Source organism: Meriones unguiculatus, chromosome 2, assembly GCF_030254825.1.
Source record: "Meriones unguiculatus strain TT.TT164.6M chromosome 2, Bangor_MerUng_6.1, whole genome shotgun sequence".
In the NCBI taxonomy this organism is placed as follows: domain Eukaryota; kingdom Metazoa; phylum Chordata; class Mammalia; order Rodentia; family Muridae; genus Meriones; species Meriones unguiculatus.
Genome location: NC_083350.1, coordinates 101,550,933 through 101,695,111, shown reverse-complemented (window position 1 = coordinate 101,695,111; position 144,179 = coordinate 101,550,933). Strand labels below are relative to the sequence as shown.

The 144,179-nt window shown below is 43.5% G+C and overlaps 1 protein-coding gene across 3 annotated transcripts; it reads right to left on the bottom strand.

The window, feature by feature from the left end:
- Positions 1 to 26,432: 26,432 nt before the first annotated feature.
- Positions 26,433 to 135,440, bottom strand: Ntn4 (netrin 4). 3 transcript variants are annotated; one of them, XM_060377933.1, is made up of 10 exons: positions 135,419 to 135,440; positions 131,048 to 131,577; positions 91,569 to 91,847; positions 69,249 to 69,375; positions 66,164 to 66,352; positions 41,424 to 41,637; positions 41,001 to 41,116; positions 35,729 to 35,797; positions 32,636 to 32,806; positions 26,433 to 27,882 (listed from the first exon to the last, which is right to left on the bottom strand). In XM_060377933.1, the coding sequence occupies exons 2-10, from the start codon at positions 131,519 to 131,521 to the stop codon at positions 27,746 to 27,748; spliced, it is 1,776 nt and encodes a 591-aa protein (XP_060233916.1). In that variant the 5' UTR covers positions 131,522 to 131,577; positions 135,419 to 135,440; the 3' UTR covers positions 26,433 to 27,745. The 3 variants fall into 3 exon arrangements, with proteins under 3 accessions (XP_060233916.1, XP_060233914.1, XP_060233915.1); XM_060377931.1 differs by lacking the exon at positions 135,419 to 135,440 and adding an exon at positions 134,676 to 135,138; XM_060377932.1 differs by lacking the exon at positions 135,419 to 135,440 and adding an exon at positions 134,676 to 134,858 and having other exon boundaries at positions 41,001 to 41,113.
- Between the last annotated feature and the right edge of the window lie 8,739 nt (positions 135,441 to 144,179).

Below are 144,179 nucleotides of genomic sequence, written 5' to 3'. Positions count from 1 at the left end.
GTTTTCTTTTTAGAAGTGTTTATCATAAACTCACATATTTGTGTGTGTCTGAGGACAGCCGTGAGGGCAGAAGTTGCTTTCCTCCTGCCTTGTAGTCGATGTTGTTGCCATGATGTGTGTTCCAGGCTAGCTGCTCCGCAAGCCTCTCAGTGATTCTTCTTCCGTCTCCCCATACACGTGCTGGGCGCACAACTGTGTCCTGCTGCATCTAGCTGGTGACATGGATTCGGATGAGTGAACTCTGGTTGTCAGGTTTGTACGGCTACACTTTACTTACCAAGCCGTCTTCATGGCCAGTTTTTCCTTTTCTGAGCACATTTCTGAGAATTGTACATGTATAGTAATGGTCATGGATATACAGGTATTTCTACACTATACAAGTATGCTATACTATAGCAATACCTGTATTTACATGTACGAAATGTATAATGATTACATTAAACTTTTCATCTTTTTGTTGTTGTTGTTTTCTTTTTTTGAGATAGGGTTTCTCTGTGTAGCCCTGACTGTCCTGGAATTCGCTCTGTAGTCTGGGTTGGCCTTGATCTCAGAGATCCCCTGCTTCTGCCAATGCTAGGATTAAGGCCGTGCACTACCATTGCCAAGCAATTCTCTAACTCCTTGATACTATTATTTCTTGTGGTAGGAACCTTTGAATTCCTCACTTTTGTCCTTTCGTTTTTTTAATTTTATCTTTAAGATTATAATATAATTACATTATTTCTCCATTCCCTTTCCTCCCTCCAACCTTCTGGTTCTTTATAAGATATAAATTATAGACTGGGCTGGTGTCACACTCTTCTAATCTCAGCTGCCCAAGAAGTTGAGGCAGGGGGATCAGAAATTTGAGCAACCTAGAGAGACCCTGTCTCAAAAAACAAAAAAGAAGCCTTTGATGTATGAGAGTGCTCAACTAGGAGATATGAGGCCCTGAGTTCAATTTCCGCTTCAGGGAAAACATATTAGCACATATATTGTGTAACGGTACTTTTTGGCTCCTTTATTGGGTTCTTTTACCTACCACCCTTCTCCACCCCAATCCCTTCCAATCCCTCAAGACTAGGTAGGAGAGAAAGAACAGAGGGAAAACAAAACTTAGATCTCTTTAGATTACTTCCTGTGGATTAGAGATGTCAAGTTCCTTGGGGCAAATCCAATCTTCTTCATCAGGATAACTCCCACCAGCAACCTGCAATCAAGAAAATAGCAGAAACAGAAACAAGAAGCAGCCAGCAAAAGCAGCAGCAGGAACCACCACCAGCAGTAGCAGCAGCAGCAGGCGGAGCAGCGGCCCCCTCTTTGGAGAGCCTCTGGTCCTTCTTGGGACTCTGTTTTTATGTATTTTCTGAAGAGTCCCCAGAATTTCAATTGTAAACTGTCTGCAGCAGGCAGACCAGAGTCAGCTGCTGTGGAGAGTCTGAAGCAGCCCCGTATCCCACACCTGGGATTAAAACAAAACATAGTCACACAACATAAAACAACCCCAAAATTCTCATTGCAACAGTTACAACTACCATCCATTAGAGTATTGCCCTCCCCCCATGTAATAGTATTAGGTTTCTTCAATGTATGCAAGTGTTGGTATAAATATAAAACATAAACTTATTTAAAAGCACTATTAAATTCATATTTTGGGGGACCAGAGAGATGGCTCAGTAGTTAAGAGCACTGACTGCTCTTCCAGAGGACCCTGGGTTCCATTCCCAGCACCCACATGGCAGCTTACAACTGTCTTGTGACTCCTGTTTCAGGGGATCTGATACCCTCACACAGACATACATGCAGCCAAACACCAATATACATAAAATAAAACATAAGTAAACGTAAAAAAATAAAGACCTGTTTAAAAAAATCATATTTTTATCAACATGACTTCTTTCTTATTCAGCAAAATAAAACACAGGCAGGAGTAGTGATGACGCCTTTAGTCTCAGCACTGAGGAGGCAGAGGCAGGTGGATCTCCGCGATTTGGAGGCCAGGCTTACCCACATAGTGAATTCTAGGACAGCCAGGTTAACGTAGAGAGACCCTATCTTCATCACCCCCCAAAAAAAATCCTTAAAAAAAACAAAGAAACAAAAAGCCAAGAAAACAAAAAGATAACATAAAAAGTACCACTCTAATTAATTACTATTGTCTTTTGAGTTTGTATCTTGAGACAGTTTCATGTAGCCCAGGCTGGCCTTGAACTCATCACTGTAGAGTGAAGAGGACTGTGAACTCCTGATCTTCCTTCTACAGGTGTGAGCTGCCACATTCAGTGCAAAACAAAACAGCAACAACAAGACTTCTTTTTTGAGACAGAGTTTAGCCTGTGGCCTTGGCTGTCCTGAACTCCCTGTGTCAGCCACAATGTCCTCAAACTTGCAAAGCTCCTCCTGGCTCAGGCCCTGAGACAGCAGGTGAATGCCGCCACGCCCAGCGGCTGAAGTCGATTTCAAGTGTGCAGGACTGTTGGCTTACTCAATTTAACTTCTTTTGATGGAGGTGTTTTGGGAAGACCCTGCTGTTTGAGGTTGCTCCCAGTCTGGATAGCCATTCTGAGCTTGGCATTGTGGTGCAGGACCCCCTCTCCCCAGCAGGGCCTCCTGCTCTCTGCCTGACTTGTCTCTAGACAGATGCCCCTAACCATATTTGATACAGCTTTCTGCTAACTCTTCCCTCCCTGCACCTCTAGGATAATTAGGTACTGTGTTCCCGTTCATGTGATAGGAGCATGCTGTTTACTGCAAATCAAGCATCCTTGAAGTGCCTAGTTCCAGCCAATTCTGTACACTTGTTCTAGGAGCCATCTCTCCACTCCCTAAGGGATATACAGCCTTTGTTCTCGGGCATTAAAGTTGAACTAGCTCCCTGAAGTGGTTCCCAGGGTGTGCGAGCCCTGTGAAGTGCTCCATTCCAGGCGTGCTCCTCGGATCATGCCCCTCCTGACTTTGTGGGCTGGTGGGAGATAGCCCCCAGGCAGGGGCAGGACCACAGAGGTGGGCACGCTATTGTGAGAATGGATGGGTTTTAAAAACGAGTTTGGAACCAGATGTGGTGGCGCATGCCTTTATACACAGTGTTTGGGAGGCAGGGGCAGGTGGATCTCTGTGAGTCTGAGGCCAGTCTGGTCTACACAGACTGTGGTCTACACAGTGGTGGCAGGAGAGCCACCAGAGCTACGTAGTGAGACCTGTCTCGCCTCACCATCTTCCCCACAAAAAGTAAGTACGGTCTGTCTCTCTCTCTGTCTCAACTCTTTTCCCATATGGTATGTCCTGTCCACCACTCTTGACCTCTTTGCTCTTCTCCATGTAATTATGTGAGCCTTTCCTCTCTTCCTTCCTCCCTTCCTCCCCTCCTTCCTTCCTCCCTCCCTTCCTTCCTTCCTTCTCTCACCCTCTCTTCCTTTTTTTTTCTTTTATGGAATTGAAGATTGAACTGAGAACCTTGCATATCCTAGGGTCTAGGGTGAAGCTCTACAACACAGCTATGTCCCCAGCTCCTTTATTCCTTCCCTTTTATTTTCCCTTTTTTTCTATCTTCCCTTTTAATCAGACATTTGAGGCATATCATAAAACAAAACAAAGCAAAACCATACTTTGTCCTGTCTGTTTTTCTTCTACTCTCCCTTTCCACTCTGTTGTTTTGCTGTATGTCTAAGTGACTATTGACTTCCTTCGGTGACCCGTCTTTCTGAGTTATCTGTCTTAATTAAAGGTGAATGCCTTTACACCAGACTCCTGGCTTTACATTTTTGATGAATAATTATTACACTTAGAACACAGTGGGCCGGTGAAGGTCACACTCTAATGAATGCCAGAGGAAGGTTGACTACTGAGTGAAACACAAGAAAACAAAACAAGCTGGTTGGCACTGCCAGTCCATACTTGGCTGCCTCCTCTGTTTCCCTGATCACCAGAGCCAGAATTAGCTGTGAGGGGGAGGCCACGCTTTTCCCCAGCTCCCACCCCATGTTGACTCACAGGGCCATTTCAAAAGAATCCCCAAGTCCAAAATTATTTGCAATGAATACAAATACTTCATTTCTAATTTTGGTCTTTTATTAAGGTCTACAAAGGAATTTGTGTACTTGGTAGTTAAATAAAGTATTATGGGAACCAATATCTAAATCTGACTTTTTGACTTGCTCCCAGAAGCCATTTCTAGATCTAGTATTGAGATTTTAGCTCTCTGGAAGCTGTTTTCACAAGTTAGTCTTTGGTCAGACCTCCTTGTATCATGGCCCGGAATAAAAAGAAGCTACTTGGACCTGGTTTTTGTTTGTTTGTTTTGTTTTTCTCATCTCAGAAAACTGCTTCCCCTTACGCAAAATGTATCTGTATTTTTATAATTCCTTTGACTCTTGTTCAAAGAATTGCCTAAACGAATAAATGTAAGACAACTAGCTCTACCTAGGAGTCCACAGTTGAGTTTAGCTAGACCGACCTCATCAAGACACCAGTGCCTGGGGTGGTGGAGACCTCCCATACTGAAAGCCACCTACTCATTTGTCCTGTCCTTCTCACTAACACAGGAAGTGCCCATGTCATTTCTCACCAGCAGCAAACAATGTTGATTTCTCTTTTACAGAAAACAGGAAACTCTATTGGCCATTAACTCATAATAAATCATCTAAATTCATGCTCCATGATAGGCCCAAGAGAGTTCTGGGAGAGTAGAAAAGCCTCTGATCATATGATCTATTTCCACAATGGCCCTTTATACTCATGTTTAACAGTCGAAATTTACTCTTGGACATCTCCTTACAATGTGGCATTTTCCCTTCTGGGGTGGACAGTGCTAGCCTCCCCTGTTGGAAACAGAAAACAGCCCTGTCCTCTTTGAAAGCTCTTGAAATGTGTCTACAGTACACTGTATGTACTGGATGTCCTGGGCATATGGAGGACATTAGTGACTGATTCGCCATTAATAGAGTACGTCCTTTTTTACTGCTTTCTTCTGCAACAAAGGATGGCCGTGAGGGAGAGAAAAGAAAATGTTCAGATAGGAGACATTATGGAAGAAGGTTTACTTTGTGATGTCCGGTTGGCACCAGAGCTTTTGAACCTGTGCTCAGGGAGAACAAATGGTGGCCTCTTGCATTGGAGGGAAGAGCTTATCTCATGGTAGACATCGAGCAAAGGGAGAAGGACTTGGAGTCCCAGCACTTCCTTCCGGGTACCCATAGTGACTCAGTTCTCCACACTAGGCCCTGCCATCTAAAGATTTTACCGCCTTCCAATGCTACCAGAGGCTGCCACCAAAACCTATAGTCAAGAGGTTTGGGGGAATACTTGACCAAATTATAGCTCTTGCCTGCCTCAGCTCTAGATTTGACAAAAAACAACTGTCAGAAGCATTTTTGAGTCCACTGGGAAATTAAACATTGGATAGATGATATTAAAATGTGATTGTTAGTTTTGCCAGATGTATTGGTGTTATATTAACCCAAACTATTTTCTATTAGGGAGATTAACAGTTATTTAGAGTTAAAAATGATAATAAGTTTGATATTTGCTTTAAAATATTCCAAAAAGAATAAAATAAGATTGGATGAATGCTAATTATTTTTTAAAATTACTTTTTATTTTTTATGTAGTTAAGTTCTTTTGCCTGTACAAATGTCACTGTACCACATACATTCCTGGTGCCCAAGGAGGCCAAAACAAAGCATCCCATCCCTTGAAATTAGAGTTACAGATGGTTGTGAACCACCATGTGGGTACTGGGAATTGAGTCTGGGTCCTCTGGAAGAGCAGCCAGTGTTTTTAACTGCTGAGCCATCTCTTCAGCCCAAAGTATAAATGCTAATTACTAAAGCTGTAATTAGTGAGATTCATTACATTACTTGTTTTAATTTTATATATACTTTTAAATGTTTCAAAAATTTAAAATTTAGGTTTTGGTTTAGCTTGGTTTTTTTTTGTTGTTGTTGTTGTCTTGTTTTTGGTTTTGTTTTGAGACAGGATCTCATTACGTAGCTCTGGCTGTCATGAAAAATCACTAAATAGGTCAGGCTGGCCTTGAACTCACAGAGATCCTTGAACTCACAGAGATCTGCCCGACTTTGCCTCTGAAGTGCCGGGATCAAAGGCATGCACCGCCATACCCCGCTAGACTATTCTTTTGTATTTAAAACAATTGAATTTCCCAGGTCAAAACTCGGTTGGTAAGTAGTGCTAGGGAAGCCCGAGGTTTGGACAGACTCTTGTCCAATTCCAGACGCCATGCTCTTCTCTCTGCCTCCCAGCCTCTCATCCCGTTGGTATGTGGGGCCTTGTTAACTACTGGCAGCCAAGTCAACTGCTAATTAGAGTAATTCTCCAAAAATGTTAATCAGAGCATGTCCCTTTCTGCAGGAAAATTTCCATCTCGAAAGGAGTCGAATCCAAAGCGGCTGCAGAGTTGGCAGTGCCTTTCTTGGGTTACAAGCCTCTTTGCCACCCTGTTTCACGTTCTCTCTTTTAGCTTCCTCTTTGCTTGCTCCACTGTGGCCCCACCAGCTTCATAAGTGCTTTCCTCAAATGAAGGGAGCACCCTACTTCTTCTCATATTTGGGATTCACTCTGCTCACTTTCTTCTTCCCTGGGTTCCTGCGGTCTTTGTTCTAGTCTTTTCTTCGGAGAAGACTCCCTTGCCATCACTGTGAAATCGCACCTCGCACACCGCTTTCTCTTCCTCTCGCTGCACTATCCCTGCTTGATAGCTGAAAGTGTTTGCTTGCTTGTCTGTTTCTCTGCAGTGTAACGCCGACCCAGTGAGGATGGGGCTTTGCCTATTATTTCACTTCCGTATTATTCTAGCACCTAGTACAATAACTGCACTGCTTGATAATATTTGTCGTATCCTCGAACAACTTGACCTCATCAGGGCGATGACCTGGCTCCCTGTGTGAAATAACCACGTGCCAGGCAACCTATGGGACTAGACTGGAACCGTCAGGAGGGTAGGCAGCACCCTCCGGTGTGTTGTGGACATTGTCAGGGGAGGTTTGCATCCTTCACACATCGCATCTCCTTGCCTGGTGTACGAGCAAGTTTCATAATTCTTTTTGGTCTTAGTTTTATCATCGGTAGAACGGATATAACAACTTGGGCAATGATGTAGGATATTAAGTTAAACACACCAATGTCCCTTTCATGCCAAGCAGATGCTCCTTCCTCAGCCCATAAACTGGCTTTGCTTTCACAATCCCAGACAGCTGATTAGGCAGCCAAGAGCTCTGAAAGGCCTTTGGCTGGAAACTAAGGATTCACGAAAGCCACTGTTTCTCTCTTTCTTTCCCATCTGAGCCTATAAATGACAGGGAATAGCCCCTCTGATTTATTGAATTAGTGTCTGAAGTGCAGCTTTTGGTGCCAGACGATCACTTCCCAGTTTGATAACAATCACTTGATAATGGGGATTAGATGCTACAAAAATGACAGTGGTCTCAGCTGGATCTCTTACATTCTCCTTTTTTTTAAACCAAAAACCTGTACTGTGCCAAACGTTTACACAAAGACAGTGTTGTTGCATTTTTCTAGGACTTAATAAATTCATTATTTTTATGATGTAATCTCTAAACATTAAGAGGTGTTGGCTTGGAGTTGAAGTATTTTTTTTAATGGAGCAAAAATATGAATGCATTGGTAAAAACAATTTTTAATCCCATGTAGTTTTGATTTCAGGTTGAGTGGAGAGTCGTGCAACCACAGGAATGTACATTAACAAAAGTAATAAGCTAATTAAATAGTACACAAATGTTGTATTGTCTGGAAGGTCAGGCCTTAGTTTACAATGGCAGAAAGGATTTATTAAAGGAGGATTATTTGATGGGGATCTTTTTGTGTCACAAGTTATGTGCATGTTAAGATAATCAACACTTTTCTTCCTTTACCCCACTGTGAATAGCATAACAAGGAGGAGAAATCTGTGCTTCACACACTTTTTTTTTTCCTTTTGGCTTTTTGTGACAGGGTTTCTCTGGGTAGCCTTGGCTGTCCTGGACTTGCTTTGTAGACCAGGCTGGCCTTGAAACCACAGATATCCACCTGCCTCTGTCTCCCAGAGGGGTGAAGGACAAAAAGGAAAAGTCCATTCACTGGACGTGAGATTGAGAGTGGATGGCTGAGCTGGTTGGCTATAATAAGAGGGACAGGCTGGGCCTGGGCCCTAGGGGTTTAAGACCTATCCAAAGAGGACACGCATGAGCACTGTGCTGTGTGGTACTTTCCCCCAGGCATCTTTAAACAAATACAGCAAATGGTCCAAAAGCCCAAAGGTGGGTCTGGCACAAGGAATTGGGTTTCCTGGTGATGGTAGTCTGTGTCTTAGCATTTAGTCTGTGTTTATGGTCAAAGAAGCAGACATGAGGTAATGAAGCAGAGAAGGGAAGTAGTAAGTAATGACCACACCATAAAGGCACTGTGTGCTCTGCGCTTTCTCAGAGGCCAGAGGAGGAGGAGAGAGTCAGCTGTACTACATCTGCTTTGGGCTCCTCTGTACTACAGATACTTGTCTATTTTTGTTCCTATGCTCTTGTTTCATCTCGAGGGGTTGAATAGTAGTAAAAGGTATCGTGGAGCAAAGGCTGTAATCACAGTCTCAACCAGGTGTGACTAAGGGATTAGGCAGTGGGCCATTGTCTGCCTCAGGGGCTCAAAGGGTTGTGGGTAAGTGACAGCTCTAGGTCTGACTGTATATACTACTTTGTCTGGTCGCCTTATTGTAATTTAAGAGTTATTACAGCTGGGTGCAGTGGTGCACACCTGTAATCCCAGGACCTGGGGAGACTGAGGCAGGATGATCTCTGCGAGTTCGAGGCCAGCCTGGTCTACAAAGCGAGTCCAGAACAGCCAAAGTTACATAGAGAAACCCTGTCTCGAATAGCCAAAAACCAACTATACAAACAAGAAGTTATTACACTTATTTATACTGTGTGTGCATGTGTGTGTGTGTGTGTGTGTGTGTGTGTGTGTACATGCCACAGTGCATGTGTGGACCTCCAGGTATGGAACTCAGGTTGTTAGTCTTGATAGCATGTATTGTACCCTCTGAGGCATCGCCTTTGCCCCCTCCCCTCTTACTGTATTTTTGGTAGGGTCTTAAAAGAGTTTACCTTAGAAGGAATTCTCTTAGTGGTTCATGACTCTAAATCTCAGCACTTAGGAGCATGGAAGTACGAGAATCTGAGTTCAAGATAGTAATTTTGAGGCCAGACTGGACTACCTGAGACTCTGTTTTCAAAAATCAAAATGAAGTAATTAAAAACAATTCTCTGGAAAAAGAGTTATGAGACACTATGATGAGTTACACTGTGACAGAGGCATGGCAGAGTAACCCTAAGATGGAATTCTAGGAAGTTAGTAATTAACTGCGAAGCCAGCAAAGATATTAGTGAGTGTGAGCTTTGCAACTCAGCATAGCCGTGGCTGAAGACAACAGTGGGGCACATCAGAGACTCAGGACCTTACCAGGCAGCAGCTATAATGTCTGTTATCATGCTCCCAAAGAAATCTATAATGAGATGGTCAGGGGACAGAGCCTAGCGCTAAGCTGTTTCTGAAGATGCCTAGTGTCCCACCAGGTAAAGGCAGCCTGGGAAAGCTGCCTAAAGGGGAGCTTAGTTACCTTTGAAGGCAAAATCATGAAATGCTTCTGTGACAAGAAATGCAGCGTGATTATTGGGACAAGACTTCCAGCGGATGGGCTTGCAAAGAGAGTCTGTTGAGTCCAGGGAAACAAATATTTACCAAACAACAGTGAGACAGAAGGATGGGTAGCTTCCCTCTTTACTGAATCCAACCCATTGTTGGCAGAATTCTGTGTGTGCGTGCATGTGTGTTTGGTTTGAACGCTGAGGCGATTTGGCCGCAGACTTTCTCTGTGTTCCAGTCAGCTAGAGAATGTTTGGCTGCCTGACAACAGGAAAAGAGTGCACAAAGCAACCAAAGATGTATGTGGTATGGGAAAAGGCATGGTTCTAGGAAGTCAAAGAAAATCCTAGCGTAGATCCAATAATGATTTCTCAATTTTAATTATAGCTCACTTCACGTAATCTTCATGTTGTAGAAAAGCTACCTGTTTGCCTTTCTGTAAGAAAAAATTTCCAAAGTTACTGTGTAATATAGTACTAGTGAGATTTCACTATATGAGATACATGTTGGCCTGTTTTCCTGTTAGACTTCTTGGAAATGGCCCAGAATGAACCCTATTGTGGGTGTGGTGACGGCTTTCAGGGCTACTGCTTGTTCAGAATGCAGTGTCACCTCAGTCCCTCGATAGGGACCAAGAGAGATAGTTGGTAGGATCGGTGCTTAGTCCCACCGATGTGCCAGAAATGAGGAGGTCCATGGGAGGGAAAGGAAGCCCGTGCCAGCCTGTGGGGTTGTTAGCGAGTTCTGAGTTCATGGCTACATGCCGTGCTGTGACTAGTCTGAAAGAATGTTCAAAGGTGGGGCTGGGGAGAAGTGCTGCCGGGGACAAGGCTGGGGAGCACTGTGAGGCTGCTCCAACAGGCTAGACCCTGATTCCCATAGAGTGCTGCCAGTGAGTGGAGACGCCCTCCCGTGTGGTTCCAGAAGGGAGAGGCTTCTCCTCCCCATAAGCAAGTGAGTGCTGAGCCCAAAGCAGATGTAGTACAGCAGGCAGACATTAACTGAGGTCAGCCAGGCAAAGAAGCAGCAGAAGCAAGATGCCTTGAACTGTAAGCACTGAGTTTAGGGATAATGGAACTGATGTTCATGGGTGTTTCGCCTGCCTGCAGTGCCTGCAGGGGCCAGCAGGGGCTCTGGAATCCATGGATCTACAGGTATAGAGGATTGTGAGCTGCCATGTGGGTTCTGGGAATCGAACCCAGGTCCTCTGCAGGGCAGCTGGTGCTCTTAACCACTGAGCCATGCCTCCAGCATGTTCCCTTTTGGAATAGTCTTCTCTCCTGTTTCTCCCATGTCCCCTTGATTATTCTCCAACTGTATTTGTTAACTCTCTCCTTTTATTATCATTTTTTTTCTTGGCTTTTCGAGACAGTATTTTTGCTATGTATACCAAATTGGCCCGAACTCTTGACCCTCCTGCCTCAGCTCCAGTGTGCTTGCGTTACGGGCCTTGCTGAGTTGCTGGCTTATTTCATGCACGTTCTGCTAGAGTTTTTCTGTTCCAGTTGATTGAAAAATGTTGAAATGCCTTAGATATTTGTTCAAGGTCCAGTTACTCTTTACCTAAATCCTTATCCCAGCTGATTTGGTAAACTACATCACTGACCCTGGTTTCAGCCTTTCTCCTACTTTGTCACTGACAAAGCACACTTCTCCTGCCCTGGACTTGGGACTTGGGCCTGGGCCTGTGTAATAACCTGCTTTAGGCAATGATGCATTGGCAGAGTTATAGATGTATCATGAGCATGGATAGGACCTCCTGTACTTCCTCTTGGTACAGTGCCATGGCTGAGGCCTGGAAGGTCTGGGGGAGATTAAGAGGATGAGAGGCACATGGACTAGAGAGATGTTTCTCTGACCCACAGACCTGAAGATGGAAACAGAGATGTCTAGCTAGAATGTCGATGTGAGATGCAGGCACAGAGTCACGTTGTCTTACGAGGGACAATGTGAGTGTTGGAGATGGCTATGTGCAACAGTAAACCAACACACCATCTGTGTATTTGTGTCTGTGTGTGTGTCTGTGACTTCTAAATATAGGGCCTTAGCTTTGGTCTGGCTTTGTTTATGTTTCAGACTTGTAAATTCAGTCGAGTGCTTGGCATCTCCATTTCACGTCTGAGAAGCATTTCAAACCAAAATATAAACAATGGTAATAAATTATTTCTAAAAATCAAGACATAACTGTTCTTTTAAAACTTTTTAAAAATTTATTTATTTTTTTTATTCATTACAGTTTATTTGTATCCCAAGACATAACTGTTTTTATTCCTAAATCTGCTTTCTCCCATCTAAGCAAATGATGTAATTATCCTTCTACTTGCTCAAACCAAAAATACTAGGAGACGTCCCTGATTTCCCTTTCTGTCTCCGTTTGTATTTAGTCTGCCACTGAGCTCTGCCTAGTTCCCTGTGGACTGCTTAGAAACTATTCCGAATACAGCCACTCTCCTCTGCCTTCGCCGCGTACCATCTCTCACCTGGAATGCTTCAACACCTCCTTTGTCGATCTTTTCTGCTTTTACTTTTGGTCTATTCTGCCTGTGTCGGCCAGAGGAATCTTGAAGAGAAAATCAGGTCGTGCTTGCCTCTTCCCCAGCTGCCATGCTACTCACCTACATTAACTCCTCCAAGGCGCTCGTGTTCTGACCCCATGGGTCTTTCTGGTCTTCTTACACATACCCCAAACACTCAATTGGTTCTAATTTGGGGGACATTCCACTCGCCATTCTCTTTAATAAGCATATTGTCTCCTAGCTAGTTCCACGGCTTCTGCTTTCCCCCTGTGCAGTTAGCAGCTTAACTAGAACCTTTTCTGAGAGGGCTTCTTTGTTTTCAGAAGGATGGCCACCTCCACTAGCACGTTCGTTGGTGCTATGGTGCCTGAATCCTCTTGTGAAAAGGCCTGGTTGTTTCATCTTCTCAGAGTGCTATTGGCAAATAATTTTCAGCTCTCAGCCTCTTTAGGATTTACTCTGCCACAGAGAGTTGCCTTATCCAAGCCTGTACCTATGCCTGGGAGGCCTATACTTACTGACATAGATGGAGGCCCATCCAGCTCCGGAGGAGGTGTGTGGACTCGGAGGCAATTTTTCGGCATGCTTTCCTGCTTGGCTTCTATTTCTGTACTTACAGTTTCTTCTCTCTTCCAGGTTTCGATCCCCCAAACACTCTTATATATATTATATTTTTATTATTTAATATAACATAATAATTTATTATATTAATATATACATCTGCATGCTAATTATGAGCCAATGTTGGTTTCACAAGAGCAATGCAACCTTGTTTATTTTGTAGTGTTTGAAATGATCCAACATTATTCTGCTGGTTTTCTTATAGCTTGCTGTTTGTTTCTCTCCCTGGAATGAAGGATATGTGGGTGTAGGGCCTCCCCCACCCCTCACAGTACTTCGGTCCCATAGTCCTGGTGCTTTGAACAATGGTACTCAGTGTTGTCATCATCATAGCAAATACCTGTATCGGTATGTGCCAGGTGCTGTTATGAATAACTTACCATATTAAACCACTTCCTTCTTCTACCCACCCTGGCACATTGGAACTATTATTTGCCCTACTTTACAGATGGGCAAACAAAAACACAGAAAGATTCGCTGGTCATCCAAGAGTCATACAGCAGGTAAGTGATACCTATACTGGTACCCATACTGGAACTCAGGCAATCTGGGTCTACAGTCTATCATTCTATGTACTTCACCACGCCACTCTGTTATCTTCCTTCCTTCCTTCTTTTCTTCCTTCCTTCCTTCCTTCCTTCCTTCCTTTTTTCCTTCCTTTCTTTTTCTTCTTTCTACCTACCTTCCTCCTTTCTATCGACCTTCCTTCCTTTCTTTCTTTTGCCATAGCAGCTGTTCAATAAATGTTTATTTAGTGATGAAATAAGTAAAAGCGAACAGTTGGGCCTGCTTTTCTAACCTGAGGGTTTGAAGAGTTCACCTATTAATCCAATTGGCTAATTTTTGCTGCTATTGTTTTGACAAGGTCTCACTCACTATGTAGCTAAGGCCAGCCATGAACCCACAATCATCCCACCTCAGCTTCCTGAACGCTGAGGTGTACACCATCATGCCCACACGACAAGCGTTCTGGGCATCCATGAGACCACAGGTGTGCACCACAATGTTCAGCTGACAAGCATTTGAGCATCCATGACATGCCAGGTATGGTGGAATGTTTTGGGGATACAAGATAGATGACCCAATAAGATCTTTCACCTCGAGCAGCTTATTAAATTTAATGGAAGAGAATAATCATATTTGAAGATAAGTATGGTATTAAATATTGTTACTACTGTTATTGCTCTCTAAGATGCTTGGTTTACTTTTCTGGTAAACCAAAAGTACCACCAATTTCTAATCTATAGGATCTATTATGAGGTACCAGGTCTGTGATGAGAGCATTTCCTGTAGTTAGTGATATATATATATATATATATATATATATAGTTATTTTATTTTATATATTAGTGTTTTGTCTATACGTGCACTATGTGCATGCCTGTGGAGGTCAGATGAGGAGGCTGAATCTCCCGGAACTGGAGTCACTAATGGTGAGATGCTATGTAGGTGCTAGCAACTGAACCGGGTCTTCTGCACGAGCAAGCCACAAGTGCTCTTAACCACTGTCCCCAGCCTCGATTAAAATTTTAAAATGCATTTATTCTTATTTAATGTACATGTGTGTTTTGCTTACATGTATGTATATGAACTACATACATGCAGTGCCCTAGAGAACCAGAAAAGGGCATTGAATTCCCTGGAATAGGAGTTACAGGGGGTTGGGAGCTGGCATGTGCCTGCTGGGAAGTACACACAGGACCTATGTAAGAGAGGCCAAGTGCTCTTAGCTGCTGAGCCATCCTTCCAGCCCTTCCCCCAATTGTTAAAATCACATCTTAATTAATTAGGTGATTATTAGTCATGTGTAGGGGTATGCAAATACTATGGCATGTGACTGGAGGTCAGAAGTCAGTTCTTTCCTTCTGTCAAGTAGCCTCCAGGAATCAAACTCAGGTCATCAGGCCTGGCAGCACATGCCTTTGCTCAGCTATCTCACTGGTCCGTTCGCAACTTTTTCTCCCTTGAGACTGAAGGGAACTCACCACCTCTCAGCCCTCTGGTGAAAAAAAAAAATGGACTTAGGCAGGGAGATGCTCATGGGCAAAGGTGCTTGTGGCCAGGACTGATGACCTGGGATGATCCCAGGACCCATTGGTGGAAGGAGAGAATTAGTTCCTGCAGGTTGCCCTCCAACCCACAGATGCATGGTGGCACATGCATGCTCACCTACATACGTACTCACATGGACGTCCTCACACACACATGCAGACTCACACACATCAAAATAAATGTTCAAAAGGAGGAAAGACTGAAGTTTTTGCAAGCAATGGTGACTCACTGTAGGAAGACTTACCCAGTTCATTATCCTGGGTCTTGGTCCCTGCCTCACTCCAGGAAACGTTACTGAGGACCAGAGGAATGAAGGGGTTCAAAAGGAACTGAAGCAGGGTGTCCCCGCATGTTAAGAGTGAGAGTGTACACGTTAAGGAGGAAACTCTTTGTATGGTGAACAAGAGCAAAGGCTGTGGGGGTCACTCCTAGCCTGTACTTGTGCTTTCTCTACCACACAAGTGGCCTATACACTTAACTGAGCTTTCTGTACATTTACAATGGGGTTGATAGTTTGTATCAAATAGTTGTGATGATGACAACACATATAAAAATGGTTTCAGGGAAGGTAGCATGGGATCTTCAGAGAGTCTGGGCCTCTGGATTTTCATAGACGTCATGGACCATAGCATAGAATTCACTCCCCTCATCCCGGTGAAGTTCAAAGGCTGAGAAGTTAGCGAGAGACTAGGTTCTGGTCACCTTGTCACTGGGGCGTTTCCTGCAGTCTTTGCAGTTCACCAACAGCAACTTTCCCGGTGTCAAAGGAATCGCCCTTCTGCTCACTCTCCCAGCCAGCTCTCTGCTAGTGAGTGTTGGCCTGCGCTCATCTTTCTTCCTCTCCCGCCTTCCTTATTTCAAATTATTGGAATGAGAGCACACAGACTCTATACAGAAGGCAATAGATGCTGAGCTTGTGGCACAGTGAGGAAATGATCCCTCTGTAGAGTGTAATATTACTTCTGCTGTCTTTTTGAGGCAAGCATCTTTGGCGCTTAGACAGTAGCCTAAATTTGTGCAGGTTGCAGATGCTTAGGGCTTTCTCTTCCTCCTTTTCCTTTGCCATAAGGAAAAAAAAAAAAGGAGCAACTTCTTTTGATTCCATTTTATTTTTTATTCTCCTGCCTTCCGTCAGAGGAGGAAATAGGAAAGGAAGAAGTAGGAGGTAAATAAGAGGGGAATCTTCTTAAAAGCAAGTTTGAGATTTTTGAGGGAAGATTCCTAAGAGGCATTTGGGCCTAGAGAAAGGTGGGAGAACACCAGGTTTTCTGAACCCCAGCTGGAGTGAAGATCTTTCTGTGTGACAGACACATAAGGTCATGGATGTAGTTTTGCAGCCCAGGGAATATTCTGCCAAACCCCTACCCCCAGCCCCCAGTTCACAAGTAAATGTAAACTTCCATCCTCTGTTTCTGCCCAATGCCTGAGGATAATTCACTTGATCCCAGGTTGACCTCCCCATAGAATCAGCTTGCAGGGGGACAGTGATGGAGTTAATTGCTGGGCTTTGGTCTATTCAATGTACACAGCACATACAGACAGTACTACAGTTTTGACACGAGTTGGGGGACTCGAATTCTTTCTCAGCTGGAAAGTGCCAGAACTTCCCAATGGCTTGAAAGAATGCCTAGAATTTCTTTTCTGTTATGGTCACTGTTACTTCTCACAGAAGCAAAAGATTCCTCCCATGCTACCGTGATTGGACAAGAACAGCCCCTGGCTGGCTTGCAGGGAGCAAAGCTGGCCAGCATTTCTTAGCGTAGACCAATGAGGGAAACCTTGGCTTCCTTAGGCAGGGACTTTAGGCAGAGCTGTTGTAAATGTCTAAAGCCAATAGGCGAGCTCGTGAGGATGGTACAGAGTGGGACCTTATCAGTGGTGGGTGGAAGAATCTTGCTGCTCCTCCTAGGCGTCAGGCGGAACTCAATAATTTCTGCTTTGTGTCCATTTTCCAAGTACAATAGCTTCTCATGTTGGAAATTTATCAGTCATTTAGCAACTAAGTTCAGGACAGTCATGATGATGGAGGTCTCTTGCACTGAACTTGTTCTTTGATGATGAAGATTAACTTTGTTTTATTATAAACCAGGCTGACCTGGAACGCACTATGTAGATCAGGCTGGTTTTGACCTGACAAAGATCTGCTGCTTCTGCTTCCTGACTGCGGGGGTTAAAGATGTGTACACCACCATGTCTGGCTGGAAACTTCTTTTAGACCCTTGCAGATATCAAGTGCTGGATAAATACACTTACAACACGAGAAGCAACAGTTTGGTATGGCTACCTTCTGAAGGCCTTAAAGCGCAGTCTGAGTAAGGTTTTCATATGGTTCGTTGCTATGTTCTCACAACTAGAACCATGCTGGGTAATAGTGAATAGGTGTAATATGGAATAATACATCAGTGCAGATTTACACCCCAACAAATCATACTGAGGAGGGGGCATAAAGTTTTAGGGAGAACAAAGCTCTAAAGCATCGTTGCATAGTTGATGGTCTCCGGTTTTGAAAACTTGGCTTTACTAGTTACTTGTGTGGCCTGAGGCAAGTTTCTTTACTTCCTTTAACTCCACATTTTTCATCTTTGAAATGAAATAATAATGCCCATGTCAGAGCATAGTGAGAATTTTGGAATTTTGGTTTCTTTAAAAACACATAAATATTACAGGAATATGCTTTTGTTTTAATCCCAGGTGTGGGGATGTGGGGCTGCTTCGCAGCAGCTGATTATGATTTACCTCATACTCTAGCAGGGGTGTGGTTTGCCAGCTACAGATTGTTTCTGTGACTGTGTGACATTTGGAATTCTAGGGACTTTTTAGAAAGGTATACAAATGCTGGGGCCCTGAGAGGTGTTGGTGGGTTGTTAGTTGCTGCTGATCATGGTTTGTCAAGCAGTTGTGTGCAAAGAAGAAACAACAACAACAAGAAATTAGATAATGTGATGGTGAAGATTAAACTAGGCTCAAGGAGTTCAACACCCCCAATCACCATTATCCATTTTCCAACCTCTGACTTTATTCAGGAGTCTCTTACCTTTCCTCTCTACCCTTTTCTTCTGTTATATCTGGTGTTAGGGGGTTGAAAGGGAAGAAGAAAGGGGGTGGAGAAGGGTGGAAGAAAGAAGAACTCACAAAGTAGCAAACGGCAGTTACATCAAAGGTCATTCTGAGAAATATAAGTTGAGGTTATTAATATGATAATATTTGGAACTCTGAAGGTATCTATTTCTCTCCTACTTACATCTCCAACCCCAATTCCATTGCTGTAGGTTTTCTTAATTGACATCTTCGGGTTGGGGAAGGGGAAAATGTGGGTACATGGAGTGATAGTATGGTGGGTAAGCATGAACGAAGTACAGTGATACAAATGTATATAAAGTCATAATAAAACCTATTGTTCTATCTGCTAACTAACACAATTAATGAAAAAAAAGGGCAAATATCTATCCATAGCCCCCAAACAGAGAGAGTCTAAGTCACTCTTGGTGTTGTAGGACACATTATTTTGTTCTTACATGTGTTATTTTACTTTTTATTTGAGAAAGAAAAAAATATATATTTAAAAAGAATCCTGAAAAATCGACTGTGGGTAATATAAGGCTTTAATTGTGGTTTTTCAAGCAGGATAATAGGGTAATAAAATTTTAATAGGATAATACTTGAGTTAAATGAAAAGTTGGGGGAGGGACAGGACTTTCTTAATTTAGTTTGCTTCCCTGAGACATGGGGTAAAACCTGTAAAATTTAGAGGTTTGCAAAATAGAGGTGCCAGGAAATGCTGTTTAAGAATGTATTCACTGCATATTTCTCAGAGGCTTAGAACACGTTGATGGAAATGCCCACTTTTGTGTTCTCGGCTGTTATCAAAGGCTCTGTAGGTCACTGAAGGGCACCGCCAGGCAAGTGTCTCTGCAGAAACTGTCATGAGCCTCACAGGAAGGATTCTGCTTGAATGCTAAGACTCATCTCCTTTTCCTTGACTTTTCTCCTCACATCCAGCAAAGAAGAGGCTAGCTTGAAGTTTATTCCTCACCTACAAGAGAGATTGGCAGTGTGGAGTCTGTTATTCTGACATATTTGTGTCTTGGATTCATTGTATTATTGTATTTGTGTCCTTCTGCTGGCCTTTCCCAATGTCATTTCTTGCTCACCTTTCTCCTTACTTGAGCCCACAACGGGGTGCAGCTGAGTGTGTGAGCGAGACTGGCACTGCCTGAAGGGAAATTAGGAAGCTGTCCAGGCAACCTGATTTATGAGGCATTGAAAGGCACATCTGACCAAAAATATCTCCCGCACTGGCCTGCCACCAGTACCCGAGATCCCTGATTAGAAGTGGCCATTAGAAGCTTTTCTGTAGGCTTTCATGATCTCCTCAGGCCTAGGAAGCATTACCTGACAGAGAATTTGGAAAGTAGAAAAATGGAAAAGTGTTCCATTAGAATGATTTGCTTTATCTTCTTCTGTCAATTTTTTTTCTTTTTTTTTTTATCTTTCTTTTTTGAGACAGGGTTTCTCTGTGTAGCCTTGACTGTCCTGGACTCACTTTGTAGACCAGGGTGGCCTCGAACTCACAGAGATCCGCCTGCCTCTGCCTCCCTGAGTGCTGCGATTACAGGCATGCACCCAGCTGTCTGTCAATCTTTTGTTCAAGAATAACATCCTGACAGGTCAATGTCACATTAGTTCAAGACCACAAAGAAGGCTTAGAGCTTTTCTGACACCTCAATGGGACGCTGAGCAATACAAATCAGGAGGTGAAAGGAGACAAACTGGCTGTGAGGTGAACACCAGCTGGCCACTGGAGACAGGATGGCTGAAGCAACTGAGGAATTCAGGTATTAAAGACAGACACACAGGTACTTCAAGGTCACGTTCACTACCAGCTTGGAAAGTAAGGCCATCTTACGTGTACTTGGAGAGATAGCCTTTGGATTTTCCTTTCCACCACTTTGATTCTTAGTGATCTAGTTCACAGTGCCATAGCAGGGCTAACGAGTCTGTTAATCATGAAGTGATATTTGTGTCAAAGGCCAGGTAGATTTATAGCCAGGGGAAGATATACTTGCAGAGACAAGCTAATGAATCATCTTATGACTTTGTGGACACTGTTCCAGAAATGGTATCTAAGGGTGGTGTTTCAGTCTGGTGGAGATGCCACGTATGTCTGAGTCACCAGCGGGGCTTACTAAAATGTCTCTTCCCGGCTGGGCTTGGTGCACACCTTCAGACCTGGCGCTTCAGAGATGGAGACAGGAGGGTGAGAAGTTCAAGGCCACCCTTGGTCTCATGGAGTAAGTTTGAAGTCTAGGCTATGTGTTACCTTATACCAAAAAACAAAATAACAACATTAATAAATAAATAAAACAGTCATGCCCATTTCCCACCCAGAGCTTGGCAAAGGCCCCAGACAGGTGTTTCTAGGACAGTGTATTAAATTCAGCCATGCCTGATGAATTTCACATAAACTACCAGCAGAGCACAGAGGCAAAGTGTGTAAATTCCCAAGGCACATACATCTGGCGTCAAAGCCTAGCCTTGCCGTTTGTTTATCCTGTGCTTTGAGCAAGTTAGTTACTGAGCATTCCTGGCCCTTAGTGTCAGCCTAATAATATTATTGACCTTCCTAAGCGAACATTCTGTGTAGCCAGAGGGGCCAATCCATGCGATGTTGACAGTAGCATCTGACTGAGGTTACCATGTAGAAAGGCTTTCAGGCAGTGGTTCCTGACTGCAATTATTTTGCTGACTGGGTACTCTGTGAATGGTAAATTTAAAATCTCATCTAAGCATATAGTAAAATGAAATTGGCTTTAAAATGTTCCTTTTATTTTTATTTTAGGAGGGTGGGTGTTCGCCTGCATGCATGAATGCGCACCTCACACATGCCTGGTGCCCACGGAGGCCAGAAAATGGTGCCAGATACCCTCAAACTGGAGCTACAGATGGTTGTGTGGCACCGTGTGGGTTCTGGGAACCACACTGAGGTCCTCTAAAAGAGCTTTTAGTGCTCCTAACCACTGAGTCATCTCTGCAGCCTGGCCTTTTCATGTTCTTTTTGCCATTTCCCAATGTTTTGGTCGTATTTCATCTCCTCTGGTTATACTAACTCCTCCGGTACAGCGAACAGGAGAAGTAGTAGATAGGAAAACTTAGTGATAAATATAAAAAAAAAATCACCAGGATGTGTGGCTATGAAGGAAGGAATTGGCTGAACATACTCTCCTTTGACATATTTTGCCCACGCTTCCTGGGTCTGCACCACCCAGAAGGCATACACCACCAAGTCCAGTTAGGGAGCAACATTGCAATGAGCGCCGTTGGTGACCCAGGTGCCACCTCCACAAGCCCGAGGAACACCAGAGTGGGCAGCCTGGCTGTTTCCAGCTGCCGCTTTCTCTTATTCTTCCTCCTTTGTCTCCTGTCATCCTCTGTTGACAAAGTGCCTGCATTCTGTATTTCCCTCTGTTTCCTTGTCCCATTCTGGTGCAATGCCTTCTCATTCATCTCGCAAGCAGAGTTTGCCTACCCGGCCTACGTCACAGCTGAGAGAATTGATTTGAGATGCTGTTCCATTTCACAGTAGCTCGGTCAGGGTCATTACCGATGAATGCGAGAGCAGCTTTTCTGCGCAGACGGACCTGACAAAGCAAGGCCAAAAGGAAAGAGTGAAGGCCAAAGAGGGGCTCTTTGCATTTCATCTTAATATAAATCACGGCAGGCAGTGCCGTTTCTGTGACGAAGACAGAAAATCATGTACCCACAGAGTACAATAGAGGAATACATTGGAGTCTGGAGTCTGGAGAAGGAAAACCAGAAAAACGTAGAACTTGAATGTTCTTCTCTAAATCATGATTCAAGAGAAAGAACTGATAGGAAAATGCCATTGTTGGCATCAGTTTCCATGGATACCTTCTGAATCCCATTAATGCTTGAGACGTGAAGCTTTGTGAATTAGAATGCCTAGGTTCAAATCCAGGCTTCACATTTACGAGCGGAGCGTCCTTAAACGGTTCAGTTCCTCAGTCCCTCTGTTTCCTCATCTGGGAATTGGGGATAGTAATAGTACACGTATCAGGTTTGTTTAGGAGGATAAAATGACAGCAATATCTATAAGCACTTAGAAAAGTACCTCACTTGAATTTTTTAGGTAAAACTTATTTTAGTATTGTGTCATGTGTGCATGTGCCATGGTCCATGTGGGGAGGCTGGAGAGCAGCTTTGTGGACTTGTTCTCTCTTTCCACCTTTGTGTGGGTTCTGGGGATCAAAGTTAGATGTCAGGCTTGCATCACCAGGTGGCAGGTGCCTTTGCCTGCTGTGACTTCTGTCCTGAACTTACTCGTAAATTCTTAAGTGTTTTTTGTTATTGTTGGCTTTTTATTTTTATTCACTAGGTTTTTGTTGATGTTGCTATGTTTTGTTTTGTTTTGTTGAGACAGAATATATGTAGCCCGGCTAGCCCCAAACTCACAGAGATCCTCCCTGCTCAGCCTCCAAATGCCGGAATTAAAGGCGAGAGCCATCACACTGAGCTGGAGGTTCCAAGTTCTATCCATTCCCCTGCTGGTGCCCTGGAGTTCTGAGCAGGCTGCTGTACTGAACCTGTGAAGCTGTTAGAAGAAGCTGCTGTTCTTTCTGGCAAGCCAGATTTTTCATCTGGATGTGATTTCCTCCTGTTCAGACAAAAATGCCATGGCCACTCAAATCCAGGGCCACTCAGGTGTTCGAAGTGAGTGTTCTGCTGGAGCTGTATCCCTAACCCTTACCGGAATGAGCAATCTCACATTTTAGAACTATGTGTTTGGTCCAGAGCGTATTTTTTTTAATTGCATTTTTAGTTATTTAGCATATGTGAATGCTAGAAACGTGAGCATTTCTCATTTAAAGTAGGTTTCAAGCAGAGTCATTAATGTTTGAACAGTACAGAAACATTTACACATCTTTGCTGCCATGCAGGGACCAGAGCATCATGCTTGAGAAAGTACATCTAGAGACACCCTTCTCCCAGAGGACGATTAAAAACAAACTGGCGGTCATGCGAGGCACACTCCTTTGCCTCTGTTCCATTCTTATCATACCAATCTCCCTTGCAAAATTGAAGCTGTTCATAAATATTTTCCTTCTGAACTGTGGGAAATAAGTTGTGAGTAACGTTGACTCTTTGATAAGGGTTATGTTAGGGGACAGCTTATCATCTGAACAATGAACACAGAAGCAGTTCGTCCCAGGGCCTCTGACAAGAGGCCGACAGGGTGCCCACCCTTATTCTCAAGCATTCTAGGGGAGTGACAGAGGGACAGCCACCACGAGAAATTTTCAGGGGCCCTTGTTCCCACCCTTCAGAGTGCCATCTCTGGTCATTTTAGAAGAGCGTTTGTTTTGCAAGAACTTAAAGCGTCCCAAGGAACTGTTTACCCAACCTCGGGCTTGCTGTTTGCTTAATACAGCCAGATGCACCCTGCTTCTTGACTCATGGTCACATCCCCACAGATCTGACCTCATTTCGTGGACACTATTAAAAGACCATCCTATTATTGAGACTTTCCATTGCATCAAATACTAAACATTAGCAACATTCCTCTACAGGGACAGTGATGTCAGGGGAGGGCACGGATTGTGTTGACCTCAGGCACATCATGAGGCTAGGTATGTGGAGATTGCCTAATGGTGGGATGACTAATTACGCCCAATGGTACAGGGGAGAAAGCCCTAGGGACATCGGCTTTCCCAGCTCCTGAAGGATGTGTTTGGCTTCATATGCTTCCATAGATGGAAGTTTTGTCTGTGTTGACTCAGTACCTAGGTGGTGATTTTGTGAAATGCTCAGAAGAGAACATACATACAGACCTGGGGCAGTGAAGGGGCTGGAGATGGAATGTGGGAGGAGTGAAACAAGAGCTCTTCTCCTTTCTCTCCTCTAAGACTGGCCTCGTCTCACTTTCACCGTTCCCCACTTTGGAAACCAAAGGCTCCTTGGAGGATGTTGGAAGCAGCAATGGAGAGGCTGCAAGTGCTTTCAGAATCAATATATGAAGAGATTATTATATGAAAATTTTCTTTTTAAAAATTATTTATTTATTTTTATTTTATGTGCATTGGTGTGTTTGCCTGCATGTATGTCTGGGTGAGGCATCACATACTGAGGTTACTGTCAGCTGTGAGCTGTCATGTGGTTGCTGGAAATTGAATCCAGGTCCTCTGGAAGAGCAGTGAGTGCTCTTAATCACTGAGCCATCTCTCCAGCCCCTAAAGTTGTTTTTTTTTTGTTTTTTTTTTTGTTTTTTTTTTTTGCAAGAAGTGTGCTTTAAAGAGCAACTATAAGGAGGAAAATTCTAGTCCTAGAGGATTTGAGTCAGTCAGCTTGCTGTTGTGGCAAATACCTGAGACAAACATTTTGAAAAAGGAAGGGCTGATTTTAGTTCACCGTAATGAAAGTTTCAGTCCATGCCCACTTGGTCATGGCTCTTGGGCCTGTGCTGAGGCAGAACATCATGGCAGGGGGTGTGGAAGAACAAAACACCTCAGCTCACGATAGCCAGAAAGCAAAGCGGTCCCTGAAGAAAAGGGATGCACCCTACCAGCTGCGGTTCCCTTCCTGCCACGAGGCACCACCTCCTAAAAGTTCCATCACGGTGGATGACCGAGCCTTTAACATGTGGACCTTAGGCCGGGAAACACTCAAAGTCCTAACTGTTACAGAAATGAAAAACATGTTCAAGCCCAACAATTATGCAAATTAGATAAAGCCAAACTTTTAGTTATGATTTTACTGGATCATATTTTTAAAACCACTGGCTGAATTTTAGTTGCTGGGAAAAGTAAAGGCAAAAACCGCACATGATCAGTGAAGGCAAGTTATCTTAGGGCAGATGTACACAAAAGGAGAAACCTCTTTTCCCTGGAAGGACAGACATTGCTAAGCTCTGTCTTTTGGGAGTTTTAAGGTACTGTACAATTCAATAAACCTGTCTTTAGGTTGGGGGAGAATCATGCATTGTTCTGAAGATTTTTTTCCTACTTAATGTTTCCCATTTCATGCTCTATTATTTTTTAAAAATGGTCATCATATCTGCTGTTTTTTTTCAAAGGTAATATTTTAAGAGAAATGAAATGAAAAATCCTATATCTGATGCTTCTAAACTATTTTCCAAACTATTTTCCTGGGCATGATATACTAACCAACATGTTTTAGAAGTTCCTGAAGATTGTAAAACTAGATACTTGTTCATCTTCTGGGATAGACAGGAAGAAGTAAGAAGCAGAGAGACATGCTACAGGTGCAAACAGATTTTCCAGGAGTATGTGGAGTGCAGTCCCAATCATATAAAAGGTATATATGCACACACATAGATGGCATACACACACACACACACATACACACACACACACACACACACTCACATATATTCATGAGAAATGACCTACATATAAATACTAGATACCATTGATTGTTAACGGAGGGTGGTTGGAATAGAAACGTTTTTCTCATTCTATGGGTGTGTACCATGGTGCATGTTTGGGGATCAGAGGGCAGCTTTTGGGAGTCAGCCTTCTCCTTCCACCATGTGGGACCTGGAGACTGGATTCTGGTTGTCAGGCTTGGTGACAAACATGCCTACTCGCAAGATATCTCATTAGCCTCCTTTCGTATGTCAACAGTGAACGGTTACAATTACTGAGGCAGGTAAAGGTGCTTGGTGCCAAACCTGACGACCTGAGTAAGATCCTCGGAACCCAAAGAGTGGAAGGGAAGAAGGGCTCCTGCCAGTTGCCCTCTGACCTTTATATGAGTGCTGTGGCATTAACACTCCCAACTAACTGATATAAAAAGTAAATTAGTTAAAAAACAGGTATGTTGGGCTGGAGAGATGACCATTAAAAGCTAGGCTTAGAACCAAAAATATAAAAAAGAAGTATGTTATAAAAACGGCATTGCAATATCCAGAAGCTGTAGAAAGAAAACCCATTTGAATTTGCTTCTGCTCTGATCTTAAATCCCTAACTGGGTAGAAATATTAGAGTCTTTCTTCATAATTTACTGTCTTTCAAGATTATGTGTTTAGAGTGTGTGTGTCACAATGTATGTGTGGAGGTCACAGGACAATTTTTTGGGAGCTGGTTCTCTCCTTTTACCTTGTTGAGGCAATGTCTCTCTTTACTCCCCCCACCTTTCTCCCTCCATCCTTCTCTTTCCTCTCCTTCCCTCCTTCCCCCTCCTTCCCTCCCTTCCTTCCTCCTCTTTCCCTTCCTCCATTTCTTTTTTTCTATTGACCAGGCTAACCTTGAATTCAAAGATCCACCTCCTTCAGCCTCCTGAGTGCTGGGATTAACTTTTTCTTTAAACACATTAATTTATTTAGATTGTGTGTGCTGTGTTGCTGTGTGTGTTCTGACACACAGAAGTCAGAGGACAACTCGCTCGAGTCGGTTCATTTCTTTTATCGTGGGTTCTGGGGCTCAAGCTCAGGTCACCAGGCTTGCATGGCAAATGCTTTCACCCATTCAGCCATTTCCCTGGTCCCTCATAATTACTCTCCTTAATTTAAAGAATTAGATTTAAGTTCCCTTCTTAAGAGGACTTAATCTCTAGCACCACTGAAGAATTGGTCAGGAGACAAAGTTCAGGCGGTCATATTCCTTTATTACATACATGAAATATAAAAACACATTCACAAAGCAATATATATATATTTCTTGTGAGTCCACAGGACCTCAGGGAAAAATATGCTCTGGATGTGAAGCTAAAGTTTTAGCATTGTGGTTCCTGGTTTGTAAATTCAAGTACAGCAGAAACTGTAAGTGGCGTGGCTATGCCTGGATAAAGAGAGTGAAAGATAATGAAGAACAGCAACCCGGTGGGCTGATCACATATGCTGTGTTAAGAAACGGGTAAATGCCATGACCATGTGCTGTTAATAAAAGAAGGGAGAAACTGGTCCAATAGTCATGTTTAAATACTAAACAAAAAATAGAACAAATTCTGTGTTTACAATAATTTTCAAAGTGTGTACAAGTGCCTCAAAAATAAATGAGCTTTCTGACATTTGAAGTCTACTTCCCCTTTATGCAAACATATCTCTACATTTATGGTTTCTCTTTCTTGTTTTAAAGTCTCTCTCTCTCTCTCTTTCTCTCTCTAAGTTTCATTATGGCCAGTATCTTGTGATCTAACCTCTCACCCCAAACTGAGACGTCACGCAAACGTTTGTTCTCCTTTTAGGTTGCGTCTCTACAGCGTTTCGCTCAGTGTCTAGAGCCCAGTGGCAGTTTCCTTTATCTGTAGCTCCTTTGTCCATCTGCAGCGGCAGGGCTTCTGTTTCAGCAGGTCTTCACGCAGCCTCTCTCTTTTCTTCCCGTAGACAGCAGTCTCCAACTTTCACAAACAAGTGGTAGATAAAGTGCTTTACAGAAGGAAATACTATATATACACACAGACACGGCCCACTCACACCCCACACACCCAAGTCCACACACAGCACACAAGACAAGGCTCTTTTAAAGAAACGCCTGTCCTGACAGTAGAGTTGGGGGCAGGGGTTCCCTAAAAAATCTCATCAATTCCTTAAATAGCATCAAACACAAAGTAAATGGCATACTGAAGCTGGGAGGAGACCTTGTCAGGGATGCAGCCCTTATGGATGACTGTAAAATATCACGTCGCTATTAAAACGTTCTCAATAGCTATGGCTTTCGGAACCAGTTCCACTCAAAGCATCGGCTCAGGGGGGTTCTTTCCTCTTTCTGAAACAAAACTGTTTTCAAACACAGATACAGAACAGATGGGTTAGACAAGGCCTATGCATTGGAACATTTTTTTCCCCTACATTTTGGCACTTAAAAAAATATTCCAGTTTCATTCTGAGGTCTCTTTTTCATTATACTTGTGTATCTGCGACCAAGAGAAGAGCCGTTGTGTGCTTAACACCTCCGGTGCTATTTGCACTCTCTTTTTAAGATGTGCATAACTCTTCTCCCAAGAGCTGGTTTCCAGTGCTGGACAAAGCTTTTCATATTCACAATCAATTTGCCTGTTCTCACATCCTCATGTCCGGCTACCAGGTACTCCAAACCTGAAAGCACAAAGGAGATACACACGTTATACCTACTGTACTTTTTTGTTTGTTTGTTTGAGACGGGGTTTTCTCTGCGCTCTCTCTGTAGACCAGGCTGGCCTCAAGCTCACAGAGATCTGCCTGCCTCTGCCTCCTAAGTGACAGGATTAAAAGCATGGGCCACCGTCACTGGACAAACATTATTAAAGGAAGGAATGCGACTTCAGCAGTTCCATACATTCCTGGTTCACAGTGTTATGTAGGCATAGATAAGATAGAGAATCACAAATAATAAGAGCTGACATCTAGTATATGTCATATGTCATGTGCTGTACACATTCTCTCCTATGACCTTGACGATGACTCATAAAGTAAGTATTAACGTCACTATTTTTTCATATAAATGAGAAACAAAGGCTCAGAAGTTAGGAAGCTTGGTCAGTTTCTCCTACTAAGTAGCAGAGATTGACTGAAACTCAGGGCTGTCTGATTCTTGACCTCTGTGTTGCTCCACCCTGAGTGAGAGAGCAGCGAGGGGTCAATGAGCACTTGACAGTGCTCATTCCCTGGGTGGTGTGGTAGCAGCAATTAGGAAGATTTTACAAGCTGGGTGGTGGTGGCACACGGCTCCCAGCACTCTGGAGGCAGAAGAAGGTGGACCTCTGAGTTCTGGGCCAACTTAGCCCTCATCGAGAGTTCCAGGGTAGCCAAATATACATGGAGGAACCCTGCCTCAAAAACAACAAACAAGCAACTAAAACAAAAAGAGGACTATGCAAAAGTGAAGCAACTTAGAAAAAGTTAGAAGAGAGCTATGGGTGACAAAAATGACACAGGTACTCTCTATACAGTTTCTTTGAGAAATGACTATAAGAAGCTTGCTTGTGAACAAAATAAAGCCCCCCCCCCAAAAAAAAAAGAAAGAAAAAGAACATGGTGAGACCTATCACATTTAATGCTGCCCTTACTAGTAAAACAAATTTTCAGGCTTACAGTAAAAAGTTCTGGCTAAGAAATGCCAAAACTGGGGTGGATTGTCTCTTTATAAAGAAAATTATAATATCCACATTGCATATTTGAAATGGTGTCAGCTTTTAAATATTTTTAAATTTATTTTTTATTGATTATTGTTTGTTCACTTTGTATCCCAGCTAAAGCCTCCTCCATCATCCCGTCCCAATCCTCTCCCATCATCTCCTGCCATGCTCCTCCCCCAGTCCACGGATAGGGGAGGTCCTCTTCCCTTCCCTCTGACCCTAGTCTATCAGGTCTGGCTGCATTGTCTTCCTCTGTGGCCTGGTAAGGCTGCTCCCCCACCAGGGGGAATGGTGTCAGTTTTGATACTTAGAAACAATATAAAAGATAGGATTAGAAAAATAATTATGCTTGTAACTTTCAAAGACAAAGAGCTATATACTTTAAATTTTTAATTAAAAGACTAAATTTTAAAATTCAAATAAATATCAGTTTAAAATTATGAGCCACGTAATAAGGATGCATACCTGTAATCCTCATTATGGCAGCCACCTGGGACATCATTACAACTGACACCATCACACATATGCAATGTGGCTATTACCATTTTCTTTATAAGGAGACAATCCACCCCTCTGTGCATTTTTTACTCTAAGGCAAGAGGATCCCAAGTCTGGGATCCTGGGCAATTTAGCAAGATCACATCTCAAAGTAAAAAAGGGCTGTAGATAAAGCTCAGAGGCAGGGTACTTATCTGGCAATGCACAATGACCTAGGTTCAATACCTAGGAAAACAAACATCCAAGCTAATATTGCTATTGTCTAACATAGTTTTCTTTTTACAAACACAATGAGCATTGAAAAACATATATGTATCTTGTTATTGCCTAATGTTTAAATAATAAAGTTCTCTTTTTTAAATGCAATAAGCATTTACAAAAACAAAACAAAACAAAACAAAAAAAAAACCCCTCAAAAAACAAAACTTCCAGGTTGGTGAGATGACTCAGTGGTTAAGAGCAGCGGCTCTTCTTACAGAGACCCCTGGTTTGACTCCCAGCACCTACAGGGCAGCTCGCAACCATTTGTAGTCCCAGGAGACCTGCCACTCTCTGCTGGTCTCTGCGTACCCGATGAATACGGGACACAGACATGCATGCAGGCAAAACATGAGTACACATAAAAGAAAAATAAAGGTTTAAAAATTAAAAAAACAACTTGAAGATCAAGACCATTATTTTAAATTACTTTCAACCTATAAGTGAGGCTGGACAGATGGCTCAGCAGTTAAGAGCATTGTCTGCAATTCCAAAGGACCCGGGTTCAATTCCCAGCACCCACACGGCAGCTCACAACCGTCTCATAACTCCTGTTTCAGGGGACCTGACCCCCTTACACATGCAGACAAAACACCAATGCATGTTTAAAAAGACAACTAAAAATAAACCTATAAATAGAACAGACAGTACAGGAATTTACCATTGACAGCATCAATGTAAAACTAATATAAATGATACTGAATAACCCCCGAAGGCACGAGCACATCAAGCCATCACACAGTGGCTTCTTTTATATCCTTTAGCAGCACTTCACATTTAAGCTGTCTGTCTTTATGGTTTGATGTCTGCTTCATTATATGTTTGAGGGCACAAAGGTTTTATCTATTTAAAAAAAACAAAGAAGTATGCTCTGGTGCTAGTGTTGGTATTCAAAGATCTGTGATTGATAAGATGTATGCATGAGTCACAGAGAATGAGGTTGGCATGGATGCGGATGGCCAGCAGGCTGTGCCTTTCCTTTTTTTTTTTTCTTTTTGTCTTTTTTCTGTTTCTTTCTTTCTCTTTTTCTCTCTTGCTTTCTTTCTTTCTTGTTTGTTTTTGAGACAAGGTCTCTCTGTGTAGCCTTGGCTGTCCTGGAACTCACTCTGTAGACCAGGCTGGCCTCAAACTCAGACATTCTCCTGCCTTTGCCTCCTGGAGTGCTGGGATTAACGGCCTGTATCACCACAGCCCCGTTTGGATGGCTCCTTTTCAAAGGCAGCTTGGTAGACAAGTTTCCTTATCAGTCTTCTTTGGTTTTAGTCATTGAAATTGTAAAAATGGAAAAACAAAAGCAAAGTGAAACAGTGTCTGGTTTTGCTTTGGCAGCTTCCAGATTTTTCTTCAAAGCAAGTAAACATGTTTTCAAGAATTCTTTGAATAATTGCACTTATGTTTTCAATTGTGATGAACTCAGTTGGTTCTTTGACTCTGGCACAGACCTGAGTAGGAAATATAGCTCACTTCCTGGAGGGTGGCTCAGAATGTCAAAGCTTTTGTTTTTAATGTCATTCTGCAAAACTGGACAGACTTTTTTTTCTTTTTGCCAAGATAACAGAAGTTTGCTCATGAGAGGAGTCCTTAGCACAGATCATTGGGTAACAGAATTTAAATGAACGATTTTTTGTTTCTTGTACTCAAAACTCCAAGTTTCTTATTTATTATTCAGATTTATTCTTTGGAACTATTTATTTTAATAATTAAAGAAGTGTCCCTTCTGCCTTATTGAAGTGTAAATGAAATTAAGTAAAATATTAGAGGGATGAAAGAGAGTATAAAAAATTACTTAATTGGAGAAAATATTTTTCTAAAGCCAGTTTAAATTTTAGATTAAGGTATTTCGTTTGTAGTTTTCCCCTGCTATCTGTTTCTTTTCGCTTGTTAATTAAGAGCTCATATCAACCTAACTTGGTTTCTTGCCTCCTACAGGGGAATAAATTAGATGCACCTGTTGCAGCAGTGGCCTCCAGCACACACGACGACTTGACTTCATAAACAGGGATTTCATGAAATACAGGAGCAGCGAGGAAGGCCTCTGTTTCTCTAGAACTTATTATCTGAGCATTACGGTAGTGTTATTTGAGTGCCGGAGGGGCGTTGGAGAGACTACGGTCAGAGATCTAAATCCTGTTTTCAAATTTAGCACGCAGGGCAGAGAGGACACAGTATGCGAGGTGGAGATTTACTCCTAGAGAACGGTTTTTGCCATAATTAGGAGAGTTGCTACACATCCTGATGGAAGGTTGTCACGGAGAGCCCTACCTCAGCTGGCCTACACTCTGAGAGTACCGCGGCCAGAGGGCTGTGTTTATAGGACACGGAAGCCTGGACTCCCGAGGGGTCTTAGGAGCTCAGCCCGGCGCTGTCACCACCATCTCTGCCTTATATTTTTAAGGTTCAAATCAAATCTTGTTCTGTTCCAAGTTTCTCTAAGATTGTATTTAAATTATTTCCCCTGCTGGTTCTCATTTCAAACCAGAACGATCACTTAATGAAAAACAACACGATGCAAACTGGAGAGTTGTTTTCCATCCAGGAGAAACAGATGCTTCTCATGCAATGGTAGCCCGCTTTCAGTGTTGTTTGCACAGATGGGCTTTTGCATTGGCGCAGCCTTTGGGAACCGGTTCTCATGCAACAGGACCTAGCTTTCAAATATCGCGCTGGGGTAGCTAGGCTCACCAAAGCGCGGTCAGTGCAACGGGCGCCTGGAGCCAATATGAGGGTTTGCTTTCAGAACAGCAAGTATTATATGGCAGGATTTTAAAATATTTAATTTTTATAGAGCACATGAAGGAGGTTTTTTTTTTTTTTTTAATGTCAGTTCAAAGAATATCCTTTTGGATTTTACTCAGTATTCGGACGGTTAGAGGAGATACGCTCTTTATGGAGTTTTGGTTCAGAGGGTATAAGACAGACAGACAGTTTGCAGAGACAAGGTTCACAAGCTTAATTAATGAAGTCTAGCTAACGCTCACCTGGATTGAGGATTGGACAGGTGCAGCCGCGGTTAGTCCAGGACTCGGGATAGAGTGTTCTCTTGCCTCGTAAGATCTTCAGTTTGGTAGACTGTAAGACCTTTTTAATCTTCACATTGACTTCAGCATGTGAGCCTTTATCGTGAGCCGATAAAATCTTGATTTTTAACACTGTAACAACACAATTCCAAAAGTAAAAAGCAAAACCCGGATACTATGTTTTCTTTTGAAATTTGAGCTACTTGAATAGTCATTCCCAAGTATGTTGAAAAGGTGAACTGATGAAAATCAGAATATGGAAATTTGCTTGAAAGATCATTCACGTTTGCAATGACTTAAACTCATTTATGTTTAATTTTCTTTTTATTGGGAAATTTCAACTTTTGTCCCCTCTCCAACTATGACACTAAAGAAATGTTAACCATTGCCTACTTCAAATGTAATTTTAAGTATATTCAGTTGAATCAGGCACGGTGGTGCACACCTTAATCCCAGGACTTGGGAGGCAGAGGCAGGTGGCTTTCTGAGTTCAAGGCCAGCTTGGTCTACCGAGTGAGTTCTAGGATAGCCAGAGTCACAGAGAGAAACCTGTTTCAAAAAACAGAAAACAAACAAACAAACCAAATCAAAGCAAAAAAGAACATTGATCTATCAAAGCTACAGAGAACGAATACGTAGGAAGTAGAACTATTGTCCTGGTTCTTATTTATATACTGATTCTGTGGTTGACTGTGTGTGATGTTATGAGAGAGAACAAAATGATTTGGTAGAGTATATTTTACATCATTCTACAGAGGTTACCTAACATTATTGATTGTTTACTGTTCTTGGGAGTAGAATCTAAGCTGACTAGATGAGACAAATTGCCCTCCTACATGATAAAAGGACTGAGTGTTCTTTTGATTTGATTTGTTTTAGGATGTATTTATTTTTATTTTATGTGTATGAGTGTTTGCCTGCATGTATGTATGTGCGACACACGTGTGCCTGTGCCCATGGAGGCCAGCTGTGAGCTACTATGATGATGCTGGAAACTGAACCCTGGTCCTCTGTAAGACTAGCAAGGGCTCGTAAGCGCAGAGCCATCTCTCCAGACCCTTTTAAAATTTTTAATAATTGAAAAAAATATTTGCAAATCGACGTATAGGAATTGTACATGCTTCTGAGATCCTATGTGACATGTTAACATATGCGCTGTAGTCAAGCCCTCACCACCCTCCTGCAGCAGAAACACGTACAGTCGTTCCCTCTCTCTCTTTCTGCGGCATACAGGGTACTGCTCTATGATTACAGACCTCACCATTCTGCTTGACTTACGATTCCGTTATGCCCTTCTGTCTATGGATGGAAATGAAATTAGGTAATGAAGCATGTTGGGAAGAAAAGAATGTAGACCTAAGGAACACTAGTTTTCTTCATCATAAAGAGAGTTCACAGACTTTGATAGGAGATTGTGTGTAATGGGAGAACCCGAGCTTAGCTGAGCCCGTATCCCAAGAATACCATGTCAGACAGATGTCTTCACTGAAGCATCATAGATTAGACTTATAGGGGATCTTGAGAATGAACCTAGTCTTACAAGCTTTTAAGAAATTAAGTGAAAGGAGTTCACACAGCTAGTTGCTTTGCATTTAGCGTGTGGACTAGGCCCATGGTGAAATGAAGATGTGTGTGTGCAAGGAGCACACGGCAGGAAGCAAGCAGTATGATTATTCTGTTAGCCTGTAAGCTCAAAGGCAGCAGGGAACCTGGCTCCATCACTGCTGTTATCTAATGAGTACTTGAAGAAGGAATAAACAAACAAACAATCAAAAAATCAAGTGATTTTCCTCTGTAGTGCCAGAGGATAAAGCTAGAGAAACCAATATTTTTTCCCTAGCCTTGTAGCACACTTATAGCACACTTAGCAAGACCTAAGGTACTTCATCACCCCCTTAACAATGTTTAAATTTTCTTAAATAGAAAGCTAATAGTTGATTGCTTATTTGTCAGAGAGCTTCTCAGTCTAGGCAATGAGACCAGTTGACATAGTCACTGGACTGACTGATTCTGGACAGAATTGCCATGTTTCTTGCTTTCAGTAGTAACTTCATTCCCTTTAAACTCCTTTTCCTTTACTAGACACTATATTTTCTAAGTTTTTCTTCTATTGGTCAAATTGGGAAGATAAAGAAGTATGCTTGTAATTTTGGAATATATATATATATATATATATATATATATATATATGTCACTGACTATTTAATTCTTATAAGACTAAAAAAATATTATAAAGAATAGAAATGCTGGCAGGCTTGGTGGTTCCCAGCACATGGGAGACAGGCAGATCTTTTCCACTTGGAGGCCAGCATGATAGCAAGTTTCAGGCCAGCCAAACAGACAAACAAATGACTAAATGAAAATCAAGAATGAAAGTACTCTGCTTGGTTTTGTGAATCAAGACTGAAAAAGTTTCTCTTTATTTGAATGTATATTTTTCAGCCATGGAAACTGTGGGGCAATTGAAAAGGCTCAGACAGTGGTCAAGGATGTGTTGTCAAGATAAGGTATCCTCACAAATTTCCTAGTAAATAGATAACCATTTAGAATATGAAGATAGTAAGAGTCATTATTTAGAGAAACACTCTTCCTTTTCTCATATGCGTGTATATATGTACATACATATGTATATGTATTGATATCATTACCAGTGTATGTATTGGTACATGTATATGTATTGGTATTTGAATGGTAGAATATTTAGAGATATTGGGAAACAGACCTAGTTTAGTTGAGTCACCAATCTTTTCTGTTTTGTTTTTTTTTTTTTTTTTTTGAGACAGGTTCTCTGTAACTCTGGCTGTCCTGGAACTCACTCTGTAGACCAGGCTGGCCTCGAACTCAGAGATCCACCTGCCACTGCCTCCCAACTGCTGGGATTAAAGGAATGCACCTAGTTGAATCACTAATTTCAATAACTCACAAACAACCTTCTTACCATTTCTCAAGCATCTAATAGGCTATGGAATCTCATCAGCCAGGCCTCTAGTTTCCTTGCAAACCTTTGTACTTAGCTTGGATAGGGTGCACACAGCATCAAGGATTCAAACTCACCATATGAATACTTCATTCCACAGAACGCCTTGGGGTTTCCTAACACTTGTTCCTTACATTCACATTTACCTATATTAAAGTAAATAGAAACTTGTGTTATGGGCAGGTGGGATGGGGTTCAGAAGAAAAATCCAGGCAACACACTTTACTCCTTCATTGATTCATGTAACATGTGTTAATATTAAGCAGTCATGAAAACAATTTGAAAGAAGTAAAGTCTCTTTCTAAATGGAGTTAACTATCATCTAATAAAATATCAACCTAAGTAAAGTATGGAAGATAAAATCAACATCAAATTCCAGCGTACAAACTGATGTTGTGATGATTGTAGCCCAGTGTCAATACTCCCTGTTAATAAAAAGGAGCAGCTAAAAGTGTAAACCTATAGAAAATAAATAAGCATAGTAAGTATCCAATAAATTATGCCAATGAAAAGCAAATAAAGTACTTGGTAGTGCATTGAAGGTAAATACGAAGTGCTAGGCCCGGTAAGATATCATTCAGAACACCTAAGGGTGAGCAAGATACAATTCTTGCCCAAGGCTTGCAATTGGGTAAGTAAAAAACAGTGAGTCTATAATAGAAATGCTTAGGTGGGAGGGTCCCATATTTGGGAAGATGAGAAAAGCCCTCAAGGCTGAAGAAAGATGTAGAATGGTCTTTTACGAAAAGATAGGGTAGTTTCTGCCAACAGCTGAAATCATATGCTAGAACTGTTGCGTGTGAAGAGAATCGCCAGGCCCCATACGAAACTTTCAAAACATTTCTGAACAAAAATGAGCGTCATGAAAATCAAGTTCTCAGTTAACAGAGGACTGTGGTATCACTATGAGAAATGAGAGTGTTAAATAAAATTTAATTGAACAACATTAAATAAATAGGAACATTTCAGGGCTTTAGAGTTTTAAAGGCGCCAGTAGCAATCGCCTATAGTTTTGTGCTTTGAAGGACCTAGAGTAGCAGCTCTTGGAAGGGAGAAGCAGCCAAGATCAGAATTCAGTATGAGCAGGAATCAGTGAGACACCAGGCAGCCAGGAGCAGAGCCAGGCACTTTGTCATGGGCAGACTTCTGTAAGACTATAGTGAGCAAGGAACGGTGGCTCCTTCTAGAAAAACCGAGTGGCACTAACCCGGAAGTATCAGGGAAGAGGGAAAACTGGATCTGGCCAGACTAAAATGACAACGGCCTAGGAAAAGGTGGATACAGTGAATCAGAGAATGCTGGCAGAACATCTGGGAAGAAATGCCAATCCAGCAAGGGTGGTGTGGGAAACTCTGGCATATCAGCTACAGCAAGCCATGCTACAGAAAAGGAGTGTAACATTTACAAGTGGAAAATCCCAAGCAGAATTAAGTAGCGGGAAACAGAAGTTACAGGAGCTTAATGCCAGCTGTTACGATTTGCTTACAATGTGCGCACAGCAATGAGCCTCATTCAGAAACTGCAGTCAGTGAACTGCCCGCGGCCTTTGAAAACTGCACGGAAGCAGGCGTGTGCTCGCTGCCATTATGCCACAAAACCTAACGGAACAACGAGTGACTGGCTTACACGGCTCCCACCACAAAGCTCTCTTGTCAGGGCTTTCGGGAGCGCTCACAAGTCCGTCATTTGAAAGTTTGCTTTTGGCTGCCTGACAATGCCCTTTTTCACATGCTTAGAGTTTAAGCATTAACATGCGTTGGTCAGGCTGGGTTCTGTGGGGGTACTCATGCTGTCTCAGCTACGCAGAAGGCTGAGCCCAACGGACTCTTTGAGCCCAGGAGTTCACGCCCTGCCTGGGCAGACCATGAGAGCCGATCTCAGAGAATGATATTTTTCATTTGTCAGGACTTAAGGAATCTGGAGATGGAAAAAGCCTGTTTGGTTACAGCGAGTCGCTAGGACATTTTGAGGAATGAACGTTTGCTCACGGTTCTTTGCTACTAGTTAACGCTAGGTTTATCTTCCAGGAGGTCAGAGTTCACATATGGCATTTTCTACCTCCTAAGTGGTGGAAGGGACAGATGTGAGGGCTAGAAATGAGCTCAGTGGTGGGGCATGCTGCCTAGCATGTATGTGGCTCAGGGCTTCCTCTCTGGCACTGAGAAAGAAAGGGGAAAGAAGAAGGAAGTTGGGGAGGAAAGGAGAAAAGAGAGAGAGAGAGAGAGAGAGAGAGAGAGAAAGAAATTAAGTTTACTTTGTGACAGACACCAATTTCTGTTGGCATTCTGCCTTCTAGTTGTAGTTGAAAACTTTTTGTGGTGTCTACAGTAGATGGACAGACAGGTAGGCAGCTAGGTTTGAGGACGAATGGGCTTTGTAAGGGCTTAGGAAACTGGCTGTCAGCTTTTGTCAAAGGTTCCCAGGAGCACTGAGCTATACCCAAAGGGAATGCAGAGGCTGAGCAGTCTTCCTCCCTTAGGGACTCATCCAGATGGACCCCAGGGGCTCCCTGGGGATAGTCTGGGCCTAACAGCTGTGAGGACAATTGACGTGCTCACTGGGCACTCTGCCAGCTCCCTAATAACACGCACAATGGGCTTGGTGGATGTCCCCTAGATTTGGTCCAGCAGGCAGTTACAGATTAGAAGTCATTGTTGTAACAAGGTAAAGGACAGCTTTTGAGAGTGGCTACTGAAGTGACAAAATGTGGACCACATCACATTAAAGCCAAAAATAATGATAAATATTTGTCTTCTTTCCCAAATGCTTAAGCCAAGCACGGGGCACACCTGTAATTACAGCACTTGGGCGGCAGAGACCGGCCAGCCTGGCCTGTACAATTAGACTTTGTCTCAAACAGAAATAAATAGATAAGACAACATATTACTTTATATTACCTACCTTCTTCTAGTACAAGTTAGAATGAGAACATTAGGAAAATTATTCTATGTTTAGTCAGAATAAGCAGAATCACAAATACCACTGCCCCTCAAGTTTGGATTCATAAATCTTGTTGTCGTTGTTGAGACATTGTATCTCTATGTAGACCTAGCTATCCTGGAGCTTGTTATGTACACTAGGCTGGCCTTGAACTCACAGAGATCCTCCATGCCTCTGTCTCCCAAATGCTGTGGGGTTAAAGGCTCAATTACCATGTCTGGCTTGATTCTTGAATCTTTTTTTGTTGTTTTTGTTTGTTTCTTTCTTTTTTTTTTTTTTTTTTTTGAGGCAGAGTTTCTCTGTGTAGCCTTGGCTGTCATGGACTTGCTTTGTAGACTAGGCTGGGCTTGAACTCATAGAGATCCACCCGCCTCTGACTCCCTGAGTGCTGCGATTAGAGGCTTGTACCACGGTGCCCCAAAGAAACCATTGCAAAAAACATCACACCCCAATTTTTTTTTTATCTTGGATTATAGGTTTCACATGAAAATGTTAAAGCAATGACTCCTTCATTATCTAGAATGTAGATTGAATTAAATGAGAACTCTAAAATTCTCTGTGTGTCTGAAAATTATGAAATGTTGGCAAAAATATTATTAGCCAAGCAATACTGTTTTGTAATTCATACTCAAATTTATTTGTTTGTTTATTTATTCGTGTATATGTATGGGTCTATTTTAGGGCTTACATGTATATGTGTGTGGTATGCATGTGTTTGGTAGAGGCTAGAGTCAGTGTCAAACATCTTCTTTAATTGCCTTTATTTTTTGGGATGGAGTTCCTCTCACTTTGAGCTTGCTGATCATAGCTAGATTGCCTGGACAGCAAGCCCCAGGCATTATGATGTTTATGTTTGCCCTTTTTTCCCTTCCCCCAAATGCTGGGATTACGGTCCTGTGCCACGGTAGATTGTTGTTTGTTTTAATGCTTGTGCTGGGAAATTGCTGTGGGACTGTTTCCTCTTAGTTTGAAACAATGGATCCTGCAGGGAAGCTCCCTCAGGAGGAAGGTACACAACTCTAAACAGCTTCAGGAAGTCCCTGAAACTGACCAGATTCATTTAGGCCATTCCTGCCAGATTAGGCCTAGAACCTGAGAGTGCTCCTGAGATGGAGAAGCTCCTGCCGCAATGCCCAGGAGACTTGTGGATGAGCAGAGCTGTGCCACGAGGGCTCTCGGAGGAGAAAAGGTACAGAAAACTGAGGTCAGGCCAGCTGCCCGGAAGAAGCCAGCTGAGCTGCAGTTAGACCTACCTAGGAAAGGGGACTCTCCAACCTGCTGAGCTGCCTGCTGGCTGTGCAGTGTACCCCAGGCTTTCTAGCCTTTGTGAGCCGCCACCCATGCCGTGGTGGGCGTTGGTGATGCAGCTGTCTTTGAGTCATTTCCGCCTCTGTCAGTAACCCATCATCCACCTTCCTCTAAGGATCCCCAGCAGTACTCACTGGGTCACCAGGGTGGGCTTTGGTGGTATCTGTACTTTGGTCTGTCTGGGTTCCTATTTGGGGTGAACAGACAAGTGGGTGTGTCTTCTCAGGAAAAGCTTTGTCACAGCAGAGATCAAAGTCAGATCCCCACGCTTGCTGGGAAAGCATTTTTTGGCCAAGCCACGGCCTCAGCCCCATGGCAGGCTTCAACACACAGCCATGTTAGGACAAGGAGGAAATAAAAGAAATGGAGTCCATACATCAGAGCCATGTAACAGCCTCCTGTGGTTTAGAAACGACAGAGTGTGTAGAGAGTTGCAGGGTTGGGGGCGGGAGCAAAGAGTCCGGGGGTTCATCAGAAATCACAGATCCTTCGGTTCTGTTTTCAGACTCAAGTAGCCGTGGTCAGACCTATGGGGTAAAAGGAACTAAGGAGGCTCTTTTAAAAGACACAGAGCGGCTTGGGTTCTCCTTGATGATGAAAAGAGCTTTGGAAAATAAAACTGTAGCTGTGGTCTTTTAGTTTATTATTTGCAAAACTAGGTAGGTGGGCAGCACCGGGGAGCTTTAAATTTTTTACTGTGACATTCTACATTTTTCATGAAAATATATATAATTATACTATATAAACATATTTATTTATATAATATATAACTAAATTTATAGATGAACTATACAATATATAAAATTATTTATCATACATAAAAATTTGTATATAATATAGAAATATATTAAATATATAAATATATTTATTTTTATATATTTTATTACATATTGTTATATAAAGTCAGAAAAAAAATGTAAGTTCATTAAAAGACCCCTCAGCTGTATTTCACGTTCACACTTATGGGGACAGGCCATTTCGTTATTAAACCTCAGAACTAAAGAATGCCCCTCGGAGGACTCAAAGACTGTCCCTGATTTGACACAATCGCTACTGCTCAAGGCCAGACTTGGAAATGCAGTGCGGACCTATCTGTCTCACCTGAGTGTCGAAGTGCAGAAAATCCTTGTTCGTCCTCCCACTCCCAGGCTGCTTCACTCTTATTGTGCAGAGAATGAAAGGCGGGGACTTCGTGGTACCAATCTACGTCAGCACTACTGAGACAGAAAACGGTGGCAAACTTAAGAAGAGATGTTTCAGAAACGAGTCTTGTTTTACAGACTCAAATCTTCCTGTTTTCCTCCCCTTACTTCCGCTTTGGCCAGGGCTGTCTTAAGAGATTCCCGTGCAGAATAATTCACTTTGCAAAATGAACTAGCTAATGTCTCAGAAATCACAAGAACAAGTTTTTGATTCTTCAAACCGAAAAAATAAAATTATTCTTGTTGTTTAAAGAGATGTGCGCTACGTGAGCTCTCCTTAACGGCGTTCAGCCGCTGCCCAGCAGGAAGTCGAGGCGCTCACCTGCTGATGCAGTCCCCCGTGAGCGGGTCGCAGCTCCCCGCGCAGTCGCAAGGCCTGCAGCCGTAGTCGCCGAAGCCCCAGTAGCCCACCAGGCACCTGTCGCAGTGCGGCCCTGCCACGCCAGGCTTGCAGGGGCAGTCGCCATTGCTCGGGTCACAGAAGGTCACGGAGCTGAAAGGAAGGATGGCTGATCCAGCCGGATGGCAGGAACAAGCTACGACAGAGGACACAGAGGACCCATGAGTGACTGTACATCACCGGCGTGGGGCTTATGCCGGGCAAATGGCGGGGCCTCATCCAACGGCCTGTGTCTGGGACTTCTCCTTTAGCTGTGGTGTGCTCGGAGAATGAAAGTCATTAAACTGCAGATAAGCAAGATATAATTAGAAAGCATGTCTGTTGCAAAAAGAAACGTGTAATTTCCTCTGAAGTTGAGAGCACTGAATAGGAACGCCTTTTGGTTGAGGTGACCAGGATGGAACAGTGAGGAAGGCAGAGAAGGTACAGTTGATGAGAAATGTCACCAGATGTTCTGCTGGAGCAGCGGTTCGCAACCTTCCTAGCACGGTGAACCTTTGATACAGCCCCTCCTGTTGCGGTGATCCCCAGCCATAGAATTACTTTAGTGCTACTTCACAACTGTAATTTTGCAACGTTATGCATCGTAATGTAAATCTCTGTGTTTTCTGATGGTCTTAGGCAACACCCGTGAAAGGGTTATTTGACCCCCAAAGGCATCAAGACCCACAGGTTGAGAACGGCTGTTCTAGAAGTAAAGCAGGTTTTAAGGAAGAGGACGATGTCAACTGTCTAACGGCTAGTGCAGAGAAGATGAAGAGAGAGAATGGATTGTCGCATTGGACAACTTGAAGGCCTTCATAGGAAAAAATTCAGTGGTGCATGGGGAATGGAATTAAAGAGAACTCCAGAGAGAATTCAATGACGGGGTCTGATTGCTCTTTTCAAAACTAAAATTGTCTGGGGATGTGAAACTGGATGAGGATTTGGACGTGTGTGAACAAAGTGTGCGTGTGTGCCAATATGAAATGTGCTTATTTGGTTCATTATAATCATAAACCATGACCTCAGATAGGTCCAATAACTGATGCTCAGTTCAGTTTCTTCATTTTTACCTAGCTCAAAGACCAAACACTCCTCACAGTGGCCATGGTAGAACTTCCCCAGGCTCTTCAGTTCACGCTACCCTCTAATAATTCTGATGTGTTGACAAACTTGTCTGGAGAATCCCTCCGCCTCGGACAGACTATTTTCATCCTCTCCTTTCCACTCCCTGCTCCAAGTCAAAGGAGAAAAGGTGGAAGAGATCATGCTTCCTCAGCCGTGTGATTTGGAGGAGGAAACTTACCTTTCCTGAATCTTGGCTTCTTCACTATGCTGTCTGCTTCTTCTGAAAATTGAAGTTATCCTAGATGAACCCCTTCAGCAAGTCGTGTAACACACGGCCTGCTATTTCCCAGGCTATATTTTCTGTCATGACCTGTCAACTAAATTTCTAGATCCTACTTTCTCCTTTTTCCCTTTCAGAGCTATAAATATTAGTTATCTTGACTTCAAATTTCCATTAGTGTGAAGTGTGAAATGTAGTTTATTCATAGTAATTAATCAAGCCACAGACTTTCTTATAGCTGTGTAGGATCTCTGGATGAGAAGTGGACATAAGGGGACTCACAGGTTTGTAATGAAGACAGAGTAGTGAATAAAAGGTCCTGTACAGTGTGATGTCCTGGAGGTCTGCGTAGGAGCACAGCAAAGAGGACGGCAACAGAGCCAGAGATAACCCCACACAGCTCACAGAGGTGTGACCCTCAGGTCTGTGCACTGGGTCTACAAGAGGGAGAGAGTATATGCTGAAAAGGTGGGAGAGGTAGGCAGTTGCTCATTGGAACTCTGACCACTGTACATTTTATAAACAACTAAAAATTTTAATTGCAGTGAAAGCACATGAAATTTGCTATCTTAGTCTTTTTTTTTTTTTTTTTAACTTGTACAGCTCACTCTCATTATTTCCTTTACTTCCCTGGAAATGCTCTTGGCCACGTTGGCACTGCTTCTCTCGGTCTTGTCCCTTTAGGGATGCTGCCATGCTCTCTCGTCTAGCTCCCCTCCATTCTCTGTGCAGCGGCATCTGTTTTTTTCTGCATATTTCTAGTTTGTGTGCATCAAAGCCTATTTTATTATTATTACCTGTTGATGTGCTTGTCTCCCTTACCACAGGGTTGGGACCATTGACAGAAGGACCTTTATCTTCTAGTTGTTGTTTTTGAAGCCCCAGAATAGTGCTTAGAACATGGTGGATGCCTCAGTAGGAAGGTTCCAGCTAATGGAAATAGTGTGCGAAAGAGGATGGCCAATCTGGGAAACACGGACTGAGTGGAAATGAGTTGAAGGGACATGGGATGGGACAGAATAAAATTCCACAGAGTTAAGGCAGGTTATATCCAGAGTCCAGATTGTGGAAGAGGTTATTCCAAGAAGTTAAGTTTTGTCTTACGGAGTTAATAGTTTAGGAAAGTTTCCAAGAAGAATCAGGGCATGAGGGTAGTTCAATTCTGGCAAGCACGTAGAATGTTAGGGAGAGGAAAGGAGGAAGATCTAACAAGGACATGCAAGATACAAGCCAGAAAGTGTAGGAATGGGAGAAAAGTTTCAGTAAAAAAGTTCTGTTTGTGTGGGATTTTTTTTTTCTTTGTTTTTGAGACAGGGTTTCTCTGTGTAGCTTTGGCTGTCCTGGAACTCACTCTGCAGATGAAGATGGCCTCAAACTCAGAGATGCACCTGCCTCTGTCTCCCGAGTGCTGGGATTAGAGGTGTGCACCACCACTGCCCGGTTTTGTGTGTTTATTTTTAAACAGAGAGAGTATTTGATGCTAAGACCCTGCGTTAAAAAAAAAGAACTACAAAACAACAAAAAGATTTATAAAGGCCACCTGGATGAGAAAGAAGCTGTCAAAGGCCAGCAGGTATTGAGGAAGGTTTTCAGCTTTGTAGTTTATATAAAGAGGAATGATATTGCTTATGAAGATGAGCAAGGGAAGGTTGGGATAGATAGATCTACATTGAGGATGGAGGTTGCAAGATGAGAGAAAAACATGGGCTTGGGGTTAGACATATATTCACTTTCATGTGCTTGTAGCATATGCTAATAAGTTCTAGAGGACAACTGGAAATAATCTGAGGCGTAGGAGCAAAGTTGGAGGATAGCAAAAACACTTTAAAGAGTTTTCAGGTGGTGACAGATGAAGCCGAGAGAACACGGCATGACCCCCGAAAATGCACAGAGAGAGGAGACAACCACAGACATGGCGTGGAGGCCAGTCTTACAGTGCGGACAGGTGGAGGAGCAATAATTTTGATTAGATTGCTGAGGGGTACATAGGGAGGAGAAAAATAAACACAGCCCTGGAAGACAAAGCTGAGAAGGTTTCAAATGCCACAGAATGCACAAGTCAAATAAGTTGACAGCAGGCCAGTGACACTATAGGTTAGGGGGTCCCTGATGACCGCTCTGAGGACAGGCGTTGAAGAAATGTCGGCTGGCACAATTCTCTTTTGTGTTTTAAATCGTGTTAGATCAGTGTTCTCAAACACTACTGGGTAAGTTTGTGACATGTTAGCGTATGCAGCCTTGTCTCCCCACCCTTCCACATGCTCTCTTGGGTTGAGAACCATCCCAGTGGCATAGAATGCTGCTCCTTTTCTGCCAAAGGTATGAATTCTCTTAGGGAGACTCTTTTGCTTACTCTGTTATCGTTTACTGAAGGAACAATGAGCGCTGCTAACAGAAATTCTAGTGTTTATGAAGGTTTGCAGTCTAGAAGATGTCACTGCTCCCTGGCCAGACACTGCGTGGTATGGCCCTGGCCTGCTTCTCCAGTCTTGTCTTTCATTATCCTCTTGCATATGTCTTTTATCCTAATTAAGTGCTACCTACCGTTTCTAGACTCGCTCCACTCTCTCCTGTTTCTGTGCTTTTATTGAGAGAGAGGATAGCCCTCCTTGCCTATGTCAGATTTCAAAATTCCACACATCACTCAGGTCTATGTTAGACATCATCCCCGGTTCATCCATTTGAGGTGGCAAGTGTGTAGAGATAGAGGACAACCAGCTGAGTCGGTTCTGCTTCTACCATCTAGGTTCTAGGCACTGAACTCCGAGATTAGGCTGGGAAGAAAGTACTTCAAGTACTTCTACCAGTGGAGCCACCTCAGCAGTCCAGGGGCAGAATGTTTGAAACAGAAATTCTTGAGGAAAGTAAGATGCACCATCCCTTCACAACCCTCCTCAGCCCTGCACACCCTTCCTTATCCCTGCACATCCCTCCTCATCTCTCCATATGCCTCCATATCTCTCCTCATCCCTGTACATCCCTCCTCATCCCTCTGCATGCCTCCACATCCTCCTCATCCCTCCACATCCCTCCTCATCTTTCCACATCCTCCACATCCTCCACATCCCTCCACATCCTCCTCATCCCCCCACATCCCTCCTCATCCCTCCACATCCCTCCTCATCCTTCCACATCCTCTACATCTTTCTCATCCCTCCACATCCTCCACACCCCTCCTCATCCCTCCACATCTCTCCACATCCTCCTCATCCCTCCACATCCTCCTCATCCCTCCACATCCCTCCTCATCTTTCCACATCCTCCATATCCCTCCTCATCTTTCCACATCTCTCCACATCCTCCTCATCCCTCCACATCCTCCACATCCCTCCACATCCTCCTCATCCCTCCACATCCTCCTCATCCCTCCACATCCCTCCTCATCTTTCCACATCCTCCATATCCCTCCTCATCTTTCCACATCCTCCATATCCCTCCTCATCTTTCCACATCTCTCCACATCCTCCTCATCCCTCCACATCCTCCACATCCCTCCACATCCTCCACGTCCCTCCACATCCTCCTCATCCCTCCACATCCTCCACATCCCTCCACATCCTCCACATCCCTCCTCATCCCTCCACATCTTCCTCATCCCTCCACATCCTCCACATCCCTCCTCATCCCTCCACATCCTCCACATCTCTCCACATCCTCCTCATCCCTCCACATCCTCCACATCCTCCATGTCCCTCCACATCCTCCACATCCTCCACATCCCTCCTCATCCCTTCACATCCTCCACATCTCTCCACATCCTCCTCATCCCTCCACATCCTCCACATCCTCCACGTCCCTCCACATCCTCCACGTCCCTCCACACCCTCCACGTCCCTCCACACCCTCCACGTCCCTCCACATCCTCCTCGTCCCTCCACATCCTCCACATCCTCCACATTCCTCCACATCCTCCTCATCCCTCCACATCCTCCACATCCTCCACATCCTCGTCATCCCTCCACATCCTCCACATCCCTCCACATCCTCCACATCCCTCCACATCCTCCTCATCCCTCCACATCCTCCACATCCCTCCACATCCTCCTCATCCCTCCACATCCTCCTCATCCCTCCACATCCTCCACATCCTCCACATCCCTCCACATCCTCCTCATCTCTCCACATCCTCCACATCTCTCCACATCCTCCTCATCCCTCCACATCCTCCTCATCCCTCCACATCCTCCTCATCCCTCCACATCCTCCACATCCCTCCTTATCCTTCCACATCCCCAGCATCTCTCCACATCCCTACTCATCCTCCACATCTTCTGCATCCCTCTGCATCCTTCCCATCCCTCCTCATCCTTCCACATCCTCCACATCCCTCCTCATCCTTCCACATTCTCCACATCCCTCCACATCCTCCAATCCTCCTCATTCCTCCACATTCCTCCTCATCCCTCCACAACCTAGAACGAGAAGTAATGCATGCATCTACACATAATAGTTAATTATAAATTTCAGATAATAAAAACCCATTAAGTCAAGTTAAAATGCATTGACAAAAACTCTTAACAAATGTCAAGAAAGACAACTGTGAATTTGCATGAGGCAGCTGTCATTTATCTCTTTAGTCGATGGGCATTTAATGAACAGCTACTACTTGCGAAGTAAGTACTGAGCAGATTGATAGGCATCTAAGTTGAAGTAGATAATCTTTGCCCTTTGAAGAGACTCAGAGTTTATTGGAATTATTTCAGAGCTGATAAGATGGCCCAGAGGATAAACATCAGTGTGCAAGTCTCAGGACATGAGTTTGACCCCTAGAACCCTGGAGGAAGGAGAGAACCAACTCTTCAAAGTTGTCCTCTGACTTCCCTCATGTACACCATGGCACCACACACACACACACACACACACAAACATGCACACCACCATATACCCACAATAATAAAAATTAAAAGTTGAAGATAATAACTATTCCAGTATAAAGGGACTTACATAATACAAAGAGAAGGAAGGATTTTATCTTTAAAACACTGAATTCCTTGTGATGATAATGTCATTTAAGCTTTTACAGTTATATATTATTATGTCTTCATTAAACTTCCTAATTTTCCCAAGTGTTTGATTATGAGGATATTCCAGAATTCTCTCTTAAAACATCAAATCACCTGGCGGTGGTGGCACGTGCCTTTAATTCCAGCACTCAGGGCAGGCAGAGGCAGGTGGATCTCTGAGTTTGAGGCCAGCCTGGTCTGCAGAGTGCGTTCCAGGACAGACAGGGCTACACAGAGAAACCCTAAATGGAGAAATCATTATCGACTTATCACTTGTTCTTAAAGATAATTTCTCTTTATTATCAGGTTGTGTACATATGATGTGTGTGTGTGATGTATATATGTGTATATATGTGTGTGAATAATGTATTATTATGACCTGTGGGCCAGAATACTGTGGTACATGTGTAGAGGTCAGAGGACAACTTTACATAGCCAGCTCTTTTCTTCTACTCTTATGTACACTCCAGGGATCAAATGGAGGCCACAGGGCTAGCATGGCAAGTGCCTTTTCCCGGTGAACTGTCCTGCTGGCTTTGTCACTTGGTTTTATTACTTGTCTTTAATTAACCCATGTGGAAAGTTTATATGACACAAAACATGAATACACTAAGATAACACGTACAAAACAGCATAGCGATGACTTTAAATAAAATCATACATGAGAACATAAAACTTTCATGATTTTGAGATGATTAAACCAACAGTTACTGTGTCATTCAGTTAAAACGCTTTGGCTCTTGACAGCAGCCACAGGAGACTGAGACAGAGGGCATGCGTTGTAGGTCCCCTATCCAGGGGACCCCACTTATATTTTCCAGTAATGGAAAAAGGAGGGAATAAAAAGAATGTCTAGGAGTTGACCTCTCAGTAGGACCTTATGTTTTAAAACCGACACACAAGTCAGGAAAGACCAGAGAAGAATGCGATTCTATCACGTTTGCTAATGGATTTCTGTCAGTGTGACTCTTTGCATAATAACAAGACAAAAATACCAGTGGGAAACTATGCAGAACTAGCTGCAGGCAGAAGGCCCCAACACCCTCCACGGTGGTGTGCCTTTTCAGACTGCAGAGGGGGGCTGGCCTTGAGTACTTGACTCCTGACGTTTGATGGCTGTCAGTATCTGACACACAGTCTGGGTTTCATTTTCTCTTCCAGAATGCACACGTTTGCTACTGTTGTTTAGGAAGATTGGTGGGCTGGGAGAAGGTGCCTGTGGGCCATGGTGCAGTTCTGAGACCCTAACATGTATTTAATATTAATTATTCTCCTTGTTTGTTTGTTTGTTTGTTCGCCCTGCCTGTCCTGGACTCACTCTGTAGATCAGACTGGCCTTGAACTCAGAGGTCCACCTGCCTCTGTGTGCTGGGATTAAACGAGTGTGCCACCACTGCCTGGATGATTATTCTTTTTAAATTCAGCACACAAGTGTGCAATGCACTTTGAGTACACTTTGAGTACACTGTTTCTCTAGGCCCCCTTCTCTTCTCGCCCTTTTCTCTGTCCCCCAGATTGATTCTTCGTTTCTCCAGGTTTCACTTCTACTTTCATGTCACATGTACACCTAGGGTTTTTTTTTTGTTTTGTTGTTTTTTTTTTTTTTTTTTTTTTTTTTTTTTTTTTTGTCTGTCTAAATAAAATCTAGAAACCACAAATGAGGGAAAACAAGTGCTATGCTTATCTTTCTGGGTCTGTCAAAGTTACGACGCACAGAATGATGAGTCCTTGACCTCTGCTTGCCATTATATATGAACCTCAATAGTGAAGAGTGTATAATATTTTTCTAGTTATTATCATCACTGTGGTGTGTGTGTGTGTGTGTGTGTGTGTGTGTGTATAAAACTTTGTGGAGTTGGTTCTCTCCTTCTACCTTTTTTTCTGCCCCTGAGACAGGTTTCTTAAAACCTTGGCTGTAGGCTTAGCTATCCCAGACTTGCTTTGTAGACCAGGCTGTCCTTGAACTCACAGAGCTCTGCCTGCCTTTGCCTCCCTGAGTGCTGGGATTTCAGGCATGTGCCACCACGCCTGGCTTTCTCCTTCTACCTTTAGGTGGGTTTCAGGCACTGAATTCAGAGGTCATCGGCCTGGCAGCAGGGGCCTTAACCTGTTGAACCATTTCAGTGACCCATAAACATTCTCTTATAATGCAAATGATTTATTTTCAGTAGTGCATTATTTACTGGGGGGGGGGGGGAAATGTCCTACTAGAAGAAAGTCTAAAGTAATAGTACCAAATTCCTAAGCAGGTGAGGTTGAGGACATAATTGTTTTACAAAGGATTTCACAGCAGATTCCCTTTGAACCGTGGGCTTTGATCATTGCTAAGTGAGATTCAAGTTTTGTCTATAGTGAGTGTCTGTAGAAATACATCTATGATGGGCATTGCCTCTTTGGGACGTTTCAGGAAAGGGATAGGACATGCAACTGCTCTAGAGAATTTTCCAACAGGAAGCACAGCTGTTAATGAAATAATGGATTGACACATTGTCAAACAACTTTGCACTTGCAAAGTTAAACATTTATTCCAGCTACAGGAGCTGACAATAAATACAACTGTTTGGAAATTTGCCTATAATCCTCTTAGAAAAACAGAAAACAAGACAGGGGAAATATAATAAAGTTGATAAGAGGCAAACTCAGAAGTCTGATGGGTTCAAATCCTGGTTATGCGTCTTATTCCTTGTAAGGCTCTATAAAATTCATTTCCTTAAGTCCTCTTTATTCTTATTAATAAAATGAGACTAACAATACCTATGTCACAGGGCAACTTGAAGATAGATGAGTAAGATACTGTATGCTTTTACTAATGTGTTAGATGTTTGTGGTTCCAAAAAAAAAAAAAAATCAATAAATAACTGACACTGTTTTCTGGCTACCATGTTTTAAAATGGCTGCCATCCATCCACTCATCCACCTACCCGCCAGCTCACCATCTACTCTTTATCCATCCACCCCTCCATGCATTTTTCCATTCTCCCACCCACCCACACACCCATCCACTCACCCACCTATCAGCTCACACTTTCACCGGAGAGTTCTTCAACTCTCAGTTAACATGAACTGCTAGGAACCAGAGACATGAGGGAAAATACCAAGAATTGTATGTCTAGAGTGAGGGAAGAAATGACAAAAGGCAGTGAGCGTTATGACTGACTTGGTCCACAGTGTTTGAGAACACAGAGGGAAAAACCGATAAGGACCTCGCGGCAGATACAGCTTGATTTTTTTTTTAAGGGAATAAACAACCCAACTGGCTATCCAGCTAGCCTGTCCACCGTGCCCTTGGGAGGAATGTGGTGGCAAATAGTAGCATACCTGTCTTGATTGCCCTTTGCTTTAGAATTAAGTCCCTCTCTGGTTACACGGTCCTTTCCTTGGCTAAAAACAGCCTATCGTGCAGTAAATCAGAGTATGAGGAAAACGTAGGGTGTGATTTATGGTCCCTCTGCTTATAGAGGTGAGCCTGTCATGTAATCCGGGACAGGGGTCAAAGCTGCTCAGCTGCACCAACGGAAGACTACAAATGCCGGTAGCAATGGCCACGACCCACATGGCCCTCCTTCTTTGATGGTAGAGAAGTTCAAGGGAATCAAGGATGCCTTTTCATCCTCATCCCTGCCTTCAGCAGAACTGCAGCCCCTGCTGGGGTGGCTCCCACTCGGAGACTGGTCCGTGACACCAAGCTTGCTTGCCGCAGCAACAGCAGCCAGCTCTTCAGCGTTACCTGGTAGTTCCCGAACTTTTGCTGTTCTGTTGGCAAAAGATACACCGAGAGCAAAATACCCTGAAAGTATTTGTTCCTGATTTAGCGTTTCTAAAAACAGCACTCAAAGTTCAAGGCCCTCGGCTGGGAACGAAGCGGCTGCTTGGGACCTTTCAACTACTAACTGCCCTGGGACCACTCCCTCCCAGCGCCACCCCGGCTCCCAGCATTGTTTTCTCCTGGAAAGGCCAAGGCCCTACCCGGCCTCTGATGGGGATTTTTTTTTTTTTTTAATAGTAAAGACATTTCAGGAGCTGGCAGCTGCCTGCTGAGGCTCTTAGAGGGAATGGAGGCTTGAGGGGCATGATTTTGAGACGTAGTTCCAAGCGGAGAGGAGATAGTATAAGCTGCTACAAATGTATTAAGTGTGAAGTTAAATAGCAGATGATCTGAGCCTTCTATCTTTCTGAGGGCGGCTGTTTACTCCTTCCATTCTGTCATCTCTCAGAGCAGATGAGCAGCTACAAAAACAGCCTGTTTCGCTAGTGGATGAACAGCTGTGAAACTAAAAATAAAACCAATGAATCTCACGTGAAAGTCAAGATAGCACGTATAGAACATTTCTCCTACTGACCCTTGAGGTGATATATACATTCTGTTCAGTGATAACTATTCATACGATTCAATATGCACATCAGACATACTGTTTTCAGACCAAATCATGCTTGGATAAATTTAATAAATAATCCAAATTAATATTTGCCTTTAATTGACTGAAATGTATTTCCCTGTGAGTTGGATGGCATAGGGACATCCATCACCTTACGATATGCTTTTATCCCATGTCTGACACAGAACATGGAAGGCAACTGGGTATATTTCCTATCTGCCCTCGGTAAAAGTTTAAATGAATAATGTAAATAAACACCGAGGTCATGGCCTTTATTTTTAATCTGTGACACACGCTGATGCTCGGAGCTTCTATTTGGTTTTCGTGTCGCCCCTTTCCTGTTTACCAATTGTAACCATGCCAGTTTCTATTTATTCCTGGACATATCTAAGTGATCTCACATGGTTTAAAACAAAACAAAACAACTTTATAATCTGGGTTTATGACTTTTTAAACCAGAGAAGAGATGAGTCTAGTTTCCTAGAAAACTTCCAGATATGAGTTTATGGACTTTGCTTGACCCTGAGCGATTTGGCCCTGTCACACGCCACGGTGCCCGTGCCGTGCTTTTAAAGGGTTTAAAGTATCACCTGTTGGCCTTCTGCACTCGCATTCTGCTCACCATCTAGCCGGGCACCTTGACAAAACAGGCCATCTCTGGTGCACCTTTTCCTGTACAGAGAGAAGCCCTGTTCCCTAGCAATGGCAGGTGTCCTGGATCTCTTCTCTGAACGGACCTGATGAGTCTGGGCTATAGTTTGTCATGGCCTTTGTTTCTCTTCCTAACACCTCTACAGCTTGTAATTATATTTTCACATGGGGAAATTCCCTTGTGATCTATTGAAGCAGAAGCTCCATTTTTGTTTTACATATAATGAGTAGAATTGACTTGGCACACGGTGGGATAAGGTATTAAGTAAGCTGAGGTTTTCTTTTCTTTCATTTTTTCAAATTTATTTTTATTTGTGGTGTGTGTGTGTGTGTGTGTGTGTGTGTGTAGGTGCCCACAGAGGCCAGAAGAGGATATCAGATTCTCTGGAGCTGGAGTTCCAGGTAGTTGTGAGCTGCCATGTTGGTGCTAGGAATCAAACTTTGGTCCTCTGGAAGAGCAATTACGAGCCAGGGCTCCTAATTGTTGGCCCATCTCCCCAGCCCCTAGGTTGGAGTTTTGAAATGAATGAATTGTGTGATCTAACATTTCTTAATGACTGCTGGTCTTTGGTCTTCAGCACTCTCTCACTGCCTCACTGTGATCTCTGTAGTACAGTGAGAGGCCTAGAAGAGAAGAACTGCATCCATTAAAGGCCCGTAGCCAACCTAATTTAACAACCCAGCCTTTGTTGAGTGAATGAATGAACGAGTGAATGAATGAATGTACTTCTCTGTAAGCAGGAAATGATCTTCTGTTTTGGTGAAGCCACAAAATGACCATGGTGCTTCTAAAAACAGATTTTATAGTCTCTTAGCCCTAGTGCCTGTAATACTGAGCTACTAGAAGCAGAACAATAAAGCAAACCAGAAAGCCATAGAAAAATTAAATGGTAAAAGCACAGTCAATTATGCAAAATTACTTGGGCACAGCTATTTCTTACATTTAATGCTTCACTTAGTCCAGTTTTATTATTTGTTATTTGTGATAAAAATATTATAACTCTGCAGGGGACATTCTCCACCCAAAATAATGCCTTTCATGAGAAGCAATCTTTCCCACATTAATCAAACTGAAATTCCTTTTCTTGCATGCAATTATCTCTAATTATTACTCTTTGTTCTAGGGCAATAATTGTCTTAGAATAACCACTCTGCATTCCTCTGCACTTTTTGGGTATCTATAGAAACTTTCAGTTTCCTCTCTGGGAAGTTTCAGAGTTATTCTGAATACATTTACCCTGTTTCGCATTTTGTTTTGTTTTATTTATTTATTTATTTAGTTTTTGTTTGTTTGTTTTAGAGGCAGGGTTCTTCTGTGTAGCCCTGGCTGTCCTGGAACTCAGTCTGTAGACCAGGCTGGCCCAGAACTCAGAGATCCACCTGCATGTGCTTCCTGAGTGCTGGGATTAAAGGCGTGAGCCTCTGCAGCCCTGCCTTACTCTTTCGTTTACACAGAATCACTTGTGTCTTTCTCTTCTTGATTGTTTCTTTTGGCCTGTCTGGAACTCTCCCCATGTCTGTGTTTTTTGCAGTAAGAGTCCTAAGTGTTTCTCAACCTGTGGGTCTTGAGTCCTTTGGGGGTTGAAGGACCCTTTCACAGGGATCACATATCAGATATTTACATTATGATTTATAACAGTAGCAAAATTACAGTTCTGAAGCGGCAACAAAAATAACGTTATCGTTGAGGGTCACCACAACATGAGGAACTGTTTTAAAAGACTGCAGCATTAGGAAGGCTGAGAACCGCTGACTTAAAAGGATGGTGGTTCTTTAGATTCAAGTTTTACCTGACTGTAAAGGAAGCAGAGTCCTGTACAATACCAAATGTTAGACTTTTAAAAAATCCCTTACAATGATCTCTCTCTCTCTCTTTCTCTCTATCTATCTATCTATCTATAAATTCTCCCTATTTATTAATTTTGTTTTCAAATAGCTCATGGTGTAGAGTATAAGTCCTTGGAGTTTTGTACTTTATTGATTGCATCAAGGCCTTTGCAGTCAGACAAACTGGGTTCAAAACCTTGGCTTGCCGCTGTCCAACTGTATAAACCTGGATAAATGATGTGATCAGGTTAAGCTTCGGGAGCCTTATCAGTAAGGTGGAAGTGATGCCACTTACTGCTCCGTGAGTGCCCTTTGCCGTCACTGAGCACAGTGCCTGTCCATGGCAGCCATTTAACCTATCCTATTTCTTCCTTCTAATTTTGTCCCGATTTTCTGAAGATTCTGATATTGATAAACATTGCTTGCTTACTGAATCTTTATCATCAAATGTAAAGTGGCATCTGGTTTACTTATTTAATGAGCTTTACTTTCTGTTTGAGAGACACTATGGAGAGCTTACTAATATTTATCAGTTCCCAAATTGCCTGTGTATGCGTGCATGCACGTGAGTGTGAGTATGTGTGTGTGAGTATGAGTGTGTGTGTGCTTGAGTGTGCATATATGCACATACTGGAAATTGAACCCCTAGGCAAAAACTCAACTGTTAAGCTCAACTATCTTCAGCTTTTTTTTTGAGACAGGTTCTCCCTGTGCAGCCCAGACTGGCCTTGACTCAAGATCTTCCTGCCTCTCAGTGCTGGAATTAAGGTGTGTGCCACCATGCCTGGCCTTTGCTGACTTTTATTTATCAGTTTATAAGGGTTCCTACAGGGAAAGTATAAATGTTAGCATGTGTTACTCGATCTTTTTAAAGATTTACCTTAGTGTGGTTGTTATAGTATTCTGTATTGACTTTTTTCCCTATTTCTTTCACTTTCTAACCCCTCTGATTTTACTTTTTGGATTAAAAATAAAAAGTTGCCACACTGCCAGTTCTATGTAAAGTTTACTTTTCAAAAAGAGATTAATCCTCATTCAGAAAGACAAACAGGATGGACATTGGAAGAGGGAGAAAACAGCAAACGGACAGGAGCCTACCACTGAGGGCCTCTGAGAGACTCTACCCAGCAGTGTATCAAAGCAGAGGCCGAGACTCATAGCCAAACTTTGGGCAGAGTGCAGGGAATCTTATGAAAGAAGGGGAAGATAGTAAGACATTGAGACAACAGAAGCTCCACAAGGAGAGAAAAATAAATCTGGGCACAGGGATCTTTTCTGAGACTGATACTCTAACCAAGGACCATGCATGGAGATAACCTAGAACCCCTGCACAGATGTAGCCCATGGCAGCTCAGTGTCCAAGTCCCTAGTAAGAGAACAGAGACTGTCTCTGACATGCACTCAGTAGCTGGCTCTTTGATCACCTCCCCCTTAGGGGGGAGCAGCCTTACCAGGCCACAGAGGAAGACAGTGCAGCCACTCCTGATGAGATCTGATAGACGAGGACCAGAAGGAAGGAAAGGAGGACCTCCCTATCAGTGGACTGGGGGAGGGGCATGGATGGAGAAGAGGGAGGGAGGGAGGGTAGGGTAGGGAAGGAGGGAGGGTAGGGTCGGGAGGGGTTTGGGGAGGGTGCTACAGTTGGGATACAAAGTGAATAAACTGTAATTAATATATTTTTTTAAAAAAGTAAAAAACAAAATGTTGCTTCATTTTGATTCTACATTGGAATCATCCGCATGTGCTTTCAGATGGAGATGCCGGTGTTCATATGCTATCACATGAACTTATATGGCTTTTCCAGATCGTACTAGTAGGAAAAAAAGATTCCACAAGTGGGTTATGATCCCAAGAGACTTTGCTGGTGCGCAAGACTTGGTGCCCTGGATGTTGGCACAAGAGGAGAAAACTGAGGGTGTCTCTGCTTCCTAGCTGTGTTTCATGGAAAGGCATTCTGGATTTCATTAATGTAAAAATTTTTACCTGTTAGACAAATGGAAAGGAGAAACAATATCCTAGAGGGAAAAATGAAATAACTGATAAAGATCCAAGTGAAGAGAAATGCGTAGGCTTTATCTTATGAATGGGCTGTGTGAACAGACGGTGAACAATGGAGGACAGCCACTCACCTCAGGCCCTTGCTTTTCTTTTGTGCATTGAGTCTGCCTAAGCCAGAAAGGAGGGTGGGAGGATGCAGGATGGGGTGGGGAGCAGACTCACTTGTGTAGGTAACTGTAACTAAGTAGCCAGATAGGATCTTGGTAAACACTTGGTTCATGGGTTGGAGCCGAGAGACCAAGTTTATTTTTCTTCACTTGCTCCTAAAAGGCAATTGGCTGCATTTATTTTGGCCACATGGGATGAAGAGGTCCGCCCACCTGCAAACCCTTACTACTTTGGTCGTCTACATTGTTTTCCAGCTGCTGGTTTTCTTTACACATCAAGAAAGAAGACACGGTGTTTAAAAGTGTGTTTCTTGACATTAAAAAAAAAATAAAATTTATTATAAAGAAGCTAACTGGGTGTGTCCTAAGAAAAACTAACTTAGCTCTGCAAGGCGTGTGCTCAAACATCTGTTTTTAACATGCGCCATGAAAGTGAGGAAAATTCGCACAGAAGTGTCATAGAAAGGCTGTCAATAGTCCATGCCCACTCAAGTTCCCACCCACACAACACTTAATAAATCCGTTAGTGTTGAAAAAAGTGGATGGGGAAGGAGAGACTTTGGGAGGAAGTGAATTCGAAGATTCAGTGCCAACACAATAACATGCCTACAATAGTTTAATGCTATAGTGTTCCAAAATAGGTTAATAGAGAACAAGACTAAATGCCAGTGTGGGGTGAGCTAGGTTTATTATAAATCCTAGACTCTCTCTCTCTCTCTCTCTCTCTCTCTCTCTCACACACACACACACACACACACACACACACACACGCACACACGCACACACGCGCGCGCGCACACACGAAATCTATATACTATGAACAAGAACCTCTGTGATTGGAATTTCCAGATAATTATTCCGAAATGGTTACATAGAAAACAGACATCTTAGAATTCCTTTTACAGATTTTCTTGGAGAAAAAGCAAGATCTATGCTAAACATCTCACTTGGGAGAAGGCAGGTGACACAGAGGCTTGACAGCATTTTTGTCTGTCGGTGAGTCAGGATGAGCATCCCTAGGCAGAGTTTTAGCGATGCTTTCGTGTTTTCTGCAGGAGGTGGGGCTAACTCCATGAGGAGAGTATAGTACAGGTGACTGTTAGCTCAGGGTCTCTCATCCAAGGTGGAAGTGGAGACAGCTCACCCCAGAAACAGGCCTGGTCCTCACAGGCCAGCAGGGAGACGGAAAAGCTAAATTGGAACCACCAAGAAAGCTTGTAAGGAAGTGTTGGTTTCCGGATCACTTCCCTTTTGGGGTTTCTGAGTCAGGAGATCTCAGTCCTTACATTCAGCGAGAGCTCCTGAGTGATTTTGATCCAGATCCAGGCTTGAAAACCAGTCACCACAGAAAGCAGTGCCTGCTCTTGGGAAAGTGGGCTGTGAAGGAGAGAAGCGTCCCATTTACATTTATAGTCTATTTTAATTTCCCAATTGGAAGCATTAGGGGCTGTGGATGTAGCTCAGTGGTAGCGTGCTAGGCAAGCATGTGAGTCTCTAAGCTCAGTCTTCAGTATCTCCCACTCCCAAAATCTGGTAGCTTGAGACAGGCTAAAATAGTAAAACCATAGAATTTGAGATATGCTGCAGATTAGGACTTGCCCCACCCCACCGAAAGACAGTACACAGCTGGGGGCCACATGACTTATGCTCCTTTTTATTTTTATTTTTGAGACAGGGTTTCTCTGTGTAGCCCTGGCTGTCCTGGAACTCACTCTGTAGACCAGGCTGGCCTCGAACTGAGAGATCTGCCTGCCTCCACCTCCCCAGTGCTGGGATTAAAGGCGTGAGCCACCATGCCCAGCCTTTATTCTCCATTTTTAATACAGCCACCATGGCCAAACCAACAGGAGTTATAGTCCTGTTGGTTATAAGAGACCAACGGTTTCAGCTAGGTCTCCTTGAAGGAAACTGTGCCCCTTCAGAAGTACAGCATGGCTCAGAGCAGCTCAGTCCATAAACAGAGGGAGAACTCCCCCTTCCTCTCTGCCCTTAGCAACCATTTAGTTTGAGCCTGTTTCTGTTCTTAGCCCGAAAGTCAGCTGGGAGACTCACATTTTCCCCTGTGTTTATAGACCTTAAATGCACTGTCCTCTAAAACACTCCCTTTCCTTACTTGTGTAAATAAATTCAGTTTCAATGATCTCCACTTGTCTTAAACAAACAAACAACATCTTCGGAATCCCCAGAAGTGAAATCTTTTTTTTTTTTTTTGCCTGGAAATGTGTGGTGGATAGTCCCACAGTAGACTCTGGTTAAGGCTGAAGTAAAGAGGAAGTGGAAACAGATGATTTAATTGCTCACAAGAATTAATACATTGGCCAGCAGATTTAGTGCAGGGCCGTTTGGGTTTATTTGGGTTTGATGGATCTGTGACATTAGCTAAAGTGTGCACGTAAGGCCCATTCATTTTAGCACACCAGGAGAGCAAGAGGCACAAAATCAGCTAGAACATTAGTGGGGCCAACAGGTCCTTGGTTATTGGCTAGGAAGGTAGCCACCCTGAGAACTGATTCCCACGATTAAATGTCACTCTGTTTGCCAACAAGCTAAAGTGGCCAGGTAGCTATCCTACTGAATGTAAAGGGGGTGCTATGAGGAAAGATGTCATTAAGTCAGTTCATTTCTTAGATAACCTATCCGAGGCACTCATGGAACTGGAAAGCAGGACAGTAGTTTCCGGGGAGGGGGAAAGACCATGAAGAAATGCTGCAGGGGATTTCTGAGAGTCTTTCTCAGACTGTCCTCGTTTTAGCCCCACAGTCTCCCCAGGCACATGGCATGTCTCTCCGGTATATCAAAGCACTTTTGAAAAAAGGTCAGGGAGCTCGTTCACATTCAGCCCTTTGGGTCGTGAACAGAGACTCCTGTGCAGGCAGTGTGTGTTGGCCGGGGCTTGAACATCATGTCACCATCGCCTCAGTGTATTGACTTGACCTGTTACTATACTTCAGGAAGACCCTGGCACCTTAAGACCTGGTGCTTGCCACAGTGCCCGGCAGAGGGGGCAATAAGTGTTTTCAAGTGAAGTCTTGTATACAGCCACTATACAAAGGGTTTACCCCGAAGTTAAGAAAACTTTAGTGAACTTACTTCCTAAGCTGAAAGCCATAGGAAAGGATCCCTTCTCGTCATTTCTGCTAACATTTCATTGAATTAGAGTTCCAATGAGGATCAAACACTTGTATCTAGATTTCCGTTTCTCTCTCCCGTAAACGTCTTAAAATTTACTTAAAAATTCTAAGTTTAATACACACAAATAGAGATAAAACCTTTGATTAATTTGGACATTGTTTTGAGTAGATGGTCTGGCAAACGCATTTAAGCAATTGAGCTCTAAAAGTACTCGAATGTTTTTAACCTTCGTTGGAAAGCATTTTGCAGCCCTCTCAACCTCTCAGAAAGCCACATGAGGATTTGTTAAAGTGAATTTTTTACTTCATTCGGGTTAGGATCAGTGGTTCTGCATGTCTAAGTAGCAACCAGATGATGCCAGTGAGATTAGTCTCCGGACCACACAGAGAGGGCAGTTTGCTCTTCCGCCTTGGTTAAACTCAGTAGGACAAACACAATAAAATTGTTATTCTGAGTAAAATTGTACATGCTTTTGATGGAGCCACAGAAGGAAGTAGTCTAGAATTTGTTTTAATTAACCTGTTTTTGTTTTCTTCTTTTGTTTTTTTGTTTTTGTTTTTGTTTTGTTTTGTTTTGTGAGATAGGGTTTCTCTGTGTAGCCTTGGCTGTCCTGGACTCACTTTTTACACCAGGCTGGCCTCGAACTCGCAAAGATCTGCCTGCCTCTGAGTGCTGGGATTACAGATGTGAGCCACCACGCTCAGCTCACCTGCTTTCTTGATACTACATTCCATGAAAGTGAGGTAGGAACTGATGGAGAGAGGCCCCTAAGTACAGTGACTCTCCATAACCTCACATGAGTCTGTGTGACACAAACACAACACACCTTGTGTGTCATCAGTTAAGAGCCGCGGAGGACAGACAAGGAAATAGTTGATACATAGACACACTGGTATGGAAGTGAGAGAATGGCACTGAACAAGTTACCAGCTAGACACAGACCTGGAGAGGACTTCGATAGAAGGACTGGATGGCTATGTTATTCCATGTACTGCAGCCTCAAAAAGGGGAAATGAAGAGCTAGACTTGTATCCTGAAAGGAAGTGGACATGGGTGTTTATGCCCAGAGGTACCCTGGAATATTCATGAAGTAAATGGAGCCCTTTACTCAGCGGTGCAGGGACTGTGCAGAGAAGAGAAGAAGGAAAGACAGATCTTCCCTAATACCTTACCTGTCTCCTGAAAGCCATGCTAAAAATGCCAGACTGGTGTCAGTGGTTTTCATAGTTCTCCTCCATAGTACACTAAGAACCATGCAAATATTGGCTTACTAGGAGTGATCGACAATGCAACTTATTAGAGTAGTTTCAAACTTTGATCCTTTCAGTAGCCCCGACAGAGTTGAATCTCAGGATAGCTTTAATAGGTTGAAGGACTCAAATCGGAAAAATGTGACGTGGTTTTGTTCTGAGAATGTCTTCATGTGGAATTAATAAAGTTTTTATCTAGATGGTGTTGGTCTACTGACCAGCTATAAGGAATCCTTTTTTGTTTTATAGTTCCTTTTCCTGTACCCTTCTCATAAAAACTCTGAATCCATGAGTATTTTAGGTCTTAAAAATCCAGAGCTGACAGCCTTTTTATATTTGGCAAGCATATGAATCATAGCTTGTCACAGAACAGTAACAAAGAAACAAAATAAAACAAAAAAACAAAAACAAAAAAAAAAAAAAAGAAAAGAAGCTAAAGCTATTTGTTTTAGCCCCAAGTCTGCCAGGAACCCTTTTCACTTTTTGTTTTTTTATTGGTCTGACTCAAAAAAAGTTTCACCTACTTTAATTCTTTATGCATTTTTTTTGTCCTTTTATTTTATAAAAGCCAAACAAAATAAAAATTGGTAAGTAAGGGCCAGGGAGATGGTTTAGAGGGCAAAAGTGCTTGCCATGCAAGAGGAACTATTTGAATTTGATTCCTGGAACCATAAATAAAAAACAAAAGCAGGGACAGGAGACATAGAGGCTGGAGACTAAGAGTGCTTGCTGCACTAGCAGAGAACTTGAGCTTGGTTCTCAGCACCAATCTTGGGTGGCTCACAATCACCTATAACTCCAGCTCTGAGGGATCTGGTGCCCTCTCCTGGCCTTTGAGGGCTTGTGCATTCATGTGCACATAGCCATACAGACACACACACAGAAAAAAAAATTAAACCTAAGATAAAAATATTTTAAAAAGTGTAGATGCAGTCTAACACATCTGCAATCCCAGGATTCCTTTGGTGATATGGGAAGTAGAGACAGGAACAGTAAAATCTGTTGAGAGCTTATCAGCCAGCTAGCCTGAAGTCTATAGCACAAGAGCAGAAACAAGAGACCCTGCCATAACAAGGTAAAAGGCAAGAACCAATTCCTGAAAGTTTTCCTCTGACATCCCTACATACATATGTGCCCACACTCACTCACACTCTCTCTCTGTCTCTCTCTCTCTCACATACACAGGTAATTTTTTTAAATAATAAAAAGCAGTGAATAATACATAATGCTTTTAAATGAATCTGAGTTATACAGCATTAAAATATATTGCAAATATATAGTACTTTACTAATTAAATTTTACTAATTAAATGGTTTCTTGTGTCCTAGAAACTGAATATCAACTTTGCTTTTGTTTATTGGGGGGTGCTGGTTTCTATCAAGACAGAATCTTACTTTATAGCTCTGGCTGTTCTGGAACTCCCTATGTAGACCAGGTTGGCCTTGAACTCACAGAGATCCACTGGCCTCTGCTTCCCAAGTACTGGGATTAAAAGTGTGTGCCACTGTACCGTGCTCAATGAACATCAACATCTTTAAGATGGCAGTCAAGACTCTCTAAAATCTAGCCAATACCAAGAACCTTTCTGAGTTTCTTTCACTGTTTGCCTTCCACTTTTAATGGAAATGATTAAGTGTTTGTTATCCCGTAAGGATGCTCAAATGTTAGTGAAATGCCGGAGCCTGAGTTTGCTTTAACCGCTGTAAAGTAATGGGGGAACGCGTCTGTACCAGTGTTTTCCAAACTTCCCTGTACATCGCGTGATTTGGAGGGCTTGTTAAACTCAGATTCTGAGTCTCATCAACAGACTTCCTGAATTTGCTGGTCTTTGTTAGTGCCTAAGCATTTGCACACCTAATGTTTCCCAGGTGACCCCGCTGGTACTCCCCCCGGGGTGACTTTTCTCAAGTTTACCAAAGTCAAGTGAGAAAAGCACGAGTATGCTTGAAGCTGCCCTTGAATTACACAAGAACAGTCCTTTGAAAACTAAGGGGCTGCAGAGATGGCTCAGTGGCGAAGAGCACTGGCTTCTCTGTCAGAGGTCCTGAGTTCAGCTCCCAGCAACCACATAGTGGCTCACAACCACCTGTTCTGGGATCTGATGCCCTCTTCTGGCATGCAGGCACACATGCAGATAGAGCACTCAGATACATAAATAAATAACATTTTTAAAAAAGAAAGAAAGAAAATAAAACTAGGTCACCTCCTCTACTCTTCTCAAACACAGGGCTCTGGCTCATCATTTTATTCCATGTGAAAGTTGAATGCTTGCATGGTTGTCCATAGGCACATATTAGTCATTCCCGGCCCAAGCCACTTTTCTAGTCTCATCTCCCATGACTTCCCTGTTCCTATGCTAATGCAGTCAAGGTGCCATCCATGATTTTCTCTGGACATAGCAGGCACGTTCTTGTCTTAGCACACTTGCTCTAGGCATTCCCTCTGTCCAGAACATTCTTCCCTCGGTTAAATATTTAGCCACCCTTCTCACTGTCTTCAAATCTTGCCTCATCTTACCTACCTAATTATGACACCCACCCTCCCTTCTTACCCTACTCAACGTGGCACTTTATCACTCTTCTTCATACTCTCAACTGTTGTGGCCCTCTGTGTCCTGTTAGTCATGTTTCCTTTCCCCTACTTTTGTGATGCCAGCACTTACTGCATTCTTGCACATTATGTAGTTATCAGTTATCCTCACTGCTTGTCTCCTCCACCAGAATACACACTCCTCAAAGCCAAGGATATGCGTTTTGTTCTCTGACGCACCCTAACCTCTCAGCACATAATAGGTCATCAACAAATAGTCATCAAATGAATGAATGAATGGACAAGTAAGTGAACAATGTCATATTTGAAGTAAATATTACACACACTAGAAAATGTTGCCTGTTTTCCTCTAAGAGATATCTAGGTTACTCAAAGACAAGTTCTTTTTCCTTTCCTCTTTTATCTTCTGGGTAATGAATTTTGATTTTTAGGAATTTGTGGACTGGTGGTCCAAGGCTATGTGCTATACACCCACACATTCCTCCCTCTTTCAACATACCTAGTACAAATGGTATTGGATTGAACATTATCCAAATCGAAGCAGTTTTGTATGCAGTTCTTTTAGTCAGCATACTAGATAAGGATTCTTTGTTTTAGTCCCCAAAGTACTGTGGACTTTGAAGATGCAAGTATTTTTTTAAAAAGGTTTATTCATTTTTATTTTCACACGTTTGGGTGTTTTGCTTGCACGTATGTGTACTACAAGTATGCAGTACCCACAGAAGACAGAAGAGGGCATTAGATGCTCTGGAACTGTGGCCACAGATGGTTGTTAGCACCTTGTGGTTGCCAGGAACCAAACCCAGATCCCCTGAAAGAGCAGACGGTGCTCTTAACTGCTGAACCATCTCTCCAGCCCCAGGTGCAAACACATGTGTTTCGATAGCATGGATGATAAAGTGTTATAACACTTTATCTTATGACTTTATTGTATCTTGGTTCTCATTACAACACTACCAGGAAGAATTTTGCCTTGAAGGAATTGAAGACCAAAGGGCTGTAGAGACTGGCATAGGTTCAGCAAGCGGCAGTGAGGTCACCTGCTCCAGATGTGTTTGAAACCTGTTAAAATGAGAGCTTGGATACAATCAAGGATCAGGGTAAATTAGTGTTCTGAGAGAAGTACTCTGAGCCAAGTCCAGATTTGGCGTTTGGTGGAAAAGGTGCTTAAGAGATGAAACTGGCCACAGAAACCCATTAAACTGCATGTGGAGATTTCACCATTTCCCTGATGGTCAAATCTGTTGATTTTATTTTCAGAGGGGGGAGAGCATCCCAAAGTGCTCCTTTCCCATTGCATTGCTCCCATCCAATTACCGGTTTTAAGCATCTGGAGTCTCTGTCGCCAGCAGACAAGAGGGTTCCCTTGTCTAACAACGTCTGTCAGAGAGGCATGCGGACCTCAACCTGGTTATCGAAGCTCTTCATCCCACTAGACAATATGTCGGCTCTGTATTCCTGCTTCATGCTCACATGTGGCAATGCCACACACAGGCAGCAGAACTTTTAAAAGGTCTGGGTGTGGATCTATGAGTTCGAGGCCAGCCTGGTCTACAAAGTGAGTCCAAGACAGCCAATGCTACACAGAGAAACTCTGTCTCAAATAAAACAATCAAACAAACAAACAAGTCTATTCTCTTTTCAAATAAACTTCTGGGAGCTATCCCAACAGAGCAGAAGAACCTAGCTTGTGAGTTCAGTGTTTTAAGAGAGCATAAAATTGTGATGCCCTGAATTAGTCATGATAATGGGATACATTTGAGCACTGTCAACTGAAATGCATTATTTTTTTAATTTACTTATTTTTATTTTTATTTTCTGTGCATTGGTGTTTTGACTGCATGTGTGTCTGTGTTATGGTGTCAGGTCCCCTGGAGCTGGAGTTACAGACAATTGTGAACTGCCATGTGGGTGCTGGGAATTGAACCCTGGTCCTATGGAAGAGCAGCTAGTGCTCCTCACCACTGAGCCACCTCTCCAGCCTGTGAAGTGCATTCTTAATGGCATGTTGTTTCAGTTGTTCAGGGTAAGTGGTAGCATAGCCGAAGCGTAAGTGATCACGTCATTCTATCAGCCTATGTTAGTTTCTTGTGCACTCTTTACCCATATTTCCCCTTCTTCCTCACTCTTACTAGTTCTCTTGTGGCATTAAGGAAACGTCTTTATCAGGAGCACGAAGGGAGATTCCCTTCATGAGTATTGGAGTGTTTTGACCGAACAGGTTGAAAATTCTTGGCACACACGATATGAAATGAGCTGATACCTCAGAGGGTATTGTCTGAGGATTTCATAATCTTTCTCCCCTGGGCCAGCAAAGTGAGGATGGTAAGATACGTCTCCTTTGCACACATCGCCTTGGGAACCACAGATGTGCTCACCTTTACAGGCATCTGGGGCAGAGAAGGGTCTCCTGAGGTCACGGTAGAAGCCCGGCTTGCAGCGCTGGCAGTGCTGACCCTCAGTGTTGTGCTGGCAGTTGATGCAGACACCCCCGCTTCGATTCCCTGATGCCTCCCACACCTTGATGTCAAAGTGACAGGTGTCGGCGTGCCCATTGCACTTGCAGGCTGGTGATAAAACGAGATGGGGGTGGGAGACATGAAAACACTGCAACAGTTTCTTTCAGAGTCAAAATGTCAAAATAGGTCAAGACACAAAAAAAGTTAATGATAAGGTCATCGGTTAAATTCTATTTCTTTATTTATTGAAGAATATGTAGTACAGGAACTAAAGCAGCACAATAGGGATATATTAAGAATTATCAGCTAGGTGGTGGTGGCAGTGGCAGCATACTCCTTTCATCCCAACACGTGGGAGGCAGAAGCAGGTGCATCTCGGGGTTTGAGGCCTGTCTGAGTTCCAGGACAGCCAGGGCTACACAGAGAAACCCTGTCTCAAAAAACAAAAACAAAAACAAAAACAGAAGCAAGCAAGCAAACAAACAAACCCAAACACACCAAAAGAACTCTCTTGCTTTCCCTTGATCAAGGTACCATTTTTATTTTATGCTTCTTAGCTAGATGTCTATTGTTCATTATCTATCGGTATTTTAAAGGGTTAGCATGTACATGAAGGTCATGGTGATGGTTAGTGCTGATTGTTAACTGGACGCTTTAGGTCACCTAGGAGAGTGGCCTCAGCATGACTGTTGAAATGACCTCCGTTATGGTAATTGATGTGGGAGGTCCCAACATACCTGTGGACCCGACCATTCCTTGGGCAGGAGATCTGGGCTGTAGGGGAAAACAGTAGGGCATGTGTCCCCGCTCCCTACTTCCTGATTGTGGACACAATGGGGCAACCTGCTGCAAGTCCCTGTATATGCCTTTCCTGCCACAGTGGGCTGTGCCCTTGGACTAGAGGCCAGAGCAAACCCCTTAAGGGGCTTTGGTAGAGTATTTATCACAGGACCCTGAGAAGAAACTAGAGCAGTGATCAAAGTGAAGGCAGGTCTGCTCGGGGAAAGGTAGTATGCTGTCCTGGAGACTTGCGGTTGGCATTTCATTTGGAAAAATGTTTGAGCTGCCTTCCTCTTTAATGATGACCCTTGAACTTTCCTGGTCCTGCTACTTTCTGAGGGTCAGTGTGTCACTTGCCTTTGTGAAGAAAGCCTCAGACTCTTGGCATGGATACTGCAGACAAAAACCATAATTCCCGCTCACCTGTGAGCATGGATGCTGCCTGGTGGACAGTGGGCAGAGCCTAAGTGTCTCTCTCTCGTGGTGCTGAGATGGAACGTAGGGCGTCACCCATGCTGGGCAGGTGCTGAGTGAGTGTGTGTGTGTGTGTGTGTGTGCGTGTGTGTGCACAAGCCACTCCACATGTTTGGAAGTCAGGGGACAACTTGGGATTCTTCTGTCTCAGTCTTTCAGGTAGCTGAGATCCCAGTTATCGTCTATGAAGGAGCACTTTTCGGCTGCTGTCATTTTGGTGAATAGAAGGAAGCCTGCTATTGAAGCCTCAGTTAGTAGAGGTGGCCCCGGGTTCCTTATGCAGTAAATTTTCAAAGACATCTCTAAGCTTATCAGTCTTTAGAGCCAAGCGACACGTCTCTGTGTCCCTGTGTATTTAGATATGAAGTGGGTTTCCAGGGAAAGGACCAGAACGGCACTCCAGGAATTTAGGAGAAATTCTTTAGATTCTCTTGATAAGTAATTTAGAAAAAGAATCCAGACAATTTCCCCGGAAGTGAACTGTATTTGAAAATGTTAGTGCTATTATTTTTTCATTGTTTCTCTGATGTGTTAGGATATTTTTCCCAGGCTCATATCTTTAAAAGGCATAAGGTAATTTGATATGTATGATTAGAGGATTTCCTTTATATTTCTTAGAAACAAATTTATGATTCCAGATTGTGTATGGGAAGAGACTTCTCATAAACTTACTCATGGGATAGTCTGCAGCCCTGCCAGCAGGACTGAGGAGCCAAGAACGTGCTATCTGCTTGCACACTCTGTGGGATCCAGATGCTCTCTTTGAGACCCTGACGAGATGTGAACATGACTGGAAACAAGACTTTAAAATCCTCATGAACAGGCTTGGGATTGACAACGTTTCTGTGAGCAAGTGTGCTCCTCAGAACATCTGCTCACTTGGATGATGACCTCCTGCCACTGGACAGGCCTCTGAATGTTTCTAACTGCAAATAGGAAGATGGTTTGTTTTCCTATGTCCTATCCTCCCTTATCTGATCTCCAAATGCAAACCCCAAATTCGTCCTAGTAAAGCAACCCCATTCATTTTTTATTATTAAATTTTTATTTTTTATATTAATTACAGTTTATTCACTTGTATCCCAGCTGTAGCCCCTTCCCCCCTCCCTCCCAACCTTCCCTTCCCTCCCTCATCTCCTCCTATGTTCCTGCAATCCCATTCCTGACTTCCAGGTTTAATTTCAGGTCTGCTCCATGAGTCAGAGGAAAGCATTATAATATCACGAGGAAAAATATCTCATAGGATCCTGAAGACTTGGGATCTAGTCTTCATTCCCTCATTTACTGACTTTGGCAAGACATTTAATCTTACTGAGCCTCAGTTTCCTGATTTCTAAAACAGGATTAATACCATCTGCTCTAATGGGTTGTTCTGGGAAGTGAATTTAAAAGCACCATTTTCATGATTATCATTTAATATCGCAGCTACGAGAGCAGCTGTCCACAGTAATCTTTAGCTGCTCTGTGTCTGCTCAAGTTTGTATCATGTCAAGTTCTCAAGGGGAGCATTTAGGTCCCACAAAGCATCCAAGCAAACAGACAGCACATTCTTGGCCACTCAAGCCTATTGGCAGCCCTGCAAACTGACTGTTTCGAATGGCTGGAGTCATGCTGGGCAGTGATAGGGGCTCTGTTTGTGTACAGTTTCTGTCACCCACCACTTTATATTGTGTTTCAAGAGATAACAAGGAATTCACAGATAAGTTTATTCTACAAAGAAGGCTTTTGAGTAGTGGAGGCTGTTACTCACTTCTGCACTCGTTAGGCGCCCCTGTCCTGCCATCCGCTGCCTCCCAGGGCCGGTCGTTGTACAGTGGTGCACAGTGCTGACAGTGGCTGCCTGCAGTGTTGTGTTTACACATGCACTTCCCGTGGACCTGCAAAAGACAGCGCTGTGAGCTCGGGCGATGGTGCTGAGAGAGTCCCCCTGTGAGCATGTGCAATGGCACTGAGGAACAAAGTCTCCTTCAAGCTCTTCGCACCCGCTTAGCTGTAAGATACCAATTCACTTCCTTTGAAGAAGTTAGCCAGAGTGAGGAACAAGTTTTTTAGTGTATCTTGTGATTAATTCCAAAGAAGAAACAATACTTTTCCTTGTCTATAGAATATGACCTTAATGAGAGATTCTGTGCTATTGCCTAAGTATTTAGGTCAATTTTAATATCCTCAATGAAAAAATATCTTAGCACAAAAATAATGCATCTTTACTGTATAAAATTTAGAAATTTGTAATCTTTAAACAATATTAATACCAAATATTCAGGGCCTGGAGAGATGGCTCACAGGTTAAGAGCACTGGCTGCTCTTCCAGAGATCCTGAGTTCAATTCCCAGCAACCACATGGTGGCTCACAACCATCTATAATGAGATCTGGTGCCGTCTTCCAGCATTCAGGCACACATGCAGGCAGAATACTATATAAATAATTAATAAATCTTAAAAACTATTAATATCAACATTTGAATATATACATATTTCTAGTACCTTAAAATACAATTAAAGACTTTTTTTTTTTACATTTCTTTAAGTTAGGAATATGTAGCTTAGTGGTACAGTATGTACCTGGCATGTTGAAGACCCTTGGGTTCAATCTCCAGCACCCTATCAAAACATATCTATGTACTTTCTTTAATATTCTTGTTTTATAACACAATCTCTTGTGTGATAAGCAGTTACCTACTTTATCATTACAAAGGTTTAAACAATTGATACATTTAAACTATTCAGTACTACAGTGAATATCCCTGTAGCTAAGGATTTGTATAACTCTTCATTTCTCTTAAATATATACCTTGGAAATAAAGTTAATCGAAGGGCCAAAATACATCGCTCAGACTTTGAATACACTTTGTCCTAATTGCCAGACTTTTCTTTTGACCCCACCCCTGAATTCTAAAAAAAAGTGCTTCACAGAGAAGAATCCTTTCTAAAATTCTTAAGGAAATAGTTTTGGCTTTATTTCACTGATAATGTTAAAAATACTTTGGATCATCAAGTATCACCTAGACCATGGAGTCTAGTGCCAAAATGGATACTGATAGCATAGATGTGCTTCACATAGAAACTTTGTGAAGCAACCCTGATTAGGGTTTGTAAATATAAATCTGCAAGGTTTTTAAAACAGCATTTAAAGAATCTCAGCATAAAGGTAATAAATCATATCAATCAGTCAATGGATATTTATTGGTGATCTAGAAGGGACAATCACTATGTGACACTGAGTTTGAGACATGAAATGTCACCTTTCTGTTTATTTATTTTTACTTATGTGTATATGTGAATGTATATCACATGTGTTCAGGTGCCTTCAGGGTCAGAAGATGGCATTGGATTCCTAAAGCTGAAGTTACAGGCTATTGTGGGCTTCCTGACCCGGGTGCTGGGAACTGAACTAGGGCCCTCTGAAAAAGGTGAAAGCACTTTTAACCACAGAGCTTTTCTCTAGCCACAGCATTTCTTTTCTTTAGAAAAGGACGAGGATGAAGACAGATGCAGAGACTCACAATGTGGCCAAACAATAGGCCACATTTGGGGAGTTTTGTGGAAGAGTGGGGGGACACATTGAGAGACGGGGAGGGATCAAGAACACCACAAGAAGACCTACACAGTCAACTGACCTGGGTTCATGGGGGCTCACAGAGACTGAACCACCAACCAAAGAACATGCATGGGCTGGCCTAGGCCCCTACACATATATAACTGATGGGCAGCTAGGTCATCATATGGGTCCTCTAACAATGGGAGTAGGGGCTGTCTCTGTCTCTGTTACCTGCCTCTGGATCCCTTTCCCCTAGCTTGGCTGCCTTGTCTGGCCTCAGTAGGAAAGATGCACTTAGTCCTGTTGTAACTTGAGGTGCCATTGTGGGTTGGTAACCTTTGGGGGCCTCCCTTCTCTGAGAAAAAGGAGAGAGAAGAAAAACTGGGGAGGGGTGAGAATGTGACTGAGAGGAGAGGAGGGGGGCTGAAATCAGGCTGTAAAGTGAATAAATAACTACAAGGGGAGGGGGAAGAAAGGGTGAGGGGTTGCTGATTGCTGGAGAGATGGCTCAGTCAAAACACCCATACACACTTTTTTTTTGGTTTTTAAAGAATTTGAGTGGTTGGGGAGATGGCATAGTGGTTAAGACCATATACTACTCTTGAAGAGGACCCAAGTTCAATTCCCAGCAACCATATCAGAGACCTCAGAGCTGCCTGTAACTCCAGCTCCAGGAGGAATCCAATGCCTCTGGCCTTTGCAGGCACCTGACCTCTGTGTGTGCTCAGGTATGTACATGTGTGTATACATACATATACACACAATTAAAAATAAAAATATTTTTAAAAGAACAGGATATTATACAAGTGGAGCAAAGAGATTTATTCAGGAAAATGCAAGAAAAGCAACACAACAAATAAATGTAAAAGAGAGAAAAAGATGTTAGAATTCAAAAGATTGATCAGAGGTTTGACAGTTGTGGAGGGCTTTATGAAAGGTATGGCGTTTGATCTGGCCTTGACAGAGGGGCTAAATTTCCTATGGTGGACAAGGAGAAAGAAGAAGAGAAGAAGGAGGAGGAGGAGGGATAAAGAGGAGGAAGAAGAAGGAGAAGGAGGAAGAAGAAGAAAAGAAGGGAGAAGAAGAAAAGAAGGGAGAAGAAGAAAAGAAGGGAGAAGAAGAAGGAAGGAGAAGAAAGAGGAGGAAGAGGAGGAGAAGAAAACAAACAAACAAACAAACAAACAAGCTTACTTCCCAGGACATGGAGACAAAGAAAAACCAAGATCCAGGGAAACCCGTGAGTAAATCTGTGTTCTTTGAGGCTATTCAGGATTTTCATCATGGGTGGAAGTAAGATGATGGTCAAAGAACAGTTAATAAATAAACCAGAGTATTCATTAGAGAGATAGGCTTGGTCTATCGTGATCACAGTATTTACCAAACATTGGCTCAAAGAATCCAGAATTTATCCTACAGATAATGCAGACACGTTAAAGATTTTAAAGTCAAGAAATAACTGAGAAGTGTATTAACTACACTTTCTTTTCTTCATATTAAAGAAAACTTCTTTCTTTCTTCCTGTCTAATAGCATTCCTCTTTTATTGTTTCTTTACCCTTGCCCTCAGCTTATGTCTCCCAACAGCCAGTGATACCACCTGTATTTTCTGATAACATTTGTAATTTTAAAAAGTAATTATTGTTATTCCTTGTTCGTATCTTTCAAACTTTTTATCAAGGGTTATAGGAAGACAATATTGAATGGTACTGTTACTTTTCTTTACAGGAACTCAAGTATTGCCAAGAGCCGAGCTTAGCCAGTTTAGTCTTGGAATGATTTCACCCAACTTATAGGTTATTCTGTCCCACAAATTCTAGGCCTCAAAGGTGGGGAGTGTCACAGACATTTGGGGGTAACATTGTCTAACCTTCACATGTGTCACAGGATAACACTGGCAGGTCTGTTCCATCTGGAACATTCCTTTGTTCCTGTCTGCCCAGGACTGAGATGGACCTCCCAGGATCTGAAGATACTAGGCCAGCAAATTTTTTCTGCACATAGAAAAATTCAAGGAGCTGTCATTTTGAAAATTATCAAAAATAGCTGTAAATCATTACCCAGGCAGTTTGAAACAAGAAATCCTTCCTCAGCGATACCACTGCTGTTCAAGCTTGAAAGATCACCCACTATTTGATGCTCGTGAAAAATGTGCAAGTAAAACTAGGTCTTCCTTGGGAAACAAACAGAAAAAGGAAACTTCAGTAATAAGTTAAACATAACTCCTATTTGGTATATAAACACAAACTAGGTAAAGAGTAAGAAAATGGAGTTATGTGCTGAAGATTTCATAACAATGGTGTCTGGTTGTCTAATTGGAAAATGAGGAATGAATCTTGACCACAAAACTGCAACTTGTAATTACTCAGGAGATATTCAAATATCATAGTTTTAGAAACTCCTGTTAATGCTAAGAATACTTTTCTCTTTCACTGTCAAAAGTTGTTTTTTTTTTGTTTGTTTGTTTTGAGACAGGGTTTCTTCCTGTAGCCCTGGCTATCCTGGAACTCACTCTGTAGACCAGGCTGGCCTTGAGAGATCCACCTGCCTCTGCCTCCTGAGTGCTGGGAGTGATGTACATGCAAGTCTAGTTACCACTAATATTAACCCATCTTCTATTCAGTTTTTGCGCTTTCCTCCCAGGATGGTACTTATGACAACCTGAAACAAGTCTTTCAAGAAGTTACTGGACCAGCGTGTTCATTTTGAGCTGGACAGTTTTGTTACAATAATTGTATATTAAAACCAGATAGATGGCTGGATAGTGGTGGTGCACACCTTTAAGCCCAGTACTTGGGAAACAGAGAAGGTGGACTCTGTAAGTTCAAAGCCAGCCTGGTTTACAGATCAAGTTTTAGGACAGCCAAGGCTATACCAAGAAACCTTGTTTCACTCTCCCCAAAAATCCGACCCCCCAAAAACACCATTCTTAGAAAAAAAAACCAGATAGACAAAGAAAATAAAAATACCATCTCTTTATATTTTGAAGCTGTACACATGAGAATTTAGATGGGGCCAAAAATGAGGCATGACTGTCTTTCAGATCTATTGTTGGTAATAAGACAGGCCTAGAATAGTAAGGTTTCTTTTTTCTTTTCATTGGTTCATTTTGGCTTTCAGTAGTCATCTATCATGTGATTGAAGACGTTAGTCATGGCATGAGATGGTGGGAATCTGGTCACAGATAGTATCACACACATGTGATTGAACAATCACTTATTTCTATGTAGATTTTAAAGTATATTTTTTAAAAAGATTAATTTTATTCTTAATTATCTATATACTGTGTCTATGTATGGGTATGTCACCTGTGAATGCTGGTACCTGCAGCCTCCAGAAGAGGGCATCAGATCCCTGGAAGCTGGAGTTACAGGCAGTTGTAAACCTCCAAATGGGTGCTAGGAACCAAATTTGGGTCCTCTGCAAGAGCACCACTGAGCCATCATCTTTCTAGCTCCAAGATGTTTTGGGATATTTAAATATTCGATGGAAGAGGCAACCTTAAAAAAAACTTTAGGGCCCTTTAAGAAAAGGTAATGTGATGTCAAGGCCTGCTTCTTTGTACTCTGGGTATCCTCTGTAGGCAGCTACTCACAATCCACAATTCTTGCTGACTGAGAGGGCTCTGCTGCCCTCCCACCAATGTCTGAATTTTCTGACATGAAATACATAAGAACCATGAGCCTATTCCTTATTTCTTGCCTAATGTAGCACAGACAAAGAAATGAATGAACAGCAATAGTCTCTGGAGATGGAGCTTCCTTTGTATGTTAGCTGTGACTTACAATAAGTCCTGTTCTTTGTTATTTCTCTGCCCTTGTTTTCTTTATATACTTCTTCCCTGTGGCGCAGGGACAGCTAAAGCCATCTTAGACTAAGGATTGCTCTAATTATTTCTCCCCAATAACCATGCATCTTGTTATCTGGTGATGATGTTCCCTATGGATTAACATTTTGAGGGATTCGTGCTAAGTTCCTTGGGGATGTCTGACAATACTGGCTCTCAACCATTTCTGAGGAAGAAGGTACAGCCTCTGTTTGAGTCTTTTGTTCAGATCCTAAGGTGCGTGTGTGGGCGGTGGGGGGGACTAGTGTAAGTTAACGGGAAACGTGCTTTATAGCTTCATATTAAAAAATTTGTTGTTTCAAAATGGAGTAATTTTCTTGTCCATGATTATTTATATATGTGCAATTTTATCTTCATTACCATGAAACTTTGAATTTCAGTAGAAAATGAATATTGTTTTAAACCATCATTAAAACTTTAAAAAACGTTTGTGAAAAGAAGATTCTATGAGTCGAGAAGAATGTAGCACTTTAATGGGCCTCTATTAAGCTCTAAGAAATTACCGAGAGAGCGGAAAGATGCTGTGTGGCCTCTTAACAACAAATGGGGTTAAAAGAAAATGAAGAACCTGATTAATTTCTGAGGAGATAGTATATTCCTCTTAGAAAAAAAGGATTAGCTTCTAGAATAATGAATGTCTTATGCATGAAAAGAGATAAATTTTAGTAGCAGGCTGGCCTGTTAGAACCTGCTCTCCTTATGTGGGATAAAAACACGCGCAGTAATGCTACACTACAACCTATGCATAGAGAGCACTTCAAGAAAAAAACGTGTCTTTTCATTAAAAAACAAAAAAACAAAAAGCACACCCTTTCCCATTAGAGGCCTGCATGTTTTAATTTAACAGAAGTAAGAGTTCTGTGGCAATGATAGAACCTTGTAATGAGTTTGGTGGAAAAGGAGCTTGAAAGAATGTCAGAAAGGACAAAACAAGTTGACTGGAGTTCCAGTCCTTGCCTAATAATACAGACAGGAAGAAGGCAAGGGAAGCAAACAGCTGTGTAGTTTATTCTTTGACCTGTACTGGGACACTGGAGAAAATAGCTTGTATCAGAAAGTTCGGGCTGGGTGGACAGGTAAAGAGGGAAGAGAGATTATAAGCAGAGCATGAAAACTGGGTTGTATTTCCACCTAACCTAAACCCTGACAGGCTTCTCGTAGAGATTCGTGCTTCCAGCCCTAGTGATGCATCAGGTTCCAGAGCTTTTGACAAAAACACACCTTAAATAATTATTGAAAACCTCATCAGCAGAGATTATAAATATCTGCTCTCAATCCCATGACTGGAGACAAAGTTGCTGGAAGAGTGGACTTCTCAGAGGAACGGAAAGAAATATCTTAGGCAGAGAGGAAAGGAGCCAAAGACAGACTTTGCCTATTTCACTAATTTGCCAAGACCGGTCATTGACTGACATTTGGGAAAAGGCTTGAATGGAGCTAATGCAAATTTCTAAGGAAATGCTAAGCTTTTTTACACTCTGTGAGAACCAAATGCTTATCTTTTCACTAGGTTATAAACTCTTGCAGGCAACGGTGCCTTCAGTTTTTTTTTTTTTTTTAATTTCCAGTAACTAGAGTATAAACGGTTATCAGTAAATATGTGTTATTTTTTTCCTTCAGTTGATACATACTTAGCAGGACACTGAGGACCTTAGCCACTCATTTAAAACTGCTGAGAGTTAGCTATTGTGAAGTGGGCACTAGATCCCTACAGAGATTTTAGCAATTTTGACATGACCAAGGTGCTTTCTGTAAAGGCTGTATCAGCTCATAACCAAGTGTCTCTGAGAGACCTACTGCAACATGGATACAGTGCGCAGCGCTTACTACATACCGTGTGTTATTCTAGGCGCCGTATAAATATTAATTAACTTAGTTCACACAAAAACCTTATTAGAAGGCAGGAATAATGGGCATTGCCCAGTTTCAGAATTGATTAGACCAAGGCCCAGAGGGCTTGAATACTTTCCCCAAATGTCAAAACCTCAAAAAGAGGTAGAAGGGCTTGAATTCTAGTAGTCTGATTTCAGCGTTTTCAGCCTAACCCCTGAACAATTTTGTTCGTAAGACCTAGAGTGTAGATTCTGAGTACGCCCAAGCCAGTTCAGAGGGACTTCTAAGGGACGTTGGTGTGTCCCAAGCCAGTTTGCTCTTCTCTTCGTGGGAGCCGATGATGGCTCAGTGGGTGAGGACGCTGCCCACCAAGGCTGTGCCCTGCATCTGACCTCTGAAACCCAGGTGGTGGGGTGAGGAGACCAGCTGCTCCCTGACCACCACATCTGTACTGTGGCATGCGTGTGCTTGTGTGCAGGTATGGGTATGTGCACACCTCTACACACATGCGCACACACACATACACACATGCTTTTTAAAAATAAACAGAGTGCTTCGGGACAGAGTTGGCTTGGATTTGTGGTAAAGCCAGGCAGTTTTGAAGATGTTTTCAGAAGCTCCACTCAGAGGAATGGTTACTATAGACAGCCAGAACTAGTCACCATGCCGAGGATAAGGGGCTGTTGAGTGGGTCAGCCCTAAAGGAATCCTTTATACCATCTCTGTAGGTTCAGGGAACATTGCGGAAGAGGGGGCAGAAAGAATGCGTGAGAGCTGGAGTTCATGAAGGAGCACTGTAGCATGCTCTGTTCTGGATGTGACAAGGCAGTTGGACCTGTGAACTCACAGTACTAGTGGCTATGTGTACAAGACCTGCATAAGACTGGACCCTCATTCCAGCATGGGTGGAGAAGTGCCTCATCAGGCCCCACCTGTCCCAAAGGAACCCGCAGGCAGTTAAAGGTTTCAAGGAGAAGAAAATCATATTCTTCAGTGGTGTGCTATAGCCACTGGACATTGCTCATTTGCATAAACGGCCCCACCCATGTTCTTGCAACCAACTTAACAAAAAGCAGTGAGCTTCAGAAAGCAGTGAGTAAAAAACTATCCCCCCTGTTGGCCCTCAAGGCAAGCAGATCTTTGAAGTCCAGGCTGGCGTGGTGTACAGAATAAGTTCCAAGACATCCAGGGGTCACACAGAGAAGCCCTGTCTCTGAGAAACCCTGTCTCAAAGAAAAAGCCAAAATTTTATTTATTTATTTATTTGTTTGTTTGTTTGCTTATTTATATACATATGAGTGTTTTACCTGCGTGTATGTTTATGAGACCATAGGAGTGTGTTGAACCCCAGGGACTGGAGTTACAGACAGTCATGGCCTCCCATGTGGGTGCTGGGAATGGAACCTGGGTCGTGTGGAAGAGCAGCCATTGCTCTCAACAGCTGAGTTCTTTCTCCAGCCCAAACACATTCAGTTTTTTTAAAAGCTAAAAAGGAGAGGACCTAGTTTTTCTCATTGTTTTAAATATATAGTATTGGCTCAATACTATGATTTTGGTTTTGTTGTTTTGTTTTGATTTTTGTAAATGGGCAGAGCACTTTAAATGTAGGCTCTTACGTAGCTGTAAGTAAGACGAGCTTCTGTTTTGTAGAGAAATGAGTCACTTTCTAGGACAAAGCAAGTCTCCCCCCACCCCTGAGGCTAGCTAGATATCAGGAATACTTTTATTTGTAGCTATGAACTGCAGATCCCAGACAGCCTTCATTGGGGAGCCCTGAAGGATCTTTCTTTGCCTCATTCTCTATTTAATTAGCCAGATTCCTTCTGCTGGAAAAAAGTTGTGAAGAAAAATGTTCCCTGGGGGAGGGGAACCCCATTTGCTAGGTATCTTATTTAGTGAGGCCTTCTGGGTTGACTCTGATTTTTTTAATTTAATTTTATTTTTTTTGAAACAGGGTTTCTCTGTGTAGCTTTGGCTATCGTGTATTCAGAGGTGCATCTGCTTCTGAGTGCTGGGATTACAGGCGTGTGCCCCTGTACCAGGCTGACTCTGTTTTTATTATCATTGAGCTGTCTTACATCTCTTTAAATTGTAGAAAAGCAGTAACTCAAATGTTTCTTATCCATTCAATTGTATTAGAAAAATAAGTTGTGTTGAAAGAATGCAAGTGATTATTTTGACTTACTATGTAACACAGGCTTCCCCCTACCTCAAAGCAATCCCCTTGCCTCAGCCTTCCAAGGGCTGAGATTATAGGTCCAAGCCACCATGCCTGACTTGCTTCAGCATTCTGCATTTGCCTAAATATGTTTTATTTTCTTAAATTTTCATTGGAATTGTTATGATGTCTTACTAGTTCTGAAGTATTTCCATTTTATGTCTGTGAAGCATTTTTGTTTTTGTTGTTGTTGTTGTTATTTTGTGGTTCTCAGCTTTGAAGATAGAGTTTGGCCATTGCCAGACTAATGCTAGACCAACGGAGTACGTTCTCGTCTCAGATTGTCTCTTCTCTGTCTGTCTCTGGCTCTCTCTCTCTCTCGTGTTCTATCTCTTCTCTTTCTCGCTCTCCCCCTCCTTTTTTCATCCCCTTCTCCCTTTTTTCTTTCCTTCCATCCTTTATTTTTTTTCCCCAAGGGTACTTGAAGCCAGACATGGTTGCTTGTACCTGTAGTCTCAAGGAGGCTGAGGCAGGAGGGCAAAATGAATAAAACAATACAAGAACAGCCCTGCACACATTGAATAAGAATGGTAAAAAGGCTGAGTAAGGCAGATGCTGAGACTCATAACCAAACCTTGGGCAGAGTGCAGGGAATCATATGAAAGAAGGGGGAGTTAGTAAGACCTGGAGAGAACAGGAGCTCCACAAGGACCAAATATATCTGGGCACAGAGGTCTTTACTGAGACTAATTCTCCAACCAAGGACCATGTATGGAGATAACCTAGAACTCCTGCTTTGATGTAACTCACGGCAGTTCAGTATCCAAGTGTGTTTCCTAGTAAGGGGAACAGGGACTGTCTCTGCCATGAACTCAGTGGCTGGCTCTTTGACCTTTCCCCCTCCCCCTCCCCCTGGGATGAGCAGCCTAGCCACAGAGGAGGACATTGCAAGCCAGTCCTGATGAGACCTGATAAGCTAGGGTCAGATGGAAGGGGAGGAGGTCCTCCCCTATCAGAGGACTTAGAGAGGGGCAAGGAGGAGATGAGGGAAGGAGGGTGGGATTGGGAGAGAATGAGTGAGGGGGCTACAGCTGGGATACAAAGTAAATAAATTGTAATTAATATAAAAAATAAAAATTTAATTTAAAAAAGGCTGAGTAAGTTGTCTACAATGGAACCTCAGCATTCTGGGAGGCTGAGGTAGGGGAAACACAAGTTCCAGGTCTAAAAAAAAAAAAAAAACCAAAAACAAACAAAAAAAAAAACAGAAGGGGGAAAAAACCTTAAGAATTTACTTCTAAAGACAGAATTTCAACATGTTCTATAAAGATAAAATGAGTTCTGAGTGTCTTATATTTTACAAACATAATTCTGTTAGCTTCCTCATTTTAGTATCACCAGGCCCTTGATTTTCTTCTTGCCGAAAAAATGCAAATAATGCCATTGAACTAAAAACTGCAATGCCCAGGAAGCTTGTGAAGAGGGTCTTCAGATAAGACCATGTCACTTCTGATTTATTGGCACGCCCCAATACTTACCTCATTGCAGAGAACTGTTTATTATTTGTTTTTGTTTGTTTGTCTGTTTTTTTATTAAAAGTTATTTTGTCTACAGATAAGTTATTTGACTAAGTCATACAGTGAATTGGGCAAGTGTGTGCACATTGTCCGGCTTTAGATGTGCAGGCAATGGCGGTAGGAAGGCGCTCTTCCTTCTAGCGGCACCTCTTCAGTGTATCTGAAGCTTCATTGCTGTAGGATATGAGGTTTGCTCTAGACCAATGGGTCTCAACCTTCCTAATGCTGCGATTCTCTAATACAGTTTCTCATGTTGTGGTGACCCTCAACCATAAAGTTATTTTCACCACTATTTAATAACTGTAATTTTGCTACTGTTATGAATCATGATGTAAATATCTTTGGAGACAGAGGTTTGCCAAAGGGGTTATGGGCCACAGGCTGAGAACCACTGCTCTTACACCCTCCCGAATAGCCTCAGTCTCTCCAACTGCAAACTTAGATCAAAAGATGATTTCTTTAAAAGTGAATAGCCATTGCTACATTTTTTACTAAAATTTCCTCTTGTGCTGTGAGAAAGCCCCTCAGCTAATTATACATGTTTTTCAAGCCAAACCATTGCCTGGCCACCAAGCTCACTTAGTTCCGGGGGCAGCTACTGGTGGCAGCTCAGCTCCCTGAGTATACCTCCACAGGTCTGTCAGGTGTTGTTTTCATTTGACATCACACTGACCTCTCTATGCTTTTCACAAATCTGTGACAGAGCACAGACAGATTCCCCAAGAGGCCCAAATCCCAGAAGTTCCATCTCAGAACAGTGATGTGATCGAGGGCATTTAAAAAAAAATTCCTTCCCACAAATACTTAAAGTAGCTGCTTATGATGTAATCTCTTCGAGGAAAGAAAAGGGAAGATGTCAACTTCAGTTTCTTAATAGCCATTTAATGTTGCCAATCTCAGGGGGGAATGGCTACAGTGGAATTAACAACATGCACCGTCCCATACGCGCTGAGTCTTCCTGCCTTCTGCAAGAACTCAGATACGTGCAAAAGCAAAAATGAATGGACCTCATTTTGTAAGCGATGTCTGTGTGAAGCACGGCTTGACGTGAGACCGAAGGAAGGTTTTGTAGGTTCTTGCTCGGTGTCTTTTAAGATTCAGATGAGCTTTTATAATGAGTTGGGGGCCAGGTAAATTCTGTGAGAACACGGTGGTTTATTAAGTACTTTTCACCTCAGTGACACTTGTTCAATGCGCTCACATAGCTTTTGCTTATTTTAGAGGAAAATTCTTTGCTACAGACCACTTTGCATTCTCTGACAGCCCCTCCCCCTTCCTAATTCATTCTCGTTCACATTTCCCACTGTTGTCCTTCTTTCTTGACAGCTCTGTCTGACTGTCACTCAGTATTCTATACAGTGCAGAGGGTGTTACAAAAGTTGACTTGTTTAAGATAAATGAGCCTCAGATTGGAGCACAAGAAGCTAGTTGCTAGGGCATGTTTTCTGTTGTTGAGTTACTTTATTCGGAGGCTTCTCTTCCTACCAGAAAATTGCCTGTTTCTATGTGAGTTCTGTAAAATGAAATCTGCATTTTTAAAAGCATGCTTAGCTGAAAGATTAAGGTAGAAGCAAATCCCTGACTGAAAAGTTGCATTTGCTTGACAGCTCTGACAGAGTCATTTAGACATCTGTGATTGCTCAAATGTGATCAGAAACAGCAGCCACAGGTATCATCAAAAGCAAGTTTTCTTCAAAGACGCTGCTTTTTAAAACAGCCAGTGAGAAACGCACCCCATCTGCAAAATTCCTCCACTAACAATCCACACTTGCCTTTTGGGTTTGTTTGGGGGTGGCTTGAGTAACAGTTCTGTTCTCTTTTTGAGGTAACATTCCCAAGGAATTTGTCATTTTCACTTTTTTAGGGTCTAGCACAGTAGTTCTCAGTATACTTGAGATGTGCTAGCACTAAGAGGAGCAGAGAGCTTTCCACCACTCTAAAGAGAAGATGGTGAAGTGGGCACTCGCCCATTTTCCTGAGTCTTAGCACTTGGAAGCTGCCAACTTATTTTGCCTTTATGGATTTTCTTATTTTTTACATTTCATATAAAAATAAAAAAATATGACATGAGCTTATGGGTTCAGCTTCATCTGCTTACTAATGTTTGCAGGAGCTAGCCATGTTGAAGCATGTATGAGAACGTCATTCCTTATTATGGCTGGTTAATATTCCAGTACCTGGATATGCTGTATTTTGTTTGTGTTCATCAACAAATGGACAGTGGGTTATATCAGCTCTTTTGACACTATGACTAATGCTGCTTTGAACAGTCATGTTCAAGATTTTATATAAAAACATTGTCAGTTTATTTGAGTTCCTAGGGAAGAGTAAACTTTCTGGAGTATACAATCAGTCTTCCCTCAACTCTCTGAGGAAATGCCAAACTGTTCTCCATAGCAGCGGCACTGTTTTGCCTTCCCCCAGCACTGCAGTCTCCGTGTCCTCACTGGCACTTGTTGCTGTTTGTTCTTTGGTGACAGCTGTGTAGTGGGTGTGAAGTGGTGTCTCATGGACGTCTTGACTTGCATTCATCTAACTGACTAAGGACACTGAGAATCTCTCCATGGGCATGGTGACCCTCTGTGTGAGCTCTTTAGAGGAATGTCTGTTCATACCTTTGGTCCCTCTTAAAATTAGATTGGTTTGATGTTGTTGAGCTGGGAGAATTCTTTACACTGTAGTATGGATACTAGAGCCATATGGTGAGATGACTTGAAAGGATTTTTCTGCTAGTCTGTACAGACCATGTTTTCTACTTTCTTGATAGTGTCTTTTGCACAGGAGTTCTTGAATTTGATAAAGTCAAATATACTTCTCTTTCTTTCTCTTTCTCTCTCTTTCTTTTCTTTCTTTCTTTTTTTTTTTTTTTTTTTTTTTTGACAAGGTCTCTATATAGTTAGTCCTGAACTAGCTATATAGACCAGGCTGGCCTTGAACTCAGAAATTCAGCTGCCTTGGCTTCCTAAGTGCTGGAATTAGAGGTGTGCACCATCATGCCAGGCGTATTTTTCTTTTGATACTTGTGCTTTTTACGTGTCACATCTCTCACTCCATCCCCTGTCACAAAGTCCCAGTTAGCCCATTCCCTTACAAGAGCTTACAGTGCTAGCCCTGCGCTCAGGTTTGTTGGTCCACTTGGAGTTACCTTTTACACGGCGTCTGCGTGGTAGAACTCCAAATATATTTCTGTGACCAGCTCACCTTTTCTTGAAAAGACTGTTCTCTGTTATTGTATAGTCTTTTTTGTTGTATTGTTTTATTTTGTTTTCATTTTCTGAGACAGGGTCTCAGGCTCTCTGCAACTGGGGGCTCTCTGTGCCTTGATTTCAAGATATACCGATTTGGGTACCTTTGTTTTTGTTTGTTTGTTTTTGTTTTTTAATCCTTATTCTGCACTAATTGCCTGGGCTGGATTTTCCAGCACAAAGTTAAACAGGCAGTGAGAGCAGACCTACTTGTCTTGTTCCTGAGAGTGGAGTTTTAGAGATGCAAAGATTTCATATGAGCCTCAAAGTCATGTCATATAGTAAACATTTGATAGCGATGGCAGTCACTTTCTGCCATCCAGCCCCGACCCTGCTTCACTTCTGAGACAGACATAGTCAGGTATGGTCAGACGGTGCGGCCATAGAGGGTCACTTCCTATTTCTAGCAAGTGAGCTCTCATAAAGTTAGTAAGTTATCCTGGTTTTGAGAGCATAATTTCCAGTGAGGCGTGGTGGCTCGTGCCTCTGGTCTTGGTTCTTTGGGAAGCTGAAGCAGGAGGATTGCTTTTAGCTTAAAGTTCAAAGCTAGACCTTGTCACTCCCAAAATTCTATAATGACAGGTTTGGTTTTGTTTTTGTATCTACATAACTAGAGAGGGGAGATAAAATGGTAGCAGAATGCTGTATTACTGATGTCAACTTGATTTGGCTGTAACATATATTAGCTTTTATCTCCACCCATACTTTATTTTATATTGTGAAGCTGTAACCCTGATTTGGTCTCACTTACATTAGAGAAGTAATGAATATCAAAATAAACACGCTTTTCGCACTGTTTAATTTAGAATGGCTGTGTCCTCAGGAGGCCGACGGGGGAAGACTGTGAGTTTTAAGTCAACTCTATAGTGAAATCCAGGCCAGCTCGGGCTATACTGCAAGACCCAGTTTCAAGAAAGAAATTTTATAAATGGCTTTGACTTTTCTCCACCTTCTATACTTATAAAGTGTGTGTGCATGCGTGTATGTGTATAAGTGTGTGTGTGTGCATATGTGCAAATATGTGCATTTGTGTGTGTGCACATGTATATGTGCCCGTGTGTGTGTGTGTGTGTGTGTGTGTGTGTAGTTTATATGTCTGGTCAATAAAAACTTCTCTTCGCAAGGGAGAATGTGGGCTTATATTGCAGTTTATCTTCTGAATAAAAGTATTTAGCACCAGTTGAAGTACAATTCCAACTCTTACAAAACTGCAAGATGCAAATGAGATAGAGACCCGGGTTATGAACCATGAATTGGACATCTGCTGTAACTTTACTTTTTCTCATTCTGTAGTCTCTCCCTTACCACCCCTCCCCAGTCCCCATTGCATTAGCAGTGAGCCTGGAGACAGGCTGGGCCTTGCAGGCACAGGCGCTGCTTCAGGTTCTCAGCTATCTACATTATGGATTACAAAGTGTCATGCTGGAAGCGTTCATGAAACAAATTTCCAAAATGGGACATGCTTTACCTGTTAGGGGACACTTTAAAGAAAGAAACGCCAAATTTGTATTGATCCTATCCCACTTTCCTTAGTTCAAACTATTAAAGAGACTTGTTTTTTAATCTCTGCATTCCTGATTTGTAACTCAAATATCTATATATATACTTTGCTTTCTTCAAACCATGCTCATGAAAACGTGAATGAGCACTTGGGAGACTCCACCTCCATCTTCTACTGGCTTTATAGTCACCTTTACAGGCAGCAGCTGTGACATCAGCATTTTAGCGTTCAGGCATTTTTCTCCTCTTAACCTTACCTCACTGTGAAATAACTGAAGGTCTGTAAATAAACATTTAAGTCCTCTTTGAGCACTCTTGAAAGAAACACCACAAGGAATTCTTTCCCGAGTGCAGCTCACTGTTAACGCCTCTGGGTGTGAAGACCTTGTAATTACTCATCAGTCTGAGTGCTTACTGGTTGTTGAGAGACTGGGGGCGGAGCTATCTAGTAACACAAGGGAGACACGAAGGTCAGGACCTGGGCAGGAATTAAGGGTGGTCGCGCACTAACTGGGTAAAATGGGAAGACTTTGTGTCTCCTTGATGTCAGGATTCGTTGCAATCATGTTGGTGACAGGATCACCTATTCTTCCAGATCTTTGTGTGACAAATGAAATAAATGGGTGGCTGTTGCTTTTTGATAGCAGCAAAAATGATTTAAGACCACAGATGCAAATAAAGGCTGTTTGAGCCACAAAACCCTCTTCCTTATGATCTGAAAGGGAGCCATTACCCTAACCCCTAAAACACAGCCACACCCAAATTATTTACTTTGTAGCTTGTCCAGTTATTGCTTATATTTTTCTCTTTCTCTCTGTCTTTTTAAATTACTATTACACTGGTTGATGAATGGAAGATAATGAGATCAATGCTGATTTAACTGTAGAGAACCTAGATAGATTTCCTATTTCTATAAGTGTCCTTTTATAGGGCTTTATTTTTTTCTAGCCTGGTGTGGTGTTGCAAATCTTGAATCCCAGCACTTGGGAGGCAAAGGCAGTACTGTGTGAGTTTGAGGCCAGTCTGATCTACATGGTAAGCTCCAAGTCAGTTAGGGCTACATAAGAAGACCCTGTTTAAAAAAGTATTTTTTTTCTTGGTACCCTGTACGTGGGGATGGGGATCAGTATAAAGAACCCGAGTCTGAATAACTGCTCTGTAATTATGACTTCAAAAAGGAAAGTCTTCTGTGCCTAGATGTCCATCTTCAGAATGGACATAAAAATACATGTCAAGCACCACGTGAAACGACCCGTGGCAAGAGCTTTATAGAACACGTGACCGCTTTGCTCTGTCGTGTCCTCGCTTCCATCCTTGTTAGGCCTAAGAGCCCGTGCTGCACTGTCACAATCCGTTTCTGGACCCTGGCTCATCTTCTCCCTCCCGTCCTCCCGGCCTCATCTTCTCCCTCCCGTGCTCCCTCCCCTCTGTTCTCTGTTCTCAGCTAGCCAACCCTGGTTGGATGCATGTCTTTCACAGAATTATAACAATAAGGGAACGAGCTCTTGAGTCTTGACAGGTAAACTGAGGGTGGCTGTTCCCTGAGCGGCTTTTGGGAAGCCAGCAGACACCTCATGCTTCAGCTGCTCTTCTGCGAAGGAAATGACGAGAAGTGACGATTACATTCAGTAGCCTTGTAGCATTCAGCCCAAGACTTTCTACAGCACAAACTTTCAGTAAGTGGCAAATGCCAGTATTTTTAGTCCATGATGGCATGTTTTTTCCATGGTGAGATCTAAAACTAACTTACAGATGCTCACTTCCAAATATGGATGTGCATCTTACTGTAGAAAAAAAGATTTAAAAATCTCAATTCAGTCATCTCATTTAATAACATACTGTTTTAAACTTAGTGTCCTTTTCCATAAGACCATAAAGATTAAGGAGTTTTCTGATTTTATTTATATATAACAACATAACATTTTATAGATGGCACTTTCTTTTTTTTATTTATTATGTGTGTTCTGTCTTTACACACACCAGAAGAACAAAATCAAATCCCATTACAGATGGTTGTGAGCCACCATGAAGCTTCTGGGAATTGAATTCAGGACCTCTGAAGAGCAGTCAGTGCTCTTAACCGCTGAGCCATCTCTCCAGCCCCAGAACTTTCTTTTTATTCATTCTTTTCTCTTAACTATATGTGCATGAGTGCTTTGCCTCTGTGTATGTATGTACATCACATGTGTGCCTGGTGCCTGCAGAGGCCAAGTGAGGGTATCGGATCCCCTGAGACCAGAGTTATAGATTATCATAAGCAGCAGCCATGTAGGTGCTGGGAAGAGAACCCAGGTTCCTGCATGATAGTTACTGGTCTTTTTGTTGTTGTTGTTTTGTTTTTTGAGACAGGGTTTCTCTGTGTAATTGTGGCTGTCCTGGAGCTTACTTTGTAGACCAGGCTGGCTTTGAACTAATAGAGATCCACCTGCCTCTGCCTCCCAAGTGCCGGGATTAAAGTTGTGTGCCACCATGCCCGGCTGATAGCTAGTGCTCTTAACCACTGAGTCACCTCTCCAGTTCCCTAGTGATAGTTTTTACTTGTTTATAATACAGGAAAATTTTGAAGAAAGATGGAAACTATGCACTTAAAACTGTTCTTCATTTATGATATAGGAGTTATGTAAACATGGATTCAGTGTACTCAGATTCAGTTGCAGAAAAAAATCCCCACAAAACTACTGAAATAAGACCATGTGAACGACTCTCAAACATGCCTCACACAGCTGTGTGACTAGGTGACATTGTCCACAAACCTAGCTGATATGGTTCCCCAAATAGCAGTGTGGATGCTTAAATTTAAATAGCATCAGTCAAAATACTGACCCTCTTTTTAAACGAGTTTCTCGTAATGGAGGGTAAATCCACCTTAACAAGCATAGCTCAAGGCATTGAAATAATTCTCCCCGGCACTCAACGGTCTCTGGTATTAGCCAGCAGGTTGGATATTTCGGTTTAAAAAAAAAATGTTCCATGTTCCTTTTTATTGCCATCTATCATCCAACAGCTGTAAAATCACCAGCTGCTAGCAGATACAGGAACTAAACCAGTCCTCCACAGCTGTGAAGAGAAGCATCCTTTCCACACGTAATTCCTGGGCCTTAAGCAGGCTGGAGTCAAAGCACAGTCTTCCAAGCCATGGAACCCCTGGCCTTGTAAACATGTCAGGTAATGCATCAGAGGCTTTGATTTATTTTTTGTCATAACTGAGAAGAAGCATATATGGGGAAAGCAGTGGAGGAGGCAGAGATCATGCAACGTGAAAAGAACAGTGAAGAAAAGAAATAGTGTTTATCCTAGTGTAGACACCTACGTTATGGTTTGTGTTCATTTTCCTGAGACAGCATTATAGCCCAGCCTAGCCTCAAACTTGTAATCCTCCTGCCTCAGCCTCCAGAGGGCTGCGATCACAGGCATGCACCACCAAGCCTGAAACCATAACACTTTTTAATCCTCACAGTAACCATGAAAGCAGATGCTATCCTTATTGTGAGACAGAGTGACTTAGCAAATGCTATGACAAATCACATTCAGGTCTGGTTGGTGCTCCGCGAGTTCCTGGTTAGTCATTACAGTGATCTTCCTTTCCAAAAGAGGGAACAATCGAGGGGAAGCTTGGCTGGTGATGGCTAGATGGAGTGGATCTGGGAAGAGGGAGGAGGTGGTATTCCTTCCGAGAGACACAGGGAGCTACCTACTGGAATCTCTCTTCTCAAGACAGGGAATGACCCTACAATCTTAGATAGTGTAAGAAACAAAACAGGCTCCATTTCCATCAACTTCTCCAATTCACTACCCTCGTCCATTGAGAATTCTAGCCAGAGAGGTGGCTCAGTGGTGAAGGGTACCTGCCACACTGTGGAGGACGGAGTTTGAGTCTTGGCATCCACACGGTGGCTCACAATCCTCGGGGGTGCCAGTCAGGGAACAAATATTCATACACATAAAATAAGTACAGTCTGGAGAGATGGCTCAGTGGTTAAAAGCACTGTCTGCTCTTCCAGAGGACCCAGGTTCAATTCCCAGCACCCATATGGCAGCGTACAGCTGTCTGTGACTCCGGTTCCAAGGGATCTGGCACCCTCACAGGGACATACATGCAGGCAAGACACCAAAGCATATAAAATAAAATGAATAAATTATTGAAACAAAATTAATGAATTACAGATGTTCACCTTAATGAAAAGAACTCTAGCCTAGAATATCAGACGGTGTTACGGTGGCTCATCCTAGGAACACTGTTAGCTGTACGTGAGTCAACTTAGTCTGTAAACCTTGTGACCTCAGACCCCAGTGAGCACCCAGATAGTCTGGAAGCCCTGCTCAACAGACTCTAGAGCCCTGCTGGAGTAGACCACTTGTCTCTAGAGCATCTGGATCATTTTTATTTGACTCATACCTGAACAAAATTAGTGGAGATACACAAAATTATTCTCCTCTTTATTTGCAGCGGTATTCTTTCAAAGCTCTTTCGCTGCCTGGGAACTTGTACATACTGGCTATATGAAAGCTGCACTTTTGGGGAATACTACATTCCCTTTTAGAGGTAACTGCTTCTAGCCAGTTACTCTGGCCACTCTCCCATTCATCTGAGTTACCCTGCTCATGATGCCTTGTGCCCCAGCAATGCAGCCCTTTCAGCCCACAGTGTCCTGCTGGTTAACCAGTCCACGGTTCCTGATAGTCTGTCCTGTGTCAGGACCAGGATAAAGAATAAACTAGAGACTCCACCCTTTCCTTGATGTCATATTGATACTCTTGAGTTGTTTTGTTCTGTGTGTGACAAGGATTCACCATGCAGCCCAAACAGACCTTGAAGTTGTGGTATTCCTGGGTTGGTCTCCTGAGTGCTGGCATTACAAGAGTTCATCACCATGCCCAAGTTACTCCACCTTCTTAGCAGTAAAGGTCTTCAGTTTTGCTTGTCGCTTCAACTGTTACTTCCTTTGCTTTGCTTGGGTGTGTGTGAAATTAAAGAACTGAGTGTATACAGGATCCGAAGAGCCAGGATAGGCGCCCAGCCTGGACAACTACCTGCAGCTGGCCGGGTAAGGAGCCTGCCGTGCACAGACACCATAGACTTACATTTGGCTGTAGAGGGTGAGAGTATGACACTTGCAGGAAAATGGATGGCAGCAGAGATCATGGCGTTCAAGGAAGTAAGCCATGCTCATAAAGACAGCACGTCATCTCTCAGATTGCAGAATCTACATTTAGATTTATATATGCACACACACACACACACACACACACACACGTATACGTATATGCATATGTAGGACTGGATAGTAGAAAAGATACTATTGGGGAAAGATTAAATTCTAATTAGTTTGAGTCTTTAATATTTTTGTGGTGCATTGGTTTGAGAGGATAAGTAGAACAAATGTGACAGGAAAGGGACTTCTGAGAAGGGAAAAGAGCAAAAGATGGGGAGGGGTAGAATGGAGAATGGGGGCTGAATAAACACAACATATAATGACATGCATGCATGAAAATAATCAAAATGACGACATCCACTAGTTTGTATACAAGCTAAACATTAATTTCAAAAAGATAAATTTCTAAAAAAAAAAAAAAAATCAGTAGTGTTTTCCTACATAGTTTTAGTTTTGTTTTCTAATCCTCATCTATAGTTCTGAAGTGTTTGATGTCTGAGACACTGTTTCGGACGACAGGATACCAGTTTTTAAAAATCTTCTGTCTGTGTTCTACTCTTCACTTACTGAGCACCTACGTCTAGCTCAGGTAACACGCTGGCCCCGAGGATGTGGGTACCCTGAAAAACGCATCCCTGTTCTCAGGAAGTTATGGTCTCAAAGGGAGACAGGCAGAGTTTCAGGAGAGCACAAAAACATTTGCAGAAAAATGGATGGAAGACCAGGGAAGGAGAGGTTAATTCTGCCCTCTGGGCAAAGCAATGCTCTTCACAGAGAATTGCTGTTCATCCTGCTGATGGTGCTGATGGACAGCAAAGCCACCAGACATTGAACAGAGGATCCTGTTTTTCTCACTACACAATCCCAGCAAAGGTCCCTATTTGCTGCCAAAGGTGGCCTGTGTGCGATAATGCTGTATACACAGATCATGCCAATGTCTCAATGCTGCTCGCATTACACTTTAGATCCAGAGGTCATGGCACAAAACAAACAAACAAACAAACAAACAAAGTGGCATGGGCATTTCCCAAGGAAACTAGCTATCATGCTTGACTCTAATGCCAAAACGGAAGTTTCAAAATCAAGCGACTGGACTTTGCAGGATGACAGTGAGTTGGAGGGGTGGGTAACAGGCAGAACAACTCTGGGAGGAGACAGCAACTCGGGGGACTTGGGACTACAGTCCTCAAAGCTGAGAGTAACTTCTGGTTTGTTTTACCTACCACGTTGAATGCTCCTGGGGCCTTGATGGGTCTGAAGCCATCAACAGGTACACACTGATCAGCATGGCCATTGCAGAAGCAGCTGCCCTTGACAATGAAGTCATAGATGGCATAGTGTGTAAAATGTTGAGGCTTCGCATTCAGGTCGTTTCTCTGACAAGGGCAGGACTGTCGCTTGAGCAGCTGCACACGGAGGTTGGTGATCTTTAGCTGCTCCTGAACTTTGGCACTGTAAGGGTTTTCTACGTCATACGGGACTGACAGAGCTCTGAAAATAACCTGTAAAGAGAAGAAAAACACCATGTGTGTACAGGCTGTGTTCAAGCCCAGCAGTGTTTGCCCAGTGTAGTCCCAGTTTGATTTATACCTTTGCTTATCTGCCAGTGATAAGATAACCAGAGACTTTTAGAGCCTGATCACACCTGGAGAGGAGTCACCCTGTTGTTCTGAGGAACAGGTGCACTGCCTGTTGGGGTACGGAAGTGTACAGTGAGTAACCAGCTGAGAGCCTTGGCTTTAGAGATGAAGGTGGCCGTGCGGAGATGATGGGGGAGAACATTTTGAGCAGAAGAAACAGCAAGCTCCCAGTCCCTTCAGCAAAGTCAAGTCTGACTTATTTCAGGAAGGTCAGGTGTGGTGGCAAATAGAAGTAGGGCACGGGGAACACATGAGCCAAGAGTTCAAGACCAGCCAGGGCCACATGGAGAGACCCTGTGTCAAAACCATACCAAAACTAGAGGTCGGTGTGACTGGAGACCTCTAAGAAGAGGTGGCTGGAAAGAAAACAGATTGCAGACAGACATGTGGAGATCAAGGCCTTGGATGGCCGTGGTGAGGCCACTTGCAATGCAAGGAGCCTGTGGGAGGGCGTAACCAGATACTCGATCTGAGTCATTACATGTTCTAATAAGATAGCGTCACTTCCCAGAGCAGAACAGATTGTACAGGTAAAGAATAAGGCAGTGATTGTAACAGAGTGTGTGCTTAGCCAAGGGAGGCCCTGGGCCTGACGCCCACCACTTCAGTAAATAAACAGTCAAAAAATCAAACAGGAGGACCAGTGGGGAGGCAACTGTAGAGTCAAGATCCAGAAGCTGGATTTTGAAGTGAACTTCGACCGTTTCAAAGACTAATTGATTAGCAGTTGGGGCCATTATTGCTATTACACAAATGTTTTTGGTTATCCTCTTTCTGGAACTGCCTTCTATGTTTGTGGCACTTTCCAGAAAATAAAAAATAAAATAAAATAAAAACCATCCCTACAGATGATAAACGTGCTGCCCTTGAGGGTGGATTGACTTCTAAAATGGGCAGACGTCATTGAAATCCAAGTGTAAGGAAGGAAGTGCTCAAGCTGGCTGGACGCACTCTGGGCTGGACACACTGTGGCTGAGACTGCTTTGCTTGTGCAGGTCACAGATGGACTCTGAAGTCTGGAGAAGGAAGCTAGGGGGACAAAGGCTCAGATGGGTAGAATTCGGGAAATCTTCAGCCTTGTGTGCATACCCTTCAGTACACAGGGCTCATAAAGGAGCTGTGGTGTGGGCGGCACACAGCCCCCACTTGCCTGTTACCCGGAGGAGCAAGGCTGGAAGACAACCCTGCCAGTGGCAACCAAGGGATAGAAGAAATTTTGAAGTAGGTTGTACACGAGACAGTAGTTTGAAAGCATGCTTATTACATGGGTGTTATAAAGACATAGAATACAGTTTTAGGCAAGCTTGAGTGTTAGGCTTGCGAGATCTTGAGTGTCTTCTAGGCTCTAAGGACTTAAAAGCTGTAACAGCAACAAACAGAAAGCAGAAATATTTTGATAGCTGAGTAGGACAATCGTAATTATCAAATGTGGGTTTCAGAACAACTACCACATGGGAAACCGTATCCAAGTGACTTTATAGAAAAATACATGTTCTTAAGGAATGCTTCAGGTATAAAACCTTCACTTTAGAATTGGATTTTAGGGGGGCTGAAGAGATGGCTCATCGATTAAGAGTACTTGGTGCTCACATAGAGGATCCGAGTTCAGTTCCCAGTCCCCGCACAGCGGCTCATGAACGTCTCAGCTCGTTTCAAGGGATCCAGTGCCTTTCTTGGAACTCGACAGGCACCAGACACACATGGTGCGCACACGTATACGCGCAAGCAAAACACTCACACACAGAGATAAACATTGCAAACTCTCTCTAAAAACGACAAGAAGTGGCTGGGCATGGTGTCACAAGCCTTTAATCCCAGTACTAGGAGGCATCTCTGAGTTCAAGGCCAGCCTGGTCTACAGAGGGAATTCCAGGACAGCCAGGGCTACGCAGAGAAAGCCCGTATCACTCCGTCCCATCTCTCTCACCCCAAAAGAAATATATTTATAGCAAAAGCACAAAAAGGCAGGAATCAACTGGGCAGAACCTTACCTCCATGCCTATAAGGATAAAACTGCTCTTCATAAAATATAACACTACTTGGGGCAGGGTTCAGTGTATGCTTTGCCTTTATATACTAGCCAGAATGACTCTCCATTATAAAAAAGAAAGCCGGATTACTTTACACTCCTGTTTAGCCATCCTCCTCTTCCTCACACTGCCAAAGACCCATTTTCTTCAGAATAAGATACAGTCTTTCAATGGCCTTGCCTGATTTCAATATTTGGTACTTAGAGTAGAAGTACTTATGTGAGTACTTATCCCTGGATAAGTAAATACTTGTAGTACCAATAATAAACGGTACTTACAGTATCAGTACTTAGTACCCGACAGTCTGCTTGTAGCTGTTTATTGATCCATTGTCTTCCGAGGGTAGACTGAAAGACTCTTGGGGATAACCCCAGTATCACAGGAAACATCCTGGCACTTTGTTTAATGAGTTTTTTTTGGGGGGTGGGGGTGGGGTAAGTGACTTAATTACAAAATTACCCTTTGCACCTGAGCAATGGTGAGATTCTAAGCACCCTGTGTCTGTACAGAATCCCTGTATAGGCTCCATGCTGAATCTCACAGTGCAGCATCCCAAGGGGAGAGGTAAGAGCCTGGACACAGGCAGCAAAGGCTGTATTTACTAACTGACCGGTGTATGCGTTTCTAATTATTTTTAAACATCTCAAATCTAGATGAACTTTATCTTAAAAGTGTTCTGCCCGCCCCCTTTTTAATCTACATGTAAAGCTGATGAAAAATGACGCAGTGGGGAATTTAATTTTCCAACAAACAGTATGTCACATTATTGAGAGTCATTGTAGGAATAAGTTTTGCTTTTAAAAGACAGAAATCAGAACGTACTTCATATTTTGAAACACTGAACAAACAAACAAAATTCCCCAAAGCTGGAGCCATCTTGGGCTGCAAATGAGACCAGTTTTCAATGTGTCACCCCAAACACTAGCCTTTCTGCTATCTCTTCATGCAGGCATAGAGAGGCATGACCCAGTGCTAGGCAAGCAATGCCCACTGAGGACCCCTGTGCTGTCTGCCCACCCTTCCTTTTCCTGGACGTTGGTGGCAGCTGTTTGTGGTCTGTTCCGGTCATGTGTTTGCCCTTGACATTTTATCCTGACTCCCTCTCCCTCCCCACCCTTGACCCTGAGAGTTGTTCTGTGCCTGCCCGCAGGAGGGGAGGAAGATCTGTGAAGGTTTAGGGAAACTTAGAGGCCCTTTTGCTTCCTGCACCCTGCCCAGGGAGGCTGAATGGCAGCTCTGTGCTGGGTGTGCATGACACCACAGTTGGCAGGCCGCTATCAGCAGGGCAGGGACATCATGACCCCTGAGGCTGCGTGCTGGAAAGGAGACAGCAGAGTGCCACAGACACAAAAGGGAACGGGAATTTAAACCGTGAAATCTTTTTCTTTTTCCCCCAGAGAGGAGACACCTTAATCTGATACTCTGGGAAGGGGATCTAGCCTACATCAGGAAACACAGAGAGCGCCAATCCAGATGCTGCAAAGTCCTGGCAGGTGGCCCTTGGGTCCCACCCAGGAGCCTGTGTGTGCCACTACTGCAGAGAAGGCAGTGTGGAAACCTTCCGATTCCCAGAAACCTCTTCTTGTTTTGTCCCTGTGAAGAGGGGTAGGTTGACTCATCGCTGATCTGCTTCCAACTGCTTCTGAATGGCACTCCCAACAGGGGTACCTTAAGAGTCAGGAGCAAGGACTCCTGAGCAAGGGTAAGCTTCCTTCCAGCTTGCTAGAGCCCATACCCCGTGCCTCACAATTCTTCTCCCTTCAACTGAATAATTTATTATGTTTTACTTACTGACTTTCTGCTCATTAATGAAAAAATATGTTATTGAAACTTTAGGAGACAGCTATTACCCACACTATGCTTCACCAATGACAGCCAGGCACGTGAACTCAATAATTTCTTCCCCTAAACTCCTGCGTATAATGCCAACAATTTCTATACAATTTGTGAGCATTCTTCGAAGTCAAGAAAACGTGCCTCTACATCAGTAGTTCTGAAAGTACAGTCCTTGGAGACTTTCTTAGAAAAGCAAATTCTTGAGCCCTATCTCAAGTCAACTAAATCAGAAACTCTACAAGCTTGGTTGAGCAATCTGAGTTTCAGTAGGCCCAATTCTGATGCAGAAGAGTGAGTGGGAAGCATTGCCACACAGTTTAAAAAAAAAAAAAAAACCTGCTTAGAATGCCATTGGATGGATGATGTAATTTATTTATTGAGGCTGCCATTGTTAGGCAATGAAGCTGTTTCCTTCTCCATGTAACCAAATACAATGAACAACACTGTAAGTGAAATGTGTTTTTTTCCTAACTTCCACAAGTAAAATCAGTGGGGCAAAGAAAATTCATAATTTAAAAATATCTGCTCTTCTGAATGAATCTTGGACCCTTTCCTATACAGTCCCCTTCCCTCTCTCTCTCCCCCCATCTCTTTCTTGTTTGTTTTTTGTTGTTGTTTTGTATTGTATTTTGGAGACAGGGTCTCACTACATAACCCTGACTGTCCTCAAACTCACAGAGACCCACATGTCTCTGCCCCAGAGTGCTGGGATTAAAGGCCTGTGCCACCACGCTGGGCTTGCCTGACTCCTGCGAGCCTCCCTAACTTGTCACCTGTGGCTGTAGATTCTCAGCTCAGGTTCTGCTTCTTCTTATGCCCTGGTATTAGTAAGTAATCCTTAAAGAGCTGTGAAAAAAAGAAGGAATTCTCTTTCTTTTCCAGAATTTACACATACACGAAACATAGCTGGAACAGGCTGGTGCCCGCTTCCTGTTCCCTTTTCGTCCTGCCCGCTGATTCAGTGTGTCCAGCAGCCTCCCTCTCCTGCTGCCAGACTCTCCCCACTGTACGGGATTTTATCTTCTCCCACTGTAAGCCAAAACAAACCCTTTGTCTCATAAACAAACAAGCAAACAACAAACCACCCCTAAGCGAGGCAGTTTATTGAGAATTAGTAAAAACAGCAGTCTATGTTTTTTGTTTGTTTGTTTGTTTTTGTTTTTTTTTCACTCTGAGCTGGGCACAAAAAGCAGAATGAACAGAAGAAGGATTAACCAGACATCGAGTGCATAGCAATGAAGGAGTTCTTCCAAAAATGAACTCCTGTCTTACATACTGCCCCGTACTTCAAGTTTTCCTGTCCCTGGTGTATCACAGTCATTTGTGAAACATGATCCTAGGGCAGGAGTTGGGTGTGGGGAGGAAGAAGGAGAGGGAGAAACTGGGGCAGTGGGGAGAAGAAGGGAGAGGAGAGAGAGAGAGAGAGAGAAAGAGAGAGAGAGAGAGTATAAGTCTACCTTCCGTGAATCAGTTGCTGTCTTGGGAAATGTTTTCATTTGGGAATCGGTAACCCACCCCGAGGACATCCTTGGAACCTGTTCATTGTTGGTGCCTATTTGCCATCTGAACACATTCGACTGAGCAGAGGTCGGGATCTTCTTTGGTTAGCACTTATGGCTCCGGCATAGTCCCCTGCACATGATGGTACTTCATGATCACCATTAGATAAACAAATGAGGGCACCGTTCCTCAGATTTCATTTTAAGAAGAAAAGTCAAATGGGGACTTAGAACTAAGAAAGCAAATTGTTTTGTTTTTTTACTTTTAAAAACTATTAGTCCTTGATTTTATATATATATATGTATATATAAAATTGTGTGTATATATATATACACAATGTGCATTCTGATAAAACTACATACTCTGAATGAGAATATATGACCACTGAATTTATTAATATCTATATAAATTATGTGTTACATGATAGCTTATGGATGTCTTCTCTTCTATAGCATATAAGGGTTTTTTATATTAAGTTTTTAAACAATTATTTAGTGTGTGTGTGCACGTGTGTGTGTAGGTCAGAGGACAACTTGCCTGGGTTGGCTCTCTTTATCTACTGTGTAGATGCAGGGTTTGAACTCAGGTCTTCAGGCTAGGCAGTAAAAACCTTTACCTGCTGGGCCATCATATTGGCCTGGAATTTTTTATTAATAATGAAAATAATGAGGCAAGGATGAGTAAACTCTCAAATATACAAATATGAGATTGTCAGTGTAAATTCTGGCCTCACTTTCTTATTTGTGGAGAGTGGAAGCTTTGGGAACATGATTGCATTTATTCTTTAATGGAATCTGAAGTTCATGTTTTCAAAATAACTTTTGGTTCCATTGTATGAAGTGTTTTTCTATTTTCTTACTTCCTGCTTCTGTAATCCACTTTTGCTCACCCCAGGGTTCACTTGCTTCATTCCTCTTCCTCTTCTTCCTCCCCCCCCCCCTTTTTTGAGACAGGGTTTCTCTGTGTAACAGAACAACCCTAACTGTCCTGGACTCACTTTGTAGACCAGGCTGGCCTCAAACTCGCAGAGCTCTGCCTGCCTCTGCCTCTCGAGAGTGGTGGGCTTAAAGGCATGTGTCACCATGTCTGACTCACTTGCACTTTTGACACTAGTTTCTTAATGTAGAACCTGAGGTCTCTGCTGTGAGGCTTTGCCTCTAAGAGTTTCTTTAGTTATACCTACCAGTCTGGATCTTGCAATTCATTATTAGAGTAGCTGTAGAGGAGCAGAATTTGCCCTCTACTGTCTTAGTCACTGTTCTATTGCTGTGAAGAAACATCATGACCAATTCAACTTATAAAAGCAAGCATTTAACTGGGGGCTTTCTTACAATTTCAGAGAATTAGTCTGTGCCCATCATGGTCAGAAGGATGGCAGCAGGCAGGCATGGTACTGGAGCAGTAGCAAAGATCTACATCCTGATCCACAGGCAAGGGGCAGAGAGGGGAGTGCTGGAGAGACTGGGCCTGACCTGGCTTATGAAACCTCAAAGCCCAACCCCTCATGACCTTTCTCCAAGGCCACGCCTCCTAATCCTTCTTAAACAGTCCAACAACTGGGAACCCAACAGTCAAATCTATGAATGAGCCTCTGGGGCCATTCTCATTCAAATCACCCCATATACTAAGAAGTGTCTGGCGCTTACCTAAGAAAACTTAAAAGTAAGCCTTCAGCTTGTGTCAAGTAGCTTGACTGCATCCCAAGAAAAAGCTCAGGAGTACCAAACCATCCAGCACCCAACACAGTGAAACTCAGTGTCTTGCAGCCGCCACTCAAGAAACAAAACTCAAAGAAACAAAGAAACAAAAACTCAACACATAGACAAGAAAAAAAAAAATCAATAGAAACATGGTAAAGATGATAAAAGCTGATGTCTCTAGTTGAAAGTCTTGATCGCCGAGATGAAGGACATTCTGGCTGGTATAAGTAGACAATACAGACAATAAGGCTGGTAATTATGATCCCATAAGCAAGAGATAGGAAGGAAGGACCCAGGAAAGAGGCAAAGCACCAGTGACCTGTGAGAAAACGTCAAGCAACTTAATAGCTTTGGTGCTCTTCTCCTTCTGTCTTTTTTTTTTTTTTCCCTGATTCATTGAGCTTAGGTCTATAGTTTGACAGCTGTCACTCAGTCTGGAAAAGTTTTCCTATCATTCCTTCCCATAGTCTGTGTGAACCTACGGCCATGGTTCCCTCTGCCATTTGTGGGGAAGACGACTTCTGTGGTGCAGGTAGTGGCCTTTGTTCTTAAATTTACTTAAAAAAAAAATTATTGGGTTTTTTTTTTGTTTTGTTTTGTTTTTTGTTTTTTTGTTTTTTCAATGCAGTTTATTCAGGAACCTTGAACAATCATCTGACCCTGGGGAAAGCCAGCCCACAGCTTAAATAGCCTCTGGGTAGCCAACCCCAGCATGCTACGTGGGCAATGCAGATAGGTCCACATACATGGAAGCAAGCCAGATCCTCAGCCTTAGCCAAATGTGGAGTTGTTCGTGACAGAGAGCACTCACCATCGGGAAGGTGGAAGGCATAAACCAGCTCCATCTTTAAGGCACGGCATTACGCAGCTCTCTACAGTTCCCCCTTTTTGTTTTAGACGCATCAGGCAAGAGTAGAGGTCTGATCTCTGATATTAGAAATAAATTGGGACTTTGTACTGATGTTCATTTAGGTGTCATCCACCCAAAGAGCATCAGACCTGTCTGATACCTTTCTCAGAGGCGGGACCTGGGGCATCAACCCGCATGCAATCAGACATGCTCTTCTCTGGGTCCAAAGCGGCTGTCCCTGAGTGCAGTGCTTAGCCTCACATCCTGAGCGTAACATTTTAGCTTTTTATGGTAGCCAACCATGCTTGGGGAGACTGTCCTGCTTCAATGGCTGTAAAGGCTTGAATGATCATGGCTGCATTACGCTGTTGTGAGACTCTAATCTTGCATATACACCACAGGCAAACCAAGGAGACCAACACCAGAAGGCCTGCTAATGCTCCCATGCCCACCCATTCCTTCAGATGATTTATGGCTGCAGCAATCCATGATGATAATCCTGTGGCTAGTCCTGCGTCCACTCTGGTAGAATTTACCGTGACAATGGCCACTCTCAGCTGCTCCATCGTAGTATCGAATTCTCCAGTCCAATTACCTAAAATATAGCTGGGAAACACGATCGATGTAGTTTCAGGGCCCCGAGTTCAGTCTCCTGGTCTCTGCACGGAGAGTGCTGTCCTGCTCCTCAGACGCGCTGTTTTCCCGGCGCCACCATCTTGGCTCCCCCCTATTATTTATTTTTTATACAGCATTTTACCTTCATTTGTGCCTGCATACCAGAAGAGGGCACCAGATCTCATTACAGATGGTTATGAGCTACCATGTGGTTGCTGGGACTTGAACTCAGGACCCTTGGAAGAACAGCCAGTGCTCTTAACCCCTGAGCCATCTCTCAGTTTACTTTTATTGTGACTATGCTTGTGATTAGAGGTAGCATCGAAACAGGGTCTTGCTCTACAGTGCAGGCTAGGCTGAAACTCACTGTATAGCCCAAGCTGGCTTGGAACTCAGGACAATCCACCTGCCTCAGACTGTGTCCCAAGTGTTAGGTGAGGTGCTCACACCTCACCCAGTGATACTTTCATTCCATTGGTGTTGATCAGCTCAGTGTTTGAGAACAGCCTTTGGAAGTCTGTTTCCTTTCTGGAATTCCATTCTTATAAGGTCCAGCTTGACTTTCTTACGGTTCTTTTCCATTTCTCACAGGTTCTTAACTCAGACTCTGTCAGGCTCCATCTACCGTCCTCTTTCCTGTACTGGTCACTTTCTCCAGAGAGGAAGAGCAGTAATCCGAGGGCCCCCCCAAGCATGACTGTCCTCTCCCACCTGATGTCCGAATGCCTTGAAACTGTTATTTCACAGATCTTGTCTGGTATTTAGTTGTTTGATGTGAGGATGAACCTCATTTTTGTCATCTGTCCTGGTTGAAAATGAAGGGTAAAACCCAAGACAGCTTAACTTTCATAAAATACAATTATAAAACTGCACACGGACTAACACTTTATTTTTCTATACGGATTGATAGAAACAACACATTGGAAAGTGTTTTTGTTGTTGTTTTGTTTGCTGTGGTGGGTTTTCTTTCACTCTCTCTCTCTCTTTTTTTTTTTTAAGACAGGTTTTCTCTGTTTAGCCCTGGCTACGCTTTTCTGGAACATTCTCTGTCGAGATCCACGTGCCTCTGTCTTGAAGTACTGGGATTAAAAGTGTGTGCCTTGCAGTTTTGTTTGTTGGTTGGTTTTTTTGGCTTTTCAAGATGAGGTTTTACTATGTAACTCAGACTGGCTTTGCGCTGACTGCCATCTTCCTGCTTCAGCCTCCCAAGGGCTGGGATTACAGGCATATGACATCACACTCAGTTGAAAGTTTTATAATAAAGCTAAGAGCATGGTTGCAATTCGTAAATTAAAAAAAATGTAACTAAATGTTTTCCTTCTTTTTTAAAAAGAAGACATCTTAATTTTAATCACGTGCATGCATGTGGGTATATATGTGTATGTGAGTACAGATACCTGTGAAATTCAGAAGTGTCAGATTCCCTGGGGTGGCCTGATGCTTGCTTAGAGCTGCACTTGGTGTTCTTCCAATAGCCTGTTTCTAGGTTGCCTAGCAACTTCTGATGTCACCACCTGCTGCCAGCCAGGTGTGGGTTAGGTGTGTGCAGTATAACAGGGACCTGCCCACCATCCCACATGCTCTCTCTCTTACTCCTCTTTCTGTCTTTCCTTTGTCTCTCTTTTCTTCCTCCCCCACTGTTTCTCTCTCTCTCCATCTCTTTCTCTCTCTGCCCTCATGGCTCACTCAGGTTCTAACTCATCCATTTCCCTTCTTTCAAATAAACCTTGTACCAGATCTGTTGTGTGGCCTATTAATATAACACTTGGGCCCTCTGAGAGAGTCACCCTGTTGACCGGGCGGAGTCATCTCTCCACCTCCACACACAATCTTCAATATTCTTTAATCAGCAAGGAAGGCTACGTGCTGTTGAGTTCTGAAGCCAGCTGCCGCCATCACTGAAGTGGAAGGTTTTGGCATCTGATTGAAAAAGTGTAAAGAGCGAGCATGCGCTCTGAGAGAGGAGAAGGGATGCCCGAATACGCTCCACAGCAGAGCTCTGCCCTTGTTGGATAGGGTTCCTCTTGGAAAGTGTGGGAAGGTTGGGGCTTTTCAAAAGCCGGTCGGGGGAGTGGGAGTTCTGGAAGGCTAGATAAGGAGAGGACAGCGCAATTACCGTGTGGGCGTCTGCAGTTGAGCAGCTGCTTGGTTTAATTTTAGACCATTTGTCCTTGACTGTAACACTCCAACTGAAGCACCTACTTGTCTTGGAGAAGTATGTCTGACTTCTGGGCAGCACCAGAGTCCTTTTGCCTCCAGCCCTGGAGCATCAGGCAGCCTGCTTCATCAGATAGCCCACCTTTTAAAGTGGGAGAGTCTTATCTGCGGAGATAGGACACTATAACCCAATAAAGCTCTTCAGTGGAGCAGGCTGAGGAATGCCGTGCACTCAAGTGACTTACTTGTCCGATAATAACCTCCATTTGTAAGTACACAAAAGCTTCTTTGCGTGTTTCAAGGGCATATTTACGGTTTTAGAGTGATGAAAGGCCCCTTCTTAAATATCTTCAAAGGGACGGAGGAGGATAGGACCAAAAGGAGGAACCAGAAACCACAGAGGATTGAAGTAAAAAATGACTATTGGGCTGAAAACAAATGCTCAATAAGTGTGGAATCCTAGCATTTCCTTTAAGTCAGCACTTAATCAAAGGACTCAGTGGTCAGGTGAGTCCCTAGGATCGGGGATCCAGTTCTACAAGGCTCACGAGATCAACCACAGGTCAGTGACAGTGAGGACCAGCATCCAGTAGCTGAGCCTCTCACTTAAGAAGTTTCCCCACCAATCCCGCTTCTGCTTCGTAGCTAGCCATTCCTGCTCTAGGCTGAATTTAAAAACACGGGTTAGAAAACTGCAGATTCTGTTCCCACCTTCTACTTGGGATCTGAAGAGTGGGTGGGATTGACCGTACTCTTGGGAAAAGTGATGATGCCCTCGCCTGTGTGGCCCATGAGGAAGCCATGAAGCAATTTTGTTGTTGTTTTTAGTTTGTTTTTAAAACAAAAGTAGCAGGTGTAGAGATGCCTTGAAAAAACAGAACAAAACAAACCACTACTCTTAACAAATAAAACTGACTGGCATGTTGTGTTTTCCTGGGCACCCTGCTTCCTTTGAGACACAGACTAGTTGGTGAATGCCAGTCAATGTCTAGGACTAACCGACAAACCTCTCAGATTCCGCTTGTCTATGCGGGTCACACTTTAATACTGATGACCTGTGTTCTTAAGAATGTGTCCGGCTGAAAGCCTGGATCACTGGGGTCTTCTAGGTGCTTGCCCTGGGATGGTAATGCACGTATGAGCTCTTGTTTTTACCTGCTCTTCTCTCCGGTACTGAACCTCATTCTGTTCCTAGAACGCTCCCTTCCAAAGCTGCTCCATATGTGAGACACACACCTCTGCCATCATCACCCTAACCCACTCTGTGACGGGGCCAACTCATTCTTTCTTACAGCTGTCATCTCCCAAATCGTTTTAATCGGGAATTTTGCTTCGCTGGCCCTCTTCATCAAACGTTCAGCTTGAAATAATCCACGCGTTATTTCAAGGGTCTATCATTCCTTCCAGACTTAGAAGTTAATATGCCTATTTTTTAGTTTCGTTTAATTGTCTGCTTTTTTCTCTAGACTAGGAGCTCTATGGACACTGGCGACTTTCTCTTACTTTCCAGGCAAAGCTTAACACATACTACAAATACGAATTTGTAAAAACTCACAGTCATTTTTGACAGTAGTTTTTGGTTTATAAACAGTTTTCATTCTTTTTTATATCTCATTTCATTCTTAAAGTACACCTAGGGTGTAGTGTTATTATTGTCAGTGGAAAAACTGAGAAAAATGTTAATTTGTTCAAGGTCATAGAGCTGGGAAGTGGCTCAACTAACATTTGAACCCAGGTTGTTGGAGTTAAAATTCAGCTGACTTTGGTTCTAGAAGAATGAATGAGTGACAGGAGGAGAGAAAAGGCTGGTGTCTCCCTTCTTGAGAATTCCTATGACAAAGAGAAGAACTTGGACGAAGCTGGGGAGAGGGAAGGTCAGGAGAAATGGAGCCAAGTGTGAGAGGCAAATAAATGGTTGGCAGAACTAAAATGAGCAGCCCAAGGCTGAGCTTTGGGGACCATCAGAAGGAAGAAAAGAGCCAGGAAGAAATATCAGAAAGGGTCAGGGTTGACTATAATATATATATATTTTTTAAACCATGGAACACCAATGAAGTGAAAATGCAAAGAAATAAAAAGTAACAATGGTAGATGTGAATCTAAAGGGGCGGGGTAGACCTCGAACCTTACCCAGTTTGGCTCGATACAGAACAGTTTTTGGTTGTTTGTTTTGAGACACAGTCTCATTATAGCCTTGGCTGGCCTGGAACTATGCAGATAAGCTGGCCTCAGTGCTGCAATAAAGGTGTGAGCGGCCGCACCCTGCTGAATGCAGAATCCTTTTGACAGCTCACAGGGAATAAGGGTCCAGCTTGTAAAGATTTCAAGAAAGGAAATGAACGAAAAAACAGAAACCAGAAAGAAATAGAGGAATAATGGCAGTTACCTATTCACTCATTAGTCGAGAGGCATTTTGGACGTTTACACATTAAAGTGTTACATAGAAGTTATAATGAGAACATAAGTCACTGCTTCTCACAGAGGGAAATTACTAGGGGGTGTGGTGAGTGGAGTGGGTGTGGGGGGGAACTGCCATGATGCTGTTAAAGTGGCTATGCCCGTTTGTATTTCTGCTGTGGGTGCTTAATGAAAAGCTTAGACTGGCAGATAACCTTGTCAACACTTGGCTTTATCAGTCATCTTCATTGTAGCCTCTGCAGTGAATATGAGCAATATCTCACGGTGACTTAATTTTTTAAAATATTTATTTATTTTTTATGTTGTGTACATTGGTGTTTGACTGCATGTATGTCTATGTGAGGGTGTCGGATCCCTGGAACAGGAGTACAGATAGCTGTGAGCTGCCACGTAGGTACTGGGAATTGAACCCGGGTCCTCTAGAAGAGCAGTCAGTGCTCTTAACTGCTGGGCCATTTCTCCAGCCCCTCATGGTGATTTTAATATGTGTTTTTCCATCAGATTACAGGATTAAGCATCTTTTCATGTTTTGACACTTTTTTAAAAAAAAATTGGTGTCTATCCAAACCATTCATCCATTTTTGTTATTTTTCCTGAATTGTGACTTTCATGTAAGCACATATTCAGACATAAGATTTTCACATTTTAAAAGCAAAATCTTTGTCATTTTTAAAAATGTTTGATTTATACTTTCCTTTTGTAGATGGTGCTTCTTGATCTCATCTGTGAAATATTTTGCTCAACCCTAGGTCAGACAGAACTTCTTTTCTAAGTTTTATGAGCGTACTCTTATAATTGGGCCGACAATCTGTGTCAGGTCAGTTTTTGTGTGGTGTGAATGAACTGGTGAGGCCCTTGAGAGTTGTGTGATTTTGGTTTTTAGTTTTATAGATCTGATTATTTTGGCACATTTGTGGACACGTGCGCCTTTTCCTCTGTGAATCATGTCGCAGTGTCGATGCTCTTCTCATTACATCTCTTTTTTTTTTTTTTGCCTGATTCATTGAGTTTAGGTCTGTAAATTGCCAGGCGTCACCCAGTTTGGAAAAGGTTTTCTATCATTCCTTTGCCTTTTGCCTTCAGCAGCTTCTATTAGACTCTGATGGCATGAATCTTCAAACACCAATGGTCTCCCACGGTTCAATGTTCCTCTATTATTTTGCTCAGTCTCCTTTCGTCTCTGTCTTTATTCTTTTAGAGTTTCTTTTGGTGACAAACTTTTTCCTGCACTATATAATCTCTTTTTGATGCCTCGCAGCATATGAGGTTTTTCACTTGAGGTATTGTGTGTTTCATTTCTAGAACTTCCATTTGAATATCTTTCATGTATCCCGTGGTTCTCTTCAACAGGTTCATGTTTTCTTAAACACGTGGAGGGGGAATGTTACAATAGTTGCTTGAATGCCCTTGTCTGCTAATTCTACTGGCCGAGTTGTTGTTGTTTGTTTTGTTTTGTGTTTTGGCTGGGTGTGTTTCTTTTAACTTTTTTTTTTTCTGGCTAGGAGTCACTTTTTTTCCTTTTCATTTCTTTTTGTTTTTCAAGCTAGGTTTTTTCTGTGTAGCAATGGCTATCCTGGACTTACTAGGTTGTTACTTGATAGATTGTGATGTACCTCTCTAAGATGGGTTAGACTTAAATGCGATGTAAAATTAGTTTGCTTCGGATAAATTATTCTTTTTCAGTGTGTGTGTTTGTGTGTGTTCTCATGCACGCATGCGCATTCTACCTGTATATGTAGAGGCCAAAGGAGGACACTGAGCATCTTCCTCTGTTGTCCTGCGCATTATTGCCTTGAAGCAAGGTCTCTCGCTGAAGGAAGAGCTCACTGTTTTAGCTAGGTTGGGTGGCCAGTGAGGTCTCTTCTCTCAGTGCTGGGGTTATACATGTGTGCAGCCTTGCCTGGCTTTTTTATGTATGTGCTGGGGATTCGGACTCAGGTCCCCACGCCTGTAAAGCAATCACTCTTACCCACTGCGTTAGGTCCCTGCCTGCTGCTGGGCATGGTTGGCAAACCTCAGCCTCTACCCTGAACTTTTTAGGGCAGGGGCTTTCTCTCCTCCTCACCATGTAACCTGGACATTTTTGTGCTCTTGCTTTTTTTTCACTTTCTCTCTCTCCACCCCTTCCTAATTTCTCGTTTTTATTAAACAAAAAGTGAGCGTCCTGACAATGTCCTATGTCACCACCTTTGTCCGTTGTCATCACCTGGCCCAGTGCTCAGGATATAACCTGCCACCCCTCTCTATCTCTCTGACTCTTTCCTGGGGGTCCCACTTATCCCCCTTTTCTCTCCTCCTAAGCTATTCCACTGTCTTTCTGTCTCTTTCCCACTCCACCCTTAAATAAACCTCTTTGTATCGGACCTCTTTCAAGGTATATAATGTACATGTTATTATAACTACGATGCCTTTCATTGGGTGTGGTGGGAAGACCAACTACTTCCTGCCTTGCGGGGATACTCAGAGTTGTTCAATTACAACTTTCTGGAAGTGCTTCCTCTACTCTTGTTGAGGTTTATGGTGTGCATGTTCAGCCTGGAATTCAGCTTTCTTTTAAGCGACCACCCTTCCAGTAACCCACTGTCATGAACTGTAGCAGTCTTGACTTTTCTTCCATGTTCCTCTTGCCTCCTCAGCTCAGGCACTAGAATCCAGGTTTCCCTTCCCATGCCTTAGGGTAAGCTGAGGCCACCCTAAGGCCTGCTGTGTTTGTTTGTCCTTTCTCAGATCTCAGTCTTGTGTTGTCTAGGTCTAGGACCTGAAAACAATTGTATTATGTAGGTTGCTTGGTTTTTTAGCTTTAAACTGAAGAAAGCTAAATCTTCCAGCTGATAATCCTTTGTGAGCCGAAGTCCCATATCAGAGCTATAACCACCAGGATATTGTAACTTGTAGAATGTTAGGAATGAGAAAAAAAGGGAAAAAAAAAACCTATCTGATTTCAGTGCTATCAGTTCGCATGTGTAAATGCAATCCTTCATTCCTTCCAGGCTCTACCTTCCTTCCTCTCTGAAGGGTTGAGGCTTTTTCCCCTTTGAACAAGTTGCACAGTTTGTTTCCTATAATGTATTATGTTAGGAGACATGCTCAGTGTCTGAATAGCAAATACTATCCCCTTTTCCTGAAGTAGAGAAAATCTCCAACACCTCTGGGTAGACGTTCCACTTCTCCAGTTTAAAGCTCTGAGGCTTGCTTTCATCACTCAATGCAATCAGAATAAAGCTTTTAAGACTCCCTTTTGCCTTGACCACTGAATTATGACAGCAACGTATCCTAACGTAGAAATGAAAAGGAAAAGTGCAGTCAAAAGAAAAAGAGATTTCTTTTCTGAGATGGGACAATAGAGATATTCTTTTAAATGGAGTACATTAAAGGAGGTATCTGTCTGTCTATCATCTCTCTATCATCTACATACAGAAAACCACCGTTAAATAAGCTTTCTTGTTGAACATGAGTGTGCATATTAGGAGATTTCTATAACACAAACGTAACACTAGACAGCTCTTTCCTTTTTTCAGACATTATCAGGAACAACCACATGTCTTGATTAAGGTTTGAAAACAAGCTTCAAACACTGTTTCCCTGGTGGGGAGATCCTGGCTACCAAACAAATAGACTTCAAAAGGACCTCCCAACTTGCCTTAGGCCACAGACAAATATTTGCTGTTACTGGAGTGTAGGTAGGACAGGCCTGCTTTGCCCTTCACTGGCAGGAGACCTTGAGGACCAGTATTAATTACCACCATGAAAAGTTTTCCCAGTAGAGATTAAGCTCACATATCTTTTCCCACTAAGTTCCAGTCTGAAGTATGAGGATTAGTTTCAAGAGTTGAATTAAGGAAAAGAAAAGAAAGCTGACATAGGATCAAAGACTTGCAAAGAGAAAGACCAGCAAGTGACTGGCCTTTTAAAGGTAAAACACAAACATCTCCCAATTAGTACCAGATATATATATATATTTTAAAGATTTATTTATTATTTATACAATGTTCTGTCTGCGTGTACACCTGCACACCAGAAGAGGGCACCAGATCTCACTGTAGATGGTTGTGAGCCACCATGTGGTTGCTGGGAATTGAACTCAGGACCTCTGGAAGAGCAGACAGTGCTCTTAACCTCTGAGCCATCTCTCCAGCCCCAGATATCTTTTTTAATGATTTATTTATTATCATTTTATGTGCATTGTTGCTCTGCTTGCATGTTTGTCTGTGTCAGATCTCTTGGAAGCTAGACTTACAAAGGAAAAGGAATTACTCAGGTCTAAGGCAAACCCTATGTGAGCTGCCATGTGGGTGCTGGAAATTGAACTGGGGTCTTCTGGAAGAGGAGCCAGTGCTCTGAACCTCTGAGCCGTCTCTCCAGCTCCTGTACTGCATATCATGAAGCATTCTGCCGACCCAGAGGTCAGTAAGTCTAATTCGTATGACTCCTAAAGAGAAAACAGTACCAAAAACATAGGCTGTGTTTTCTCCTGTTCACAGAGTAGGGTTTCAATGGGAGAGTTTGAAGCACAAAATTTTTAAGGATGTTTACAAGCCACTGGGCTCAAAGGAGAAGTGGGCCAACAAATGGAACCTCATTTCAGGTTCCATGAATGGACTCAGGGGAATGTAGCTCAGTGGTAGAATATATGCTCCGTATATGTGAGGCCCCATATTTGATTTCCCAGAAACACACACATATACATAAATAAGCAAATCATTTCTATCCTGTGTACTTTGGTAATGAAAAAGATATTCCTAACCTGGCCAAATCTCAAGTTTAATTGGTGTAACTTCTCACTATAGTCTGCCTACATCTTTAAACTCTTGTGCAAATTTTATTTTTAAACGATGACAAGCCCATGATTAAATAAGATGAAAATCTCAGGTCTGTGTTATTAAGCTTTTTTTTTTAAGAAAACAATTATTTGATTATTAACTCAACTACTATATGGTTACTAATTGAACTTGGTACTGTACTCAGGTTACAACACTGAAGAAGAAATCAACTATACATACTGGTTCAAGTGTCCCCTTTTTGTGGGGGACACAGTGTCTCTGTGATGGGTATACTTGATTACCAACTCGATGATTTAGAATCATCATGGAAACAAATGGTCTTATCTCAGGGACTTCCTAGATTACATTCATTGAAGTGGGAGGACCTACCCAAGTGCGGGTCACCCCATCCGATGAGCTGGGGTGTTGGACTGAATAAAGAAGAAAGGGAGCTGAACAGCGCTGTCAATCTTCCTCCCCTTCCTGACTGTAGATGCAAGGTGACCAGCTGCCCGTTGCTAGGACTTCTCCACCATGATGGCCTCAACATAGACTCTCCTTGCTTAAGTTGCCTGTTGGGTATTGTGTTGCCAAGCAAGAGGAGACACTAGTACAGTGTTATTATGTAGTCTGGACTGTCCTTGGACTCACTGTGTAGCTCAGGCTGGTCTCCCATTATTCTACCTCAGCCTCCAAATGCTGGGAGTTACAGGCAGATACTGTCAGGTCTGGTTTGCAGATGTCTCCAATTTTTGAGAAATGAATCCTATGAGATTTCAGTTGCCTCTTAATTGTTGAAAACCGAGCTCTATTAAAAAAGCTATGAAACATTACTACTTAGATTTTTAGGAATTAAAAGAGTGAAAGACTACTTGACCCTAATTTCTCAGTGGAGAAAGTTTCTGCTGTTATGGCTAATACCCAACTTGCTATGAGACCCACCCACTTCTTCTGAGACCCACCCACTTGCTGTGAGACACACCCCCTACCTCTGAGATCCCACCCACTTGCTGTGAGACACACCCCCTACCTCTGAGATCCCACCCACTTGCTTTGAGACCCACCCACTTGCTTTGAGACACACACCCCTACCTCTGAGATCCCACCCACTTGCTGTGAGACACACCCCCTACCTCTGAGATCCCACCCACTTGCTGTGAGACACACCCCCTACCTCTGAGATCCCACCCACTTGCTGTGAGACACACCCCTACCTCTGAGATCCCACCCTCATCAAACAGCACATTTCACTGCTGGGTGGTTTTTCTTTTCAGAAGGTCTTCTGCATTAAGCCACCGTCTGTCTCCTGTAATTTGCAATGCTGTATAAAGTAAACATGGAAGAGTCCTTCAAATGGTTAAGGATGGTCATCAGCTCAGCTTCCATTCTCCAGGTAAACCGTCCACAGCACTTCATGCCACATAGTTTCTAGACCATTTACCACTCTGGCTGAGTAGCAAATGCTCTCTCTCTTATTTATACGTCTAAGCCACCGATGAAAGTATTTTCGTGTTTTTCTTTCTATGATGCCAACCAAATTCTAAGCTCTATTTCTTTTTTGGACTGTATACTTTTAAATCTAAATGACTGTTAAGTTTTTTTTTTTTGTTTTTTTTTTTTTTGTAACTTGAGCAATATTCAGATTTGGAAAGACCTACAGTGCTTTTGGTGAAGTTCTTTGGGAAGAAATCCTGTTGACGTGGTGGAGACTGTTTCATGAGAGGGGCTGCGGGATGTTTTTGAGACACATGTTTATAGAGGCGTTTATGCCATTAATTCCCATCAGGATAAAACAGAGATGAAAGACTGATGCTGAGGATTATTCTGCTGGAGAGTGGGGGAGGGGAGGAATCAGTTCCACATATGAACAATAATACAAAACACACCATCTGCACATTTCTATAACAACTGTTTTGCATTGTTTAGATCCCAAGAAAATGATATTTCCAGTCACATGCCAACTAAACTCACTGGGAAAAAGGCAGGTAGGGCTGAGGTGACCAAGGAGTGGAGGTCTGGGGAAGCTACAGGAGTCAGAGTTAAGTGTTCAGTAGTTACATGTAAAAGAGAATTGTTCCCCCGTCCTCTGTTAGATATCAGTACCATCTAAGACTCATCAGGGAGCCACACAAAGTAAGCCTATTTCATCTGAATATGGAAATCCTTCAGATAGTTAGGGGCGGTAGTCATCAACTTCACTTTCTGGGTAAATTATCTTCAGTGTCTTCACAGAATTCCTCAGCAGCTCAAGAGATGCAGATGTCTCGCTAGAAATGGACCAAAAGATTAAAATGGCCTTTGAAGAGAACAGCACCAGGGGCCAGCTGCATAAATAGCATAGCTCCTGCAGAAGCAGCCAGCCGCATAGGCTTTGCTCACAGACTCTGCTAGCCAAGCCCGCGCACAAGTGGCTGAGCACTTCATTAGCTGGGCTTTTAAAGAGGAAAGAGGAGCTGAAAAGAAACAGCACCTTTGAACTCCTGGCTGTGGATTTTCATATGGGCCTGGAACATATTTCATAAAGTTCTTGGAAAACAAGTGTACGTGTGTGTGTGTGTGTGTGTGTGTGTGTGTGTGTGTGTGTGTTCGTGTGTTCTGGTTACTGTATTTTAGACGGATAATATTTTAAACATGTTCTGACTCTCTGACTAACTTATCTGAACTACCTTCTCTGAAAAGTCTATTCATCTTAACAGCAAACCTGTCATATAAAGTCAAAAACAATATTTACCCTTAGCCAAGGAATACAGGAGAGTTGGAGGAAACCTGGGGCCAGGCTGAGAACGTAACTGTTGCTGGCTGTAGGCTCACCACAGAGCGGCCTCCAAACAGAATCACTTGGAAATGACGTCAGGAGTCTGGAATACCAGAAAGGTGTAGGCAGGTGCATTTCTTTCAGTCTTGCTAAGGCACTTCTCTTTCAGCTCATACTTTCAACTGGCCGTGGCTTTGCCACCTAAAAATATCTCTTAAAACTTATCTCCTTAACTTGTACTTGACATTCATGATACAATTTTAAAATAATTTGTAAAGTCACAGTAGATAGGCAGAAGTAAATATGGACTGAAGAGACATGAAATTATTTTTTCACCCAGATTTGTTCATTTCCCTTTAAATCTAACATAGCTGCTTTGTTACTGTCCAAATTAGATGGCTGTTTTATGGCTTAAAAAAAAGCATATAATTCTTTATATTTATCTACTATTAAGTAACCAAGACTGATTTCGTTCTTAACTAAATGTCTGTAAAAGGACTGAAGAAAAATGGTAGATCCCCAGTGATCTGGGAAATATTGAAAAATGCTCAAAGTTACTATAGGAAGTCCCTAATTCATGACTGATTATTGTTTTAAAGGAGTCCATTTAGGGGGCTGGGCTGTACAAGCAAATATATTCAGGTAAATACTCATTCACATAAAATAAAATAATTTTTAAAAAGAAAAGCCCATTTACATTTACAAAGTAATGAGTTTTATTCTGTTTGTCATTGTATTCTTAGACTCAAATACCTGCTTAGTCACCAAATAAAGTGGCTCTAAGTGTCTTCTTCACTCATAATGTAATAGGGAGGTTTTAGTAGTATTTAAACAGTACTCAGCCATTTATTAAAAACATATATGCTTTATCTGGGTCTTCATTACATTGACCTAGTTTATAAATGAAGAACTGATGGTACCTTGAAAAAGGACAGGCCACAGCTACTTAGGCTACACTGGAGTGGGAGATGACTGAGTTTTCTCTGGAGGGACAGCAGTTAGAATTGGCCAACAGATGTAAAAGCTAGAACTGCCAGCCCCTGAGCATAGCCCAGAGGGTGGACCTCAGCTCCTTTTTCTAATTGCTGCATGGCATCTTGTCTTATCACAAAATATAGACAAAACGCCCTCCACTGGTACAAAGCAAAGACTCAGACAATAGGGGCTCATTTTCTTTGCCTTCCTTCCCTTCCCTTCCCCCGGCTGTTGAATGACTTCCTTGTGGTTAATGGTTAAGAACAGGGCTATTCCTTCTGCAGCCGAAAGACAGGCCCTCTCCCGTGAGGGGCTGCACCAAGGGAAAGAGGGGCCGCTCAAGAGCTAGAAGACTGCAGGGCCTGTCCACAGTGCTCACCGCAAATCCTCTTCTCCTGGGGGAGATGGATGTAAACACTTTCTTAAGCCACAGTGAGTGTGTTCAGAGTTGGAGGGGACAGAGCCAGCGGTCTTGAGACCAACTGGGGAATCTGTACATGAGCTTCTCATTGTGGGTCCTTGGATTTTTATGAAACATAACCCTGGCACGGGACACTGAAGAGTTCAGTCTGACTCCGGATACATTTAGTTCTCCAGAAAGTTCTCTCTTTGGCCATACCCTTGCCTTCTGAAAGCATCAGAGTCCATTTAATCCCTCTTCAAATATCTGAAGAATGCTAGCAATCCCCGAACATCCATAAATCCTCTCCAAGGTGAAATATCCCAAGTTAATTGTTCATTATATAACAAGGGCTCTAATTGCTCTCACTTCTTCTGCTCAGCTTTCTCTAAATAGGAGAATCTTGACCTGAGCATAATATTCTAGCCATGCTTTGACAAAGAGGAGGACAGAGGACTATTCTCTCCTCCGCATGCAACGCTGCTCTTCTGCAGATGTGGCTTGAGATTGCATTCAGGTTTTTTGGCAGACAGTATTTGTTGATGATTCACACTGAAATCATAGTCAACTAAAACCCTCAGGGTTTTTTCTTTCTCTCTCTCTCTTTTTTTTCACATGAATGACCGATAAGTCAGTCATACCTCTCTGGTGTTGGTATCACAGCTGAGTTTTGAACAGAAGAATTTATGTGTATCAGTACTGAAGTTAATCTCCTAAATTTTGCTCAAGGGTTCTTCATGCTGATCCCTGAGGTCTCTTTCTTAACAGCTCTGATTATGTTATCCTTGCCCAGAGCTGCTGATGGACCTCCAGTTCTCAGAGGATCGAGTCCTGACAAATCACTGACCTTGGGGGCTCAGGGTCAGTGATTTGCTCTCCATGGTCAGTGTCATCTTCCTAATTCCCTTCTTTTAACCAGATTCTTTCACTGCAGGCTCTCTAGCCAGTCTGAGAGGTGGCTTTCTATATATACTTCTCCACAGAATTCTCTTCTCCACTTTTCAATTATTATCCTTAAGAGACACGAGTTAAAACTCTCAATTAGATTAGAAGGTCCTTAAACACACAGATACATAGAGGTAACTAGATACATCCAGGTAACTAGAGGCGATAAGACCCAGTTTAGACATTTTTTTTCCAAAAAATATTGTTTGTTTTGGCAAGAAAATTATATTTAATTTTTTTAAATTTAATTTTTTAATTTTTTTTTTCCGGACAGGGTTTCTCTGTATATCCCTGGCTGTCCTATAACTCACTCTATAGACCAGTTTGACCTTGAACCTGGGGGTCTGCCTGTCTCTGCCTCCCGAGTGCTAGGATTAAAGGCAGGCACCACCAGGCTGATATTTAAACTTTTTCCAAAATGGTTTCTCTCTCAAGTTTTTCCTCCGAAATCTAGGTGAGCAGGTGGAGTGGATGTTGGATTTGGTTTACTGGAAAGTATAGGTCTTTGGGAAAGAGAGGGACAAGCCCGGCTTTATACAAGCAAGCCAACAACCAAGAACGCTTGACCAGAGATAGCATCATGAGGCTTGTTCCCCAGAATCCTCAAACAACTGCCCGTGCCATCAACATGGTGAGAGTGTGGTGAGAGCCAGCATGCGAGGCTCCCTTCCCAATCATTTGCAGCGATACTGATGAAAAACTAAACAAGCTCAGGGAGTAAACCTTTCCAGCCACCCCGCACTGTTTCCAAGAGGTGGAAATAGATGTGAGTCTTCCCTCTGTGGCAGGCCTCTGGCAACTAGGAACAGAGCCTGAAGTTTGGGTTTGCAAAAGAATGGAACCCATGACATCATCTTTGTGAAAACTTATACTTGTCAGCTATCTGCCTGGGGAATCTGTCATCCTGAATGGCGAACTTAAGAGGCACTTGGCAAGTCCATTCTCAAACACTCTGCTTGCGTGCCTTACACTTGATTCTCTGCCATAAAAGAACGTTAAATCACAAAACAGCGAAAAGTTGTCATCAATAATATCAACATAATATTTCAGTGTTCAGTATTCATTTGTTTGATAAATATCTACCTAATGGCAGGCAGCATGCTGGACACTCAGGTAGTGTTTCTGTAGGCGTGGTCTGTTCCTCCTTAAGGAGCTCACAACAGAAGTGAGCAGAGAGTACTGGGATGCACACATGTGATGCACATGCACAGTATACCTACCCCTGAATTTTGGTAAGAGATGGAGCCTATGCAAAGTCCTTAAGGATGAATATGAATTATCTAGTCATCCATCTATCCATCCATCCATCCATCCATCATCCATCCATCAATCTATCCATCTGTCCATACATCCATCTATACATCCATCTATCTGTCCATCCATCCCTCCCTTTCACCCTTCTTGCCTCCCTCCTTCTATCCATCCATCCATCCATCCATCCACCCATCCCATCCCATCTATCTATCTAAAATATGCTTGAGGGAGAACTTAGCTAAGTGAATGAGAAGTAGAACTTGATGGAGATGATCAATAAAGAGTCACTCTTAGCTTTCATGTTACCAGAAGGTGCCATGCAAGCTTCCAAAGGAGGAAAGCAACCCACATCCTGCCAGCTATGATACAATGACCAGCATGGCATAATAACCCCAAGGGTTTTGTAGGGACACATATATCTTGGTAGTAACCAACAGCTCTCTAATTGGACTTAAGACCCACTCTACAAGTAGAAAATCATGTCTTGTATTGGAAACGGAGCCAGCTACCCAGGGCTAGTGAAGTCATAGATCTTGGAGAAGAACTTACGACCACCCCTTTACTAAACCAGCATAATCCTTCACTACAGTCTAAATATTTGTCCTTAGACCTGTAGATAGATGTAGTCCTCACTCCTCATCAAGGAAACTTCTCTTTACAACTAACAGAGACTATTATAGAAAACCGCAACCAATCAAAATGCAGAGCTGTAAAGCCGAGCCCCAACTGATGATGCATCTACAAAATAACTCCCACACCTAAGGCTCTGGGATCACTGCAGAAGAGGGCATAACGATTGTGAGACCTGGCGGATCAGGGCGTTTGCTGCGAAAGTGTGTCGTCTAGTAATGTCAGAAGACACACCCATAAAGTCTCACCAACAGAACTGCCTGAACATGAGCTAAACAAGGACGACAGCATTAGAGAGGCTAAAGTGGACTGGGGAAAGCCCAGCAGGCCTCAACCTACACAAAGAACAACTAGGGAATGTGGAGAGTAGAAGAAACAGTCTTCCCTAGGAAGAAGCACATTGATTGGTTATCTACTACACAACAGTCAGCTTTGAAAGCATCCATACAAGTAGCATTACACAAACCAAGCAGGTGGTAGGTAGATATTTAGGAAGCATATGCATACAGACATACATTACCTATATTATGTAACAACATACCACATAACAATTAAAGGAAAGAGCAAGGAGGGGTGTAGGAGAGAGTTTGAAGGGAGGAAAAGTAAGGAAAAATGATATAATTATATCATAATCTTAGGAACAGAAACAATTTTAAAAAATTGAAAGAGTTCCTTAAGTTAAGGTAGTATCAGTCAGAAGGTGCGAGTGAGGTAGGAGCTCGGAGTGGTAGGAGTTATTTCACAGACACCCTGGAGGTTAGAGCTATGGTAATGGGGGCAGAGGATGGGAGGGGACCCAATTCTCAGAAAAGGTTGGTCATGCTTTAGTAGAGAATGGGGTGGCATTATAAAGGGATTAAGGGATCACTGAAAAGATGCAAGCCAAGAAGGGACATTTCATATCCTAAAAGATCCTTCAGCTGGGCTTGGTGACTGACAGCTTCAATACCAGCTCTTGGAAGGTACAGCTGGTAGGATAGCTGTAAGTTCTGGGCCAGTCTGGTCCATACAGTGAGTTTTATAGCTGTCAGATGTACATAGCTGGACCCTGCCTCAAAATAACAATAAAATATCCTTCAGACTACACTACAGAGAAGAGACTGGAGAGCAAACATGACAGTACAGAGAACACTCAGGAACATCATAATAACGTATGCTGATGAGCAGTGATGATGGTTTACATCAGGACAGTTGGGGGAGTGGAGAAAGTAATGCCTTTGAGGGATAGGATCTAGCAATACTTTCTGAAGGGTCTTTTGTCTTTCTGAGCTTGACACCAATAACATTCTTACAGGTTTTATGAGGTAGGTAGGGGAGGCAGGTTTTTTAGCTGAGAGTGTAACAGGGGTTCAAGGAAGAGTCTTTAATGTATTTTAATTTTTAAATTTGTGGGGCGGGGAGTAGCAGGGGTGGCCAGGGGACATGAGGGCCACAGCAGAGAGTGGAATGCAGGTTTCAAGGATGACGCTCAAGTCACCAGGCTTGCACAGCAAGAGCTTTTATTCTCTGAGCCGTCTTGTCAGTCCCTTAGGGAGGGTCTCTGACTGTGGAGAGAAGCATCAAAAAGAGCCACTGCAGGAATATAGAAGAATTAAAGAAAAACAGATTTCTGGGGACGCTGGAGGGACATGTTGGAATGGGAAGATATAGAGAATGATCACATTTTCTCCAATTCCACTTTAAAACAAGAGGAGCCTCCTCCAATGGGAGCCAAAAGACACAACAGCGTCAGCGCAAATAAATGTGATGGCATGGGGAGGCCATCCGCGGAAGCCAGCGAATATCACTCGTAATACTTTTTGACCTAGGATATGAAGCATAAGGTAGCACCAACAAATATTACTGAGGCCGGGGGAAACTTCTACTCTCTTGCTAGTTGCAGGAGAGAGGGGACACGAAGAAAAATGTCTGAGGGATCAGCAATATGGCTCAACAAGTAAAGACCTTGCCACCTAGCCAGACAACCCGAGTTTATCCCTGGGAACCTCGTGGTGGAAGTTGTCCTCTGACCACCATAATCATGTAGTAGCAGGTGCCCTCCCCCCACTCATCTCTCATCTCCCCCACACACAAATAATGCAAAAAATATACATAAAAAGAAAGCATCTTACTCGACCCATAAGACTTAAAAAAACAAGTGTGACAGAGAAGTGTGTTCCTTTGCTTTTGTGCACATGATCAAGAGAAGCCAGATCTGGTGTCTCAGAGATAAAGTGAGATGCAGCAAAGTGCTGGGCAGGCCCTGGCACAGCCCTAGTCACTTGCAAGTGCAGCCTGCAAATCCTACTCCTTAATAGGATGGCTAATCGTTAATTAAAGCATCAGTAAGGTTGAGTTTTACAATTTGCTGTAAAACGAAAACATTTTCATTGAAAAGGGACTCACTGTCCGGCTCCAGTACCCTCGGTAGATGCCCACCAACATCGCCTTCTGCAAAATCAAATCTCGTAAAACACTGAGTAGAAAAGTGTGCACTGTGCCATGGCTGAACTCTGGCACTCCACAACTCACTCCTACAGGTGCAGCTTTGAGAGTTGAAACAGGATGCAGAAGAGAATAAGGCAAGGTGATGTGTAGGCAGGCTGGTGCCCGCCTAAATTTTGAGGATTTGGGAGGCTGAGGCTGGAGGATAACTTGAGCCCAGGAGTTTGAGACCAGTCTGGGCAACACAGTGGGATCCAGACTTTTGAAAAAAAAATGCAGCAGAGTACAAAACTCTCACAGGCGAAGGTCCCTGAACCCGACATAGCTCTTTCTGCCCGACATAGCTCTTTCTGCCCGACACTTTGGAAGATTTCACTCTGCTTGGACTCAGCCCCACTCTCTCTGCCCTTCTCCAGCCCAGTCAGTGCATGCCCTTCTCTTGGTCTTGGTGCCTCCTGTGGAAAGTGCTGCTTCCAGGGTCCCCCTCACTTGTCATTTTATATACTCATCTTTCTGACTGTGACAATGCAATGAACTCAACACACCGCTAGCACTGGTCCTGTAAGTAACTGAGACTGATTTCTATGAATGCATCAGGCCTTCTGAGAGTGTTTCTGAAATGGCAGCATTGATGGGTAGAGTCATCCCTTTCTAAGGCCTTCCCCTTTCCTATCTACACCCATAGCCTTGATTATCGCAACCAGGTGTCATAGCTTCAAATGTCATCTGTAAACTGTCAACGTCTCTGAGCTCTAATCCTCCTCGGTGTCTGCGCTTGGATGGTAAGTAGGAAGTTCACACACTTAGTATGTCAAAATGAGCTTCTGTTCACCAGCACCCCTGCTTCTCAGCAAATGGGTATTTTATTCTCCCAGGGCACACATTATAAGCACACTTATGTTTTCCCTCCCTCCCTTTCTTACTCCCTCCCTCTCCTCCACCATCTCTATGTGTGTGTTTTTTTTCTGTGTCTCTGATCATTTACCCAACCTGTCAGCAAACTGTGTTAGCTCTTTCTAAAGAAGAAAGCCAGAATCCAGCCGCTTTGGCCACCTCCGCTGTCATCCTCTGCCCATCTAGCCTCTAGAAGAGCTAGCCTGATTTTCTGCAATGCATTCCCAATGGCTCCCAGTTTCTCCTTCACCCTGCTTCCCTGTTTTGTCTTTCTTAATAAGCATCTTAAAAATACATTATATCAATAATTTGATTAAAATCCCCAATAACTTCCAATACCACTCAAAGTAAAAACTAATGACATTAAAGTAAATCGGATCAATTGGTCGTGCAAACTGGAAATATGCGTTCTGTCTGTTTAGTATAAGAAGATGCTGGAAATAATCACCTGACTCTAATTGATCTGGGAGTGACGTTGGAGCAACCTGGGCTACCTATTTTTGAGATGTTACTTGTTTCCCTGCTGTTCTTCATCACCTCTCAGATCTCACCTACTTCCCTGCACCTTGACCTCTCTTCAGCATCTGTTGCCTCCCTCTTCTGAAAGTGCCAGGCCAGCAGGCCCAGTGTGCTTTCCTGAACATCCCTGCAGCTCACACTGTCTTTTGGAACTTATTCTACATATTAGCAGAATGGGTTGCAAAGGGCGTGGCCCTGAAAACTCGTATTCAGCACCTGGGAATGTTTAGGGGCTGTGCAGGGGATGGAATGCTGCTGAGGCTATGCCAGGGCTAACTCCAGGGTGGCCAGAGTTGTTTGGGGCCTCAAAAGAAAGCAGAGCAGGCTTGGGAACATTCTGACCCCAGAATCATGGTATGGATATAAAATTACAGTCTAAACATTGCCTATCACATCACAGTCACAGACATTTCTGATATGAAGGACGTAGGGAGGAGAACGGTCTGAGGAGTGGGCACACCTTACTGACACATGTGGCACACACCTCAGGTCACTTCATATTTCAAGGACCCCACACAGAGAAACGTGAGGTCAGAACTGACCTGGCCTTTGAAACACACCTCAGCCCAGAGGCTTGCAGAGAACCTAAGGAGGTGTAAAGGACAAGAAGCCTCGTGAACAGTCTTCACGAGGCTCTTCCTTGGGGCTTCATCAAAGCATTCACTCCTTTCTGCACATTCTCCCCTTTCCTCGCTTAACATTTTTCTTTACACTTGTCCAAGTCTACAGAGATTAAAAAACAAAACAACGGGGCATGGTGGCACACACCTTTGATCACAGAACATAGGAGGCAGAGGCAGGCAGATCTCTGAGTTTGAAGCCAGTCTGGTCTACAGAGCAAATTCCAGGACAGCCAGGACTACACAACAAAACCCAGTCTCAAACAAAACAAAACAAAAAGCCAATGAAACAAACAAGTAAACACGACAACAAAAACAAACATTTTCTCTGCAAATTAGGAGGTTTCTTCCCCCAAATATCTATAGAAAGAATGAACCATGAATATTTTGAAAATATCACCACTTAGTAAACGTGTAATATAAAACATAGTAAAAAAATTTTATAGTTACTGTCATATAATTCAGCTCCAGTTCAACAAATGTATGTTACACATCTACTTCTTAAAGAAATCTGTGCTGATAGGAGCTTTCGGGGTGCGGTGGGGTCGGGGTGGTAGCCACAGCTTGAATACAATGATACAAAGAACAATGGCCCTCAATGAGCAAACGCTGTGGGAGCGGAAGAGGTAGGAGGCCTTTTACAATAGGGAGAGAGTCCCCTAAGTTCCCACACGCTCCCACTCAGGTCAGAGCAGCCACTCCTACACTGTCTAATATGAGGTGCCTTCACAGTCTTGTGAGCTCCCAGGATCTAATGCCCTTAATCCCCATTCTGGTTTTGAGGGCTCTCTACATCTTAAAACTGCCTCAGGGGCTCGAATGCACCTGACTCCAGGCATCTGCCTCCCATAAGTTCTTCATCACTAAGCCTTAATATTTCCATGACTCATTACAAGCGCTTGATATTTTGCGATCTGATTTCTCAAAGCTTTTGGAATATTTTGACCAAATATTGGCCAAAGCTAGAGCATCAGCTAGAACAAGCACAAAGTAAACAAATTCGAAACAGACTTTTTAGGAAAAGCAAAGTGGGGTATTATTTCGTTGGAGGAAAGATCTGCTCGGGTGCCTTGGGAGATGGCTGGACGCAGCAGGTAAAATGCTTGCACGGGCTTGAAGACTCGGCTTCGGATCCCCAGCACCTGCAGAAAAGCTGCACGTGGTGGCAAGCCAGTGATACGTACAGTGTATGTGCCGGTATAGATAGGCAGATCCCCAGTGCTTGCTGGCTAGCCAATCTGGCTAAACAGGTGAGCTCCAGGTTAGGTGAGAGGCCCTATCTCAAAAAATAAGATGCGGAGTTATAGAGGAAGACACCTGACATTAACTTCTGGCCTGCACGTGTGTGTGTGTGTGTGTGTACTTGTACACACATACGTGCATAGATGAACACACACACACAATCTGCTCAATGAGGTATTTCTTGACTGGACATCTGTTTGGGCTCCCTTTTTCTGTAGCCTCTTTAACTAATTTTAGCCAATAACCGCTGTGTGGGTTTTGTAGAAACTGAAGGCACTTTTTTAAATAGGTGTTATTATACGCTTTTAGCTATCATCCCTAAGGAAAGGGATATGTTAAGCTGTATGTGACCACACGTAACACTCTGCCGTGCTAGCTGAGGGTGAACTTCTAGCTGACAGACACAGTAATTAGGTAGCTAACTTAGAAAAGCTTGAGTAGTCACAAGCTAGGTAAAAGGTACTCCCTTCCTCTCAAAAATCAATGCTCATGCTCAACGGTACCAGAAAGCTGCGCATTCCTTCTTACAAAGCTTATTTTCAATCAGTGGTTCTCAACCTGTGGGTTGTGACCCCTTTGTGGGTCAAATGACCCTTTCATAGGGGTCACCTAAGACCACTGGAAAACACAGATATTTGCATTATAATCCATAACTATAGCAAATTATAGTTATTAACTAATTTAATGGTTGGGCTCACCGCACCATGAGGGGCTACATTAAAGGGCCGCAGCACTGGGGAGGTTGAGCACCGCTGTTTTAAATCACCTGGGGCCAGTGTTAAGTCCTCACTTATTGTAAGTATTTTTCCAATATAAGAAAACATTAATTTCTTAACCCAAAGTACATAATGCAGCCTATTTCAAATTATCTTTCAGGCTGGAAGTTCTCTACAATCGTTAACAATCACAGAACAGTCTAGGTTTAGTTTTGTCTTCTGCTTGATGAATTCTTCTTTAACATTCTTTCTATTTATTTATTTGGGGGGGGGGGGGTAAATGGCCCAGCACATGTGTGGGAGGCAGAGGACAGTTTGCAAGAGTCAGTTCTCTCCTTCCATCATGTGTCCTGAGGATCGAATTTAGGTCATCTGGCTTAGCGCAAGTGTCCTTAGCTACTGAACCATCTCGACAGCCTTCTTTTCTACTTTGAAGTTATATTGGAACTTAATCATATCAATAATTTCAAGGTGAGCTCATTATCCCAGCTCGCAAATTGGCTGGCTCATCACCTATTTGACCCTGAGTCACCCTGACCCACCAAGTCTCCATTTTTATGTCTATAAAAGGCAGTTCATGTTGATGTCTCATCAATGGAGTTCCTTTTTGAGACAGAGCCTCTCCAAATAGCCCTGGCTATCTTGGGGTTCACTGTGTAGACCAGGATGGCCTCAGACTCGTATAGAGATCCCCCTGCCTCTCCCTTCCCAGGGCTGAGACTAAAGATGTGCATCACCACACCCAGCTTCTTGAAAAAAAAAATGTGATGCAGTATGCTTACAGGGTTTTTCCCATGGGAAGGCCTACCATCATGACTTAACCACTGCCTCTGTTGGTGAGACAGGGATGTGCAGATGTCAGTAACTGAGGACAACAGCAGCTAACCAAAAAGCACTGCCTACGAAGCATCAGTTTCTTTTATCCTTTAAGTTAAAAAATCCCAAGCATAGTTTTACATATAAATGTAAATACATGTAAAAACTCAACTGACTTTCCATCTCCTGTATTACAGACCTTTAGCACCAGGGATTAGAAGCCGAACTTTTCAATATCCTAAAGCGACAACCAAATGCTTGGACCTTGGAGGGCATCTACACAACATATTTGGGGGACTAATCCTACCCTGCCCCAGGTTACTAAAGGATTCAGTCCATAAATGACCTCTTGCCCAGCAGGCTGTAGGATCACGAAAAGAAGGAGCATACATGGTTGCATGAGAGTCTGAGTTCAGTCTCCAAAGTCCAGGTAAAAGCCAAGAATCCCAGTGCTGGGAAGATGGAGGTGGAAGGATCCCCAGGGCTTTTGCCTAACCAGTGAGCTACACGTTCAGTGAGAAGATCTATCTCAGAACATAAGGCAGGAGTGATGTTGTAAGACAGCCACTGTTCTGCTCTGGCCTTTGCATACATGTGCACACATGTGCATACACACAAACACAGACACACACAGACACACACACACACACACACACACACACACACACACACACACACAAAGATATGACCCTACATTACAGTTGTTGTTCACTCAGGAAAACTCTCCAGAAACTGAGCCACTGTGATTTTTAGGAATAGCACCCCTTTGCTGACATTTTCCATCTCCCATACTGTTTTATTTTCTCTTATATGATACATTTTATTTATTCTAATTTTTCGACCCCAACCCACCAATTGCTGCTTTAGAATCTAATTTTACATGAGGGCAGGGAAATTCTAAGTCCAGTTCACTGTTACACCTTCAGAATCTAAAATGAACCCTGACACACAGCAGCTCAAAGGTTATTTAAGTGACTGGGAATGTGGACATTATTAATCGTCCTTCTCTAAATTTGTCTTCTATTACTGCTGATTCAGTTTCTCCATGTCAAGTGGAGCCACTGCCTCTCTTGCCCTTCCTAAGCCTCATTTGTTTCTCCCTCGCTTTCAACTTAAGAACATTTTCTACTCTTTCCCAGCTTATTCTATCATCCATCCCTCCATTCATCCCAGTTACATATTTATTGACTACATGATCAAACCAGTGTCCTCAGTGCCAAGGAAATGGTCATAAATTATATTGGCAAAATCCCAACCCTTGTTAGCAGCCATTGTCTATTCAAGGACTGCTCGGAGACCCAGCTCCTCCTTGTGCTCCTGGCTCAACTTACTGCTGCCTGAGACTTTACTCTCTTCTCTGTGGGTGTGATGTATTCATTATGCTCTGGAGGGGAAAAAACAACACTATGTGGCTCAGTTGGTTGGGATCCAATTTTGTGCAGAATTCTTTTAATAACAAGACAATGGACCAGGGAGAGGGGGAGATGGTATCTGCACCATCTACCATTGCTTCCAGTTCACATGATCAAAAGTCCACTTCCAGGAAGCCTGGAAGACCAGGGGACCCAGAGTGATTTGCCATCTCTCTTCACTTTCCTACGTTTTCTGTTCCCAGGGGTGATATAAGGGGGGCTCTTGTCATCCTGAAAGAGACTAATTAACCTGTCATTTTCTGCTCCAAGGTTGTTATCATCTACTGCTCTGTCAAATTGACTAAGCCCCCAATTGACAGGGTCTTGAAATCAAACCACTGAAGCCACCTGAGCCCCAGACCTGTCTGTGCCTTCCACTGTGGCTTCGGCAGCGCTCAGGACCTCCATCACAGCAGTTCCCACACAGTGCTCCGCGAAGCTCTGGCATCCTGGCAGGCTGTAATTGGAGTGCTACAGAAAGCAGGCCCAAGGCCAGACTAATTGAACTAAGGCCGTGTTCCCTTTTCTCTCACTGGTGGACAGGGCAAAGGATGGTATCTGTGCAACTTTGTTCAACTTTGCTCAACCCAGGTGTAGTTGTTTGATTTTGCTCACCAAAATTTCACGTGTTGGAAACATAAGCTCCAAATTCATAGGTTGATAGTATTTGGTGATGGGGACCTTGAGCAGTAGTTGGGATTACTTCGGGGTGATGGGGTAAAGGATAGAGATGCAAGCCAGCGAGGTTGTTTTGTCAAAACATGTGGGGTGCCCTTTACTTTAACATGCTGAGCAGATGTTGGTATCATGAGGGTGGACTTTTCAACCTCCAGAGTTGTAAACCAAATGCACGTCTATTCCTGAAAATTGCCTAGACTCGGGGATTCTGCTACAGCAACGGGAACTAAACCAGGTTGTGTTTCCTAGACTAACTTGACCATTAAATCTGTCCGTCTTGAAGTGCCACTCAGGAGATATTGTTTCTGAGGAGAGAGCTGTTTGGAAAATTATTTTCATCTTCATGACATCCAAATGAATAGCAGCAAATGGCTTTGAAAGAGTGAGGCAAGAGGGAGATTCATAGCAGTTCTGGGCTGTCACTATTAGAGCAAGAACACAACTGATGGGCCAAATACTAGGCTTCAGCTTAGAAGACAGAGTTATTCCTGACTCTGCCCCACAGCTTACAAAATTTGTTAGGCAAATCATGCTACTTCTGGGCAACAGACTTGTCTTCTGGGTAGAAAGGATTCCTTAGAAAAAACCACACCCTATCCCTTTAATCTACTTAGAAAGTCTGAGGGGCAGGGTTAACTTTTTGGTATAAAAAGTAATCTTTGGGAGCTGAGGGTATGGTTCAACATAAAAAGTTTGGTTAGCACGTTCAAAGCCCTGAGTTCAACCACCAGCATTCCTTTCCTGCAAAGCAGTCTGGGTAGATTAATGCACCTAAGTTTAATATATATGCATATATATATATATAATTTATTTTTATTTTATGTTCTTTGGTGTTTTGCCTGCATGTATGTCTGTGTGAGGGTGTCAGAATCCCTGGAGCTGGAGTTACAGACAGATGTGAGCTGCCATGTGGGTGCTGGGAATTGAACCTGGGTCCTCTGGAAGAGCAGCCAGTGCTCTCAACTGATGAGCCATCTTCCCAGCTTGCACCTAAGTTTTTAAGGTCCTCTTTCAGAGTGTGCTTTGCTGGTGGCGGCACGAGACTCTTGAGAAGTCCAGCTCTGGGATCTCAAAGCTCACACCCAGATTTCTGAATGAACCCTGCAAACCAAATTATGTCAGGGTCATAGCTACACCTTCCCACTGAAGTTGTGAGGAAGTCATAGAAAATCCCGGAAGCTATAGATCTATGAGATTATTAGCAAGCAAGAAATGGAACTTGAGATGTCCTATTTGAAACCCAAATCACTCACTTGCTTTTCTGAACAGTGTACCATGTTTCCAGCGACACAACTCGGTGATTTGCAGTGTTAAATGCAAAATTTACTGTAGCTCAGCACAGTCCATGCCATTCAACTCCTGTTCTAGAGTCACAGAGGAGAGCCCCTTTGGCTCTGGTCTTGAAGGAATGCTCTCTTAGCTGGCTAACTCAGAGTTTAGGGGAGAAATTCAGCAGTGTCTTACTGGTGTAACTACTGCTCTGGGGGTCACTAAGCTGAATGCACGCTTTCTTCACCATCAAAATAGAAGTCTGCTAAAATAACAGGGTCAGCTAAGAAACGTTTACAAAGTGGATTTAAAAGATATCTGTCCATTGAAATAACTGTAGTCTCTGCATCAGTGACAGCAATATTCATTTAGTATTGTGCATGAGTGTGTGCGTGTGTGTGTGTGTGTGTGCGCGCACATTGCTGTTTAAGCGCAAGTGTACATGTGTGGTAGCAGGGGACGAGCTTAGACGTTATTCTTGAGAGGCTATCTACCTTGTCTGTTTTAAAGACACGGTCTCAGTGGTCTGTAGCTCACCAAGCAGGCCAGGCTGTCTGGCCAGCAAGCCCTCAAGATCTGCCTATCTCTGCCTTCCTGGTGCAAGGATTACAAGTGTGTGGCACCGTGCCCAGCTTTTTTTTTTTTTTTTTTTTTTTTTATGTGGGTTCTGGGATGAAAAACAGGTCCTTGTGCTTGGAAGGCAAGCCCTCAATTGACTGAGCTCTCCAGCAGTTTAGTCCGCCCTTCCATTACAGCTCAGTGACACCACAGTGGCTGAGCTGTCAGTCACCTCTGAGCAATTGTGGAGCCGTTGTACTAATCCAGTGTAATATGTTTTAGTGAGCAGGCCTCTGCCATCTGGCCACTACCACTATCTTTCCTTCTTCACAGATACACGTGGCCCAGCAGCATCGAGATACAGAGAGCTATCATGAGCCTGTGCGTCAATTCCAAAGCAGTTTGAGATGTCAGACCATTCTCTTGTTTTTAACACAAAGCATTCTCTGCGTAAGAAAACAATGAGCCCAACTTATCTTTCTCTTTCCTGTCCTAGTATCTTTGGAAACGTCCACAGTGAAAGCATATTAAAGGCTTACAATATTAAGTGAGCTTTCAGGATTGTTAACGAGGATGGAAACAGGGGCAAAGCCATGTCTCTCTCGGTTCTGGTTCCAGTAGCATTGTTCTTGAGTGCTTTGGAGGCGAAGCCACAGGAACAAGCCGTGGGGTGCTATGTCAGAGAAGGTCAAGGGAAGGAGCAGTTCCCAAACTAAACTTTACATCATGCTCCGGGCAAGCAGATCCTCTGCCAAGCCAGAGTCAGGACCAGGAGCACTGAGAAGAGTGATGGACACACAGCAGGGACCCAGTAGATGTTGGCTAGATGCTGCCGTCTGGGAAACTTGTGAGTAGCTGTCTACACGGCTGCTCTAAGTGTGCTTCTCTCAGTGACTGTAGCCCGGTGTCATGTGCCCTGGATGAATGCCCAACACCTAGCTCCCCCTCTCTCCACCAGGGTGGTGTTCACATCTTGGGCTAGATAATTCTGTTTGGGAAGGAGCAGGGAATGCCATTCCGTGCATTGTCTAGGCCTTAGCTCTAGACCCTGATTTCCCCGCTCTAGATCCCAATGATGTTCATCATTCCTCATAGCACAGAAATGTCTCCAGACCTCACTAAATGTCCTGATGTCAGGGCATTATGTAAAATAACCCCTGGCTGCACCTAGTCTTTATGTTCATGGTAGCTATCAGCATTGGAAAGATGACACTCTTACCTCTCTTTTCTCTCTCTCTCCGTTGCCCTCACCCTACTCAATATTTTCCTTCTTTATTTTTTAATTTAATTTTTATTTTATTTATGTATATGAGTGTTTTGTTGTGCACCACGAGTGTTCCCGGTGCCCATGGAAGCCAGAAGAGGGCATTGCATCCCCTAATACTGGAGTTACAGATGGCTGTGAGCCACCAAGTGGGTTCTGGGAATCGAATCTGGGTCCTCTGAAAAAGCAGCCAGTGCTGTTAACTTCTGAGCCATCTCTCCAGCACTCTTTGTTGTCTTTGAGCCAGTATTTCACTGATTCAGATCAGATCACTATTTGATTTAGTTGTTGAAAGCATTAGAGTCTCTTGGTCTGTTTTCATGTAGTTTGTCGTGTTCATATACTTAGGGAGACTCTCCCTGGGTGCTTCTATGAAAGTTAAATAAACCTGTTTCCCTTCTCCCCCTGCCCAGGGGAAGGAAAATATATAGGAATTGGACCATTGGCTGGCAAGGCTGATTTACAGAATGGATGTGGCCTGACGTTGGGACCAGGAAAGAGAATAGACCCACGTCCCTAAATGGAATTTGTGTGTATGTGAGCCTCAAAGCATCCTTTGTTTTCAGAGGAACTATCTTCCTTTGCCTGCTACACATTCTTGGAATCTTAACACCAAACCTCCATGATTTTGTGTGTGTGTGTGTATGTGTGCACGCATGTATACATGTATGAATTCATGTATATGTGTGTGGAGGCCAGCGGTTGATGGCTATCATCCTCTTTTATCACTTCCCCATTTTCTCTGTGTATGTGTGTAGTGTATATGTGTGCATGGGTGGTATGTATATGCATGTACATGTGTGTATACCTGCTTGTGGAGTGTAGAGGTTGATGGTGGGCATATTCCTCCATCAATTATCCACCTTATTTATGTGCACGTGTGTAATGCACGTATAGTGTGTGTGTGTGTGTGTGTGTGTGTGTGTGTGTGTGCATGTGTGTGTATATGTATGCAGAGGCCAGAGGTGGACATCAAGTATCTTTTGCTGTGATTCTCAATCTTATCTTTTTCACTGAACCAGAGGTTGTTAATTGGTTGGATTCGCTCGTGGGCCAGCAGGCCTTGGGGATCCGTCATGCTTTGAAGGTGATAAGGATCTGAGCTCAAATCCTCATGCTTGTATCTCAGGCAGTTTACCAGCTGAGCCACCTCTGAGGCAGCGTTTCTCACTGAACGTGTGGCTCACTCCCTTGGCTAGAGTGGCTGGCCAACCAGATCCGTGGATTCTCCAGTTTCCACCTCCAGCACCCTCACACCCAGCTTTGGGGGGGTGGTGGAGGGACCTCTGAACTGAGGTCATCACGCTTGCAAGGGGAAGCACTTTACCTACCAGCTCACCTCCTGGGCCCGTCTCCTCATGGCCCTTTCAGGAGCTTGTCTCTCCCCTTGGCTCTGTTTTTGTTTACTACCTATTTACGTTATGACTATCAGGAAGATGACAGGATGTGCTTCGCAAGCAAGCTGTCTCCACAACACAGTAAATATCTCTGCTAGCTGGAGGGACCAGCCACCTTTAAACATCCCAAACAGAGTGATGCTAGGTCTCTGCTCTTTCTTGCAAACAAAAAAGCAAAACAAAACAAAACCTAGACTCTTAGAATTCTGACTACAATCCAGCCAGTGGGCAGTCTGCTTTCTTGAGAACAACTCCACATCCATGTCCAAGAGTGAGAAATAATTTATGACAAAGCTCACAAAAAATTCTAATTTCATTCATGTTGCGACAAGTAATAGCTTTTAGTTCATGCTTTTAAAAAAATGTGGGCTGGTAACATTTTTCCCCCTCACTTTCCTTACAGTGTAGAGTTAAACAGGTGTCCTTACCTCTCCTCCAGTGCACGGAAAAGGATTTGAGTATCTAGACGTGCAAATAGCTCCTTTCTTGACAATGTCATCTTCCAGGCCAAAAGTAGCCGAGCAGTTTGTTGCAAAGTACTTGTAAGGCTGCCAGGTCTTCCCAAAGTCCTGGGACCGGTCCAGCACCATGGCTGCAGGCCTGGGAGACTTGAACACCATGATTAAGTGAGTAAAGTAGAATTCCGCTTCCAGGTCTAGCTGGATCTTTTCTCTGTGCACATCCTCTGCAGACTGCCACCAGGTACGGGGGAACCTGAACGAGGAGTCTGCCATGGCGGAGGGCAGGTGGGCCAGGTGGGAGTGGGCAGCGTTGCACTTGTCACACCTGGGCTGCCGGCACGTGAGATCGACGTTCTCGCTGTAGAAGCAGAACAGTTCCGTGGCATTCTGACCACAGGTGGTGTCGGCCCGAAGTCGTCTCCCCAAAGCCAAGTTTCCCATTCGAGGGTTGCAGGCCTTCTCGCAGCGGGAATTTGCTCCAGCTACTCCGTTCAAGCCTGAGGAGGAGGAAGCATATGTCATGCAAGGCACACAGGAACGGGAATGCTCTCCGGTGCCCCTGCTTTCTCGACAAGAGTCAAGGTATCCTCCGATAAAGAGAAGACCTTGCCAAACTGGACCATGAACACTATCATGTACTCACAGTGATTCGTGTATTCAAGAATGTGTGCGCTTGAAAGATAGATGACAGTGTGTTCATGTGTCCAACTGAATGTGTGTACAGGTGAGTGTGTACATGTGTGCATGTGGAGTTCTGAATAACTTGGCCTTCGCTCCTAAGGCCCCATCAACCTTGTTGCTTTTAGACTTACCTTTATGTGCGTGTGTGTGTGTGTGTGTGTGTGTGTGTGTGTGTGGTGTGTGTGTTTACCGCATACGTGCAGGCACATGAAGAAGTCAGAAGAGGGTATTGCACCCCCTGGAACTGGAGTGACATATGGTTGTAAACCACCAGACTCCAGTGCCAGGAACAGAACTCCTGACCTCTGCAATGGCAGCAAGTGCTCTTCACCACTGAACCATCTCGCCAGCCCTCCACCTTGTGTTTTGAGACAGGGTCTCTCCCTGGCCTGGGACTTGCCAAGCAGGCTAGACTGGCTAGCCCATGAAATCTTCCGACCTACCGGTTGAGTTGTTGAGTTGTAAGTGCACTACCAAACCTCGCCTTTTATGGGGTTGCTAAGGACTGAACTCAGCTTTGTGGCAAGCAATTTGGCAACTGCGCTAGGGATCTCCCCATTTCCCTCATGACATATATATATATATATATATATATATATATATATATATTTATCAACTAAAGGAGTAATTCTCTAGGAAAATTATCTCAAGATATTTAATAAATACACAGTAGAACTTTATCTCATGTGGCAAAGTTACAAACCACTGGATCTCAAATGTGTGATATCCATGTCTAATATTAACTAAATATAACTATGGAAAAAAAAAAAAAACAAACCTTCAACCCTCCAAACTGCCAAATGACAGCAAAGCTTATTGTAGCTGCTTTCTGCCTCTTGAGTGCTTCTGGCTGTGACAGCCTGCTAGTGCTTTCCTGTTTGCTTAGCTGGACAGTGCTGACAGTCTGGCACACCAACTACACCTCTAACAACTGTCACAAACTGAACACCCTTTTAAAGAAGCAGACTCGGCCTCCCGAAGTTCCAAACCACCATAAGGCTTCCAAAGTACTTAGAGTGATAAACAGTACCCGCCTAGTCACATTCTGACTACATGTCATAATCCCTTAATTCGGGTTTGCCATTTTAGTTATGAATACCTTAAGCAAGAACCGTCCACTTAAGAAGAATTAAAACACAGAGAAAAAGAAGGAAAAGGAAAACCAAACCCCAAATTCTGGCTAATTGGATGTTTCTGCCTAAGAGACAGAACCTCTGGGCTGTTATCATGGGGGCATTGGATGGAGCCAAATGACAGCTTTGCCTGGAGAAGGGAGATTTTACCCACTGACAATCATCACCTCCCAAAATAAGGGGTCTCCTCAGGCATTACTTTTTGGTGTCAAATGAAAATGTGCATTATGCCCTGACTCTGTTTGCTATTGTTCTGATTAGCGGGCATAGCAGCTGCCCGTGGCCAGAAACACACAAACACACACTGTGCTATGACTCACCTATGAAGCGTTTCAGGGAGAAAATCACTTACTGCCTGTACAAGTATCTTTGATTTGCAACACTCACCTTGTGACGTTTATTTACAACCTTTCGATTGCTCCCATGATGGTTTTTTGTTTGTTTGTTTTGTCATGGTTTTGTCATAAAGGGAAAAGTTTATAAGAAGTTCTTTTGGGTTGAGGGCGCGTGGACATGCAATAAACAGAAAGGAGTGTGATCAGGAAGAATTCAGGTGACGTCTTTAACAGTGAGCCGTTTGACAGATTTTGGAGGGGATAATGAGTGATTTCAAAGTTTTTACACACTAATAATTTGACAATAAATAGCTATCAGTGAGCAAAACCAGTGGGGACCCCTGAAGGACTGACTGTTGGGGGGCGGGAGTACACTCTGCTGGAGGACACAGATTCTCAACCCTGGAGTTAGTTGCCAGCAGCCCTGAGGAGACAGTGGAAGAGCAGAGCGAAGAGATGCCTGCCACAGACTCTGAACCTTTCAGTTTTAACTCACACTCCCCTTTCTGGAGCAAGTCAAGCCCATCTGAGGCGGGGATAAAATCAGACTCCCTCACAATTTCCCCCCTGTACCCCACTGTGCTGTACTTAGCCCAACTGAAAACCAGGTGGCCTGCCAGAAGGGAGGGAGAGACACAGAAAGGGCCTCCGGGACTCAGAAACAGGGAGCCTGGAACCGGTGGCCTAAGGGCAGTCCAAGAGAGCCAGGACCGGAGTGGGGAGGGGGGAGGGCATCTGTCGGCTGCCCGTTGTCCAGTTACTGAGCCAAGGAGCAGACCCGCCTCCGGCCTCCTGCAGAGCCTCGGCCAGGGTACCGATTCCCCAGGGCGCTCAGCCAGCTCTGGGTAATCACCACCTGAGTGACCACCCCCCATGGTCCCCAGCTCCGAGTTCTAGCAGCCACCGCCCCGGGAAGAGGGCGCTCACCCTCAGCCCAGGTGGCCCTACCTGGTTCCCAAGTACACGGAATGAGACCCGGGGAGGTGGTGATTGCTCTAAATGAGAGCGGTCTCAGCCCACGCAAGCCCGGGGTCTCTGGGCCATCCCTCCTCGTCACTCCTCAGGCCATGGAGAGCCCGGGGATGGCGAGCTGGGTCCTTTGTTCCCCTCACCAAGCGCAGAGGCAGTTTCTCTCCCCCCCACCCACCCCCGTCCCCCAAGCCAAACCCAGAAAGAAACACTGATCTCCGTATCTCTCGCAGGGCGTACCCAGGATATCTGCTTATTCAAAGACTTGCGTATCTCAGTTGCAGAGGGGGGAAAAATCAATAGTGTTTGAAACTGCGGAGTCGCGGGCAAAGGAGACGGAACATGGCCACTCGCTTCATTCTCGGTAGCCGAGCTCTGGGCTCCCTGTCCGGGCTCCCCCTCCATCCCCCAGTCCCCGAGCTGGAGAGGGCAGGAGCAAGGGAAGAGGGGTGGGGGCCCGGCCGCGTCACCACCCACCTGCGGCCACCGCCGAGCAGCCCCAGAGCAGCAGCAGCCGTGCGCAGCTCCCCATGGCCGGGCAGCGGCGGGAGCGGGTGGGCTGAAGCGGCAGCGGTCCTCGGGAGCACCGGGGGCTCTGCGGTCCTTCCTCCTCCCGGGGCGCCGGGCTCGCTCAGCGGGCGCCGTGAGCGCGGAGCCGCGGGCCGGGGCCGCGCCGGGCGGCGGGGTGACCGTCGCGCACCGGCCTGGCGGTGCCCGGGCAGCTCAGGAGCGGCGGGAGCCCCGGGACCATAGCCGGCCTGGCGGCTGCCGGCGGAGCGGCCGTGAGGGCGGGCGCGCTGCTCGCCCGGGGCTCGGCGCCCGCGGCCGACGCTGAACTTTGCGAGACCTTTCACTTCCCGGCCGCCGCCGCCGCCTCCCGGCCGTCCTCCTCCGCTCTCCCCACCTCCTGCGGCCGCCGCGGCTCGGTCCCGTCCTTTTCCACGGGCAGTTCCATGGGATGCATTTTTATTGCACCGACGCCGCGGCGCTCCGGTGCCAGCCCTCCTCCTCCCCTCGCACCTCCACCCCTTCCTCCCGCCCGCCCCCCGCGCTTGACAGCCCGGGCGGTGCAGGCGCGCGCGCGGTCCGGCCGGCGTCGCCACCGCCCCGGGAGGGGGTCCCTGCGCCCCCGCCCCCCCCGCCTCCGCGCGCATCTCCCCACCTGACCTCGTGGGTGCCCTTCAGCACCCAAGGGCCTCTCCCGGGAAACAGTCTCCCACCTTCTCCGGGAACATTCCTGAGAGCAGTTGACTCCCTCCGGATCAGGTCAGGGCATGCCAAGGGGCTTAGAAAACCGCGAAACAGGCGAGCTACGACTTTCCAGAAACCACCCAGCAAAACAAGCCTTCACCCCACCACGCCACGGAACCCATTCTCTGCGAGTCTCGCGCTCTGGGTTCGGACCCCCCCCCCCCCCAGTTCAGCCGGTGGGGACCTGGCACCGAGCGCCAAGTGCAGCCCAGCTCACAGCTGCTGCCTACAGGAGCTGAAGGTGTGCCGGTTCTCGGGTAAAGGGTGTTCTCTCTCACCAAACTCGAGGGCCTGCAAGACCGGGATTCCTGATCGTGGAGTGGACTGTTTGAGGACATCCCAGTCTGGAGCAGGGGTGTAACAAAGAGAACGCCTGGGTCCTCGGTGCATTCACATTCTTCAGAGTACGGGACCGGGGAACGACAAGGTTATGAAATATCTTATGGGGAGCAATTTAGCAGCAACCACAAGCAGCTAATTGTAGCTCAGGGCTGGTGTTTATGGAGGGAGATTAAATAGCACTTCAGCCTGGCCCTGAAAATATAATTCTCTGGAAATATAATTCTGCTTACACATCCAAGGAAATTGGCAAAAGTTAAGTCGAATGCAGTTTTGCATTGCAGCATTTAGCGTGTGCCTTTGAATATTTTCCAGAAAATTAACTGCTTAACAGATACCATTCAGTTATTATAAATCATCAGCGTTTCAGACGGGTCCAATTAGGGCGTTAGGGACACATGTAGATGTTATTTAAAATGACCCAGCTGTGAGCATATAAATTTCTATCTCCCGAAAGGAACTGAGTTGAGGTTAGCATAGACACTTGGGAGGTGTTAAAATTATTGTTTTGGCCAATACTGGAAGTGGCAGACGACATGGGAACCGTCAACAGCTTCAGAAAACAGACTCTGTGAGCTTTCAAATACTGGCAACATTGGAGCCTTTGGCTCTCGCACATAATGCTCCTGATGAAGTTGCTAAAATGCCTCTCCAACTGTTCTTCCTATTAAACAAACGACAGGAAATTATCACAGACTAAGGCTCTCAGCCCAAATATTAGCCAAGAGAAAAGGAGAGAAAGACAGTATTTACTATTAATTTCTGAGTCAATATATTAAGTCGAGGCGGAGTTAATCCATGTCTGATTATGAATTTTAAAAGCATTTGCTGTCTGCACCAATGCTGTGTGTTTCCCTGATTGCTTTGCAACTGTTTTTTTTTTTCTCTCTAATAAAATAGCAAGCTCCTTAAATGGCAGTTAGACACTTAGTCGCTGCAAGACGCAATTATGTTTTTTTCTAACATCACTCATTATTCTTAACTGAAAACACCTGCCAGACATGCAATAAATGTTCACTAAATGTTTTGACTGAGTTATCTCAAAACCATTGTTATATACTAAGAATAGAAACCGAGAAGAGAGCCAGTGAAATAAGAATGATTCCCAGTATTCTAGAGGAATGTCTGCTCTCTATATCAATACTTTATGTGTGAACTAGCTCAAGACGGAAAACAATGAGCATTCTAATAAAGGTTATTTGGGTGCAGTGTGGTGGTTCCTGCCTGAAATCTCAGCACTTGATAATAGAGGCAGACAGATCCCGCTTTCAAGACCAGCTTTGCCTCATAGCAAATTTGTAGCTAGCCAGGACTACATGAGAACGTGTCTTGAAAAATAAAAAGTGCTTATTTAGTATAAGTTGTCACTTCTCCAAGTGTTTTTAAACTCCTTTTCATCTCCCCTTTTCAGACATCGTTCAATTTTCCTTACACCGACAGGCCAGCTCTGAGTGCGGTCAGTCAGAGTAAAATAAAACTGACAGTCTTCTTTCTAATTTATTTTTTATTTTATTTTATTTTATTAATTAAAGTTTATTCACTTTGTATCCCCCCATAGGCCCCTCCCTCCTCCCCTCCTGGTCCCACCCTTCCTCCCCCTTCTGCACGCATGCTCCTCCCCAAGTCCATTGATAGGGGAGGTCTTCCTCTCCTTCCTTCTGATCTTAGTCTATCAGATCACATCAGGAGTGGCTGCATTGTCATCTTCTGTGGCCTGGTAAGGCTGCTCCCCCTCAGGGGGAGGTGATCAAAGAACAGGCCAATCAGATTATGTCAGAGGCAGTCCCTCTTCCCATTACTATGGAACCCACTTGGACACTAAACTGCCATGGGCTACATCTGTGCAGGGGTTCTAGGTTATCTCCATGCGTGGTACTTGGTTGGAGTATGAGTCTCTGGAAAGACCCCTGTGTTCAAATTTTCTGGTTCTGTTGTTCTCCTTGTGGGGTTCCTGTCCTCTCCAGATCTTAGTATTTCCCACTTCTTACATAAGATTCCATTCACTCTGCCCAACAAAAACTGACAGTCTTAATGCATCTAGGGCTTGTATTTAGCCTTGTGTGTAGCCTAAAAATGTACCTGCATCTTTGTGATCCTGCCTAACAAAGCTTAGAGTCAAGTTAAAGTTTCTGTATGTGTTGTTTTCTTATACGCCATTAAGATTCAGTGCATGAGTGCATTTAGTAAACGTTCAAACAGGACTAATTAAAAAAAAAAAAAGACCCACAAGTTCAAATTGCTAAATTAAAATATGGTTTGGGGGATAGCTCTCCTTAAAAGCAGTAAGGACCCTGGTTTAAAAAAAAAACCAGAACCCGTGTTTGAAAAAAAGAAATGCTGAGATAAGGACACGAGCTTGAAATCCCAGCACCAAGGAGGTGGAGACGAGTGACCCCTGGCCAGTTCCAGGTCAAGGAGAGCCCAAGTTCCAGGCCAGTGGGAGAATCTATCTTTATAAATAATAAAAGTCAGGCGTTGATTGCACGTGAGGAACTGCACACAGGATTGTCTCCTTGCACAGGCAAATTGTACACATGTGTACACACACACACACACACACACACACACACTCTCTCTCTCTCTCTTCTTAACAGAGCATGCTCACATGCTCTCCTGTGTTCTAATTGGTGAGATGGAGCTGAGAAAACGTACAACCACAGGAACATGCTTCTGTTGGCGCTGCAGAGATAGTGCTACCGACAGCACTGCATCCCGAACCCTGGGAGCGTCAGCTCTGACCTCAGGTTAGGCAAGATCTCTGCTGCTGAGATACACGCCAATGACCACCCCACGCTGCCTGCCTTCCTTCCTTTTTCACTTTGAGACAAGAAAGGCTTCCCTACATTATTTGGATGGTCCTGAACTCAACATTTTAACGGTTAATCCTCCTGCCTCAGCCTCTTGAGTAACATGGAGACATCACGAGGAAGAAAGCCTAGTGAATGTGGGGGAATTCTTTTGCTTGTATCTTTGACATGGTAGTGCAGTGGTTAGGAGCATGGAACCCGGAGGTTGACGCCCAGTATCTGCAGCTTACTATTTGACTTTGGGCAAGTTATTTGATCTTTCTGTGCCTCCTTCCTGCCTTTCTAATGAAAACAGTGTCTAATTTACAAGGAGGTTATGAATATCACGTGCATTAATATTTATGGAGCGGGCTGAAGAGATGGCTCAGAGAGCAGTACTGGCTGCTCTTCCAAACCCTGCATACCCAATTCCCAGCAACCACACGGTGGCTCCTGACCATCTACAATGAGATCTGGTGCCCTTTTCTGGAATGCAGGCAGAATATTAAATATATAATAAAATAAATAAATAAATAAATCTTTAAAAATATTTAGGGAGCACTTAGAAAAGTACAAGACACAAAATACAGTAAAAACGTAAGTCCATCATGTACTGTTGACCTGCCTCGGAATTTCATTTTTAAGTTATGATTCAATAGAAGGCAAGTCGTAGCCCTGGCTTAATTTTCAAAAACGGCTTTCCTTCTGTGAGAAGCTCTCTCCACAGGAGATAGAAGTGTGAAGAGCCAACCCCCAGCTGGAGGGATGAAGGAATTGGCATTAAGTGATCGTCACAATGATGAGGGCCATCTGTGTGACTGCTGGACTAGAACTATCCATGGGAGCCTGGTGGGTACAACTGAGATACAGTAGACTGAGACCATGGCTCCTTCTTTCCCTGAGTCTCTTCTCAGGAAACAGTTTAGTAGTGAGGGGTAGAACCTCGGGTCCTTCTCCATCCGTGCCTTGTCGAGGGCCCTGCTGTTGCTCAGACCCAGGGAGAGTTGGTGATTATAATGGCTGTGGACTTCCCAGAAGGTGACATTTTGCAACCCTTATCCTTAGCTTCTGGTTTGTATAATCTCTCCACCCTGTCTTCCACAGTGTTCCCCAAGTCTCTGAGAGGATGGTGTAAGTGTCTTGTTTGGGACTGAGCACTCAAGCATCACTCATTCTCAACCCTTTGCTAGCAAAATGACTTGGTAAGGTAAGCTGCCACGGCTGTGATGAGGAAATTCAGAAGGGCTGTATAACTGAGCCAAGTTCACGAAGCTGAGGAAATGGACAAGTTGGGATTGTGTGTGTGTGTGTATGTGTGTGTGTGTGTATGGGTGTGTGTTTATGTGTGTGCATGGACACAGGCATGCTTGTGGGCACGTGTGTGTGTGTCAAACACAGAGGCCAGAGATCAAGCTTATTCCTTAGCAGCCACCCACCTTGTTTTTTGAGGCAAAGTCTCTCACTGGGACCTTATGATTAGGGTAGACTGGTAGGCCAGCACACCCTAAAGATACTCCTGTTCCTGTGTCCCCAGCCTGAGAATTCAAGTGTGTACCATCAGGCCAGGGTTTTTCCTTGGGTGTTTGGCATCCAAGTCAGGTGCTTACGCTTAGTCACAGTGGGCAGTGTACGAAAAGAGCTGCCTGCCAGTTGGAAGTCAGGGTTTGAACTCTTGTGTGTCTAGCAGAGCTTTCCTTGCATTTCCTCTTTTAAGAACAGTAGGGTTGGAGGCTGGAAAGATGACTCAGAGGTTACGAGCACTGATTCCCAGCAACCACATGGTGGCTCACAACCCTCTATAATGAGATCTGGTGCCCTCCTCTGGCCTGCAGGTGTACATGCAGACAGAACACTGTATACATGATAAATTAATAAATCTTAAAAAAAAAAGTGAGGTAGTATGGCTGTTAAGGAGAGCAGTCTGTCAGTAGATGCTAACGTGGTAAACACATTCAGAGAATGTTTTATACCTGAACAATTACAGTTTAACCCACTAAGTTCACAGGTTTAACCAGTATTTATCTTGCTGTCTCCCAAATCTCACTTCAACTTTGGGGCTATATCATCAGCTGTCTGTGAGCAAGTCTTCCTAGGCACCTCAAGTTCAACACTGAAATAAATTCACTTCAAGTTCAAGCTAAGCATACTTTCTCCCTTGACGCATTTTCTAACTATTCATCTTCATACAACTACAGTCTTGATTGGCTCCAACAGAAGTGAACTGTAACAAACAGTTACCATTAGTATTATCATTTTACCTAATTAATAATTTCATGATAAAGCATCAATATTGAGGTTTGGGAAGTGGTTCAGCAGGAAAGGTACACATGTGCCCCATGTGTGTGCCTGCTTCCCTCAGAGGCCAGAAGATATTGGCTCCCCTGGAATTGGAGTTAGAGATGGTTGTGAGCCACATGCTGGGAATTAAATCCAGGTCCTCTGCAAACGCAGCTAGTGCTTTTAAGATCTTAGGCTGTGGTTCTTAACCTGTGGCTCACAACCCCCTCAGGGTCACAAAGTAGACGCCCTGCATACCCGATATTTACATTACAATTCATAACAGTTATGGATTACAGTTATGAAGCAGCAATGAAATACTTTTATGGTTGGGGGTCACCACCACAGGAGGAACTGTATTAAGGGTTGCAGCATCAGGAAGGCTGAGAACCGTGGTTCTAAGGCATCGCTACAGCCCCAATTTATTTTTTTTAATATAGTTGTATTCATAAACGTGTGTTTGCTCATGGAGGTTAGAGCACGGCTTTTGGGAATTGTTTCTCTCCTTCCATTGTTTCCTTCCACTGTGTGGGCACAGAGTATCAACCCCAGGTCATCAGGCTTGGTAGCAAGCCCCTTTACTCCCTGAGCCATCTCCCTGGCCTGACTGACCCTTCCAAAGCAGCCTCGCCCATGTGCTCATGTCTACTTATCCAGAGATGGGTCAGGTAGCTTCTTCAGACTGAAAGAAAGTTTGGGAAACCAAGGCTTAGTGACTTTCATCTGGGTCCACTGAGACCCTTAACCAAGTCAGGATTTTATTAAAAAGAGGGAAGGCTGAATGTCAGGATAACATGGGTCTATGTATGTCATCAAAAGTTACCATTTTTACCCATGTATTTTGCCCAAATTAGCATATTCCATGGCTCCCTGCCCCTTGGCAGATGGATTCATGCTGCCTGGCTTGGCAGTCAAGCTTTCTACACTGGACCAGTTTGTGCCACGGGCTCTTTGGCACTCATAGTGAGCTTCCTGCAGTCTCAAAGATGAGCAGTCTCCTTCTGGCTGACGCTGGCAGGTCCTTGGAAATCCCATCCTGACAATAACTGCTGTGACGCCTTCCTTTCAAAAGGGCTGTCTGCCCCTCTGCTTGCTCGTGTCACACATGTATTATGCCACTGTTCTCAGATATGCTTTCCCCCATATTGAGTAAAAACAGGCAGCAAAATTTAATATATGATTCAATTGTAATGAAGGTAAACACACCTAGGAAACAGGCCAAGGACAAAAAAAAAAAAAAGAAAAAAGAAAAAGCAAGGAAAGAGATAGCAGGCAGATCTCTGTGAGTTCAAGGCCACCCTGCTCTACAAAATGAGTCCAGGACAGCCAAGACTTCACAAAGAAACCCTGTCTCAAAAAATAAATGAATAATGAATGACAGCACTTTAAGGCAGGCTGGTCACAAAGCATAAAGTGGGGGTTAGACAGATGGCTCCATGGTTAAGAGCTCTCACTGTCCTTGCAGAGGACCAGGGTTCAGGTCCTGGCAACCATGTGGTGGTTGATTGTGAGCAATCATCTGTTTCTCCAGTTCTTGGGGATTCAATGCACTCTTCAATCCAATGCACTGAGTCACTTACACACAGCAGTACCCATGAAGTCACATCCACATCCACAAACACACACACACACACACACACACACTAACATACCTGAAGAGTGGCATATTTGGTGGGAAATTAGCAGTGGCCTTGGAAGGGTAGAAGAGCTACATGAGGTTGAGGACTTCAGCAGGACCCACCAACTGGGCAGAGATGGATGACTAGGTGGTGGGCATGGGGCCATTGCTGGGATGGTAAAATTGGTGCTCATATAAAGTCAGGGCTCCTAGGGGCTGGGGGCTGGGGCTCATACCTGTACTTGGGAGGCTGGGATAAAAGGATTGCCTTGAGTTCAAGGCTAGTCTGAGCTACAGAGTACGACCCTGTTTCAAGAAAAAAAAAAGAGAAAGCAGAGTGATGGCTGCTGGAGTTATTGTGCAGTTACGCTACTCTACATGTTGTTGCTTAGGAACAGTGGGTATTAGAGTAGACAAGAGAGGACCTGGATGGAGACTTAAAGACACTGCAGGAGGAATTTAAGGATAGGTGATAACATGACAGTCAAACTGTTGGCCAAGCTAGATATACTTGCAGCTTGCTTTTACCTTCCTCACCATTTCTTATTCTTCATCCTCATTTCTTTTTCTTTTCCTTCTTCCTTTCCTCCTCCTCTTTCTTCTTCTTCTTTTCTTCCCTTTACCTCTCCCTTCCCTTCTTCTCCTTTTTCTTCTCCTTCTTCCTTTCCTCCTCCTCTTCTTTTTCCTCCTTCTACATCTTCTTCCTCCTCTTCTTCCTCCTCTACCTCATTTCTTCTTCTTCCTTTTCTCCTTCTATTTGTTAATATTTTTATGCATACAGGTGTTTTACCCACATGTTTTGTACCCGCAGAGGCCAGAAGAGGATGTTGAATCCACTGGAGTAACAGATGGTTGTGAGTCACCATGTGGTGCTGGGAACCAAGCCCAGGTCATCTGGAAGAGAAGCCGATGCTCTTAACCCTCAAGCCACCTCTCCTGTCCCAGGAATCTTTAAAAATTATTACAGTGAGCTGGGCACAACGGCTGACTCCTGTAATCCTAGCACTCAGGGAGGCAGAGGCAGGTGGATCTCTGTGAATTCGAGGCCAGCCTGGTCTACAAATCAAGTCCAAAACAGCCAAGGATACACAGAGAAACCCTGTCTCAAACAAAAAGAAACTATCACAGTGAGCATACATAGCACATTTATGAATATACTCTGGTTTGGGTTTCAAAATTATATGGAACTACTTAACACCTTTTAAGTGATATTAAATTTTATATTGACAGGAGTCCTGATTCCCTGGGGGATTTTTTAGTCCTTGTAGAGATTTATTCTGTGGAAAACTGTATTTTATGGCTCCTCACCCACCCACAGGATAAAGGAGACATAGATTGTCATCTGTTACTCGGAAAAAGAAAATCAGGGCCTGCAGTCTTGAGGTAATAAGTAGCCACAGTCAGTAGCTTTGAGCTCTCTCGGTGTCCCTGGTGTTTGGGGCACAGCACTTTTAAACACACAAAGACAGTCAAAGACACTTATGTTTTTCTAGTGTGTACTTTATATGCATATAAAATTTAATTGCCCCTTTATGGACACAAAATACTCTGCAATCAGTACCTAACATCTTGCATTTGCAGATCAGTTCGAGCTTTAGGTAAACGGAGTCCTGTGGAGAACCACACCTGTGTAAAGCTGGCTGAACTTGTCCTCAGGTGCCTACTGCAGGCACCACTTTCTCCCTCGCCATAACCAGTGACAATAGCCAG

Excerpts from the sequence above, each read along its gene's own strand:
- Ntn4 (XM_060377931.1), bottom strand. The coding sequence starts at position 134,730 with ATGGGGAGCTGCGCACGGCTGCTGCTGCTCTGGGGCTGCTCGGCGGTG. Across the intron at positions 41,117-41,423 it reads ACGGGGGACTGCATCAGCAG|TAGTGCTGACGTAGATTGGT; the intron begins GTGAGCGCCTCG and ends TTTCTGTCTCAG. Across the intron at positions 35,798-41,000 it reads TTCTGCACTTCGACACTCAG|GTAAATGTGAATGTAAGGAA; the intron begins GTGAGACAGATA and ends ACTTTAATATAG.